The sequence below is a fragment of the Ochotona princeps genome, chromosome 1 (genome assembly GCF_030435755.1).
Source record: "Ochotona princeps isolate mOchPri1 chromosome 1, mOchPri1.hap1, whole genome shotgun sequence".
NCBI lineage: Eukaryota > Metazoa > Chordata > Mammalia > Lagomorpha > Ochotonidae > Ochotona > Ochotona princeps.
In genome coordinates, this window is record NC_080832.1 from 13744767 (window position 1) to 13888945 (window position 144179).

The 144179-nt window shown below is 47.8% G+C and overlaps 1 protein-coding gene and 1 non-coding gene across 2 annotated transcripts; one reads left to right on the forward strand and one right to left on the reverse strand.

Annotated features, from left to right (window-relative positions):
• Window positions 1-3769: 3769 nt before the first annotated feature.
• Window positions 3770-98555, reverse strand: AKAP12 (A-kinase anchoring protein 12). The gene is made up of 3 exons (XM_058668900.1): window positions 98233-98555; window positions 41698-41815; window positions 3770-8631 (listed from the first exon to the last, which is right to left on the reverse strand). The coding sequence occupies exons 1-3, from the start codon at window positions 98392-98394 to the stop codon at window positions 3770-3772; spliced, it is 5142 nt and encodes a 1713-aa protein (XP_058524883.1). The 5' UTR covers window positions 98395-98555.
• LOC118758411 (U6 spliceosomal RNA) lies at window positions 69954-70059 on the forward strand. The gene has a single exon (XR_004995702.1). It is a non-coding gene; the product is annotated as a U6 spliceosomal RNA (small nuclear RNA).
• Window positions 98556-144179: the final 45624 nt, after the last annotated feature.

The window sequence follows — 144179 nt, forward strand, 5'->3', positions numbered from 1 at the left end:
CTGAGTACAATTCAAGCACGTTGGCTAGGCCAGTTGTATTTGTGAGAAAATGAAACCTGCCAGTAGAGGCGACAGACTTCCCCTTGCACTGCGTGACAGTTGTCTAACAAAGTGTTTTCTGTATTCTTACCACTCATCATCTTGACACTTATTTCCCAAGATGATCATTTAGATCTAGATTTGTACTATGGAACTTTCTAAACATTGATTCTAAAGACATTGGTCATTGTTGGAAACCGAAAACATTGTATTAACACAGAAACTGAATCTTCTAAGAATTACCAGATGGTAGAATTGTACCGGCTATGTTGGTCTGAAAAGTTACTACTGGTTAATTCAGTACATCCGTCCATGTTTTAACAGCCTCAGAACAGTGAAACGTTGAGTGCTGTGGTTGACTACAAGAAAGTTAGGGGGTTATCTGGTCATTATCTGATCACTGCCATGGCCATCTCATGGCTGTGGGCATCTTCCCGTTCTAAAACATACTCCTCCCAGGCTTCCTGAGAGCTAATAAAACCAGAACATCTAAGTGAAGCAAATATTTTATTGAAACCAGTTGTCAAATGACAATTTATCCAAATGAACATAATAATGTAACAGTGTTCTTAAAGAAGGGTACAATCATGGCACAGACACAACCCAGTATCTATCAAAATATCATTTATAAAGACTTGTTCCCCTCTGTGTATGTGGCCCACACCATGTTTTAAAACCAATTCTTATAACCCATCAGTTTTTTTCTTCACAACACAAAAAAACATTTTCCAACTCTGCCTCAGAATCGAGCCCACTCATCTATACAAACCACCATTACAATTCAGAGAAAAGACATAAAGTTTCATCCACCACTGAACAACACTGCTTCCCAAACTGCTGGGTTAGGAAGAAAAATTTCACAGTAACAATGGGACATTCCGTATGTTTCAAAATGCTTTTTTATTTTTAGCTCACTATGCCTAATAGGAAAGCATAGATCTATAGTAGATTTAAAAATAAGAATTGTGTTGCCTGCCGACCAGGATTGTTACGTGTAGGAAGCTCAGTTTTTCACGGATTAGGATTGAGGCTTGCAACTTCCCAAGGCTCACTAAGGCTGCGTGCCCTGTCATCTGCTGGATGGTAGAAAAGGCTTGTACTGTCCTGCACGCTTGCTTAAACATTAGGAAATATACACCAGATACAGAAGGAGGGTTACATGGGACACACACGCACACAAAGGAAGAAGATACTCCAGTTTGAGAAGCAGAACTAGGTATTGCCAACTCCAGTTCCAGGTTAAGAATTGAGGACCTTAAATCAGAAACATTATATGGTATCAAGGGAAAATAATAGGAGGGGCTTGAAAAGGGGAAGTGTTAAATGGCTGGAGCTCCTGATGAAGCCTCAGGATTGTCGGGGGGCTCTCCCAACACGAGCCCGGGGCTGGGCTGCGCTCCCGGCTCACCGTCCTCCAACCCCGGGCTTGGGGCTCGGCAGCAGCCACAGCAGCCCTCCTCCTCCCAGCACTCTTCACGGTCTGCTCTTGCGAGGCCACGATGAGTTTAGCTGTGGAAGAAAGAGCCACAGTAAATCAAGCTCCTTTCCTCCCTCATTTATTAACAACAACAAAAGGTAGCTGGGAAAGTGAACCGTATCAACTGAGGACTGCACTGAAAACAGCAAGCAAGCTGGGTCAGGTATTGGCGCGGCAGTTAAGATACCAGTGCTAGCATACCGGCACCCCAATTCAAAGAGCTTGGGGTTCATGTTCCAACTCTACTTCCAATTCCAGTTTCCCACTGAAAGGCACCAGAAGGCAACAGAAGATGGCTCAAGTGCTTGCTTCCCTGCCGCCCAAGTGGGCGACTTTGAAGGAGGCCCAGCATGATGATTTAGCTTGGCTTAGATCTGGCTAAAGCTGGCATTTGAGGAAAGAAAACAGCAGATGGGAGATCTCTCTCTCTCTCTTTCTTGCTGCTTTTTTTCTTTTACTTGCAAGTCAGACATGCAGAGAGAGGAGGAGACACAGAAAGAATGATCTTCCATCTGATGATTCACTTCCCAAGTAACCACAATGGCTGGAGCTGAGCCAATCCGAAACCAGGAGCCAGGAGCTCTTCTGGGAGCTCTTCCGGGTCTCCCACACGGGTGCAGGGTCCCAAGGCTTTGGACCATCCTTGACTGCTTTCCCAGGCCACAGCAGGGAGCTGGATGGGAAGTGGGGCTGCCGGGATTAGAACCAGCACCCATATGGGATCCTGGCGTGTTCAAAGCAAGGACTTTAGCCGCTAGGCTACTGCACTGGGACCTCTCACTGCCTTTCAAATAAAACATAAATGGGAGCAGCATGGTGGCATAACAGGCTAAACCTCAACCTGTACCAGATAGGCACCAGTTTGAGTCCTGGCTGCTCCAGTTCTGATCCAGCTCCCTGCTGAAGGCCTGGTAAAGTGGCAGAGGGTGGTCCTAGCATTTGTGCCCTTGAACTCATGTGGGAAACCTGGAAAGAAGCTCCTAGCTTCAGATATGTTCAGCTCCAGCTGTTGTGACCATTTGGGGAGTGAAGCACTAGATGAATGATTTTTCTCTGTCTTTATTTTTCTCTCTGTAAGAATCTGCCTTTCAAATAAAAAAAAAAAAAACACCTTTTTTTAAAAATTTCAGCAATCACAAAAACATATTCAAAACCAAACTGTGTGACTTAATTTTTTTTATTTATTCATTTGTACAGAGGGGGAGAATCTGTCATCTGCTGGTTCATTCTACAAATGCTCAAACGGCCAGGGAAGGGCCAGGAGCTTCATTTAGGTCTTCTGCTCAGGGCAGGAGTCCAAGCACTTGGGCCATCTTCCACTGTCTTCCCAGAAGCCTGGACTCCAGCGGGTGCCCATGTGGGATACTGGTGCTGTGGGGGGTGGCTCTCTTCATTACGCCACAACACCAGCCCCATGACTTAACCTTTAAAAGAAGGGACATGACAAGGGTTCATATTATTTTATGCAATGCTGTCACAGAACTAGTACCTGTAGCAATGCATAGGCTCACCAATACACACTGGAAAATTAAAAAAAAAATACTTGTTTATGATTCTGGTGATAAAATTAAATTTTTTTTCCCTCTAGAAAGCTGAACAAAACTTCAAACAGTCTGATAAAAACCTACTTTTGGCTGCTAATCACTTTTTTTAAAGATTTATTTATTTTTATTGGAAAGTCAGATCTAAAGAGAGGAGCAGACAGAGAGGAAGATCTTCCGTCCGATGGTTCACTCCCCAAGTGGCTGCAACAGCCCGAGCTGTGCCAAACTGAAGCAAGGAGGCAGGAGCTCTTCTAGGTCTCCTACGTGGGTGCAGGGTCCCAAGGCTCTGGGTCATCCTCGACTGCTTTCCCAGGCCATAAACGGAGCTGGATGGGAAGCAGGGCCGCTGGGATTAGAACTACTGTGCCAGGCCCCCTAATTAGTTTTGAAAACAACAGTGTAACTCAACAAAATACGTTGATAAGGTGCTAAGTGAGTTTCCCTCCCCTGCTCCCAATTTGTCCCTTTATTTTTGTGGAAAGCAGTCATGTGAAGGTAAAGTGACGTCCTCATTTTCATAGCATCAATAATTCTAATGAAATTCCAATGAGTAAAAAAGAAAAAAAAACAACTAGATCTCTGACTCTAGTTATTCCCCAACTGAAGGCTCTATGTAAAATCACCTTTTGAACTCCCAATTCCTCAATAACAAATATATGATCTAACGACTTAAGAGGAACAGAGGGTTTCAGGAGCGAAGGAAGCTTACTTACACGGCGTCCTGGGATTCTGCAAGTTCAGGCTTTGCTGGCTTGCTCTGTGGTTTCTGCGTCTCCTGCCTCTGGGTCTCGATCTCCTGGTCTGAGTCGCTGTGCGCTCCTCCTTCCTGATCTCCTACCTGCGGGGCATCTTGGGTCTCTTTTAGCTTTGGTCCATTTGTATCTAGGGACTCTTTGGTTAAGTCTCCTGTGGCATCTTCCAGTGCCAGGGCTGAGATCTGGTTCTCTGGATCTTCAACGGCATCACTTTTCTCAACTTCTTTGGGTTCGAGTTGTGACTCCTCCGTTCTTTCTGTTAATACAGCACAGCCGTCACCTCCTGGCACAGATGGTGCAACGATGCTACCCTCCTCCTCCTTGGATGCGAGAATCACCTCTTCAAGCTGCTGGCCACTGACACTGGAATTTTCTACCTCACCAGCCAGGATGGTCTCTGAGACTTCATTGCTTTCTCTGGAGGGTTCCTCAGGCACCTGTCCTCCCAAGGTGAGCTCTGTCTCCTCTGTGGCTTCAAGAACAAGGGCTTCTTCCTGTGTGCACACCTGACTGTCGTGGTCTTCCTTCTCTGGTTTCTGTCCAGTTGCCTGGCTAATAGCTGTCGTCAGGTGCACCTGTGCCTGTAGGTGAGCTGCCGGTGTTTCAGCGGCCGTGTCTTCCGTGTGTATGAACTGGTCCACAGCTGTCTGAATGACGTTCTGGACAAGTTTACTGCTCTCAGTCTCAAGTTCCAAAATCTCATTTTCAGCCTTCATCTCTTCCTCTCGTGGTACACTCAGTTTGACATCTTCACGGGCCACCTGCTGCCCATCTTCCTCCGATGTCCACTTCTGTGATGCGGTCTTGTCTCCTTCTGGCTCAGAACTTACATCGTCTTCAGCAGCAGCACCTCCTGTCACTGTCATGGACCCTGTCTGAGGCTCGGGCGCAGTGGACACAGCACCTTCCCCTGGCTCAGTCATCAAGTCATCTTGACCAGAGGACTTCTCCTCTAGTACTAAACGTGCACCTGCAGACACCAAAGTCTCCCCTGTTTCTAAAACCTTGATGGTTTCTTCTACAACCTTCTCCTCCACCGCTGCAGCTACAAGAGGTAAAGAGGCCTCAGAGCTTTGAACTTGAACTTCAACACACTCCGCCTCTTCTTGCTCTAAGCAAGAAGTGCTTTCTCCCAAACTCACTTCCTTCTCCCTGTCAGTGACAGTGACGTCACCTGCTTGAACCAGCTGCTTGCTGCATTCTGCAGGTCTCGCCTCGCTGACCTGGGTCGCCTTTACTCCACTTTTCTCACTTCCTACTTCAACTTCCATCTCCCTCTCCTCTGTACTTGGAAGAGACTGAGCATGAGCCCACAGGTGACTATCATCATCTTTTGGACATCCTGCTCCTTTGATTATTTCCTCTTGGACTGCAACTTCTGGGGTCTTTTCCTGCCCAGCTGCTATGTCTGTCTCTGCAGGAACCTCGCCTCCTTTGTCTTTGATTTCATCAGCAAACTGGCTGACGTCTTGCGTTACCTCAGTCCAGGACTGAACGGGCACAGTTTCCACTGAGATTTTTTCCTCTGAATGCTCAGCAACTTCTTCCGCTTCCGTATTTTCTTCCTGGGACTCAAGCGTAGGAGGTGTTGAAGGTCTCTCTTCCTGTACAGGCCCTGCCTCTGCCTCTGCCACCTCCAACTGGGTGCCAGGTGTGACCTTGGGGAGTTCCATGACGTGGACCTGCCCTGTTGCATCTGGAGCTTCCGGCTCTGCCACGGGGGTGCTTCCGTCGGTCTCACTGTCTGTAAAGGTTTCGGGGCAGTCACGGGGAACAGCCTGCTCCATGGCAATTTCCTGGAGCTTTTCCTCAGCTATCGCTTCAGCTTGACAAGTGCTGAGTGGCTCAGTAGACCCTCCACTCTCTGTGACTTGAGGACCTTCCTCAAAGCTCTTGGGGGTGGTCTGCACCGTGAGCTCTTCAGTTTCTTGTGTGTGTCCTTCTGGCTCTACACACACCTCTGTCTTCAACTCCACCTCTGCAGAATCCTCCTCTGCTTCCTCGACCTTCTCTAGAATTGTGGATGCTACTTTGGGCAAGGCCAGCACCGTGTCCTGCGGCACACTGGTGTCCCGCAGCCCCGATTCCTCTCTCACTTTTTCGGCAGCTGCCTGCAGGACTGCGTGAGTCCGCCTCTGTTGGTCTTCAACATCCAGCGCCACCCCTTCGACCTCCTGAACAGGGGTGGCTTCCTCTGTGGTGTCAGGAGAGTCGGTCAGTTGGGACACTGCCGACACCATCTCGGTGGTCTCTTCAGCACCGGATGCTTCGGTGGCTTCCTCGGCAGCTGGCATCTCAGTGGCTTCCATGGCTCCAGGAGTTAATTCTTTGGTGCTAACGACTGTGTCGTCATGGGCAGCTGGGCTCTCTGGCACAGCTTTGGGAGCCTCGGGGCCTTCTTCTTTGGTGACTTTGGTCTCTAACCCCTCCGCTGTGGGTGCTGCGGCTTCCTCTTCGGCCAGTTCGAGGGGCCCTGTCACCGAAGTGGAGATCCAAGAAGGAGACCGCTCTTCCACGCTGGTGGCGGCCACTGTGTGCACCAGGCTCTTACCGGGCTCGGCCTCGGCCTCGGCCTCTGCCGGGCTTGTCTGTGCTTCCATCTTCTCTCTCTCCACAGCATCATACTCGGACAAGGGCACCACGGCTGGCACGTCAGGGTCATCTTCGGCAGAAGCAGCCGCCGGCCCTGCGTCTTCAGCAGTGGCTTGTTCATGTTTTCCGTCTGGCCTTTTCTTTCTGCGTCCAGGAATAAATTTCTTAATGGAAACCCAAGATTCTTCTTTCCCGGGTTCAACATCAGAAGCCGACTGCTCAAGAGCAGAGTCCTCGTTTTTCTCTTCTAGCTTTGACTTCGATTTCTTCCTGGCAGTGACTAACCTCTTGAAGGACTCCCAGGTGGAGACGCCCTCGCCCTCGGTCGGGCTCCCAGCTGCCTCCGGGGAGGAGCTTCCGGCCGCTTGGTCACGTTCTTGCGAACCGGCCAGGATGGCCTCTGACCCTGCTTCTTTGCCAGCCTCGTCTGCCTTTTGGCCGTCTCCGCCCGTCGTTCGGGGCGCCCCTTCCTCGTCAGAAGATGACGCCTTTCTAGCTCTTTTCTTGGACGATCCCACGCAAATCAACGCTTCCCAAGACACCGAGGTGTCCACCTTGCGCTTTGGTTCTTCCACTTTCGGCTCGTCCCCGCTTCCTCTGACTTCTTCTTGCAGCTCGGAGGCCGCGCTCTCCGTGGAAGACAGGGTGGCGCTTTTGACCTTGTCTAGCTCGTCTTCTTTGTCACTCTCAGAGGGCCTCCGGACGCGTTTCTTGGGCGTCACCATCTTTTTGAACGAGGCCCACGGGGTGACCCCTTCTCGCCGCTTCTCGCCATCGGAAGCGGCTCCTTCTTCGGCGTCCCCCTCCTGGGGCCCTTCTGCCGTGCCTTTGTCCACACGGATGACCTCCTCGGGCTCCTCGGGCGAGGAAGCAGAGCTCTCCCCGCGCTGCTCGTCGGTGCTGTCGGGGGACTCGGCCGCAGCCTGACTCTGATCGCCGGCCTCCTCGTCACCTCCCCGCTTGCCTTTCTGCTTCTTTCCAGAGAGCTTCTTTAAGCCAGTGCTGCTGAAGAGCTTCTTCAAGGGGCTTCCTTGAGCCTTGGCCTTCTCCTGCGAGGCCAGCACGTCCGCCTCGCTGAGGACGCCTTCGGGCGGCTTTGAGGGCGCTTTGTCCTCGGGACTAGGTTCTGGTGCTGGCGGCGGCTGGTCCCCGTCAGGAGCGCACACTTGGGTGCCCATGGCCGGCTCTTGGGCGGGCGCGGCCGGCTGAGGCCCCGCGTCCGGAGCCGGCGGGGGCTCTGCGGCCTCGGGGGGCTCCGGCTGCCCGCTCTGCTGGGCCGCCGCGGGCCCGACCTGCACCTCGGCCACCACTTCCTGCGGGCCTTCCTCCTTGTCGTCGAACACTTCTGTGGCCAGCGGGGCGGCTCGCTCTCCTACGGCCCCATCCACCTGCTCGTCCACGGGCAGCTCGACCTTCTCGTACTCGGCCGAAAGCCGGGCCTCCTCCGTGCTGCTGGCCGGGGCCGGCTCCGAGGCCACGGGCCTCTCCTCAGGGCCGCCAGGCGACAGGCCGCTCCCCTCGGCCTCGCTTCTCTCCGGCTCTTGTTCCTTTCTCTTCTCGGCAGCGTCCGCCTCCTCCTCCTTGGGCTTCCGGAAGCTGGTCTTCTTGCGCCAGCCGGCCCAGCCTTGGGTGAAGAACTTCCTGAAGGGCGACGCGGTTTCACTGGCCACAGGGCTGGTAGGGGACTCCGGGGACTTGCTGGCGTCCTTCTCTTGCTTTTCCTCTCCTTGCTCTTTGGCCTCCTCGGCTGCCTGGCCGCACTCGGCCTCGGGAGGCGGCGGGGCCGCGTCGCTCTGCTCCGGCACCTGGATGTCTTCCGGCTTCTCCGTGGGCTGCTGGAGTTCACTCTCTTTGCATGTCGCCTCCCCAGACTCGCAGCTGGGATCCTGGTGGTCACCTGCCCCGATGGACCCTCCGGTTCCGTCGCCTTCATCTTTCTTGACAGTGAGCAGCTGGACGGTGTCAGACTTCTCGGTCTTATCCTTCTTGACGGTGAATTTGAAGCCGACAAACTTGAACACCTTCTTAAATCCGACGTCGTTACTTTGGGCCTCGGTAGGTGGTGCCAGCTCTTCTAAGTTGCTCTCGGAAGAAGCGACTTGTTGGATGACCTCCGGCGCGTCCTCCTGCCCCTGCCTGGTGACTTCCTCCACGGCCTCAGAGTCGGCAGCCATGTCCTTAGCTGAGTCTTTCTCGCTCACATTTTCAGACTCTCGCTGTCCAACTGTTAATGAGAGGGTGGAGAGAAGCGGGGGAAAAGATTACAACTCAAAAAAACGGAATGCTTTAAAACATGGCCAATTAAGACTGCAGTTAATATCAGGGAAGGGTCCTAAGGATGTTTGTGAATCAATAGATTAGTGATGTCTGCACCTTTCAGGTTCAGAGGTACTGCTCTGATGGCTGTGATCCCTGTCAAAGAGAACGTACACAAACTGAACCAGCAAAACATGAGGTGCCCGTGTCTGGCGCGCGTGCACACACACACACACACACACACCTGTATTCCATATCAGAGTGCCTGAGTTTGCATCCTAGCTCAAATTCCGATTCCAGTGTCAGCTTGTGTGTACCCGGGAAGCAACAGGCTACAGCCCATGTGCAGCCAAGCTCCCTGTTATTCATGCGAGAGATCTGTAGAGAGTTTTAGGATGCCCGCTTCTAACTGGCCTGGCCCGGGTGTCACCTGCACAGGGAAGATCTCTGTTTCTCTCTGCCTTTCAAATACAAGTTCACAATTAGTTACACCTAAGTAGGCAAGCTTCACTAAGCATGGTCAGGCAGACAGCCTACCTTCTGTTGTAAGGTAAAATAAAAATAGATCCTTTTAAAAAAAAGGTAAAATGGAATCACATGTCACATCTCAAATTTCCACGCAGACTCTATGAAATTTGGGATATGGGAAGTATTGCTAGAGGCTTAAGCTAAATACTAACGCAAATCTAATGTCAGAGCACCTTGGACAAAGTGTGAGGAACATTTTATGGTGCCACAGAGGAGGTGCTTACCATTTCCTTGAGGGAAATGAAAAGCAAAACCGCTTCAGGGCTGGTGTGATGGCTCAACTCTCTAACCCTCCACCGCCAAGCACCAGAATCTCATATAGGCACTGGTTCCCGTCTCAGCTGCTCCACTTCCCATCCAGCACCCTGTTTATGGTCTGGGAAGGCTGTGCAGGATGGCCCAAAGCCTCGGGAACCTGCACCCACCTGGGAGACCTGGAAGAAGTTCCAGGCTCCTGGCTTCAGATTGGCTCAGCTCCGGCATTGTGGCCACTTGGGGAGTGAATCAGTGGGGTGGAGGATCTTTCTGTTTCTGTCTCTCCTTCTCTCTGTAAACCTGCCTTTCCAACAAAAATTAAAATAATGATAATAATACAAAAAAAAAAAAGCAAACCCACCTCACCTGTCAGAATAGTTATTATCCAAAAGACAGAGCAACAAATGCTGGTGAGGACTGCAGAAGGGCAAGTCTTCCACACTGCTGGTGAGAAGGTAAATTTTGTGCAGCCATTTTTTTTTTAAGATTTATTTACTTTCATTGGAAAGTCGGATATACAGAGAGGAGGAGAGACAGAGAGAGAGGAAGATCTTCCGTCCGAAGAGTTACTCCTCAAGTAGCCACAACAGCTGGAGCTGAGCCAATCTGAAACCAGGAGCCAGGAGCTTCTTCTGGGTCTCCCATGCAGGTGCAGGGTCCCAAAGCTTTGGGCCATCCTCGACTGCTTTCCCAGGCTACAAGCAGGAAGCTGGATGGGAAGCAGGGCTGCCGGGATTAGAACCAGCACCCATATGGGATCCTAAACGTGCAAGGTGAGGACTTTAACCACTATACTATTGTGCCGGGTCCACAGCCATTTATTTTCAAAGATTTATTTATTTGAAAGGTAGAGTTTATAGGGGAAGAGGGGAGAAAGAGAGATCTTCCCTTCTCAGGTTCATTCCTCAAATGGCCACAATGGCTGAAGCTGGGCTGATCCTAAGGCAGGAGAGAAGAGCTTCCTCCAGGTCTCCCATGTGGATGGCAGGAGCCCAAGGCTTCGGACCATCCTACACAGCTTTCCCAGACCACAAGCAGGGAACTGCATACGAAGTGGAGCAGCCAGGGCTGGTCCAGCATGACGCCAGGAGGCATGTCCCATATGAGTCTCAAGGACTCAGACTCAAGTACTCAAGCCATCCTTAGCCGCCTCACCGGCATACACATTAGCAGGAAGCTGGATGAGAAGTGGAAGAGCCAGGATTTGAACCAGCTTTCCAATAGGGACTGTGGCCATCCCATGCAGTGGCTTTTCCTGCCATGCCATAACACCTGCTCCAGCATCATTTTGAAAGCATGCATCATCTCCTGAAGTGAGAATGCTTTAGTTTTCCATTTGTTCATATTTAGACCAACACTGTGACAAACATATATGTATGGATTTCTGGGACAGAGGTAAATATGAGGATTTCTTTAAAATTTCTATGTACTATTAAAATTCCCAATTGTAAGAAAATATAAAAATCTTTCTGCAGACTTTTTTTTTTATTGGAAAGTCAGATGTACAAAAAGGAGGAGAGACAGAGAGAAAGATTTTTCATCTGCTGGTTCACTCCCCAAGTGGCCACAACGGCCAGAGCTGAGCCAATCTGAAGCCAGGAGCCAGGAGCTTCTTCCAGGTCTCCCAGGCGGGTGCAGGGTCCCAAGGGTTTGGGCCGTCCTCGACTGCTTTCCCAGGCCACAAGCAGGGAGCCAGATGGGAAGTGGGTCCACCAGGACATGAACCGGTGTCCATATGGGATCCCTGGTGTGCAAAGAGAGGACTTTAGCCATTAGGCTACTGCGCGGGCACAGCATGATGTTTTATTTTATTTTATATATTATTATTATTATCATTTTATGATACAAGTCCATACGGCTGCTGGTGCAGTTCAGATCGCCAGTCGCTGGGTGCTGCTGGGGTGTCGATCATTCAACACCACACCCTGGTGTTGCTGCTTTCCTGTGTCTGTCAGTCTCCAGGTGCCCTCTGCTGTCATTCTAATCCTCTATTTCCTGGAATGTGCCCTCTCTGCTTCACACTGGCTAATGTTTTTCCATCTGTTTAAAACGTGTGCTTATCCCTGTTCTGCCATCTGGATTCTTCCCAGGATGATGCTTTTAAACATGGGTGCTGTGGTTGGCACGGTTTCTTAGCAGGCTAATTCTCAGCCTATAGTACCAGCAGACCAAGCTGCACCAATTTTAGTCCCAGCTGCTTCACTTCCAATCCAACTCCCTGCTAGTGGCCTGGGAAGATGGCCCAAGTTCTTGGACCCCTTGCACCAATGTCAGAGCAGCAGAAGAAGCTCCTGGCTTCGGATCAGCCCAGGTTTGGCCATTTAGGGCATTTGGGGAGTGAAACAGCAGATGGAAGACCTTCTCTCTTGAAAAAAAAAATCTGTCTTTCAAATAAAAATAATCTTTAAAACAGAAAGATGGGATGTCCTTGCTGGAAATACACTGTGTAAAAATGTTCAACTCTTAAAATAGGCTGTCTTCCAGCGTGGTATCTACAAGGGATGAATGCAATCCAAGTCTCCTGCCATCAAACTGTGATTAGAAATAAACACTCTGCCAACAGTGTGGGAGAAAGCAGGCCTTTTACACAGCAGCCCCCCACCCACTACCTCCACCTCCCACATCTATGCTTCCACATCAAACACTCTTTCATTTTCATTCTAGGAGAACTGAAGCATTTGGAGTCAAACCTGCGGGGGCAAGATGATTTTTTTTTCTTTGAATTTAATCAGTATAGCTTAGCAATATTCAGATGTTCTCTCTACAGAGTTAGGTGACACAAACCAAGCACATTTAAAAAGGCACACAATAATTTTTAAAATCCTAACTGGTCAAATGGTCTGTTATTTCTTCGGATCAAAGTATTACTGTGAGACCCATCTTCATTCAGCGTGGAGCCCTCCCCGCGCAGGGTGGACACAGGCTCTGAGCCAGCCCTGCAGACTTCACAGGGAGACCACAACCCCTGACCCCACCTCTGTTGCATCACCACGCACCTGTCATGCACCTCCCAGCTCAGGCTTTCAGAAAAGCCTCCTCCTTACTACCCTGGCAGCCAAGGCTGTTTGCGCTGGGTTCAAATGGCAAAGCCAACCATTCTTGCAACCTCACAGTAGTCTGCTCTCATCACACGCATTTACATGGTTGCCCAGTCGGCCCAATTCAGATGGAAGCCTGGGTGCCACCACCCGTTCCCCCCCCCCCAACTTTTTAAAAGATTTACTTCATTTATTTGAAAGGCAGGCTTGACAGCTCAATGGCTGAATTCTTGCCTTATACAGGCTGGGATCCCATCTGGGCACTGGTTTGTGCTCTAGCTGATCCATTTCCCATCCAGCTCCCTACTTGTGGCCTGGGAAAGCAGTTGAGGATGGTCCAAAGCCTTGGGACCTTGTATCCACCTGGGAGACAGGGAAGAAGCTTCTGGCTCCTGGTATGGACTCGGCTCCAGCCTGGCCGCTGCACCACAACACGTTCCAGTTGAGTCCCATTTTGTGCTGCAGCCCAAGAACCCTAGAATCACTGCGTGGGCAGTACCAATCTGCTACCGTAACCACCCCCATTCCTAACCCTCCCACCCCTGCCGGGCTGGCCTCCAGGCTTTCCTCACCCTACCGCTGTGACTTCTCCCAAACAGAAAAGGGATGGCAAGGAAGAAGGATGGAAAACCCATACATAGATGTCTGCCCGGACCTAAAGTCCATGCGCACCCCCTGCCCCAGGTTCCGTGGATGCAGTGGCCGGGGCAAAGCGAACAGCCGCTGCGGGGCGCATGCTACTCACGGCAAAGGTTACTCCACCAGGGCATGGCGCTCACCGGCCGGCCAGGGCAGGTGCAGCCGGATGGGGGCCCGCGAGGCCCGGCTTGCCTCTCGCGGCTGCCCCATCGCTGGGCGCAGACTGCGCCTTGGGGGTGCTGGCCCACCGTTGACGTTGGTGACCAGCGTGCGTCACAGAGGCCCGGCTAGCTTGTGCTTCTCAAACCGCCACTGATGGCTCCCAGGGAGACCAGGGCGTCGTCACCTCCAGGGGGCTCTCCCTGGGAGCGAGTCCCAGCTGAACGCCGGTCCAGCGGCTGTTGTCACTGCATCTGGTGTGTGAAGTGCTTCTCTGCCTGCCACACTCCATCACATGGCCAGCTCTGAAGCCAGCACTGCAAAGCCACAGCTCACTGCACAGCAGAAACCCGAGTGTGCACCTGCCTTGACAGTTAGCGCATGAGTACCAGCACCATAATGGGGGTGAGGCTGGACATGGTCACAGAGTCTTACAACAAAGTTACAATTCACAACGCCTCAAGGCTGAAAGTTACTCTGGAGGCGAGTGTGCGGTTTCTTTCAGTGCTGGACTGCTGCCCTAAGACCTGGTAATCACAACCCCTTGGCATGCGCCCAAACGAACAGAAAATTGTTCTTCCTACAGAAAAACTGCAGAGAGGCAACCGCTACTTCAGATACACTGGGGAACATCCAGAAAAAGGATTCATAAATCAGTACTAAAATCCAGGGGCACCTTGAATGCACAATGCTGGAGAGGGCACAGTGTCCTGACACCCGTACCGGAATGGCTTCATTTGGGTCCTGGCTGCAGACTTGGGTACCTACAACCCATGTGTGAGAACCAGACCGAGTTTAGGGTTCTAAACTTCCACTTAACCCAGCTTTACCTGCGAGGGCATTTAAGGAATGAACCCAGGAACTGGGATCCAGTAGTAACTCAATGCAGGCCTCTCAGGCAGGAAGCAGGAAGTCATCATCCCTCACTGTTTAACAGGAAGTTGGATCAGGAACAAACTCAGAACTCAAGTCTGGGCACCTCAGTGTGGGATGCAGGTGTCTTAACCCCTGAGCCAAACACCTGCCCCTCAATTTTATCTATGTATTAAAACAAGGGGAACATCACCGACCTACGACTCCCAAATTGCATCTAACATTCCTGGCCACACTATCAGACGACTTATGCCACATGAAGTCACGGCTGCTCCCTGTGAGGGTACAAGATCCACTGGCTGTCTACAATAACAAAACGCAAAAACCTTTCTAAATTTTTTGCCTTATTGTTTTCTTCGAAATAAAGCGACTTGTTTTTTAATTAATGTCCTTTTGCTAATTCCAAGAGTAATCTATATAAATTGCGGGAAATTTAAAGTATGGAAAAACAGCGAACGTTTTCCATAAGGACCATGTCCAGAGATAATCACTATCACACTTGTGTTTTTCTGGAGGAGTTACTCAAGATTTGCCAAACTGGGACATAAGGTTTGCACAATTTATTTTACCCCATCCTCCTGTGGGTCAGTGTGCCCTGATCCAATTCTTCCCCTATCATAGTCACAAACATGCGCGGCCTGGAAACGCCATCCGAACTGCTGAGCCGGTTCCCCAACAGAAGAGGGCAGTATTGAGCAGCTTTCAGTTGCTGAGCCGCACCGTTCAGGACATTCAGACACAAACAGGCTGCAGAAACCTATGGTGTTGCCAAGTGTGGGTACTCTTGGAAACTGTGAAGTAGAATGTCACACGGCACCTATTTTGCCTCTGACTCCAAAGAGGTACGTATGAACGGAGTGATAGGGCACCTGCAACCCCATCTGCTTCCTGCCTGCTCTGTTGGATCATGTGTGGATACAGGTCCTTCGGCCTGTGTTGGACCCAGCGCAGTGATTGTGGTTCCTGCCTCTTAGTGCGCTGCTCTCCACTCCCCAGTCCTGCCGCATCCAGTCCACCCAAAGCACGCCGCATCGCCCAGGTCTGGCTGCAGGTGGAGCTTGCCGGGCGAGACCGTCATCATTTTCCCATCCATCATTCCCATCTAGTTGTGGTGGGCAAAAGCCTTTGAAAAAATATGTTTAATGTGGCCCTTGCTTGCTAATCTTGGTGACTTACAGATCATGACTGAGCGGGTAAGGAGGGAGGCAGTTACATGCATTAAACATACACACACAGAGTGTCCCATGAATATGTGCAACTTATCACTGAAAAACTAGAGAGCTGGGGCCGTATTTGGCTAAGACAGTACTTGGGATACCTCCACCCCATAGTGGAGTCCCTGGGTTCTCCAAGTCCCCACTCCACTCCTAATTCCATGCACTCCAAGAGTCAGCAAGTGTTACGGAAGTTCAAGGACTTGAATCCCTGTCACCCCATGAGGCCTGGATGGAGTTCTGGACTAGTTTACCCCTATGCTGTTGCAGGCATTTGGTGGATTGAGCTAACAAGTGGGAGGTATCTGGATCTTTCTCTCTCTCTTAATTCTATCCCACAGATCTGAAGTCCTTCCGTGGGGCCCCACAGCCTCTGCACACCACAGACACTGTCTTACCAGCACATGCTTCGTGCCAATAGGTCTTCGCCCATGAACTGCTAGCGGAGGCAACATCACACGCCTGGTGTGTCTGCACAAAACATCACCACAGAAACCAAATATTTGTATCCCCCTCTCTGGGTGGAAACACAGATCATATGTTTGTGTGGGAGAGTGTCTGCATGTTGACAGCATCCATCGGAAAAGAAAAGTTGATCTTTAAGATGATGTTGGAAAAAAGCTCCCATTCACAAAATTTCCTTTTCTTAAAAAAAAGTGTTCATTTAATTGAGACAGAGGAACAAGAAGACACAGAGAGCTCCTATGGATCCTATGGACTCCCCAGATGTCCACAATGACGCTTGGCCAGGGGTGAAGCCAGGAGCTGGGAGACTGATCTAGGTAACATGAGGGTAGCAAGAGCTACTACCCCCAGTCCGCCGCCACAAGGTCTGCGTTGGCAGGAATCAGATGCAGGTACCGGCGGCAGGCATTAAACTCTGTCTACTTCTCTGATACATGACACGAGCATCTTATCTACTGGGCGAAACACCTGCCCCTTAATTTTCTGAATATACCCCAGAAGAGCTGACGCCATACACATCTGCATGTATGAGATGCAGCGAAGAGAAAGAATGGCAGAAAAAAATAGTTGGGACCCTGTCAGCCTGAGCTTGGCCTGACCAGGGTCTCAGCTTTGGCCCAGCCCAGTCCAGCGCAGCAGGCCTAGTCCCAGCTGCTGTGAGCCCTTGCAAAGAGAAATCAGTGGGTCGGGGTACCCTCTGCCTCTCTCCAGAGTCTCTCAGATGAAAGTACAGGAGGGGAAAACCCCTTCTGAATCTTACACCAGGATGTCATTTCCTATGATGCTCAGCTGCACAGAAATATCCCCTTATAGAAAAAAAGCACCTGGGATCCACTGTGGGCGTGTGCAAATTGACATTTTCCTTGTGAAAATGCTCGCAATCCCCCACCCTCAACGGTTTCAAAGGTTCCAGGATTCTAAAGCCAGTTAAGCCCCAGAGCCCTGCATAAAGCAATCGCTGCCTGGGTCCAGGAGCCTCCAAACACATGGGGACGAAGAAATGAGAAATAGTTCAACTTGCTTCCTTTTCCTTTAGAGGCCTGAAAAGAGAAAGATTTTCAAGGAGTGCAGTGAATTACGTGTTACAAAAATACTGGCGTTTTTATCCAGACTTCCGCATTATAATCTTTTGGTGACCCAACATTATCGTTTCTGGCACAGGAAAGTTAAGTATAATATTGCAAAAAAAAAAAAAAAAAAAAGAAAGAAATAAAGAAATACACACATTTTCTAGGTTCAACGTAGCCGGAGCTGCCATCCTGTCCTGGCCAGCCTGGAGGACCGCTCATGGTGACATCTGCAACTAATCAAGTCCACCCCTCCAAAGATTTGTAAGCATTGTTCTGGAATTCTTCCAGGAATTCCCTGCATTCTCCACCCACCCCTCTTACCCTACACACCCAACTCGCCTTGTTGTAAAGCTCATTAACCACAAGTCCTCCATGTGGAGGTGATTACCCAGGATTTAGACCAAGCCCTGGACAGCAGTGTAAGGTGACATCATGATGGCCCTGGTCTTGGGAGTGGCCTTTCACACTCCCTTGAACATCAGGGCAGGGATGCAGAAAGCTCAGCATGGCTAAGTCAGTGTCAGTATCTTTTGTACACTGAGAAAGAGGTCGAAGGGCAATCCAGGCAGGCTTCCCACTGCCTGCACTGCCACTAGAGAGCTGCCTGAGGATCAAGGGGGCTCAGCCAGCACCCTCTGCAGGATTACTGGGAGCGTTACACGAAAACCTCCACAGAGCACTCCCACTCAGCAACTGGTACTTATTATTAAGCAAGCAGGTGCAAAGGTAGCAGTGCCATAGCCCATAAGTCTGCAGACAGCTACCTGCCTTCATCGCAGACTGGGAACAGGCACGTGCCACTCGGGAAGTGCGCGGGCACTGGAGGATTCTTTCTCCCCCAGTTTACAAAAGGGATAAGGACTCTAACTGCTCACACCATTTGGTAAAATTTGTAATGCATTAATATCATCAGCATCTCAGCCATCTGATCCAGTCAGAAAAAAAACAGGGAAAAATATTTGGCTAACTCGAGAGGCTTTCTTTGCACTGGGGTGTCACTGGGATGTCTGTGGGCATGGGGGCATCTCTTTCAACTCGGTATGAAATCACTTCTTTCCTTCTAAGCTGCGTTATGGCTTGTGGGATGAGTCAGTATGTGACATCAGCAATCATTTCCTACTTCTAGTTCCACTGCATAGATTCCAGAGTGAACCGCGTGGAGGGGAAAGGAGGTGACGGTTCTCCTTTCAGAAATGAGAACCTGCAGCCCTAAGTCAGAAGACACATCTGTCTTCCGTGGGATTCCAAACACCTCTCAAACCACCCGACTACTGAAGAGGAATGACCACGGTACCCTTCTCCCACATTATGTAAATAAGTAACCCCCAAAATGAAAGAGGCCTTTGATTGTTTTTAACCCTTAAAAGGCCCTGAGAGCTTTCCAGGATTCTGACCAAGCACTTCCAGATGGCCGGGTATAACCCACACCGGGGCAACCTGCAGAGCTTGGAGGAAGACAGAAGAGAGTTGAAAGGCTCTTTCAGTTCACTTGTTCCAGTATGAAAATGGTTATTTGCTGTTAATGCTTGGAGTTCCAATTTTATGACCAGGAACAACAACAAACAAACAAACAAACAAACAGGAAAGTTTGCCACTTCCTCCACATCCTTGTTAATAAAGGTAAAACTCAGAAAGTGATATTAAATGACTTGAAACCACGTTAAAAATTGGCCCTTCCTTCCAACTACTTCTGTTCATTTATCATTCCCACTGTTAAAGGCTAAGAGTACCCCGAAGTTATGAGCCCTTACTGACTGCTAAAAAGGACCACCTTTCTTTCCTGTAAGAAACTCAGCATGGAACAGGCTAACCGAATAACAAACAGGCTAAGAATCCCGCTGGGAACACACTGAGAATTCACGACCACGCCCCACATGCCCAGGTCCGGCCAGCCCCACCAGGACACTCATTTGCATATTTAATTCATTAAAAAAAAAAGGTTATGATCTGGAGAGAACAGAGAACTTTGTGTCTTCAGGTACAACATTTAATCATAGTTTCTAGTATTAGGTAAACCTCCCTGCCAGAGAAACAGCTGAGGGACCAGTCAACTGGGGGAAGGAATTTGAGGGAAATCTCAGAGTAAACCAGCCAGTCTATAGGAAGTGGGAGATATTTTTAGTTCTGCTACACTTTCACATTCATTTAAAATTCCATAGGCAGACAAAGCTTTGCCAAAGCGGTTATGCTGAGAAAATTATGAAGCCCTAGAAACTCTATCCTGCCCTTTGAAGAAAATACTTAAGACTTGGCAGTAGTTATATTTTAAAGAACTGTTCTTATAAAGCTAGATTAGCGATGGGAGTTGAATTTTCTTGGGGGAGGTGGGGGTGGGGAGAGCAAACACGTAGGCTCCCAGGAGCTGGGCCACACCATGCAACTTGTATTACATACAATTAGGCGGAAATGGTCCTGAAAGTTGGGTGTAATTTATTTGCTAGTGGGCACTACAGAATCTAATTCACTGGCAGATTCCTAGAAAGCTGAAAAGACCATGTTTTGTATTGGTAACTGCCTAAGTAGCGTGGCCGTGGGAAGAGCACCACAGGCTTTATCCCTCCAACACGACCAAGTGTACCTCCTTCTGACTGGAAGTGCACTCGGGATATGCAAGTTTAAAATGCCAACACACCTTCTCAAAACGAGCCACTTCACTTTGGGAAAGACCCTAGCGAGGGACTCCAGCTTTTTACAACCCATTCCGCACTTCACCCAACCCGACATATTTCCGTGCAGGTGGCCGCTAACAAAACCCCAACTCAGTGTCTCAGAGACTCACGACCAGGGAGACTCCTGATTAAGAAATAATCAAAATACAATAGTTCCCTTTGGATCACGCAGGACCCAAGACGGGTCACAAAGTTAGAACCCGAGCAGACCCAATGGCCAGGAAATGCCTAACCGCCGACCCCTGGGCGCCCACCCAGGATCCCACCTGCGCCTTACCTGTGATGGTGATGGTCCCCAGCATGCTGGACCCTCACAGCCGTTCCTCGAGCTGCTCTGCTGCCGGCCCAAGCCCCCGCCCGGGGAGCAGTCTGGGTGGGATTCGAAGGAAGAAGAAGCAGGCGCCCGCCTAACCTCGGAGAGAGCGAGCAGTGTCTGGGCTAGCTGCTGCGGGCCGTGGACGCCCCTGGGTCGCTAATTATAGGAGGGGATCAGTCCCGCCCCGGCTCCTGCCGCCCCTGGCTCCGCCCTCGCGACGCCCAGGCCCCGCGCCCCGCGCGCGCCTCTCCCTGCCCCGGCTCCACTAGTGGCGCAGTCTCCAAGCCCAGACCCTGCCGGGGCGAGTTTCCCGTTCTGCCCAGAGCCGGACCTGCACAGGGAGAGGAACTCCATGGTTCATGCCTGGCGCCGCTCAGGAACTTGAAAGAGGACAACCACCCAGATGCGAAATTCCCTTTCCACTGTTAACCTGGGTTCTGTGTGGTGCGGTGCAAAACGCCGCTCCCCCTTTTAGCACCTGTAGTGTTTTGCACGGGCACCATCTGCAAATCGAGTGACCGCTGACGCGTTTGCTAAACTCCTGGAAGAAATGAGCCTCGTGCCTCGTAACACAGGTTTAAAGCACCTTGAACGCACAAACGCGTCTGCATCGGTTCTTCTAGCTATTTTTCATGGAAGAAATTAGCTAAAGGTTTACATCGCACCCCACGCTTGTTCCAACACTCAGAAACTCGCCTCTCAAGTACAAGCTCATCCCGTGGAAGTCAACCAGAAGCTGCAGGAAACGTCCTAAGAATCTCCAGCAGCCTCAGCATGCGCCCCTTCTGCATTGCCTTAAATCGCCAGGAGTCCAGGCGTCGGCGTGGGTGCGGGCTCGGCTTGAGCGCACTCGTTTGCACGCCAGGCTACCGTGACGCAAGGTCCACTCGTCCCCGGGTCTGCTTTCCATCCTTTATAGTCTCTTCCCCGCCCTGCCTGACAGGCACCATCAGAACCGGCTCTTTGCCATGCAAGGAAACTGAAATCTTTCCCTGTTGCTTTTCTCTCCAGACTGTGGAGCTGTCGGGGGAACTCGGTGCGGACGGTGGTGGGCACAGTGGAAGCCCCGGGCAGGGACGGTGGGAGGGGACACGCATGGGGCGCGGTGGGCAGGGCACATAGTGACCCCTTCTGGACACCAGGGGGCGACGCGCACCATTATCCTAGTCCAGGATGAACAAAGCTCTGGGCCACTGTGCAGCAACCAGATCCGGTTGCAAAAATCAGCAAGGATCTGACTTCTGCCTTTTCCTATGCTAGCGTGCCCAGCCTGGCTGTCAGTCCATGTGGGAGCAGAGAGTCCCGGCTCAGCGAGAAAATCGTCTGAGAGCTGACTCCCAAACACCACCTCTCAAAAGCTTCCTAACCTTTGCTCTTTCCTTAGTTTCCATTACGAGTGTGGGGCGTGGTGTGCGCGACGCTGCGGCAACGAATACCCTCTGCTGTAGGGACGAGGCAGCCAAGCCAGTCTTTTCCTCTCAACATGCCTGACCCCATTTCCCCAACACCGACTGTGCAGCCCACGTGTCAGTGGCCTGTGTGAGCTGAGCCCGTCCCCAGAGCAGTTCCCTGTGCTGCAACATCTCTCAGCACCATTTGCTGAGCCCAGCACACGGCTGCCATGGGATGCCAGCCCCGAAATAGCCACACTCGACTTGAGGGCCCACCTGTGCACTTGGACCTCACAAAGCGACAGCACGCGCTGCTGTCCTTTCTGCATACTCAAATTCTGGTTAGCAGAACAATGACTATTGTCCTGAGCTGCAGGGGCGCGCAAGGAGAATGTCACAAACTGAAGACCCGAGACAGCCTGGACACAGGCTGCTGCTCAATCTGCATTAGGAGCACTTTTTTTAATGACATTGGTGACACACCAGCGTAATGACCGGCTGTTCTGACAGTGGAAGTTGCAAGCTTACGGCAGAGCAATCCATCTTGTCCCAAGTTGTCACCTTCTTAGCAGCTGGCTCTCCTTTGATCTCCAGGCCTGGACAGCTTGTGCATCTGGACTTACAGAAAGAGTCAGAAATCAGGAGAAGCAGTAAGGGCCAGGCCCGCGGTCAGTGGGTGACGTGGGCAGCTTTCTTTTGCTACCACTGTTAGTGTCTATTAGATTAGACTTTTAAATTAATTAGAAAGGCAGAGAGAGAAAAAGATCTCTCATTCACTGGCTCACTTCTCAAATACCTGGGCCAGGGCTGAAGCAAAGAGCCGGAGCTCAGCCCAGGAGGGTGAGCCAGACCCACCTGCTTTAGCCGTCACCTGCTCTCCTATGGGTGCAATGGCAAGAGGCTTTGCAACCCCATGTGCTCCCACACGTGAAGCCAGCTACACAGGCACAGTCTCAAACTTGATGCCAAATGCCTGCTCCAAATAATTTTTTTTTGGTAAAGATTTATTTTTTAATTTTTATTGGAAAGGCAGATATACATAGAGGAGGAAAGACAGGGAGGAAGATCTTCCAAACAATGATTCACTCCCCAAGTAAGTGCAACGGCCGATGCTATGCCAATCCAAAGTCAGGATCCAGGAACTTCTTCCAGGTCTCCCACACGGGTGCAGAGTCCCAAGGCCTTGGGCCGTCCTCGACTGCCCTCCCAGGCCACAAGCAGGGAGCTGGATGGGAAGCAGGGCTGCTGGGATTAGAATCAGCACCCACATGGGATCCCGGTATGTTCAAGGCGAGGACCTTCACCACTAGGCCACGCCGCCGGGCCCATAAATCATATTTTTTAAATACAATTTTTTGAAAGAGTTTATTTGAAAGGAAGAGTTACACAGAGAAAAAGGAGAGGCAGAGAGGTCCTCCATTTGCTTGCTCACCCCACAAATGGCTGCAAAAGACAGAACTGAGCTGATCTGAAGCCAAGAGCTCCCTCTGGTCTTCCAGATGGGTGCAGAGGCCTAAGGACTTGGGCGATCCTCTACTGCTTTCCCAGGTCATAAGCAGAGAGCTGGATGGGAAGTGAAGCATCTGGGACTCAAACCGGCACCTATATGGGATGCCGGTGCCGCAGACAGAAGCCTACCCTACTATGCCAGCTTATCTGATTCAGATTTTTTTAATGACATTATCATTCAAAGCAGATGGCAGAGAAGTGTTTTCTGAAGTTTTGCTCCTTCTCTGTGTACCAGCCCTGGTCGCGGGAACTCAGACACTCAGCCTAGTGGGATGAAGCCACACACATGTAAAGGTGGAGGCGGGCATGGTGCACTATAGCTCACCCTGAGATCGCCTGGAAAACAAGCAGGACACCCCGACCTTGGGCTTGGAGACACAAGGTGTGGGACAGCAGGGCAAAGGACAGCTAGGAGAGAAGGGGAGGGACCGCATGCCAGGGACCGCATCTGGAAGCAAGGCTAGAAAGATCACCTTAGGAAGGTTGCAAGTGACAGCTTAAGAAATTTTTAACAAAGGACCAGCACTGTGGCACAGCAAGTTAAGCCTCTACTTAGGATGTCAACATCCTCCATGGAAGTGTCTGTTGGCCTTCTGGCTCCTTCCATTCCAGCTTCCTGTTCAGAAAGCAGTGGGTGGGCCCGGCATGGTGGCCTAGCGGCTAAAGTCCTCGCCTTGAACGCACCAGGATCCCATATGGGCACCGGTTCGAATCCTGGCTGCTCCACTTCCCATCCAGCTCCCTGCGTGTGGCCTGGAAAAGCAGCCAAGGACGGCCCAAAGCCTTGGGACCCTGCACCCGCGTGGGAGACCTGGAGGAGGTTCCTGGATCCTGGCTTCGGATCGGCACTGCAACAGCTATTGCATTCACTTGGGGAGTGAATCATTGGATGGAAGATCTTTCTCTCTGTCTCTCCTTCTCTCTGTATATCTGACTTTCCAATAAAAATAAAATAAATCTTAAAAACATGTGTATTTTAAAAAGCAGTGCGTAATGGCATACGTGCTTGGGCTGCTGCACCAAACAGGGAGACCCAGATGAAGTTCCTGGCTCCTGGCTCTGACCTGACCCAGCTTTAGCGGTTGCAGCCATTTGGAGAATGAACTACCAGATGGAAGATCTCTTCTCTCTCCTTCTCTGTATAACTGTGCCCTTCAAGTAAATGAATAAATAAGACAGAGCATAGAAAAGGAAGAAATGGTGCAACTGCTTTGCAAACTAGCTAGGCAGTTCCTCCTGCGGCTAGACACAGACTTAGCCTATGACGCAGCTGTCAGCTCTTTACCTGGCAGAAATGCCAATGGACAGCCATGCAAACTGCCCACAGCTCACAGCTGTGCTATCTACAGCAGCCGGAAGGGAGGCAGGTCAGTTGTCCATCAAATGGTGCAGGAATAAATGAAATGGGGCACATCTGCACAAGAGAACACTAGCCAACAATAAGAGGAACAGAGAAAGTGCTGGAACATGCCACAACAGAGAGGAATGTGAGTAATGGACTGTACAGTGGGTACAATTGTCACCAGCAGTGCCCACATGAGTGACTGAGTCCTGGCTGCTCCAATCACAATCCAGCTCCCTGCTAATTTGCCTGGGAAGGTTGCAGAAGGTGGCTCAAGTCCTTGGGCTGCTGCAGTCATGTGGGAGAAGGTCTTTGCTCCTGGCCTGGGCCTGGCCCAGCCCTGGCCATTGCAACCATCTGGGAAGTGAACCAGAAGTAGAAAATCTCTCCCTCTGTGTGTCACTCCAACTCTGTCAGTCTGATTTCCAAATAAATAAATACATTCTTAAAAAGAAAAAAGCTGTCAATGAAAGAAGCTAGTGCTTAAATTTCACCTATACAAAATGCCCCCAGGAGGCAAATCTGAATACATGAAACATGTCCAGTCAGCAAGGATTGGGGAGCTATGTGAGAAGGAGTGACTGCTACTCTGCGCAAGGTTCCTTGGGCTGACAATACTCCAAAGTTATTGTGGCAACGGTTGTCCAACTCTGCATTCATGGAAAACCACTGGGTTGTGTATCTGAAACGAGTCAGCTACATGGCAGGTGAATTACATCTTATTAAAAAGTAGTTTGTGGTTTGGGTAGTCAGCCTGGTGGTTAGCTGCTGGGTCAGACACCTGTGAGCTACACTGGAGTACCTGGGTTGTTTCCCAGTTTTAGCTCCTGATTCCAGCTTGCTGTGGAAGCAGACACTAAGCAGAACTTCCCATGTGGCTGGCCTGTGTGGCTTCTCTGGCTCCAGCCCATTGTGGGCATTGGGAGTGAACCAGGGGATGGGAGCTCTCAAATAAACAGATCCTAGATTACCTATTTTTAAAGGTAGCTAGTCGGCTTATATTCTGTAAAAAGACAAGGCGTTCTGCAGACTGATGAGCTCACCCCACGGCAGAATCTGTACCAGTAGGGCCTGGCTTCGTAGCCTAATGGCTAAAGTCCTTTCCTAGCAAGCACCAGGATTCTACATGGGTGCCAGTTCATAGGCCAGCTGCTCCACTTCCCATCCAGCTCCCTGCCTGTGGCCTGGGAAAGCAGCAAGGATGGCCCAAAGCCTTGGGACCCTGCACTAGCACGGTAGAGACCAGTTAAGCTTTGCTACTTACAATGCATATGTAACTGTGTGCACGTGAGCTATGGGGGTGGGGGAGGGAGAGCCCAGAAAGGAAAATGAAAGACAAACCCTGGGAAATTTTCTGTTGAAGATTTTTCACATTTTACATAGCCATGTGACAAGCCTCGGTGACTTTGATGACCGGAAACAACCCACATGAACCACAGTCAGGGCTGTGAGCAGTGGGCCAGCACCGCCTGGAAGCCCCACTCCGAGTGCATGGAGGAGGAGGTCTCTGGAATCCAGTTCTTTCCTCAGTATCACGCGATTCAAATCCTCTACCTGAGATTGCGTACATCCCTGATAAAACCGAAGCAGGATCGCAGAGGATTGAAAGGCCGGTCCCTGGACCCGACTCTTCTGCTGGCTCCGTGACCAGGGACGAAGGAATGTTGGAAGCCTCGTGAGCATGCGCTGAGGGGAGACCAACAGCGTCACAGGGGCAGCGTTGGCTGTAGCAGCAAAGATGCTCTTTAGGACCCTCCTGTTGTACATCCCTGTGCCTGGGGCCAGTCCTGACCCCACCTGTAACTCTCACTTCCTGCTCCTGTGTACCTGAGCGGGTCCCTGCCACCTGCATGGGAGCCCCAGGACGGAGCTCCAGACCCTGGCTGCAGACTGCCCGGATGTAGCTGTTATGGATATTCGGGGACTAAGTCAGTGGGTACACAATTTCCATTCGTGTCTTTACCTTTCAAATAAATAATAAGATGAATTTTTAAAAAGAGCAGTTCCATCATATCAGTGCCATTCTGAGGTGCAAATGAAGGTGATCACTAATACTGCTGAGTATGTTCCAGAAGGAGAATGTAATTATGCATTCCCCATGAGGGTGCCACCGCCTGCGGTGAGGTGACAGCTGGCTCACAGGGCAGGGTCAGGGGAGGAGGGGATAGCACAAAAGGGTGGCTAAAGATTCCTTGCTCCTTTTCTTAGAAAAACAGCAATGCTTTTCAAAGAATGCACCCTAATCCGATGCTGGTATCTCTGCAGCCGTAAATGATCACCTGAAATAGCCTGTGAGGAGAAAGGTAGTGCCTTCCGAGAAGAAAAATCTCAGCCAGGAAAGGGAGGTCAGAGCCCAGAAGCTGACAGTCACAGGCTTCAAGAAACAATGGTGACAGGGCCCAGCACAGTAGCCTAGCAGCTAATGTCCTCACCTAGAACACACCGGGATCCCATAAGGGTGCCAGTTTTAATTCCAGCAGCCCCGTTCCCATCCAGCTCCCTGCTTGTGGCCTGGGAAAGCAGTCAAGGACAGACCAAAGCCTTGGGACACTGTATCACGTGGGAGACCCAGAAGAAGCTCCAGGCTCCTGGCTTTGGATTGGCGCAACTCTGGCCCTTGCAGCCACTTGGGGAGTGAAGCATCGGACAGAAGATCTTCCTCTCTGTCTCTCCTCTTCTATATATATATATCTGACTTTGAAAGAAAAATAAATAAATCTTAGGGGAAAAAAAAAAAGAAATAATGGTGATGGATGGTATGTCCAGAACTCACAGATTCTCAACAACTGCAGGCACCTCCCCAAGGCATCACGTGACCCCTCACCAAGTGCAGGCATGATTTACAGTCTTCTAGTAGTCACATCAAAAAGAAATAGTTGAGGGCCATTTAAAGCTAATTAACCCCATATATCTATAATGCTGTGTGCACACATAGTCCTGCGAAATAATTACTCATGAGCTATGGCACATCGCCTTTGTTCGTTCTGGAGCTTGAAGATCCAGCCTGTATCTTACACAAACAGCACAAACCCAATGAGATAAGGCACTCGCACAGGTGGCCAGGGCATCCCTCCTCGGGCTGACATGAATGAAGACTGTTGCATCCCCACCTGTGCAGTCACCCCTCCTTCAGCTCCTGGACTCCTGGGTAGACGTTTGTAAGACACCTAATATCACAGCACTTCTGCAGTGGGCTAGGGATTTGTATCACCTGGAGGAGTCCCCCAGGGCTCGTGCATAGAAGCGCAGCCCGTGCTGAGGCGGAAGAGGGCAGGAGCCTAACCCACTATGTTGTTGACAGTGAGAGCTCTACAAGGTGAGTAGGATAAGACAGCGTCATGAATCCTGATGACTTTATAAGGAGGACATGGAGCCAGCATAGGCCACAGGGTTCAGCCACCCCTTGTGATGCCAGAATCCCACAGTGGACCACTGGGTTGGGTCCCAGCTATTCCACTTCCAATCCAGTCCCTTCTGATGTGCCTGGGAGGCAGTGAATGATGTCCCCACTCCTTGGGCTCCTGCTGGTTCTGGACTGGCCCAGCTCTGGCTACTGCAGCCACGTGTGGAGGGAACTGATACACAGATGGTCTCTCTGTGGATCTGCTTTTCAAATAAATCAATTAATCTTAAAAACAAAACAAAGGGAGAGACAGAGGAGATCCTGAATACCAAATCCTTATTTTCCATATCATGCCCAGTGCTGCCTCAGGGCTCTGACAGCAAGGCCATCACCAGGTAACAGCCTTGAACCTCCAGAATGTGAGCCAAAAAGCAAATGGGCTTTTCTTAACTGAGGTTACCAGCCCAGGGCTCTCACCATCGCAATGCAAGGTGGACTAAACAGACAGTATCCAGTCCAGAACCAGCCTTCATGGCCTCATTGTTCTGAGCTACCCAGCACCAGCTCAAGCCTTCTAGAAAGGCCCTTCCCACTGCCAAGATGCTCAAGTAAAGGGCCTCTCTTGCTGCATCCAGCTAAGTATATCTAACTTCCCTAGACAGCACATGAGCTCTTTTTTTCTTCTTAAAGATAGATTTATTTGTTTGAAAATCAGAGTTAAAGAGGGAGCGACAAATCTTCCATCTGCTAGTTCTTTCTCCTAAAGGCCACAATAGGAATCGGCCAGGCTGAAGCCAGGAGCCAAGAGCCAGGGGCCTCAACTAGGTCTCTCGCGTGGGTACAGGGCAGACAGGCCAGCTTCCACTAGCTTCCCAGGCAGCTTTAGCAGGAAGCTGGATTGGAAATGGAGTGACTAATTCAAATTAGTGCTGGGTACGACACTACAGGGGGCAGCCTAACCCACTGTGCCACCGCACGGGGCTCCAGATGAATTCTTGATGGCCTCTACGTGGCAAGGAGCTAAACTGGTATCAACAGATTTACTTGGTAAATGAGATGAAGAGACAATCTATTATTTTCCTACACTTTCATCATAACTATGTACACTGACGCAGTACTTTCAAGTGACATTTTTTAAAGATTTTTTTTTATTGGAAAGTCAAATATACAGAGAGCAGAGACAGTGAGAAAGATCTTCCATCCTATGATTCACTTCCCAAATAGTGACAATAGCCAAAGCTGAGCCGAACCGAAGCCAGGAGCCCAAAGCCTCTTCCAAGTCTCCCAGGTGGGTGCAGGGTCCCAAGGCTTTGGGCCATTCTAGCTGCCTTCCCAGGCCACAAGCAGGGAGCTGGCTGGGAAGTGGGGCCGCCGGGATTAGAACCGGCGCCCATACAGAATCACGAAGCGTGCAAGGCGAGGACTTTAGCCACGCCGGGTCCAAGTGCTTTCAAATGATTTTTACCCCCTACAAGTTGAACCTAGTAGACTGGTTTTAAATGTAAAGAAAAGAAAAGAGCCTCTGTAGAGGTAATATGTTTGAGAATCAGTTTCCCCAGGAAGCGAGTGGGTGCTCACGGTGCTGGGGGCTAACTGCCGGGGTGGGTCGGGAAGTAAGGACACGTTAAGGCCGCCATCAGGAAAAGCATGGTGTGCCTCCATGTGGCGTGAGGTCTCCCCTCCTCAGGCCTCCTGCCGTCACCCCGCTCGGTCACCCTGCTCGCAGAGGTGAGGATGGGCGGCCTGGTGGGGGAGTCGGAGCCACCTGGGAGAAGATGCTGAGATCCACCCAGATTCCTTTCCAGTGACACATCAGTCAATCTTTAACTGAGAAACTGACTTGAAATCAGACATGGAACAAAAACATCGAACGTGAAAGAGCGAGAAAAACACACAAATATGTAATGTGGAGGAGACAGAAGCTGTGCCCAGCAGAGGAAGCAGCCCCAGAGCGGGGGGCCATCGCAGGGGCCGGCGCCGTGGGACAGCGAGCCTAGGCTGCCCCTGCAGTGCTGGCAGCCACAGAAATCCTCTCCAGCTCGGCTTTAAAAAAAAAGAAAAAAAAAAAAAACATTAAGAAATACTACAGCTGGGCCCGGCGGCGTGGTCTAGCGGCTAAAGTCCTCGCCTTGAAAGCCCCGGGATCCCATGTGGGTGCCGGTTCTAATCCCGGCAGCTCCACTTCCCATCCAGCTCCCTGCTTGTGGCCTGGGAAAGCAGGAGAGGACGGCCCAAGGCTTTGGGACCCTGCACCCGCGTGGGAGACCCGGAAGAGGTTCCTGGTTCCTGGCATCGGTTTGGCGCGTACCGGCCCGTTGCGGCTCACTTGGGGAGTGAAACATCGGATGGAAGATCTTCCTCTCTGTCTCTCCTCCTGTCTGTATATCCGGCTTTTCAGTAATAATAAAATCTTTAAAAAAAAAAAAAAAAAAAAAGAAATACTACAGCTAAGATAAAAAAATAAAGTACTTTCCAAAAAAGAATATTTAGAACATCAAAAAGGAATTCTTAGAAATTAAAAATACAGGGCCTGGTGCAACAGCTCAGTGACTAAATCCTTACCTTATAAGTGCCAGGATCCCATATGGGCGCTGGTTCTAATCCTGGCAGCTCCACTTCCCATCCAGCTCCCTGCTTGTGGCCTAGGAAAGCAGTTGAGGACGGCCCAGGGCCTTGGGACCCTGTATCGTGTGGGAGACCCAGAAGCTCTTGGCTCCTGGCTATGGATCAGCTCAGCTCTGGCTGCTGCAGCCATCAGGAGGTGAATCAGCAGATGAAAAATCTTTCTCTCTCTTTTTCTGCCTTTATCTCTGTAAATCTTCTGATCTGCCTTTCCAATAAAAATAAATAAATCTTTAAAAAAATAAGAAATTAAAAATACAACAGGAAAATGAAGTCCAGACTTGAGGATGTTTTCTGGAAAACAGAGCCAAGTACAAAGAGACAGAAGGTGGTGGTTAGTTATGTACTTACTGAAAGACAGAGTTACGAAAAGAGGGAGACAGAGAGACACTTCCATCCCAATGGCTGCAGTGACTGGGCCAGGCCAGGGCAAAGTCAAGAGCCCCGAGTTCTGTCCGGCTCTCCCATGTGGGGGGCGGGGACCTGAGCCATCCTCCCTGCTTTCCCACGTTCATCTGCAAGAACCGGCACGCATGGGGGATGCCCGCATCACAGGCTGCAGCTGAACAGACTCACTGCGCCACAGCACCAGGTCAGAGAGGGAACATTTTCATAAGGAGCATTCTAGAAGGTCTAGAATCTGAGCAATAGCAAATCCAAAAGGAGAACAAAGGAAAAGAGGGCACTGCAAAACGTAATATGGCAGGTGTTAAGGCCGGGATTTTGTAGACTGAATGGGAAGCTTCCTGCGTGAAGATTGCATGGAGATGAACAAGAGGGCTGTTTGGGGTCAAGACTTTATCAAGCGTGAGGGAAACACGGTGCTTTCATAACATGTTCATGCTCCAAGTGCCTTTGTCCCCTCAGGCTGCTATTACACAGAACCACGGACTGGGCAGTTCATGAACCAACAGCTCTATTTCTTTCACTTGAGAGGCAGAGAGAGCCCTCCCACCCATTGTCATATGCTTGCAAGGTCCTGGATTGGCCAGGTGAAAGGCAAGAGTCAAGAACTGAATTAAAGGGGTGCCAGGGACCCACCTGCAGGAGCCCCAGCTGCTGCCTGCTAGGGTGTGTGTTAGCTGACCCAACTCTCACAGGTCTGTAGGCCAGAAGGCCTCCACTCTGAGTCCGAATGGCCACTACCTTAGAAGGGCCACCACCTTAGTGACTGGGATCAACAGGAATCTGCAGGAGAAACACACACGCCTGGTCTGTGGCAATGAGCACACACGGGGAGGCCACAAACATGATGTGAATACATACAACAGCTTCTCCCCACAGGAGCTGCAAAGCCAGCTCTCCTTCCAGAACCTTCTGCCGGAGACCACCAAGTCCTCCCCTGGGCTTACAACTATTTGAAATTCTCTTCCTGTGATTGCTGGCTAACATGCCTCGCCTAGGACTGTCGCTACGCACCCTGTTGAGGAACGTAGCAATAGAGCGACTGATGACTTCAGGGTCAGAAATACGTGTCAACACGGATTGATATTTTCTGCATGCTTCTCGGCACCAGCACATTCAGCAACATCCTTGGAACCCCTTTCGGTGCGACATGCGCTTCTGGATCCACCACTCACCTTCTCTCATCAATCCTTCGGGGTAGAGCAACTGATGGTATTCTCACGTTTTAAAGAGTTTGAGAAATAAACTCTTCCACTGAAACCGAAACCCAGTTGTGCTTGGCAAGCTTCCATCAAACACATTCCTATTTAAAATATATATAAGCCCTGGCATTTTTCTTTTTATGTGCGACAGCTTATTTTCTCTGGGGATGTTTTGCCTAGGGAAGAAAAGATGAAAGGGAAGATGCGAGAAATGTTTTCAAATGCTTAGAGGGCTGCCATGTGGAAACAGGAGGTGAGTTTGTGGGGGTCGTTCCAGAAGGCAGCGCAGGGATGGAGGAGGAGGACAGAGGGAGACAGGCGAATTTTTGTTCCAGTGAAATAAATGGTTTCCTTTTACGGAACACCTGCCCCCAGATCTTCAAGGGTTGGAGCAGAGGAGCCTCACACCTGCTCCTGACAGCATCAAGGTCCTCTGCTACAAGACTCCTAGGCCCCAGTCCTGACGGACAATCATGGAAGCGGTGTTTTCTGGGCTCAGTCGTGGGCTCCCAGGATCGTGTGTGGAAACCCTCCCACCAGTACTTCAGAGTGTGTGAGCGCATTTGGGGACACAAACTTTAAAGGCAGGCACAGGTCCCCTCAATGGTGTCCTTCTACAAAGAGGGTCTTTAGAAAGTTTATGTATTTACTTGAAGGGGCAGAGAGAGAGAAAGAGAGAGAGCAGGCTCGCTCCCCCAAGTGGCTGCAACGGCCAGGGCTGACCGAGGTGAATACAGTGGCCCAGGGCTCCATCCGTGTCTCCTGTCAGGAAGGCAGGGTCCAAGTGCTTCAACATCTTCCGTTGCTTTCCCAGGTGCCTTGGCAGAGAGCTGGATCAGCTGAGCCTCAAACCAGTGTTCTAACAAGGGATACTTCCATTTCAAGAAGCAGCTTAGCTTGCTGGGCCACAACGCCACCAATAGAAGAAAATATACACTTTTATTCTCTACATTTTCTTTTTCAATTTTTCTTATTAGAGAAGGAGAGCTTCAAGCATTGATTCACTCCTGAAATGGTCCAGGCTGAAGCCAAGAGCCAGGAGCCAAACTTGAGCCATCCTCCTCCGTCTGGTCAGCACATTAGCAGGGAGCTGCATTGGAAGTGGAGCAGCCAGGGCTTGAACCAGATGTTTGTGTCACAAGCGGCAGCCCCACCCACTGTGCCACAACATGGGCCCAAGAGGAGAATATTCTGATCTAGAGAGACCCAGAGATGCACACACAGAGGAAAAACCACTTGAGGACCCAGAAGACGCAAGACAAGGAGAGGGACCATGCTTGCCAACAGTGTGATCTGGGACTTGCAGCCCACCAGGACTGTAAGAAAATACTCATGTGTTGTTTAACCTGCCCAGTCTAGTAGTCCTCGCTTGTGTTTGGTATTGTTCTAAATACTGCACTGTCCGTGTAAAATACGTTAAAGCAACCAGGGCATCCAACCCAATCCAGCAAACATCACTTTTTGCCTCAATTACTAACACAGGGAGTCAGGGAGGACTACCTGGCGTCAGGCTGTCAAACACTTGAACTGTAAAATCAATTAGAAAAAGTTCAAAGTATGGTCTTTGAGAGTGAGTCTTCGCGGACAGGTTAAAAACGTATTGAATTTTAAGCTCAAAGATGGCTCTTCGGATGTTATCAAACCAAGCTATTTATCATCTAGGAACATTGTGTTCAAGAATACATCATTGCCAGAACCTCTCAGGGCTTACTACATTAGGTGAGATTGGAGTCAGTGCCTGAGAAAACAGCTAAAAGATTTTCATTAAATAAATACAATGGCTGCTGTGGTGTAAATGTTTATGCTCCCTTGAGATTCCTATGTGAAAACCTAATCTCCAAGGTGATGGTGGGAGCAGGAGGGGCCCTGGGAGCCCCTTCCAGCACAGGCTGGGTCCTGGTGAGCCCCTTCGGCCCTCTCCTCACATGAGGGACACCTGTGGGTGTGCCAAGCGTGAACACCCAGGCCACCTCTGGACACCTAGTCTGCTGACCCCCTGGTGTGGGCCTTCTCAGGCTCCCAGACTGTGATTAACCCATTTCACTTTTTATCCATGACCTCGCCTAAGGCACTTTTTGTAAGTCTAAAGGCACTGAGAGAATGGTTAATGGGATAGAATGTTCCTAGTAGCACCTTAGTAACATGGCAGCTTTCACTGTGAACCACCTGGTGTGTTGCTGGGCCAGGCTGACCACCCAGGCAGAACACTGACCCTCCTCAAGGGTGGACCTGAAGAGCCTTAGCATTAGGGAGATCCCAGATACGATCTCTGCTTGGCTGACAGCCTTTAGGGCAAACAGCTGCCGCATTCTTTTCGCCATCCTGACCTGTAACCAATCCCTAACGCTCGGCCCCAAGCTTCCAGGAGCTGCAGAGGTAACACCCAGGGAGAGACCGGCTCCTGGGCAACAAACTTAGGAAACGAATTCATCTGACTCTGTCACACCTGCACAATTGCCAGAAGAGATGATCCTGAATAAACTTGCCCCTCCTGAAATTTCTTATTCAAGAAAAATTCCAAATCTAAAGTGGCATCGGAGTTCAGATTTTAAAAAAGAAGACAAGAAAGACACTTTTAGAACACAATTAGCCCATGATTCTCACCTATGGTTGCTTCATTGTCTCCAATAGCTAATCCACCATTTGTGTGTGTTTTTAATGTATTTATTCTTGCGAGGAAGACACACATACACTGCCTTCCATCCACTCCAGTACCCCCAACACCCAGTACTGGGCCAGGCCAAAGCTGGACTCTTCCATGTGGGGACAAGGACTCATCACCACTGCCTTCCAGGGTTTGCATTAGCAGCAAGTTCAAGTCAGGAACTGGTATTGAGCCCACGTACCCTGATGTGGGATGCAGTTGTTTTAACCATTAAGCTAAATGTTTACCATACACTGTTTTTAATGCTATTACTGATGTTAGTCATAGAATTTCACAGAGAGATGGAGATACTTGTTTTACGATGAAAACCGACTCTGAATGAGATAATGGATATTTCTGAATCAAGGTCACACAGAAAAAAATGATGAAAGCAGCATCACCATGTTGCTGTGCCCTGGACTGGGCGACTTAGCCAAAGCAGCATTGCACCACAGTAGGATATGTTGCACCTGCAGTGGCAGCATTCCTGGTCTAGTCCCTGCCAAACGTGTCTAGGAAGACAGCAGGAAAAGCACAAGTGCTTGGGCCCCTGCCACCACGCGGCAGACCTAGGTGAAGTTCCAGGCTCCTGGTCTGACCCAGCCCTGCCACTGCAGCCATTTAGGAAGTGAATCAGTGCGTGGAAACATCTACCTGTCTCTCTCTGTAATTCTGCCTCTCAAATGAAACAAAATATATATCGTAAGGGAAAAAAAAAGACAAAGGAAGATGAATCAAAGTCTTCCTCTCCTTCTTTTCTCACCCCTTGCCCCGTTGTTTCGTTAGGTCAGAAGGAAAAACAACAGTTCCCTGGCCTGGCTTGAATGTAGTTCCAAGGACAATAGATTTATCTGTACATCTTGGCTGCTGAGAACTAAATAACAAATCTGTTCCCTTGAGAATGAAAGCAAAGGAATATCTGCCCCCGAAGTCAGTCAATGACTACTTGATTTCAGAGCAGCTACATCAAGACACTGCCGCAGAGCGAGATGAACTCCAAGCAGGTCCTAGCCGCTGCACGCCATCGCTGTGGCCCACGTGCTGTCCCTAGTTTCCAACACAGACCGAAGCAGGATACAGCTCAAGAGCATACCATGTAGTCACACTGTCTCTGAAATGCCCGAGTGGGTCGGGGGTCTCTCTGTGTGCTGAGCCCTCGGTTGATAGCATTGCTGGGAATCCTTGCTGACTGCTGGGCAGGTCAGGGTTGGATTTCAGGTATCCATGCAACACCTGGCCTGCCCGAAGCACCTGTGAGAGCCCAGTGTGGAGAGGTGAGCAGGATTTAGTCAGTGCTGCTACGACAAAGGAATCAGGCCTGGGATAAACCTGATGAAACTGCAGCATTTAACGACATGGAAAATGACTTGATATAAAACACCTTCTTCCTCCTTCTCATGTGATTAAAAGTATATGATATTATGATGTCTGAAATTGAAAACTGCTTTTGCTTATTCAAACATTCACTGAGCACTTACTACATTCCAAATACCGTAACAATGAAGAGAAGCTCAACCCTGTCCCCATCCAACGCCATCTGTGCTGAGAAATCTCTGCTCTCAAGGTCCTTTGTCTTTCAGTAGCCGTGGAGGTAAGAGACAGATACCGGATGTGGGTCACAGGCACCTCTGTCTTCAGGAAAATGTTAACAAGAGGCCACTTATGTCACAAACTGAAACATGGAATGAAATCACACACAGGCTTCTGAGCCGAGAAAGCAGGCTCTTGCAGGAAAACAAGGATGGGGGTAGGGGAGTTTCTCCTATTAAAGAGAGCCAGAGCAGGTGCTGGGGGACTGTTTTCCAGATAAAATTATTACGTGTTCAATGCCGCAACAAGTGCCTTTTCCCAGCAGAATGGATTTTCTGTAAGGTAACCAGATCCGCAGGCGGGGCACAGCCTTCCGGCCTTGCCCTGTCCCCACGGAACCATCCACCAGGCGCTGGCGGGTTCCAGCGGCAAACTTAATTAAGGCAAAGACAGTGATGGTAAGCACCAGGAGAAAAATGAAATGCCCCGCACTGTTGCAAATGAAGCCATGAAACAACGGAGTAATGAATCTGCCATGCGCGATGGTGTCTGGGGGGAAGGACCCAGATGGAAGAAAGCAGAGTTCTGCAAGTGTAAGAAATAATACACTCCCTCTAAGAGACTCTTGCCCTAAGCAACAACATTTAGGACTTTTTTTTTTCCCCAGGATTTCTCTCCCACCCCCTCTGGCAGAGGGAGGAGAGGGTGGTGGCGGCAAGCGGATACGTCCAGGATCGCAGCAGGTGTAACAGCAGAGGTCCATTTACAGCTCCAGAAGCAGCCTCCTCTCTGTTTTCTGAACAGCATCCAACACAGCCTGGTCCTTTCAGTCCACCGGCCGATGCTTTGAAGCAGTTGGCCCCAGAAGGCAAGGGGCCAGGCTGCTTACTGCTCCATTACAGCAAGGGGAAAATGTCCTCAACTTTGGGTGTGCGAACAGTAGAAAGATGTGAACAAAAAAATAACTTAAAAACCCGGGAGAGGATCACCACTGTTTGCGCACATCCACAAGCTTGACGCGTCAAGAATAGAAAGAACAGGCTTGTCAGACACTGTGTATCTTCCGCATCAAGACACAAATCACTGCTTTGTAAATGATAAATCTATCCTGATCTGAGACTATCACTTAATAACTTGAAAGCACCAACGAATCCCGCACACACTCTTTGATGACTGATTACATCGCTATCAAAACAAGCAAGGTGCTAAGTTTTTCAATTTAGGTGTATTGATTTTCCAAAGTCTGGCAAAAATACACACACACACACACACATATACACAGACACACACGCACACACAAGTATCTGCCTAATGGATAACTGAATTTCTTTCTGAAATCTACAAGTTCTTCTAATTGACATGATTTCATTAGAAAAATCTACCCCAAACTTGGATACGATGCCTTTAAAAAATGTACTTATTTATTTGGAAAATCAGAGTTACAGAGAGAAAGAGCGGGAGAAGAAACAGAGAACTTACAATCGTTGGTTCTCTCCCCAGATGGCACAACGGCCAGTGCTGGGCTAATCCAAAGCCAAGAGCCTGGAGTTTCATCTGGGTCTCCCATGCAGTTGTAAGGGTCCCAACACTGAGGCCATCTTCCGCTATTTGCCCAAGTACATTATCAGAGAGCTGGATTGGAAACAGAGCAGCAAGGATACAAGCCTGCACCCATATGGGATGCTGGTGTCACAGGCGACGGGGTTACTGGTCCCTATGTATCGTTATAAAATCATTCTTGTTCGGGTGTTTAATGTACAGAAAACCACAGAACCCAGAGACTACAAAAGGTGTAATAAGGACTGGCATGTGGCACACAAGTTTAAACTGCTGCTTGTGATGTTGGCTCCCATGGCAGAACCCGGGGTGCAAATCCTTGCTGCTCTGTTTCTGATCCAGTGCCCTGATGATATGCCTGGAAAAGCATATTATCAAGTGAAAGACAGTCCAGGTACTTGTCCCCTTGCCGCTTACTGGGAGGCCCGGATGGAATTCCAGGCTCCTGCCTTTAGCTTGGACCACCCTGGAGGCTGCAGCCATTTGAGGAAATCAAGAAGCAAATGGAAGAGATCTCTCTCTTCTTCCTCTCTCTTTCAAATAAATATTAAAAAAAAAAAAACCTGATAATTTGGTTGGAGGGAACTTTGTTTATTTGTTTGCTTGTTTTCATCAGATGGTAGATTTGCCACAAACCAGTGTCACCTGTGTAGCCCCTATGAATGCTGGGAGTGACGTGACATGACAAAACTCTCCAGTTGGGGAGAGGGAACCGGGCTGCCTTTCTATATTAACATTTTCCAAAAATTGCTAAGTCACTTAAAGAGAACTCAGAAGAGACTGTATTTCCAAAGCTAAAGTCATTTGTGACAATGTCCTTTTTTTCCCCATTGTAAATAAAGATTTGTGCTTCTGCCAGATCATGTACTTAAAATATGTGCTTTTATTATTTGAAAGGCAGATTTACAGAAAGATAACAATCTCCTGTCTACTACTTCACTTCCCAAATGGCTGTAATGGCCAGAGCGGGGCCGGGCTGAAGCCGGGAGCCAGGAGTTTTGCCTGGGTCTTCCAGGGGGTGCAGCGGCCCAAGCATTGGCCATCTTTCACTGCTTTCCCAGGCGAATTAGCAGAGAACTGGATCAGAAGTGGAGTAGCCAGGACTCAAAACTGATGCCTTTGTGGGAGACTGGTACTGCAGAAGGCAACTTCCCAAGCGCTGCCTCTGATGCACACGTCAAAATGGCCCCCAAACAACTTCCTCTCCAAGGCCCTCCTAAGCCCTCCTCTCTGGCTCTGCTTTTCAGTTGCGAAAATATATAGCAGCCAGTCCGCTCTTTCTGTTGCTTACCAAAGTCTACAAGGATTTGAGATCCTTGCACAGAGGAGAGGACTGACTGAATTCCCTGCAGTTCTGGTTTCAGAGTGAGTGAAACAGTCGGGGAAAATAAGTTCCCTCCTGGCTTTGTGTAAATAGCTCTGCCACTCAAAATTAGAACTCTCCAACAGAATGCCCACTGATGTTGTTACTTACCAGGACTAAGTGCCACTGACCTCCTAGGGACCAGAGGGACAGGCCTGCTCTTGACTGAAGGCGAAAGCAACATGGCCCAATTCCTACACTGAAGTATTCACACGACAAACGTTATCTTGTTTCTAATAAACTTCTGTGTACAATTCTGGTTCATAAAAATACCCATGAACTCCGGTCATAGGCAGCCTGTCACTAATGTCAGAAAAAGCACAAAAAAAAAATGCTGTTTAATAATTCAACAAGGAGACTCTCGTCTCTGTTTACATTGCCTGGCAGACAACACAAAGAGTGGAGTGTGTTGCCTCAGATGCTCCAACAAGCCAACACAACAGCCGTCCAAAAACAAGCTCTCTAGAAGCGCCACTGGTGTGGGGTTGGCATCGTGCCCAGCAGGGTTAACCTCCACCTGCAACCTGGGCATTTCATATCAGAGCGTCTGTGTGAATGCTGGCTACACTTATTCCAACCCAGCTCCCTGCTAATGTGCCTGAGAAAGCAACAGAAAATGGTCCCCCCCTCCCCAACCAAGTGTTTGGTCCCCTGCCACCTACGTGGGAGACCCACATAGAGTTCCAGGCTCCTGGCTTTGGTCTGACCCAACCCTGGCCCTTGTGGCTATTTGGAGAGTAAAGCAACAGATCTTTCTCTTTTCCTCTCTCCCTGTCGCTCTGCCTTTCAAACAGATTTTTAAAAAGTAAATTTTACAACAAACAACATAAAAAGCCTCTGGGTACAGAGGGACATCTAGCTGTGCCCTCCCTTGGGGACAAAGTTTTTTTATCGTCCTCCTAAAGAACAAAGTGGATTAGTTACCACTCTTCCTGCGTGGGACTGTAGGTTATTTTCTCAGACACCCAAGGTCAACCATGGTTAGAAGCCCGGGTCAGCTCGGAGGAAGACAAAGACAGAGAGTCATAGGGTGGAGCCAGAATCACTTTCTCTAAAAATCGGTGTTTACTTCTGTGGCTAAAATGTAAAAGAATCGCGTCTGGCCCAGGGGAAGACAGCCAGCAGACCCCGGTAAACAGGCTATCTGGGATCAGATGGAAACATGTCCCTGTCCATCCTTCGCTCTTATCCACCCAGCACATCAGCCAACTTAGATAAGGAGCCTGTGACTCCAGTCCTCCCTGGGTGGCCCATTCCAGGGGTCTCCCAGCGTCCTCTAAAAGCTTTCTAAATCATACCCTGTTTTCAGAATCCTCCTGTCCCGCCTGCCCAGTGTTCCTTTCGGCCTTTCACTCTGCACCCTGCAATTAAAAACTCTTTGCTGGGACTCTGCTGTTCCCGCACAGCAGCCAGGAGACTCGCCCTCGCGGGCTTACCGTAGTGGACTCTGCTGACCCACGTGTGGGTTCTCCAAGGTGCCAATGCACAGCGACACAGTTCCCAGGCCCCGCACAAAAGCCTGCGAAACCCTGGCTGCTCTTGTCCCCCACACTTTGGAGAGCGTCCCTTGTCCTGACACATCTCCGTCCAACATGCCATCCTCCAGGCCTGGATTTGACCCCACCCTCTAATCTCAGGGGATTGTCCCACTTAATCTCAGAACAGTTCTCATCTTTTGCAAAATCTGTTAGGTTATCACCCAGTGGGCTTGTCTCAGCCCTATTTTTTCTTTTTTTTTTTAATCTCATGGACCCTTCCAGAGACCTGGTAAGCACCACAAATGGAAGACCCATCTGTCATCTTTCTCCATCTTTTCTGAAGCACCTCACATGGCGACTTGGCCACAGTGAACACAAAGATTGCTGTGGCTTGATTTGATTCAAAAGTTCATCTGGGAAAAGGCACAGCATTGGGAGTTTGAGTTGGGTTCATTCCAATTGTTTGGGAAGAAATGATGTGAAATTCTCCCACAAGGTCATGCAAACACCCCGTCTGTGAGGCTTGTGTTCCTGGCTTTATATTGTGCCTGTGGTGCTGTGTAAGGAGCAGTATTCCCATCAACTTCAAAAGCAGCTCCCTGCTTGACGCGGCTCTGTGGGGGCATCGAACAAGAACAGAAACAGGTTCCACATGTTGGAAGAACCTCATGTAACCCAGGCAACATCCAATCTCCTTCCGCAGGACTCTTCCTTCCATTTATCTGTCTTATGCATGTCACACATGCCAAGTCATCATTTTATGTATCTTCAAAAGAGGTGATTCATTATCTCACGATTAAACAGAATGAAGAAATGAGAATGCACTGTATAGGGCAGTTCTTCTTCAGCATGCAGCCTCTCACTTTTCACAAGAGACCTGCTGGCCATGGCTCCATTTGGACCTCAACCAACACAGACTAAAATCAAAGTGCAAGAACGAGGCAAATGACTCATTCTCCAATAACCTCCCTTCCGGGGTGTCTGAACTCAAGACACACAACACTTCAGAGTTCACGGTGGTGGGGGTGTGCACCTTGCAGAGTGTCCCTGAAAAATCCAGGCAAGCATAGCAGGCTTCCTCTGGGTGAGAGATACTGACTCTGACAGTGATCACCACTTCTGCGTTCCCAGGAAGCAGTCCCATCCAGCACTGGGCCCCAGCTGGGACACAGCAACAACAACAGCAAAAGACATTACGTTCCAGGGAAGCATGTCTCAGGTCAGAAACCACAAGGTTAAGAGCTAAGGACCTTGGCCACCTAGCTTCTCAGATAAATACAGCCCGTAGGAACCAACTGCTCATTCAGGTTGTGAAGCTCACCTGCCCGTGGTGAGTGGGGCAGTGCATTGTCTGTGACACCCCGTGAGAGTTCATTATAAGTGCCGTTTGCCCTCCAGCCCAGAGGCAGGAAGGGGGCTTACCCTCAGGGAGGATGACTTCTGCTTCCTCCTGGCCACTCAGGTCTCCCTCCTGGAGGTTGAGGTTGCCCTGCTCCGCTAAGCCATTGAGGGTGGACAGCTGGCCATTCTTCTGCAGGAGCTGTGGGAAGATAAAGGTATGTCAATGTGATCATACTCTTCCAGACCAAGTGAGAAGCAATGCATTCACTTTGGAATACAAGCTCCTTCAAAGAGAAATAGAGTAATGCGGGCCCGACAGCAATGCAGATACTAAGTATTGCATTTGTCTGAAAGATTCAAAGGAATGTTATCATCCAGCAAATAGGGGCTACAATCTGCACAAATGTGTGTGCTGGTCGTTCCTTCATCCCACCATTCACTCATCATTCATTCACTCAGAGCATGCAGGAAACATGCTCGACACTCCAGGTTAAGGGCGATCCAGCGTAAGTCAGTCAGAGGTGAGCCCTATGGCTTTGAGATCACACACTGCTACGGAATGCAGATTTCTAAAACATGGTTTTGACTTCCTTGTTTGCTTGTGATTAGACTGAAATACGTAAATGACAGTGTGTCCCTCTCAGGCTAGAAGGCAGACACCTGACACAAAGTAACCACAGCACTGCAGCTATGGTAAGTTTCACCAAGGAGACAGCTGAAGAGCAAATGACGGTAACTTGAGAGAGCTGGGTTTCCTGGGCAGTGGCTATGCCAGGAAAGGTAAGGGAAAGCCCAGGAGAGAGGTGAGGTAGGAGGCCCAGTGCTATGGCTTAATTGGCTAATCCTCCCACTGCAAACCCAGGATTCCATGTGGGTGCCGGTTCATGTCCCAGCTGCCCCACTTCCCATCCAGCTCCCAGCTTGTGGCTTTGGGAAGCAGTAGAGAATGGCCCAAAGTCTTGGGATCTTGCACCACTGTGGGAGACCTGGAGGAAGCTCCTAGCTTTTGATCAGCTCAGCTTTGGCCTTTGCGGCCATTTGGGAAGCTGTATCCAGCATACTGACTGCATCAGGATGCGGGGATGGGGACAGCCACCCGATGTCACCCCAGGTCCCCGGTGTGGAGCATTCCCCAAGGGTTCTGCTTAGGTGATTTTGCTAATTCTGAAATGCTGTCAATCTCGCCACTCCAATGAAGAGGAAATCCTCCCAAGGTCCATTGGCTGACAGAGTCCACTTCAGAATCTCCATTTGCCCAGATATTCGCTACCCTCCTTCCCCTGCCACAGTACCAGGTGTCCTCTGCAGGCTCCAGTGCACTGTCCGATCTTGCACGTGCATCTGGGCATGCCGTCCACCCCTCCATCCAAGCCACTGAGCAGGACCAGCTCTGCTACATGCACTCCATGCTCAGACCACAAATCCTGCAATTCCCCCCACAGTTGGAGCTCTGAGCATGGTGGTTTAGTTGGGGGAATCGCTGGCTGAGTCCCAGCAGAATCCTGGCTGCCCCACTTCTCATCCAGCTCCCTGCTTATGGCATGGGAAAGCAATAATGATGACCCAAAGCCTTGGGACGCTGCAGCGCGTGTGAGACCCAGAAGAAGCTCCGGTCTCCTGGCTTTGAATCAAGTCAGGTCTGGCTGTTACAGCCGCTTGGGAAGTAAACCATTGGACAGATGATCTTCTTCTCTGTCTCTCCTTCTCTATGTGAATCTGTCTTTCCAGTGAAAAAAATAAATCTTTAAAAAAAAGGGGGAAGGTAGAGGTAGAAGGTCCTGGAGTGTTGAATCCAGTGTGTCCATAGCCCAGGGAACAAAGAACTACCTGACACATGCATAGGCATTATGGCTCTTTTCTTAAAACTATTCCGGAAATGGTCACTTAACAATCCTCCTCCCAGGATGGCCTCCATGCTGATGTCATTAATTTCATGTTCAGTTATCTTTCTAATCCTCTTACCAGATGCAAAATGTTTTAAGCCAACTAAGAAGAACAAAATAACCGGTAGAAACCTAAAGATTTTGATCATATAGTTTAGTTTGTACACCTTTCTCACTAATCTTAAAACCATCACAGGCAGGCACCATCATTTCGAGTCCCTGCTCACAGGGAGAGAGGGCTGTCCCCCATGAGCTGCACAGCCCCACACGGTGGCTGATGCCTTGAGGGCCCTTACATGAAGGCATGTGCTATGCTTTGAAGAACCTATTAGTGCACACAATGATGAAACAGCTTCAAGAAGGTTCTATGGTACCCAGCCTGACTGATACAAGGAAATCACAAAGCAGTCCACTCTCTGACAACATTCCACTCCGCTTAGAGGCCCGGGGCTGACTCTGGCCACACCACGGCTTTAGATGAGAGACTCAAAGGAACAGGAGGTTCAAGACAGCAAGCCCAGCAGCTCGAGCTGTGCTAAATTGATTTCACCTGGCTCGCTTCTGCTCCCTGCAAAGCTGTCCTTCAGCTGCCCGAGTCTCCTCCTGAAATAACACCACTGCACTTTCCCACTTACATTACAGAGGGAGGACTTGGCTTCAAAATGTTCATGCTGGGTCCGTATATTAAACAGAACACTCAGATTACATTTCCACTTAAAGGCTTCTCCTACCAAAATATGAAAGATGGCAATTTTAAACGGAACCTGAAGACAAAGGCAAGAAGCAGAGGGGCGGTGTCTCCACAAGGCCCGTCCACAAAAGCATCGGGGAGTTTTAAATATCATTAGTCACAGGCTCAGGTTAGACGCAACGTGATGAGCAATGTGCAGAGGAGCCAGGGCAGGCCAGCAAGAACCTTCTGTTACAGGGACAACATGGAAACCTACTGGACCGTAACCCTCGGAAATGCTGAGGTGTGCATCACAATATGGCAAACCAAATGGGGAACATCTCAACTTCAATACAATCTAGTCTGGTCGACTGTGGCCCTGGCGGGGGAACCAGAACTCTGCCTTTCCACATTCTTTGCAGATTGTTCAATTTCAGTTATCATCACTTGGGAGCCAATTTTTTAAAAAATGTATTTATTTATTTTTATTGCAAAGTCAGATATACAGAGAGGAGGAGAGACAGACAGCAAGATCTTCCGTCCGATGATTCACTCCCCAAGTGACCGCAATGGCCGATTCTGTGCCGATCCGAAGCCGGGAGCCAGGAACCTCCTCCAGGTCTCCCGTGCAAATGCAGAGTCCCAAAGCCTTGGGCCGTCCTCGACTGCTTTCCCTGACCACAAGCAGGGAGCTGGATGGGAAGTGGGGCTGCCGGGATTAGAACCGGCGCCCATATGGGATCCCTGCACATTCAAGGGGAGGACTTTAGCCACTAGGCCACCACGCTGGGCCCAGGAGCCAATTTTTTTTAAAAAGATTTATTATTTTTATTGCAAAGTCAGATATACAGAGAGAAGAGTCAAAGAGGAAGTTCTTCCATCCGATGACTGGCTCCCCAAGTGGCTGCAATGGTTGGAGCTGAGCCAATCTGAAGCCGGGAGCCAGGAGTTCTTCTGGGTCTCCCACAAGGGTGGGATCCCGGCACTTGCAAATTGAGGACTTTAGCCGCTAGGCCACCATGCCGGGCCCAGGAGCCAAATTATAATTTCTTCATATAAAAAGGATGTCTGGGATATCGGCATGATCTTCCCGCTACTCTTTCAGAAATACTGTATCTACACAGCAAGGTACAACCGTGATAGAGCCTTCAAAATCAACTAGGGATTGGTATTGTGGCACAGTGGGCTGAGCCTCTGCCTGCGATGCTAGCATTCCATACGAGTGAGCGCTGCTCGAATCCTGGTTCCTCCATTTCTGATCCAGCTCTCTGCCAACGTAGCTGAGAAGCAACAGAAGATGGCCTAAGTTTTTGGGCCCCTAGAACCTAGAGGGAAGGCCTGGACGGAGTCGCAGGCTGCTGGCTTCAGCCTGCCCCAGCCCTGGTTGTTGTGGGGAGTGAGCCAATGGATGAAAGATCTCTCACTCTCTCTTTGTCTCTCTGTGTGTTTAACTTTCCCTTTCAAATAAATCTTAAAACCTGACTCCAATAGCTAGACTTCCTTCGGTATGATAATAAATTATGGAGTCATCATTTGCGTAGTTTACATGTTACCAGAAATTCAGGCACGCAGAGTTATTAAAAGGTTAGACAACTCTGCGTTCAAGAAGTCTAAGCCGTGTTTGCTTAAGTCCATTCAGTCTTTTCCATGTGCAATCAAAACGCTGCTGAAGACACCTGTTTCCCATCCGTGCCTGATGCAATGCCTGACTCTGCCCCCGGACTCCAGCTGCCCGCGAGTGCAGCCCCTGGGAGGCGGTGGTGACGACTCACGTGGTTGAGTTCCCTGCCATCCACCTCAGACACCCAGATGCACAGTTTCCAACTTCAGGCCCTGCAGTTGCTGCAGACATGTGAGAACTAAACCAACAGTGGGAACTCTTTTGTCTGTCTCTCACATAATTAAATAGAAATTTTATATGTAAGATAGAAATGGGGAATACATGCTGCTTTATGATCTCGATAGTTCCATACATTGTGGATATTTTTCTTTCTTTTCTTTTTTTAAAAACATACTTAATTGTATGAAAAGCAGAGGGCTGGGCCAAAGTGGGAACCTGGAACTGCAGCCAGATCTCCCACGTGCGTACCTAAGCCTGCTGCTGCTGCTTTCCCAGGCACATGAGCAGGAACATAGAGCTTACGTGGAGGAGCTGGGATTCGAACTGGTGCTCACAGGGGAGATTTGCATTTCAGGTGGTGGCTTAACCCACTCTGTGCAACAAAGCGGCCTTGCAGGCATGCTTCTTTCTCAATAAATGTGTTATGCTTGTCCTGCAGCTCGAATGCTACAATGACAGGATTTATGCACAGTTCTACCCCACTAGACCCTGAAGGATGAAGGACGCAGCCCAATGACACGCGGGATGCTCAGTGGGAGAGCCAGAGAGGCTTTGGGAGAAGAGTAGAGCTCAGGTGTCAGATCTCCAAAGGAGGAAGGAGGAACTCGGGGATCCACTTTTCCTACCCCGAAGCATCTTCGCGGAGCTTTTGCTGTCCATCTCCAACTGGGTTTTATGAATACATTTATGTCTTAGGGGAGCTGGACTTGAGCATCTCCTTACACTTAAATATGGTACGCACCAGCAAACCCGCTTTCCCACAGGATTTGTTCTTCAAAAAGCATGTCTCCTTTGAACAATCAAGCCCTCAATGTTCTCAGGCTTATATCCTTTGCGTGGGTCAGCCAGAGTTTATTCCCATCAAGTGTTACCACATTACAACTACAAAAGCATTAAAAAAAAAAACCCTCAAATGCTTCCAGCCAATGTTTTCTTCTCATATCTGCAAGAACAACAGCCGAGAACACCCAAAAAGGTAGCCAAGGAATTGCAAAAAACAACAAAACACAACAAAAACTACCACGTTCTGTCTTTCCCCCTTTTCTCCACAGGACAGCCCCCAACGGGCTCTTGGCAGCACTCCCTAAGCAGAGCAAGTGGGGGGACAGCAAGCTCTGTAATGGTTGTGTGAAAGCGTGAACCATAGATGAGTTCTGCGCAGGTGTCAGGATGCTGGGGGTGGAGGAGGTGCGCCCTCTCAGAGAGCGACCATTTGTGCCGCCCAGAGATGCTGCCAGGTCTTCAGTCTCATTGGATGCCCAGCTCAGGTGGGCTTGGGCTGCCACTCCAGTGGACTCCATCCCACCTGTGCTGTAAAACTCAGAAACAAAACTGCTAGGCCCGGCACGATGGCCCAGTAGTTAAAGTCCTCGCCTTGAATGCGCCGGGATCCCATATGGACACAGGTTCTGATTCTGGCAGCCCCGCCTCCCATCCAGCTCCCTGCTTGTGCCTGGGAAAACAGTCGTGGAGAGCTCAAAGCCCTGGGACCCTGCATCCACGTGGGAGACCCGAAGGAGGCTCCTGGCTCCTGGCTTTGGTTCAGATCAGCTCCAGCTGTTGCAGTCACTTGGAAAGTGAATCACCGGATGAAGAGCTTTCTCTGTCTCTCCTCCTTTCTGTATATCTATCTGTCTTTCTAATAAAAATAAAATAAATCTTAAAAAAAAAAAACCAAAACAGAAAAAAGCAGAACTGCTAAGAGGTCAGAACTGGGAAGAAACTGGAAGTCAACAAGGACGCACACACACACTCACAAAGGACCAGGACAAAAAGGATACCTGCAGAGCCTTCCAAGGCCTGGAGAAATCCTGTCAGGAAAACGCTTCCAGGCACCGCTTCTCTTCGTTCTAATAATGTTTATTTTTAATTTTTTTTTAAATAAAAGATCTTTTAAAGATTTATTTATTTATTTTTATGTGCATGTAAGATGAGGACTTTAGCCGCTAGGCCCCTAATAATCATATTTTAAAAGTGAACATTGAAAAACGTCCAACAGTAGCAGATAACAGCCTCAGTACAGATCAGCAAACGGGGACAACGCTGTGGAATATCAGGTTAGGCAACGGCCTGGAGTGTCAGCACACTGTGTGCACACTGGTGGGAGTCCCAGCTGCCCCACTGTGTCCAGCTCTCTGCTGACCTACCTGGGAAGATATGTAGCAGAAGGTAGCCCATGTGCTTGGGCTCCTGCGCCCACGTGGGAGACCTGGAAGAAGCTCCTGGCTCCTGGCTTCAGCCTGGTCCCGTCCTGGCCACTGAGGCCATCTGGAGAGTGACTAGTGGATGGAGCTGGGTGGAAAAAGCCACAGCCAGGACTCAAACTGCCACTCAGACGGGAAGTATGTGAGCTTACCCCACTGTGCCAGAGCGACATTGAAAGCAAGTCCCACGGCTTGCGTCCGCGCTGACAGTGTCAGCACTCAGGATGTGTGGGCTTTGGAGAGTTTAGATTAGGGATACCCAACTTACAGTTGGGTTTCATTGTTTTGATTATTTACTTGTTCACAGCGAGTGAATTATTTTTCCGTGTCCACTTTCCACACTGAAATGAGAGCTCCAGGAGTTCTTGTCTGTATTGTTCCTGACCACAACTCAGCAGAACGAAAACTTCTCAAAGGATTTATTTAGTTTTACTGGAAAAGCAGATTTATAGAGGAGAGACAGAGGAAACGATGTTCCTCTGTCTGCTGGTTCACTCCCCAGGTGGCCACAAAAGCTGAGGCTGAGCCGATCCAAAGCCAGGAGCCAGGAGCCTCTTCTGGGTCTCCAAGGCTTTGGGCTAGCCTCTACTGCTTTCTCAGGCCAGAAGCAGGCAACAGCAAGGGATGCAAGCAACCGTGACACAAACCAGTGCCCATATGGAATCCAACGCTAGCAAGGCAAGGATTGAGCCACTGAGCCACACACCAGGCCCAGAACAAAAACTTCTAATCCCTCCAATTTCCTAGGCCTGGTTAGCAGAATGGGCAATGTATACAAAAATCTTCTTTCTTTCTATTATTTAAAGTATGGAGAAACAGCAGACAGCACAGAGCATGCAAGCCCTGGGCTGAAGACCAAGCGCCCCTTAGTTGTAGATCCTAATCTACAAACTGAGACCAGCGCTGCTCTGGTCTTCAGATTGTTTCAATGAGCAGTGCTGGGGGAAGCTGGCTCTCTCCGCACTGAGAGGTGCTCCATGGCCACTACACAGTCTTGATCCATTTGATCAAATCAAGGCATAGCTTTCTCTAAGGTCACCTTGCATAAACTGTCCTCATTGTCATGTTTTAAAAGGGTTTCCATGAGGCAACCTCGGAGCTGGATCTTAGCAATGAGATGACACTGAAATCCGACCAGACACAGCCCTGACCAGAACACATGTCATGAAGTGTGATCATGCAGTCTTGCAGGTGACACAGGCCACCAGCTACAGCCTTGAACTAGACCTGGTCACAGGAGAACAGTGCCTGAAAGCATGGAGGCTGTTTTCCTGGGGTTCGGCGTGGTTTTAGATCCTGAAGCTGCAATGGGAAGTTCCCCGGCCGTAAGAGTGTCACCATCAGTGATGCCCCAGCATGCACGATCCCACCTCCAGGGCAGTGTAGTGCACTGAAGCCATCCAGCAGCATGACCCAAACGGTCAACCATCATCACAGCCCACGACTCCTTCCTTCCCTCCTCTTCCCTCCTTCTTTCATGTCCATGAATGTGAAAGGCAAAGTTAAAGAGAAAGACACACGTATCTTCCATCCGCTGGTCCACCTACTAAGTGGCCACAATAGCAGGGGTGGGGGCAGAGAGAAGCCAGGAGCCTGGAACTTCCTCTGGATCTCCCATGCGTGGCAGGGACCAAGAGCTTAGGGCCGTCTTTCACCACTTTCTTGGGTGTGTCAGCAAGGAGGTGGATCGACCGTGGAGCAGCTGGCACCGCAAGTGGGAACTTAACCCACATAACTCAGTCCCTGAGACATTTTTTTATATGCTTTAAAAAAGCAAATGAATTTTAAAATTAAAGCCAGACTAAATAAGATTGAAAATGTTGATTACAGCCAAAGATGGTGACGGGGGCATATTTACATTATTCTCTATTTTTGTGCATACTTAAGACTTTTCCAGAGTTAGAAGGACAAAATGTTTTCTCACATGAAGCTTCCTAGAGTTTAACTTTGGGGTACAGACAACAAACTGTACAGCTGATAAAACATCACGATCAATCAAATGTCAACCACTTTCTATTTTAAATAGTCAAACGCCTCATCCTTTAGCGTTGATATGATTTCTAATTAGCTCTAGACACACAAGTGAGCAGGATGAGGGCACCCAGGAACATATATTTATATTCCTCAAATTTTACAAAGATTTCAGCCAATCGGTACAAGACAAATGGGAGGAAACCTTTAACTGGCAAACAGAAAAAAGAAACTGCTTCTCGAGTTGCAGAACTGTTACCAAAATCGGGAGCAAAAGCTCTCTCCGACCACATGAGCCTGAGCCTAGCCCACAGCCTGGGCAGGCGTGACTCCTGTGACCTTGGGGAGAGCGCCTCTCTCCTTGCAGGGGACTTTGGCCACCTCCTTCCCATCTCAGCCTTCCCCGGGGCAGAGGAAACAGGGCCTCCTCCAAACACAAAATGCCTATTCTTTCCTTACTGTTGTTTGTTGTTATTTATTTGAAAGGTCACAAAGAGAGAGATTTTATCTGCAGATTCCCTAACAAAATGGCCACAAAGGCCAGGGATGAGCCAAGCAGAAGGCAGAAGCCTTGAGCTCTCCCACATGCAGAGGTGTAAGAAACTGCTTTCCCAGGTATATCAGCACGGAGCTATATTCAAAGCTGAACATCCGGGCCTGGCGTGATGGTAGTGTAGTGGTTAAATTCCTCGCCTTGCATGCGCTGGCATCCCATATGGGCGCTGGTTCTAATCCCGGCGGCCCTGCTTCCCTTCCAGCTCCCTGCTTGTGGCCTGGGAAAGCAGTCAGGATGACCCAAAGCCTTGGGTTCCTGCATCCACGTGGGAGACCCGAAGAGCTCCTGGCTCCTGGCTTTGGATTTGCTCAGCTCCAGCCGTTGCGGTCACTTGGGGAGTGAACCATCGGACGCAAGATCTTCCTCTCTGTCTTTCCTTCTCTCTGCATATCCGCCTTTCCAAGAAAATAAATAAATAAATAAATCCTAAAAAAAAAAAAAAAAGAAAAAAGAAAGGTCGCCCTGACTAGGCTGCAGCTCCCACTGGTTGATGTAAGGGCCGAGTATGTGCTGGGCAGAACCAGACTGGACTGCAACACCCATTGGTTCCAGTGCAACTCAGGACTGAAAACAGAACCAACCCAGCAATTGAAACCACCAGCTGATCGGGGTGATGGACTGTGCCGGGCCCTGTGCTTGCTAGAACATACAAGAATCTAGTCTGGGAATACCTCAAAGTTTCTTTGGAGATCTCCCCAATCGAACTGCTGGACTCAGAACTCTAACCAAGAAAAGACAGAAGACAGAACAGGTCAATCATTCATCTCAGCTATATGTTGGCAGCGAAATATGGGGCAAACGGAGACTTTATGATGGACCATATCAATCAGTGGACGACCTCATCGAGCGAACCTGGCAGCGATTCATAACTGGAGAACTATTAAAACCACTTGAGCAAATATCTCAGAGCATGCCCCACATTCGGGACTTGGGGTGGGTGGGAAACCGGGTGGGGCTTCTCCCTCAATATCCCCCTTTACCTCGGATACATGATGGAAACAATATGGACATAATAGTATTACCCACTTCCCTATACCCCCTGAACCTTTTTTTTTTAACCGTAATTAACTATGTAAACATTGTCAACAACAATACAATAAAATAAATTAAAAAAAAAAAAAAAAAAGAAAGAAAGAAAATGGAACAGCCAGGATTCAAGTTGGCACCCACAGGCAGTAGCTTAACAAGCTGCTCCACAATACCAACCCTGCCTGGGAAATTCTGATCTTTTTTTTTTTTTTTTTTTTTGGAGAGAGGGATTATTATTATCATTATTCTAGTTTAAAGGAAGATTTACAGAAAGGAGAAACAAAGATCTTCCTTCCATGTGCTGGTTCACTTCTCAAATGGCTGCAGCAGCCAGAGCCGAGATGATCCAAAGCCAGGAGCTCCTTCTAGGTCTCCCACGTGGGTACAGGGTCCAAAGGCTTTGAGCCATCCTCTGCTGCTTTCCCAGGCTGTACTCGGAGACCCAGATGGGAAACAAAGCAGCAGGAGCACAAACTGGTCTCTATATGGGATGCTGGTACTTGCAAGAGGAGGATTAACCAACTGAGTCATTGTGTCAGTGCTGATCTTTAAATAAAACCACTGCTTTTCCACTGGTTTACTTAAGAGCTGAGGGTGGTGACAGGCTGGGCTAGGCATGGAATCCTCCAACACTCATGGGTAGTGGAGATGGGTACAAGCTGGGATTGTCCAGTTTGCAGTAACTGCAGGTGCACCCAAGAATTGGGTGTGGGGCAGGCTAACCTGGGTAAGAGTGCCTAGCGCCTGCCGGAACATGTGAGATCTGTGTCTTGGGGTGGACTTAGTGGGGAAACTTAGGAAATGCCTCTGGTGGGCCGTAGCCCCCACTGGTGAACATGTGAGTCAGGCCTTGGGTGTTGGTCAGGCTCAGCATGGTATCTCTACCCATTGGCAAGTGTGTGGGTTGGTTCTGGAGTGGGAACAGACCAGGAAGGGCCAGGACAAATTTTGCTCACTGGCAAGTGCAGGAGCCAGGCTGGAGTGCAGGTCATGCTGGGCTAGGTTATCACACCTACTGGTTTACAAGAGTCAGGATGGGAGCAGACTGGGCAGAGCTATGCTGCAGTACCCACCAGCAAGAGTTGGGCCTGGGGGTTGGTTGGATCAGGCCAGGCTGCTGCATCTGATGGCAAAGGCTAAAACAGGGCAAGGGCTGTGCTAAGGTGAGTCAGAACAACCACTGGCACGCGCAGCATCAGTGACCGGGAATAGGCCTGGCTGGGGAGCTAAGGAGATGCCCTGCTGGGCTGTGGTTCCCACTGATGGGCTCAAGGGCTGGAGTGGGGGCATCAGTCTGGGCTGGACATGGCTGCCGTCTCTCTCAGCATGGGTGTGGACTGGGTCTGGGGTGTACCAGACTTGGCTAGACTCCAGCACCCACTGGTGCTCGTGAGAGCCAGGGTGAGTGTAGAACAGGTTGGAATAGGTTTTTGCTCCTGCTGAATCATGCAAGAGCTGTGTCAGGGTGTGGACCAGATATAGCTGGGCTGTTAACATCCAACAGTAAGGACTGTAAAGGATGTGAGCCAGTTGGTCAAGGCTACTGTTTCTGCCAGGACAGGAGGTGGACTAAATCAGCCCGGACCAAGAACTCACTGGTGTGCACAAGATCTGCTGCCAGGAGGAGACCTGGTAGAGAGGGCTTGGGAAACTACTCTATCAGGACACAGTCCCTACAGGTAAGCATAAGAAGCAAGGCAGGGAGCATATCAGGCCAGGCCAGTTTACAGTACCCACCAGCATATGTATGGGTCAGGTCTAGGGGAAAGCCAGGCTGAGTCAGTTCATAACACCCACTGGCAGATCTATGAACCAGGACGGAGTGTGGGACAGGCTGGCTTGGGTTGCAGCACCAGCCAGTTCACATTAGGGATAGGCCTGGGGGTTGGTTGAGCTGCATTAGATGGTAGCACCAGCCAGTGTGAGATGGAACTGGGGGTGGGCTGGGCCAGGTCAGACTACAGCACCCACTGGCATATGCCAAGGTAAGATGGGCCATGCCAGACTGGGCCTGGTAGGGGAGATGTGGGGACTCCCCTGCTAAGCCACTGCTCCTTCTGGTGAGCATGAAAACTGGCACTGGGGGCAGACAAGGCTGGGCAGGGTTACAACACCTGTTGGCTTTCACGTGAACTGGGTTAGGGAGAGGACCAGACTGGGCTAATTGTATCCACTGGTGTATGCATGAACCAGAGTAAGGGAATGCTGACTGGGCTTTGCTGCAGCATCAGCTGGCAGGTGCTGGGACTGGGGGCAAGACGTGTCAAGCTAGACTGCAGAGGCACCTAGAGAGTGCAAGATCAGGGTAGGGGGTGGGTCCAGTAGGGAAACTGTGGGCACTTCTCTGATGGCCTATAGCTCCCATTGGTAAGCAAAATAACCAGGGCTGGTGGTGGGTCTAGCTAGATAGGCAGTGGCTCCCACTGACATGAGTGAAGCTGGAGGGTGGAGTCGGTTGGGTTTAGTTAGGCTTCAGTGCTCAATGATGTGTATGAGAGCTGAATGGGATATGGGACCAATCTACTGCACACACAGGCTGGTAGGCATAGAAACCAGGGCTGGTGGCGGACCCAGTGGGTGGGTTATTGGGGGTCACTGACTGGGCTTAAAGCTCCTGATGGTGTGTGGTAGGCTGGCTTGGGTAGGGCTGTAGCACCCATTGGTTTGCATAAGAGAAGGGGCTGGAGATAGATTTGATCTAGCAATTGCAACTATCAGTGTGTGTATAGGCTGATGTGGGTGACAGGATAATCTGGACCTCATACTGGCAGGAGCACAATGGAGTCAAGTCTGGAAACATCTCAGACGAGATTTTTTTGAGGGTGCCCCCACAACTGGACTGCTGGACTCAGAACTCTGACCATGGGGAGAGTGGCAGGACCTGTGATCCGACAACGGAGTACATGTGTCTGAATGGGACCGCCTCAGTTACTGAAAATGGTGCCGTGGACAGCATACCCGGATGCACATGGGGGATATGGCAGTTCATTGGCACCTGTGAAGTACATCTGGTATCACAGCAGAAGAAGGAGGGCAGAACAAATTGGACAACCATCCTAAAGAAGCTTGACAGTAAATTTCTGGGTGAATGGAGACGCTGGGATGAACTGTGTCAGCCGGTGGACCTTGGAAAGATTTGCTCATCCTTGGATCTGAGAGATCGACTGCATTTCAGAACAATCGAAACCACTTGAGCAGAACCCTCAGAACATGCTCCACATCGGGGACCCTGGGATGACATCGGCCTTCCCCCATTCCTGGGTACGGGGGCGGTTGGGAGGCTGGGTGTGGCTTCCACCCAGATATAGGAAGAAGATAAGGAAAGTGTGGAAATGGTGGTCTCACTCACTTTCCCCTAGTCCTCGACCCTTCCCACCCTGAATCAACTGTGCAAACTTCATCAAAAATAAAATTAAAAAAAACCACTGTTGCTTGTTATTTCATTATCTTTCTTTCTACTCATGTCTAGAAAAACAAAAAAAAGACATAGCACCCCCAAAAATCCCTTGCTGACTCATGACACAAGCATGCCTGAGCTCATCTGAGAGTGTCAGAAATGGAGACAGCATCACAGTAAAATCATTGAGAATCACTGTGGCTCCCTGGTCCCTGGCCGCACGCAGTGGGAAGAGCACTGCTGTCCACTGGCTGGACCTGCACGTTCTGGTTTCTATGGAATGTCGTGGCTCGAGAGATCTGACTTCTAGCCCATGGCCTTGCCAAGCAAAAGTGAAAACATTCACTCATCACCAACACTGGTCCAATCGCAATGCTTGATTGGCTTGGAGAACTTGGATTGCGTGGTGATTAATACGATCCATTTCATCCTGGTGCACAACCTCTCAGGAGGCAAGGATGACTGCTATTTTGCTTTTGCAACGGCAGTGCTTACTGCTTAAGGAAGCTCTGGGATGGTGCATGCAGAGCCTGTAGGAGCAGGAGTCTGTTAAGTAGCACGTGGTAAAGAATTTTCACACCAGACAGTCCTTAGCTGCTGCCTACAAATCCCTGGTTTTCCTTTTTCTTGCTATTTCAATCAAAATTCATGAAAATTAATGTAATTTCAAAACAAATAACCCAAATTTACCACTGGACATAAGAAAGAGGTCTGCTATACTCATCAGCATATAAAATTAATTTTTTAATTCAACTGGATACTAGCTTCAAAAGTGTGTGGGGAAAGTGCAATTAAAGGGTAAGTTCAGGAGCTGGTACCATGGCACAGCCAGATAATCCTCCACCCTATGGTACTGGCATCCCATACAGGAGCCGCCTCTTGACCCGGCTGTTCCACTTCCCATCTAGCTCTCGGCACGTGGCCTGGGAAAACAGCAGGAGATGGCCTGGGTCCATGAGCTCCTGCACCCTCATGGGAGACCCAGAGGAGACTCCTGGCTACCAGCTTCAGATCAGCTCAACTCTGGCCATTGTGGCCAGTTAGGGAGTGACCAGCAGATGGAAGACCTTCTCTCTCCTTCTCTCCTTTGCTGTCTGTAAAATATGTCTTTCAAATAAAAACAAATAAATCTTTTTTTGCTTTTTAAAAGGTAAGTCTACAGGCTGGCATTGCGGCACACAAATTAAGCCACCATTTGAAGGACCAGCATTCCATGAGCACTGGTTTAAGCCTTGTGTGCTTCACTTCGGATCCAACTCCTTGCTAAAGCACCCGGGAGAGCTACTGCGGATGGCCCTGCCACCACCGGAGGGACACCTGGGTGGAATTCCAGGCTCCTGGCTCCCGCCTGGCCCAGCACTGACTCTTGGTGGCCATGTGGGGAGAACAAAGAGTTGAAAGGTCTCTCATATGTGTATTGTTTGAAAGATCCTTTGTATGCGAAGAACCCTTACATTCAAATATTCGTACTGAATGCATTAGAAAATAGTGAATATCTCACTTTGCTTATGCAAAACCCAAGGGACCTAGCCACTGCCAGTGAAGTCATTTTATTAGGAATGCTATCTATAAATTGCACTTCTAAATCTCAAAGAAAAGCACGTTTCAATCTGTATTCCAAAAATACCAGTGTAGGAGGTGTCTCCACAGCAGCACACCAGACAATACCTCAGTAGTGTCCTGCGCACAGCTTAGCTTGGGAAGCTGCATGGACACAGTGACGCAGATCGACTGAGAACTTAAAAGGTCTCGACTGGGCTTTCCAGACTGCTAGGGAGGAAATCACAGTCGCACTTTCTCCAATGATCAGCCCGCAGGACACTGTCTTGAGTCACATCTGTTAACACTGTTCCTGGAGAAACCACGATCCACACAGTGTGTTTCAACACACAACATCGCAGTTAAGTATTCCCCTGCTTTGAAAAGTTATAGCTGCTTGAAACAGTATTAAAACTCCTGGGTTCTGTGGGAAAGTATGCAAAAGAAAACACAGAACTCTAAATCCGGTTAGGTGGGAGATCACCCATGCTGATTTCAGGCAAAGGGAATTTATAAGATCTCTGCTTGAGATGAGGGAGATAAAAAGCACCACCTACCACCAGCAGCCGGCCGCCCAGGACACGGGGCTATCAGAATTCCACTCTCCGAAAGGCTCTCCTTGTAACGCCCTTCACATCTAGGGCTGCAATCTACATTGCTGGGATTTGAATGCTCATTTGGGTTTCCTTCAAAAGCCCATGTGTTTAAAATTTTGACCCCCCAAAGTCATATACTAATGACACCCAAAGGGCGGATACTTAATCCAATCATGATATCCAGGGAGCGGGTAGGATCTTGGGGAATGGTTAGATTGGATTATACTGCCAGAAGTGGGGCATCTGTAATCAAACTGGGTCACTTGGTAAGGAGAGGCGCAAACACATGCATTTCCTCCTGCCACTCAACTCTGTGCCACCTTGGCACTCTGCTAGTGAGAAAGTCATCATCACACAACTTCTGGCCTTGACTGTGAGTAGCCTGGGTCAGCCGCTCTGTTAGGGTAAGGAAAAGCTGACATACACACTCAATACACACCTGGAGGAAATGCGGAACTCCCAGGCCAGGACTCTGACACCACCACTTCCCCCTCTGCAGGGACACTGTACAAGAGGAGCTGCAGGACTCTAGCACCTGTGGTCTCCATGGAAACGCATTACCTTGCCTCCAGCAGCCATGGTAACACTCCTGGTTGCCAGCCACTCCTGTCAACCTCACAGAGCCAAGAACTTTTAGATTTTGAATAGGTGTTGCTTATCTTTTTCTCAAAGATTTATTTATTTATTTGAAAAGCATCATTGCAGAGAGAGAAAGCGGCAAAGAGATCTTTCATCTGTTAGTTTGCTTCCCAAATGGCCCCAAGAGTCAAGGCTGGGCCAGGCAGAAGCCAGGAGCCAGGAGCTCCGTCTGGGTCTCCCACAAGCCTCCCAGATTTTAGCATCTTCTGTTGCTTTCCCAGGCACTCGAGCAGGGAGCTGGACCATCGCACCACAGCACTTGCCCTAAGAACTGTTTCTGTTGTTCCCCCACTCTGCATTAAACCAAGAAAATGCACCCTTCCTTCTAGATGCTGAATCTATGAATCAGTCCAACTAACAGGGAGCAAACGATGATCGAACTTGGGAGAAATGATGAAACAATCCAACAAGTCAAGTTCTCATGTTAGGAACAGGAATAAGCCCCCCTCTCATGTTATTAATAATACCCTCCTTCAAATTCTAAGCAATGCTGAAGTCCCCTGTGCCAGGGCAAGGCAAGCACAGAACATTTCTTGGTTTGTTATTTGACTTTGAACTCCAGATTTGGTCAAGGCAGACAGAACAGAACGCAGACATCTACAACTTAACATCCGGCATCATGACTCTTATCAGAAAATTCTGGGTACAATCTCCCCTCTCCTGTACACCCCAAGCCGTCCACAACACATCAACAGCCCCCATTAACTCCAAACGTCAAAGAAGTAACTGCTGCTGAGGAGAGCTACAGCGGTGCAAACAAGGGCTCGGAGGCATGAAGTGGTGTTCCAAGACATTCCTAATATTTCCAGAAGTTTCCAAGTCTGGTGCAGGAGACCCTGTGTCCCAGTCAAGCAGCTACTTCTGCATCAATGGCTGCTTCTCTCAAAGGCATCTGCCGCTTTGCAGTAAAATAACGACATCACATGCCTGCTTAGGAATTTGATAATAAAATGTTTTGAAATCTACGGTATGTCACAGAAAGCTAAATAGTTTCTCAGCCTGATGGATAAACAATTTCAACTGATCAAAAAACGCTAGTATCCCAAGCTTAGCTTTAAAAACAAAACAAAACAAAAAAAGATGTATTTATCTTTACTGGAAAGTCAGACATACACAGAGGAGGAGAGACAGAGAGGAAGATCCTTCATCCAATGATTCACTCCCCAAGTGACCTCCTTAGCCAGTGCTGCGCCAATCTGAAGCCAGGAGTCAGGAATCTCCTCCAGGACTCCCACGTGGGTGCAGGGTCCCAATGCATTGGGCCATCCTCGACTGCTTTCCCAGGCCACAAGCAGGGAGCTGGATGGGAAGTGGAGCCGTCGGGATTAGAACTGGTGCCCATACGGGATCCCAGCGTTCAAGGCAAGGACTTTAGCCGCTAGGCCACGGTGCCGGGCCCCGAAGCTTAGCTTTTAAAGTTCAAAACCATCATTTCTTCTAATCAAAGGTATGTTCCTAAAATGTGAGTATCAAAAATTTTATTATGCAGGGAATCAGATATGAAAGACACACACGGTGCCTACATTTGCGACAATCATCACATGTTTACGGGAGTAGAGGCACAGACAGGCAAGGGAAGGCAAACCCTGTGAGGCTGTGGTGACAGCTCTAGTGGACTCCTGCCACCTACATCAGAGACCTGGATGGAGGTCTCGGCTCCTGGTTCAGCTGCAGCCAGGTTGGGACCACCACAGGTGATCTGGAGAGCAAACCAGCTCTTCCTCTGGTGTCCTAGCTCCGTCTCTTATATTGAGAAAAAAATTATATAATTTTCTAAAAGTTCCTCTCCTACTCGGAGAAGTGATGGTTGTTACAAGCAGTTTCTGTAGCTTGCAGCAGCACCACCTCTCTTAGGTTCTTGGTCACGTTGACGGCTGCAATAGGGAGCCGGGGAATACATATTTCTACTCTGCCCAGCACAATGTATTGTTTAATGAGGATGAGGGAGACCATTGCCAAAGTTCAACACCACACACAGTCAGGGCACAAACTGAATAGTTGCTTTTGAACTACACCGCTTAAAATGGTCTCCATTTTTCCAAAACTCAGAATTTATTAGCCATCATTTTTGCTATATCAAATCTGTTATTTTTAAAGATGTATTTATTCATTTGAAAGAGTGACAGAGAGGACGGGAGGGTGAGAGTGAGGGAGGGGGTTGAGGGAGAGAGAGCTAGCTCTTCCATGCTCTGATTCACTCCCCAAATGGCACAATCCGGACAGAGCAGGCCACAGCCAACAGCCTGGGCTCCGCCCACATCTCCGCATGGGTGGCAGGAGCCCGAGGATTGGAGACCTTGTCCACTACTTCCCAGACATATTAGCTGGGAGCTGGATTAGAGGCAGAGTATCTGGGATTTGAACCAGCCTTCGTATGGGATGCTGGCATCACAGGCAGAAGCTTAACATGCTACATGACGATCACAACCCTTGCTGTCTCATTCTTAAGTCTATGCGCCATTTGATTGAAAAGGAAAATGTACATGGAGCCAGCATTGTGACACAGCACACGAAGCAGCCACTGTGCGGCAGGTTAGGGTACCGGTTCCAGTCCTGGCTGCTTCACTTTCCGCTGATGCCCCTGGGAAAGCAGCAGAAGCTAACTCCAAGAACATGGGCATGTGCCACCTACATAGGAAATACAGACTGAATTCCAGCTTTAGCCTTACCCAGGTTGGGCATTGCAGCCACCTGGAGAGAGAAGCAGCAGATGGAAGATCTCCCTTTCGGTCTCTCTCCCTGTCACCCAGCCTTCCAAACAAAAACCAAACCTTTAAAAATAACAAAATGGGGCCCGGCGGCGTGGCCTAGCAGCTAAAGTCCTCGCCTTGAACGCCGGGATCCCATATGGGTGCCGGTTCTAATCCCGGCAGCTCCACTTTCCATCCAGCTCCCTGCTTGTGGCCTGGGAAAGCAGTCGAGGATGGCCCAATGCATTGGGACCCTGCACCCACGTGGGAGACCTGGAAGAGGTTCCAGGTTCCCGGCATCGGATCAGCGTGCACCGGACCGTTGCAGCTCACTTGGGGAGTGAAACATCGGATGGAAGATCTTCCTCTCTGTCTCTCCTCCTCTCTATATCCAGCTTTCCAATAATAATAAATCTTTTTTAAAAAATGAATAAATAACAAAATGAACAGGGCCCAAAGTGGTGACTCAGGAGCTAAGTGCTCACTGGCAACTCATGGCCACCAGTTTGTGTCCTGGCTGCTCCATTTCCCATGCAGTTCCCTCCCTGCTTGTGGCCTGGGAAAGCAGCAGAGAATGGCCCAAAGCATTGGGACCCTGCACCCATGTGGGAGACCTAGAGGAAGTTCCTGGCTCCTGGCTTCGGATCAGCTCAGCTCCAGTGTTTGCAGCCATTTGGGGAGTGAACCAGCAGACAGAAGAGCTCTCTGTCTCTGCTCTTCCTTCTCTCTGTAAATCTGCCTTTCCAATAAAGATCAATAAATCTTAAAAGCAAAACAAAACAAATAAACAAAAAACAGTCTGCTCCAATGTGGAACCCACTGAGCAGGAGTCTCACCACCAGCCTCTCCTGGCTGCAGCGTGTGCGTGGAGGGCACTCAGGAAGCAAGAGGAAGAGGTGAGTTGGCTGGTCAGCCTGAAAGCTTTCTTAAGCCATCCCAAAGGACTGGAAGCAATGCCTCCTTATAAGCAGAAAAAAAAAAAAAAAAACACTAAAGAAAGCTGCCTATTGCCTATACCCCCATGACATGGATTATTTAATAGTCATAAAACCCTGAGCCTTGATAATGGACTTGCAAATGCTATTCTGGAAAATCCATTTAGGCTCTGTGGATGGTCCACAGCAAAATCCAAATGATAAACTGAAATGGGCTTCTCTGACGTGCCTGCTGAGCTTTGCATTACATGTCATCTAAGCACACGCTGCACACCAATCCAGCTTCCAAGCCAGCAGTGGTGTGCTCCAGGCCCAAGGATGCGTCACCAGCATCCATCAGCACGCCAGCCACAAGTAAACAAGGACAGCCCAGGTACGCTGGCTCATCAGAAGCCGCTCATGGACTGGAAATAATGAGACGATGTAGGCTTCCCTGCACCAGCACAGCACGAGTAAAAACAGCCCGAGCTGCTACAAGGTCACCAGGAGGAAACCCCTGCTCAGCCACAGCCTGGCTCAGGGACATCTCAGCCAAGCTCTCATCCTCAGAGCCTCAGTTTGTTCATCAATGAAATAGGGACATAAGACTGGGACAGGGCTCTTGTTGCAACCACACTCCAAGCCAACGGAGGCAGAGCCTGTCTCCTAGGGAAAAGGATACTGAGGTGGACAGTTTTAAGGCCTAAGAGGCATGTTGCTCCCTGATAATTGGAAGATACGCCATTGAACAAGATCATTTGCAAGAACTGGAAAACTAGCTCTCAAAAGGAAAGTGGCTCCAAATGCACGGTCAGATCAGATGCTTGGAGAGGGAATTTTACAGGATAGCCCTGGAGTGAGCCACCCCAAGGGGGAGGAGAGGTGGTTATTTGTTCTGTGTTGAGCTGAAATAACAAGAATTTGTGATAGTAGCCATCACTGCAGCACAGTAGGTTAAACTGCGGTTTGCAGCAGTGGCATCTCTCCCTGGAGCACCTGTTTGGGGCTCTAACAATGCTGCTTCCCATCCAGCTGCCTGCTAATGCATCTGAGAGGGCAGTGGAAGACGGCCCACGCATTTGGGCACCTGCCACCCATGTGGGAAGCCCAGGTGGAGCTCCTGGCTCTTGGCTTCATCCTGGCATTTGAGAAGTGCAACAACAGATGCACAAACTCTCTTTTTCTCCCTCTTCTCCCCCTCTTCCAACTCTGCTTTTCAAATAATGAATCAATCCATCAAGGAAAATAAAGCTTTAAAAAGATCCCATTAATGGCTGAGAATCAACCACCATGCAGGGGAGTGGGTGAGGAGGTAGCATTTAGGAAATAAGTGGAGCCGGAGGAACCCTAACCCTGATGCTGATGCCCACGGCTGTGGCCAATCTGCTGTTTTCCTTGGCAAGCACCCAGCAGAAGGCAAGTTCAAGTGGAGAAGAGGTTGCAGAGCTGGCTAAGGGATGTGACAGAGAAACTTTTAGCTGACGGTGAGCTCCTCTCCATTATGTCTGGCCAGGTGAAGCCAGGTTTGGCTCTTCAGAGCATCTATGCAGAAGGAACTTGGTAACGGTCCCGATAAGCATTAGCAGATGCTAAGATAATGCTTCCTAGAAGGAAAACACATTTCTTTGGTCACTATGGGAAGCTTCCAAGCCACGTTGTTCAGATGCCCAAATCTTCTGAACAAACATAAGCAGACACCAGCTTCAACCATGCTCGTCTTCCTGTTGCATATGGAGTCAAAAACCACAGATGGGTGACACACCACAGAATCCCCAGGTTAGGCATCGCTCAGCCTTTTTTTGAATGAGCTGAGTCAAGCCTAGCATGAAAACTTCATGAGTGACAGGGACATCTGGGAAGCCTCACCCACACCTAGAATATGAAACTGCCTGCCACAGCGGCCACAGTCAGAGGTCCTGGGTCTCCCCGAGCCTGCTGTGCTGTGCTGGCCACAGTCAGAGGTCCTGGCTCTCCCCGAGCCTGCCACGGCGGCCACAGTCAGGGGTCCTTGGTCTCCCCGAGCCTGCTGTGCTGTGCTGGCCACAGTCAGGGATCCTGGCTCTCCCCGAGCCTGCTGTGCTGTGCTGGCCACAGTCAGGGGTCCTGGCTCTCCCCGAGCCTGCTGTGCTGTGCTGGCCACAGTCAGGGGTCCTTGGTCTCCCCGAGCCTGCTGTGCTGTGCTGGCCACAGTCAGGGATCCTGGCTCTCCCCGAGCCTGCTGTGCTGTGCTGGCCACAGTCAGGGGTCCTTGGTCTCCCCGAGCCTGCTGTGCTGTGCTGGCCACAGTCAGGGATCCTGGCTCTCCCCGAGCCTGCCACGGCGGCCACAGTCAGGGATCCTGGCTCTCCCTGAGCCTGCTGTGCTGTGCTGGCCACAGTCAGGGATCCTGGCTCTCCCCGAGCCTGCTGTGCTGTGCTGGCCACAGTCAGGGGTCCTGGCTCTCCCCGAGCCTGCTGTGCTGTGCTGGCCACAGTCAGGGGTCCTTGGTCTCCCCTTCTCTTGCAAGTCAACACAGGCTGCAGATAGCAAGCTGTTCTCCCTGACTTGAGATAGTTTTCGACTTGAGAGGCAGAGACAGGGAAGAGGGGTGGGGGAAGTAGAGGGAGAGAGAGTTTCCAACCTCTGTTTACTCCCCAACCACCCAGAAGGGCCCTGGGCCAAGGCCTTAGCTACCCCAGCGCAGGCCTCCCATGGGGTGCCAGGAACCCGGTCCTCAGACCCTCACCACTGCCTCCCAGGGTCTGTGTCAGCAGGAGGCTGGAGTGAGGAGCTGGAGCCGGGGAATGAGCCCAGGCACTTGGGCATGGAACACTAGACAAAACAGTGTGACTTGGGTGCGTTCCTTCACAGGGGCAGGCATTTGGCACAGTGGTTAAGTACTGCTTGGGACACCTGCTTCTCACAGCACAATGCCTGGTCTGAGCCACAAGCACACCGTGCAAGGGAACAGCTCAGGGTTCTCCTGCCAGCCATGGAGGAGAGCCAGAGTTCTGGGACCAGGCTTCAGCCTGGCCTAACCCGAGCTATTGCTAGAATTTGGGGAATGAACTAGCAGATAGAAAAAAAAAATCTCGCTCCAGCTTTCAGATAAAAATGGAAAATAATTGAAACTTTTTTCAATGAAATTGGCATGCACAACCATGTTTTTTGGTAATATTCGGGCATAACACTATTTGAGAAAAAAGGGAAAGTGCCTTTTTTTTTTTAAAGATTTTATTATTATTGGAAAGCCGGATATATAGAGAGGAGGAGAGACAGAGAGGAAGATCTTTCATCCGATGATTCACTCCCCAAGTGAGCCGCAACGGGCTGGTGCGCGCCGATCCAAAGCCAGGAACCTGGAACCTCTTCCAGGTCTCCCACGCGGGTGCAGGGTCCCAAAGCACTGGGCCGTCCTCGACTGCTTTCCCAGGCCACAAGCAGGGAGCTGGATGGAAAGTGGAGCTGCCGGGATTAGAACCAGCACCCATATGGGATCCCGGCGCGTTCAAGGCGAGGACCTTAGCCGCTAGGCACACCGCCGGGCCCGAAAGTGCCTTTAAAGAAAAAGACAGTAATACAAAAGGAAATACTCCAAAAAGCATTGAATAATTACAAATGTCCCCACAGTCTAGGCAGGCCCGATGCACCTGCAGGTCTTGAAGCTGTATCCCCATCCCTCAGCTTGAATCTCTTAACCAGCACCAAGGCTGGCTGCAGATGCTCCTTCAGAGGAGGTAACGACCATGGCTTTGCTATTAGTCTCTCATGACACATTAAAAAGATTCCGGCTGTTTGTGATTTGTTGCAAATTTCAATAAGAAAATAATAAAACATGTCCCATGATGTCTCCAGAAAGCCTCTCAGGAAGAAGGCACTTGCAGCAGGTACTTCAATTATGACTTAAATATTTCCATTGCAAAAGGAATCATCAGCCTAATTCATAAATCAAAACTTACAGTTCTTAAAATAGCCGTGGGAGCTGCCAGCTAGTATAGGGAACACAGATGCCATTAATACCTTAATTTTTAGCTGTTAATAATACAGACCAAGACTTATTCTCACATAAAAACACTCATGAATCTTGTTCTGATTTGGGAGACATTGAAAACATTAATTTAGGAAAGATTCGCTTTGCACTCCAAAAGCAATAGTTTTTACTTTGGTGGGGGAGGGGTGAAGCTGGGGTGCAGGGTGGATTTGGGCGGAATGATCTACTTCAAACCAAATGAAAACACACATTAACTATCTCAGGTGTTGTCCGTGATCCTAAATGAGTACTCTATCAACTCGGGAACAGCATTCCACTGACCCTGGCACCTGGCGGCTGAAGGGTCGGTGTGTGCAGTGTGCTTGTGATCTAACCGAACACTTTGCCCCGTCTTTGCCACCCTCAGAATCGCAGGACCTGAGTCACATCAAGAGCAGTAGCTTTGCCTCTTGCTTGATTCTCTTTTTCTATAAAAACACAAGACCCGACTTCTCCGGAGGGTTAAACTCTACTCTTTCCCGAACAAGCAGGTGTTCAGGTCCTGAGGAAAGGCTGTTTGCTCACACCTGGCACAAGGCGAATGGCTTATGCAGCCCATCCTTGCTTAAGTAAGAAGGGATGTCACCACGAACATTACTTCTTCAACCAGAAAGAACACTCAATGCCTTTAAGAAGTAACAGACTTTTAATTGCTAGTGAAATCATGTCCAATACTCACATCTGAAAAACTAAACTTTGATTTTTTTCTCAATTATTTGATTTGACAGCCAGATGAGAAAGCTAGAAATTGCCAGCCAGCTCGACAGACGGACTTCCTGCTGATTTGCTTCTCAAACGCCCGCAACAACTCAGGCCACAGATAGGAGCCAGCAACCCCACCCAGGTCCCCCGTGAGGTTGGCACAAACCCAAGGACCTGATCCATCACCAGGGTGTGCGTGAGGCGGAAGCTGCAACTGCAGTGGAGCCACGACTCAAAAGCTAAGCGCTCGATGTGGGATGTGGCTTTCCCAAGCAGCAGCATCAGGCCAAAGGCCCACCCTTGTTTTTCTGTTTACGAATGCGAGCGCACACTTACCCAGGGACAGTCACGTCTCTGGAAGCGATGTGGGCTTTCAGGAGATGCTTTCCCTACGTGGCTGCTGGACCTGGCTCTTGAAAGTAAGCACAGCACACTGAGAGCAGAGAGGAGGCAGGCAGGTGCCAGCATCCCCCGCTCACTTTGATGACAAACACAGCTCCGTGGGCACAGAGCTATCCCTCAAGTGAGTTTCCATCTCCAGGGAAATGAGTGAGCACTAAGCAATCAATGACTCAGTCTCAGAATTGCTGCTGTCAAGGCTGGTACTGTGTGGCACAGCAAGCTAAGTTGCTGCTGTCTGTGACTTCGACAACTCACATGAGCATAGGTTTAAGTGGCATCTGTGGCACTTCTGGGAGAGTAGCAGATGATGTCCCAAGTGCTTTGGCACCTGCCACTCACACGGGAGAGCCAAATGGATTTGTAAGCTTGCACTACACGAGCAGGGAGCTAGAGGAGAAGTGAAGCAGCCAGAGCACGAAGCAGTGCCCTTATGGGATCCCGACACATGTAAAGCAACAATTTAGCCACTCTATTGGGCCCAATAAATATTTTTTTTAAAAAAAGAAGGGAGACACAGAGAATGAAAACGCAGTCTTATGATAATGTACCTCTCAGCAAGGCAAAAATAGCAGATAGTATAAGGAACTGGGTTATGCAAGCCATTGTCAAGACAGGAAAAACAATTATTCAGCACCCATTCACAACGTAGCTCTGAGACTGACAAGCTTTTACATTAGGTCAGAAAACAGCCTATAAAACTACTGCAGTGGGCCCAGCACGATGACCCAGTGGCTGGATCCTCGCCTTGCACACGCTGGGATCCTGGCTGAGCTCCGACTTCTCAGGACCTATGGAGCTTTCTCTTTGCTCTCACTCGACCTCCTGGTCTCCTTCAGTTCCCAGCCCATCATTTCATGCTCATTAAATGCAGTACAGCCTCCTTATTATACCATCATCTCTCATTACCCTCTTATGTAAGGGCTCCATCCTGAGCTGCCAAGTCAAAGAGATACCATCAACATTCTTCCACAAATATTCATTCACAGGACTTCAGGCTACACTGCAGGTGTCGGAAAGAGACAAGCCAATGTACAAACTCCACCCTCCGTGAGGATAAGGACACTGTTACACACTCAGCACTTCAGACACGAGACACTTTGAATAATCACTGAAGCCTGAAGCTTTGGAGTCGCCAGAAGCTGAGAACATAACCTTGGAGCAGACAGCTGTGAAAGGATCATCAAGTGAACATCAAGTCCGGCCCCCACACTTGCTTACAGATTCCTGTTCATGCCGATTCTGCAGGCAGCAGCGGAAGCTCCAATGGTTGGGGACAATTATTTCAAACAATGCATGTGAGTGGCAATGCCACTAGGCCCTTCAATATAGAGAACCCCATCCTGGCCCTCTTCTGTCTCTTCTCTTCTTTCACAGGAACCAGGAACCTACCTGAAATTAACATCTCACCTGCAGCGAGAATCCAGGCCTCTTTCCTGAGAACAGCTAGACTAGAGGGGCAGTCAAAGGGCTATCTGTTTGGCTGGAGATTTTGGAAGATGCAAAACCCCATGCATGAGTTGGGGGCCCCTCAAGATATAGGGGCAGCTGGGAGTCAAAACCAAAAGGGGTAGGAAAAGAGACCGGAAGCTGCCTCTCCAGCATGGAATCCGGGGCGGGGGGTAAGTGGGGATGTGTCTAAGAAGTCCAGCCACAGACCTGGCCTTCCGGGTGGTGGCGCTGGCTTCACCAACCACTGTGCTGGAAAGAACAGTTCACTGAACAGTGTGTAGTATGACTTTCCTTTGGAGTGTTTTGGTAGTGTCTCCATTGGTATCCTTGCCCTGGGCTCCTAATGTTGATTCTGTGTGACAGTGACACCTAAGGCATGAGTATCCAAGGCATTAAAAGGAAAACTCCAGCAGATTTTATTCTAAGTTAGGCTGCAGAGGGGAGGAGTACTGTCCCTGCTTCAGGCTGTCAGGGTTCCCAGTGACTGTCCCGAAGCCATGAAGCCTTAGGCACCTGCTTCCCCAGTGAGGCTGTGCCTCAGCATTCCCGTTTATAAAACTGGAATTACCTTTTTCCCTTTTCCAACACACACACAAGTCTCTTAAGAAGATTCAAGGGCCAGCATTGTAGCAGAGGGACAATACCATCCCATATGGGCAGCGGTTCAAAACCCACCCACTCTACCTCCAATCCAACCCCCTGCAGAAGTTGGCTCAAGTGCTTGAGCCCCTGCACCTTTGTGAAACCTGGAAGAACCTATGGGCTCCTGGCTTCAAACCGGCAGAGCCTCAACCATTGTGACCATTGGGGAGGGAAACCAGTAGATGGCAGGTCTCTCTCTCTCTCTCTCTCTTTCTCTCTCAATCTGTCTTTCAAACATAAAAATAAAATCTTTTTTAGAAAGAGGATTCTGTGAATTAGTGTTTGTGAAGTGTCTGAACCAACCTCTGAAACACATAGCAAGCACTATGGAAGTCGTGCTAAAGAACACCCGTGTGCAGAGGCAAGCAAGGAGCCCCAGGAAATCGGCTCCCAGGCTCACACAGCATACCCCGAACCCAAGCTTTGCAACTCTCGTCTCATCAGGACACAGTGAGTTAAGACTGGGACTCTGTCTAATCCCAGAAGTTGCTTCCAGAGAAAAAAAGCATTACCTGAGAGACTGCTTGTAAATGTGAAAGGGGAAATCACGGGTTTTAAAGCTTATAATAAGACTCCAGTACATAAAGTAGGCAAGAAATACTATTCAAACCATGAAAGCAAAGAGTGAATCAACACATAGGGTTATGTTTATCTGTTCTATTAAACTAAGACAAGCAAAAAGTAAAGCACATTGAAAAATACCTGTCAGAACAGATCAGCCGACTCGGTGTGGCCAAGGCGAACTCTGCCCCCAGTTACCGAACACGCATCAAGAGCAGCCGCACGCCAGGCCAGCACTCGGTGCAGGCTACTAAGGGAGCTCACAAGTCCAGCCTCTGGTGCACGGCCTGGGTGGGGGACGCACCAGCCACGACTGGACTACCAAGCACATGCCTTGTGACCATGCACCCAAGCCAGGATGTTTACAAAAAGCCAATACCAGGAGCAGGACACAGAAACAAAGCCACTTCCTGTGGAGTGGCAAGAAGCTGCCCCTGTGGACACTGGCAAATACCAAGAATGGCTTCACTAACTAACCTCTTTTTTCTAATTACATGGAGCACAAAAGGAATAGTTATTCCCTCTGTGGGAGCAAAATGGGAGTGTTTCAGTGCGTAAGCATGTAAAATATGATTGCTAAAGTAGGAGAGAGGGGAGGTGTTTTGCAAAGCATCTACCATTATAATATTTTTCAGCAGATAAGAGTGCACACTTTGACAGCACGCACTGCGAAATTGGACCACTATAGAGGAGATTAGCATGGCCTCATGCGAGGACGACACCCAAATTCACAAAGCGTTCCAGATCTTTCCATACAGTATGTGCTGAGAGCAACTGGAAGCTGAAAGCATACAGCATGCTTGGAAGCTGAAATCATTTTTTTGAATAACAAGCAAGTTTGTAGAAGTTTATCATAATAGAGAATGACAGAAGGGTGGGGCATTGCTTTTCACTGAAGAATTAGGCCTACAGAAACACTGTGCAATGATTAGTTAATAGGCATAGTAGATATATAATTGACATCATATGCTTTATGTTATAGGAAAGGTTGTTCATTTCAGAATTATATGCAGTAATGAAACAACGCAGTCAAGCTCAATGCTAACCTGTATAGGGACTGGTTCATTAGAGTGTGTCCTTGTCACTGAACAGGCAGCTGTTGAGCTGGGAGCCATGTCTGCATAGACCAAACCAGAAGGGACTCACATCCAGAGAGCAGCCATGCCCCCTGTGAGGGAGGGAGCTCTGCAGAACAGCAGGAGCAGCGGCACTCCCCTCTTCAATGCTGGCATTTGCACCTCAGTTCAGACACAACACTAATAGTTTTCAAAACTTTGTTTCCACTTGCCCCCATTCTGGTTCTGTTATTTAGAATGCCTTTGCCTTCTGTTTCCTCGCTGGTCTGAGGCTTCCTTCAGCAACTGCCTGGGCTGCTGTTTGCTGTGTGCATTTGTTCCCCTAAGGTCAAGGACAGCCACAGGTCCATGAACTCACCAAGTTAGTCACACAAAACCCAGCCCATTGGGACATGGAGGGTTCCTTGTCAAGGTCCCGTAGAACAATCTGTATTGCTTGTGCAAGGTCACAGACCTTGTTAGGAAGAGACACCACACTATAGGAATTCCTTCTCTAGCTCTCCTCTTTTGCAAAATCACGTTTTGATTTTTTAAAAAGCCCAGGGAATGTAACCTCCTAAAATGCTAGAACAGACAGGATAAGGTTGTGGGTGGGGCCTTCCGGCTACTGAAGCAGCATCTACAGTAAGGACACTCTGACTCCACTGTCATCCACTTCATATTCCACTGCCACTGTTTCCTGAAAGATGTGGTTGGGAATCTTAAGAAGCGAGAAGGAGTTATGTTTTGATGAACACTTTCAATGGCAATTGTTCCAGGCTCAGTCACAAACCAGACACCATCTTTCCTTAGGTGTGGCACCACTGCTGTCAGACAGAGGGCACGGGATCTCCAATACGACCGTGCTCACAAAATCCATGTTTCCAGGCAGGCCTCTAACTGGAATTGGGATGCTGTCACTCTTTGACAGTAATAAATTATGCTTGGGTTTCCTTTTGTCATAAATCTATCCCCATCAATGCACAGAGCTTCAAAAGATCGTCTCCACCCTACAGGATACCATGAGATTGGTCCATGAACCTTTCAACTGTGCCTTAACTGATGCATTGTCATTATCCTATGGCTTAAATAAAACATGAAATATGGACACATCCTATCATTTACCTTTCATTGTAATAAAGAAAAGTTTCCTTCTTGCTAAGAAAAAAAATAAACACACACATATATCCCTGTTAGCTATTCCCTAAAGATACGAAAAGGGGAAGCTTAGTACACTTTGCATATTTCATTGACCAGTGCTTTATCATTAGGAATAACATCAGCCAAACCAATAGAGCAGAAAAATAAATCCTCACAAATCCATCCATTACTCCTGAAACTTGTTCTTGCTTTTATTCTTGTTAGTGCTTAGAATGCCTTGTATAATTCTTTAAAAAGAAGAGATAGGGAAAGCTAAACGAAAAATACGCTTTATGACCCTGTTAAATGTAATACCGCACACCAAGGAAAACGCGGAACCAGCAAACCACTCTACTGAAGGTTTAAACCGGCTTACCCAATTAGTTCTCAATCACACCTGCCATTAACTCATTCTGTAAACACTTGCAGAGCATCTATCAGGCACCAAAGTGTCCTCTTCTCTATCAGGAAGGCACATTTCTGAGTAGAGCATCCCGATGCACACAGCCACATCCAGGAACAAACATTTTCAGACATAGGTGCAGTACCTCCAAGTGCTACGGTGGAGGGGGATGGAGCCAGGGCACGGAACCCACCTTTCAACAGCTGCAGAAGTAATCACCCCTGGGAAAAAGCAGGCTCATTGTCTTCTGTCTCTTCAGGGTTGTCGCTTTGTTTTCAGAGTAAATGACTAAGCACAAGCTCAGATGTAAATTTTACACATAGAGTGTGTGCCTGAGGGTATGTACAAGCTAAGAATTCCACCTGCAAACTGTCAAGAAAGCCTCAGCCTGCAGTCCTTAAGGCTAGTCTTACAGAGGACGGATCTCCTGGCCTTCTGCTTGCTCAAGAGATACAAACGGACAGACATCGTGCAGGCTTTTACAGAAAGCCTACACAATCAGTGACTTCCTATGGAGAGAGAGGGAAAAAAAGGCAAATCAAAGAAGGAAGTCCAGCTCTTGGAGCCACTCCCAGCTGCACTGGCTTCTCTGTGTGAAGCCAGGGAGCCTCTGACCGCCACTGTGGTGCAGCCCGACTGCTGACTAGGCAAGGTGGGATTAACTAACCATCCCTTCTCTGTTCCACGGACGCCCTCAGCAAAAACAAAAAACAAAAAACACAGACATGCCCACGGAAGCGCTGGCATCTATGACAACGTCTTAATCACTTTCAAACATCAAGCAAATTCTTGGAAGGGAAAAAAATCGACATTTTCAACTCCATCCCGGCTTTGCTAAAAACCTTTCCCAAAAACCACAACAACCATTCAACAATTACACTCCGAAAATTAAGTTCCATGGTTTCAGCTTCGCTGCACCTACATGTTTGCCTGAGATTTTTGAAGAGGTACTCACGAACATGGAAAGAAACAAGATTTATTGTTCTACATTGAAAACCAAATTTCCAGATCTCGGGGCTTAGCACCGTGGAAAGTGTCTTCGTAGGCAACACTTGTTCTGTCTGACCATTTGCTCACAGATGATCGTTGCACAAGCAGTTCACGGTCTCCTCAATTGGCAACGGTGCTCAATGTCACTCTTCTTTACCAGCCATTTTCTTCCTGCCCAGATAAGCGCTGAGCAATTCAGCCAAACCAGTCTGAATATCTACAGAATGGCTTTCTAGGTTAATGAGGTACTCTCCTGCCTTCATCTGCAAAACACCATTAAAAATTTCCAGAAGAAAATCTGCCCTTCTTCAACGCCGCCCTGCAGTGGCAAATGCAAATGCACAACTTGGCGGGTTCATCATAAATCTTGCGGAAGGCAAATCAATGTGCGCAGATGCCACTGGCCACAGACAGCAGGAGAAGAATCCCTTCCGGGGACAGCGCCTCCGTGGAGGACTTCTCGATTTTAACATTCTAATTGCTGTATAAAGTGCATTGATAAGAAAGGCTGTTCACAGTTCACGCAAGCGTCTTCTAGGACAAAATGCCAATTCTGCAGAGTGAGGGTTCCGTTCACCCTTCCTAACAGATGACCGAGTTCGTGCGATGATTCAGGTGAGAACCACTAATGGACACTAAGACGATGTTTGGCAACACAACAATCTGTTGCAAACAATAACAGTAACCCCACAGGGAAGAGCACCCCTTTATAATAAGGTGATCTGATGGAAGCCCTTCATTAAACGACGTGACAACCAGGCAGTCTCATGACTCCTGTCGTGATCAATACTGAGTACTCAAGGTGACCTACGTGAACGTGTGAGCATGTTCAACCTGAATCACAAAAAAAAGCTGATCTGGCAAATCTAACACGCGAAACAATTGGCCAAACCTCATTACAAAATAAATCTCTCTCTCTCACTCACACACACACACAAGAAAGTCAAAGAAATATTCTAGCTTAGCAGGCATCATTAACTGCCACATGGAACTTTGATTATATCCTGAGGCTGTCATTTTTCTTAAAAAATTTATTTTTATTGCAAAGGCAGATATACAGAGACGAGGAGAGGCAGAGAAGATCTTCCATTTGATGATTCACTCCCCAAGTGGCCGCAACTGCTGGAGCTGAGCCATTCCAAAGCTAGCAGCCAGGAGCTTCTTCCAGGTCTCCCACATGGGTGCAGGGTCCCAAGTCTTTGGGCCATCCTCAACTGCTTTCCCAGGCCACAAGCAGGGAGCTGGATGGGAAGCAGGGCCACCGGGACACGAACCACCGTCCAATGGGATCCCGGCAAGTGTAAGGCGAGGACTTTAGCCACTAGGCTACGGCACAGAGCCCAAGGTTGTAATTTTTTTTAAGGACACAGGTGAAAGACTTATTTACGGACTAACAGAAGATTTAAGCAGCGACGCTGTATCAAACAGAGCTATTAAATCAGGGTGACATCTCTCAGATGTGAGAATGGTGATGTGGTTGGCAGCAGAATGGAGAGATTTAACAGGAGGAGGCACTGCAAAACCACCTGGGAACAGAGTGTCCTGATGTCTGAAGCTTGCTCTAAACTCTACAGCAGCAACAAAAAAAGGAGCAACTGAGAGACAGCAAGCCGAGTGGCTGATGGGTTCATGCCTGGCAGCTTCTACATCTGTGCTGAAAGTACGGGTACCAAGCACAACACCTGCTCCCTGGAGCGGATGTTTGGTCTACAGATTAAGTGCCCCCGTCCTCAGTGAGAATGCCGAGGGCCCAGTTCCTGAAATTGTGCACTGTAAGAGGCAACAGGTGTTAGTACAAGGATTTGGCTCCAGTCACCCATGCAGAAGATCTTCACTGAATTCCCTGCTTGCGGGCATGGCGCAATAGCATAATGGTTAAAGTCCTCTCCTTGAACATGGCGGGATTCCCATATGGGCACCAGTTCTAATCCTGGCAGCTCCACTTCCCATCCAGCTCCCTGCTTGTGGCCTGGGAAAGCAGTTGAGGACGGCCTAAAGACTTGGGACCCTGCACCCATGTGGGAGACTTAGAGGAGGTTCCTGCCTCCTGGCTTCAGATTAGCACAGCACCAGCTGTTGCGGTCACTTGGGGAGTGAATCAACAGATGGAAGATCTTCCTCTCTATTTCTCCTTTCTGTATATCTGACTTTTCAATCAAAATAAATAAATCTTAAAAAAAAGAATTTCCAGCTTGCAGCTTCGGCCTGGTCCAGTCCAGCCCTAGCCACAGAGGGCATCTGGGAGTGAACAAGCAGGCAGAAGCTCTTTCTAACTGTCTGTGAAATAGACTGATTAAATAGCAAAAGAAAAGAATACCTTGGCATCACCATTCCTTCCCACCATGATAAACTCCCCAATCCAGAGACAGTATTTCTTATTTTAAAATTACTAAACCAGGATTATCAATTAATTCTTAATAATTTATTTAGAAGGCAGAGTGATAGGGGTTCGCCTCCCAGACAGCCCCAATGACCTCAGCTGGTTCTCCCGTAGGCGTGCAGAGGCTCAAACATGCAAGCCATCTTATACTGCTTTCCCAGCCATGAGCAGGGAGCTGGATCGGAAATTGAGCAACCAGGATACAAATCCGTGCTCAGAGGGGATCCTGGCATTGCTTCACCCACTATGCCACAACACCAGCCTTAACAATATATTTTAAAACTCAGAACAATTAATACTTTCCCAGCAGCCAAGGAGAGTGACTGTTGTGAAAGTAAACTGACACGGGGTTAACACACCTGCGGTAGCAGATTCATCGTCTACTAATCCCAGCCGACAGGAACGCATCACAACTCCAACCCAAGCCATGCTGACTTTCTAAAGGAAATAAAATGCATGCCTTCATTATGAAATCCTCCCCAGATGTCCTGGCAAACGCTGAAGAAAGAAAGAAGCTCTTTTCCCACTAAAGTTGGAGGGTGAAACTAAAGAGGAAGACAACCAAGGCTAAACCACTGGGAGAAAAACAAACAAAAAACGTCCCTAAATATTAACAAGGATATATACAAACTTGAACATCTCCAAACTCAGTTACCCTTTTGGAAGTAACATCCATCCTTGAATGAATGACTGATGACCTATGGCCATTTGTAGAAAGCTCTACTTTAAACTTGGTAAGACCCATTACCAGGTTTAGAGTCCAACATATGCAGGAAACTTTCAGGCATCACTTCTCCCCACCTCCAGGATGTGACCCAGCAGGGGGACCTGGAAAGACAGCATCCTTCCGCAAGGCCAACACAGCATCCATATTATACTAAACCAGGGTACGTCCCCAATTTCAATTTACTTGTCTAATAGTTACAAGAGGATTTGAAAGTTAATACAACATCCTATAAACCATCAACACAGTCTGTTCCACAAGGGGAAAAGTTACATAAAATTAGAACTCTTCATATAATAAGTTACTCAGTACAATGTTCTATGTAACTAAAAGTTTGAAGATTCACACTCAACCTAGTTGTATATGGCTGCCAAAGTTTGAATTTTGCCCTAAATACAAATATTTAAGAATAGGTAGTCACATTTTTAAAGATTTATTTGTTTATTTGAAAGTCAGAGCATCAGAGAAAGCAAGGGAAGGAGAGAGAGAGAGAAGAGAGTAAACAAGCTGGTTCATTTGTCAAATGCTCACAACAGCCAGGCCTGGCCCAGCCCAAGCTGGGAGCCAGGAACTCCATATAGTGCCACTTGGACCAGCTTTTGTTTCCTTTCCAGGCACATTAGCAAGAAGCTGGATCTGTAATACCACAGCTAGGACTTGAAACAGCACTCCAACATGAGATACCAGAGTTGCTGCACAACAGGGCTGGCCCCACGACGCTTGGTATTTCTATATGCACTTGACCTTCAGCTTCACTTATCTGTAAGCAACACTAACAATACACAGTGAAACAACTGAGAGGGAAGCCCCCAGACGGAAGTACAACACCTCAAACTGCTTAGCCAGTGCCATCTCTTTTGTTCATACCAAGTTAATGCGTTGGGTGAGAACCAACTCGTGAAGTCACACTGAAGGGTCCATGAGTGAGTACGTTAAACACATGTGCAAACACACATGTGCTGACTTTTTAAAAATCAATTAAATTTGGCAGCCGTTCAGCCATTTATTAGGAAGCTGCAGTCTGACTGCTGGTCCTTCTTACAAAGCCAACTCACCAAAAACGATCCTCAGTGCATTTGAGATTCCACCAAACAACTGTCTTAAAAGTTATTCTGGTTATTACTCCTAAATACAGTCATTTGCTTTTCTAGCCATCAAGCTAGCAGACTTTCAGTGATCAGACCCAAGGAAAAGATAAATCAGGGTCTTTCTCAAGTTCTTATCTGAGGCTGAAATAAACCAGCTGGTCTGCTCACAGCAAAGGAATCACAAGCTTCGGGGATTTTTCCTTCTTCATGACCATAAAAAGCAACAAGCGGGTGACATTTCCCTTTTCTCCTATTTGCCAGAGGAAGAATTTGCAACTCCACTCGAGAAGGCGCTGTTTGACCTTCGCCTGATCTTCGTTCAAGTTCACAGGCAGTGACAATCCTGCCGGTGCTCACCACCAGAGCTGGAAAAGTCTGAGAAACACAATGATTGGCAGCTCAGAACTCCACAGCAGTTCAAGTGTTTCATCCACGACAGAGGTAGCGAGAAAAGAACTCTAAACAGTTATTACTGCAGGCTGAAAGTAAAAACCAATTCTGATGCTGGCAAGGAAATTAACCCAAAGGAGGGTACTCAGCCCAAACAATCTGGATCATCCCTTTGCTCATCAATTTTCTACTTCATTTTCTCCTGTTACATCTCCCTCCTTGTCCCAGAAGAGCAAGTTTAACAGGAAGGAAAGAAAACATGTATGGGGTGGATGTTTGGCCTAGTGGTTAAGACAGTGCTCGTGGGGCCAGCACTGGCATGCAGTGGTTTAAGCCACTGCTGGTGGTAACACCAGCACCCCATGAGAGCCAATTCAAGTCCCAGCTACTCTACTCCCAATCTTTCTCTCTCCTTTTTTCTCTTCTTGTAATTCTGGCTTTCAAAAACACAAAAATAAATCTTAGGAAAAAAAAATTTAAAGGACTATCCAGTACTTAAAAAAAAACCAATGCAGCTGCTTGAGACACCCACATCCCATATCAGAATGTGTGGGTTCAAGTTCTGGCTTCCCTCCTGAATCCAGGTAACGTGTGCCCTGGCAAGCAGCAGGTGATGGCTCGAGCAAGTAGGTCCCTGCCACCTCCGTGAGAGGCCCAGATGAACTCCCGGCTCCAGGCTTCTTCCCGGCCAGGCTTGGCTGTGGGGAGCTGGTCAGGAGCGAATCAAGGGTTACAATGATCGGAAGCTAAATTGCCAGTTCTCTCTCTCTCTGTTGCTTTCCACCTAGCCTCCCTCCCTCCCTGCCCCATAACTTAAAATCTACATATTGGTGGAGAGAATCCCAGTACCTATGGAACTGTGTCACATAATACAATGTAATTAATGAATAAAAAAAACAGCAAAAAATAAAAATCTATATAAAAACTTTTCATCCCTGGGTAATCTGAGACATTTCTCAATTAATGCACATTTAAAAGGTGTGACAGGTATAACCCACATTTTTCCTAACCAGAGGGTAATAATATACATTGGGCTAATTTAAAAATTAAAGGAAATGAAAAGCCACTCTTTCCTCAGGAAAAGACAAAACAGACCCCTGAATATCCTAAAATGACTCCCAGCCCCAGATCAGAACTATCAAGTCGGGTCTGGAGTGCCCATGGGCATCCGGCCAGTGAAGACTTGCCTGTGGATCAGGCAGAGGTTGTACTCTAGGATGCGACACCCCACACCCCAAAGCCAAGCCCACCTCTGCAGCGCGCTCAGCTGCCGGTCCTCCTGTGTTCTTGTCTCCAACCCAGGCTGTTATCTTCTCAGTCCTTTTAGAAAATGCACAATTAATATTAACACACTAAGCTTTCTGACAAGCCCCGGAATGGAGTAACAAACCTACTGACCTTAAACCCAACATTTCTTAGATTTTCTACCGACTAGTTTGCCCACGCACTGAGAGCCTTTCTGCCTCACTCTTTGAACGGTTCTCCGACTCTAGCGTCCCCATTCTTCATCGACTCACCCCCAAACGCTGTTACCCCCATGCGTCCCTGCCTTTGATCCCTCTGGCAGCCACATGCCTTGCTCAGTGTCAGCTACACACGGAGGGCACTGCCGTCTCTAAGACAGGCGCTAGGATGCAGCCACGGCAGCACTGCCTGTGCGCGACAAAGAGTCCAACTCATTTTAGGAGCTTATTCAGGTTTTTCTCTTCTGATCTGGACTCACTATCTGTCCACTAACACTCACTATCACACTATTTCATTACTATTACAAAAATTTTCTTTGAACATACTTTTTATTTCTTTGAAAGGCACATAAGAGACCTACAGAGAGATCTTTCAACTATTGGTTCATTCCTCAAGTGCCTAGGACAACCACAGCCGGGCCACACCCAGGCCAGGAAGCAAGGTGTGCTCTCTCCGGAAGCAGGACTTGGAGCAGAGTGGGACCAAGCCCAGGCACACCTGTGGGATGCCAGTGTTGCCACCAGGAGTGTCTTACTCACTGCACCAAAGAAAAAGCGTCCCAGCCCTGCAACATCTGTGATTTCTCTCCAGGCATTGGCTTATAGCCAGGGGGGCTGGAGGTCCGGGTTCACGGAGCAAAGTCTGTGACTCTTGGTCCAGCCTGTGTCCAGGCTGAGAAGTTAATTCCATTGCTTAACTCGCCTGGCCTACAGCACTCAGGGTGGGACACAAGCTGGGTTCAAGGGCCACAGGGACTGCTCAAGACTCTGTCTGTCCAGCGTAATGCTTTCACCATGACCTGGTTCCCCGGATACTTCAGCATTCTCTGAATTCCTCTCTGTCACAGAGGGAGGGTTTACTGGAGACTGCGCTGTCGCAAGCAGAGCTAAAACTGCAGGGCCTTCTCTGTCAGCACAGAATCTCCATAGAGAACCAGAAACTCCCTGCACGCAGCAGGCTTTGGTGTGTCTGCAAGGATCATCCAAAGAACAGCCCATCCCCGTGTTAACCAAAGCAGAGCACGTCTCCTATATTACAAACAAACCAAAAACTGGTATAAGAGGGCCATCAAGCCGAGTTCAAAGCACACTTCTACGCCAAAGTTTTGGAATGAAAATAATAATAATAAATCAACTATAAAAATCACGCAACTAGGTTTCTGTCCTGTTACAATCGGGCATTTTTTGTTTAAACTGTATATAATACAAGCTCCGGCTAGGACAGCAGGAGATATTGCACTAATCAAGGCTGATTTAGTAAACGTTAGTGGTGATGCTTTCCCCTGCTCTTCAATAACTTGTTCTGTGTTAAACAAGGGAGAAGGAGAACAGAAATTTACATTTAAATATTTGGATTAATGATATGAGTCAGGAACTTACGCCTAAATATGGATTAACATGTCATTTCTGAAATAATTAAGAATAATTCATTATAGAAAGACTGGCTAAATGTTAGCAATGTCCTTTAAATTACAATCCCAACTTTCTTTTTCCCAATTCCCCCGACACACACACACACACATACTCCTCTACCATCTATGGTGAATTCCAAGAAGAAAGACCATAAAAAGAAGCAATTAAAAAAAAAAAACCAGCCAGGGGGCTGGCCTCACGGTGCAGTGGGTTAAGGTGTCATCTAATACTGGAGTGCAAGTTCAAGTCCCAGCTACTCGGGTCAGATCCAGCCCCTGTAATGCACCTGGAGAAGAAGCAGATATGGCTTGAGAGCTTGGGCCACTGCCAGCCGAGTGGGACACCTGGATGGAGTAGCTGGTTCCTTTAAAACAAATAATAAATCCATTTTGTCTTAAGCATCAACCACATGCAGCATCAAATTCTCCAAGGCATTCAGTGGTAGCAGTGTTACAGAAGACTATTTTATAGAGAGCCAAGTGAAAAATAATTTTCATTTTTTTTTACCTTCCACTGACTCACTCCCCAAATAGCCTCAATGACCAGTACTAAGCCAACCTGAAGCCAGGAGCCAGGAGCTTCTTCTGGGTCTCCCATATTTGTTCGTTCAGGGTCCCAAGGCCTGGGGCCATCCTCTACTGCTTTCCCAAGTCATTAGCAGGTAGTTGCATGGGAAATGGGCACCGAGGACACAAACCAGTGCCCACATGGTATGCTGGCACTTGGAGGCAGAAGATTAGCAGGGGAACCATTGTGCTGGCCCCCTAAAATCTAAACTTCTTAGGAAATAGTCCTCAGAAAGTTTGTCATAACTCAGAGGAAAATTATTACCAAAAGTTGAACAAGATAAGTAGCACAAAATACCTCAACAATCCAATTTATGTGCCACAACAAATTATACTTTAGAGGACAATGCAAAGGATACAAGGAAACGGGTCTTAAACCAGGGGGCTGGTTATCGGGGAAAGATAGAAGGCCTAGCCCCGCAGCAAGCAGAACCAGGGCCCTAAAGCCAAAGAAATCACTCACTCAGGCACAAAGGCGAACAGCCAAACATCAGTTGTTCTCTGAGTGACAGACCCTGGCGTTGGGAAAAAAATCAAAGAAGAAATGCCTTCCCTGAAAGTCAAGATAAGATCCCCCCTCCCAGCAACCTAGCTCCTTGCCTAACCTGGAAGGAAGGCAGTCACCATGGGGCGCTTTCATTCTCAGCTGGACCTGGATGTGCTACCGTGTGACAAAGGATGGATGGCTGGGCCAGCTGCTCCATTCAGAGGTATCTGCTCTATCCAGTGTGCTGTTCCACTAATGCTCACTGCTGGCTCGCTTGGCTTCCTCCACGGCCACATCTCTCTCTTAGCTGACTTTCTAGTGTGGCTGCTCTGCCCACCATTCCACAAGCCTGGGTTGTCCTCATGCCAAGGGGCTCTACCTTGACACAGGCCGCTGTTGGAGAGCAGTTACTGAGTTCACAAATGCCCCTGGTCATGACCTACAGTAGACAGCCTGCTGCTAGGGTCTTGTGGTGTGGTGCAGTGTATTGAGCTGGCCTACAATGCCAGCTCCCCAAATTTACCACAGTTCTAGTCCCAACTGTACCATTTCTGACCCAGCTCCCTGTGAGTGCACATGGGAAACTACTGGAAGACAGCTCGAGGCCTTGGGCACCTATCCCCAACTGGGAGACCAGAAGAAGCTTCTGGCTCCTGGCTTTAGTCTGGCCATTGAGGCCTTTTGGAGAGTGAACCAGCAGATGGGGAAATCCCTCTTTCTGTCTCTTTCCTTCTCTCCGTATCTCTCTTTTCAAATAAATAAAATTATTTTTTAAAATTTAAAGAAAAAAGGGGGCTCAGTCGCCCCATCTCCAGCACGGCACACCCAGCGGAAAACTGGACAAGGGGAAACTCTAAGATGGACTATGTCAATCAGTGGACTCTGCACCAGTCTCATCGTACCTGGATTGTTGCTGATGATATGTTGGAGCTTCTAATTGATCGAGGTGATGCTCTGCTGGCTCTGCCCTCGGACCTGAGAGGGCCTCCCTAAGAGGTCGTTGAATTTGGTCAATGGGACGCTGGACTCTATGTATGGTGTATGCTTGCAATGAGGGAATCCCAGAACAACTTGAGCTGTAGCTATGCAACAGGATGGAAGAATCCACCGGGGCGGGGGAGGATTTGGGGTGAAGGGGGGAGAATCCCAGTACCTATGAATTGTGTCACGTAATACATTGTAATTAATGGAGAAAAAATAATAAAATTAAAAAAAAAATTTAAAGAACAAAAAAGAAAATGAGAACCTGCTATGAAATTCTTCCCACCAGTCCCAAGTTCTGCCTACCAAGTGGCTACCTACTACCGAAGACACTTCATGTCTGGGGCATTGTGCTACATACCAATGGCTCATCGAAACCCCTCCTCACCCACCGCACCTGCACACATCTAACACGTCACCATACACAACTGCTGGCACACACATGCTTCCACCATCCTCTCCAGCCTTGCGCCTTCCACCATCTCTGCCTTACGCAAGGCAGGCCTGTCCCTAAAGTCCACCATCTCACATGGGACATTTCTGCAATCGTGCTCTGTTCCTTAGTCCCAGAGCTTGGGCAGCTCTCCATGGCCAGTGTTTCCTCACTCTATCATCATGTTCCCGCCACTCCTTTCGTGTGAGAACATTCTCCAGCACTTGCTGTCCTCCCTCCTGACGGCACCTGGTACTGTTCCCAAAATGTCCCTTGCTTCTTCTTCTTTTTTTAAGATTTACTTTATTTTATTGGAAAGGCAGATGGTACAACAGAGAGGAAGATCTTCCGTCCAATGATTCACTCCCCAAGTGACCCACAACGGGCCGGTGCTGTGCCAATCCGAAGCCGGGAGCCAGGAGCTTCTTTCCAGGTCTCCCACATGGGTGCAGGGTCCCAAAGCTTTGAGCCGTCCTTCACTGTTTTCCCAGGCCACAAGCAGAGAGCTGGATGGGAAGTGGAGCTGCCAGGATTAGAACCGGCACCCATATGGGATCCCAGCGTGTTCAAGGCGAGGACCTTAACCACTATGCTATCACGCAGGGCCCATGTCCCTTGTTTCTTACTGCAGTTAGCTGGGCAAGTCAACGAGTACACAACTGCTGCCATTTCTCCTGTCACCTGCTGCCAAGTCTCCTGTCACCTGCCAAACTTACTCAAATCATCATTATTGAGCACCTCATGGACAGCAGCCTTATCAGTCTCCCTAAACGAGGAGGTGTTCAAGGGTAACGCTAACTGGCTCTCACTTTCTAATGTCCCAGAGCACCGGTACCACTGCTGTCACTATGGCAAGTGTTAGAAAATGCTGAGTTTACAGCCTCTAATGCTTCCAGTTGTACTATATCCAAAAACACTGTGTTTCAGAGATAACACCAGCTTCTCACTTCTTCATATTATTTACATATGATTTTACCATAGCCATGAAATGAGAATTATACCCGAGATACAGAATATGAAACTACTTAAAACCACAGGCTTGCTATTATAATTGACCAAATTCTTAGGTACTAAGCCTCCTCAATACTTTCTAACTCATTGTACAATTAAATACGAAAGGGAGAAACTGAAGGCGCTCTATTCATGCACAATGGCACTGAATCAATAGGTATCGTAAACAGAAGGTGAATATAGGGCTTTACCTCTAATACACACACACACACACACACACACGTACTGAGACCGTCACTGACCTCCTTCCCATGCATGTTAGTAAGAGGCTGGATCAGAAGTGGAGCTGCTGGGACTCAAATCAGCACTCAAATATGAGGTGCTAGCATTGCAAGCAGCAGCTTAACCTGGGGCTACAACATGAACCCTAAGACCGAGCTTCCTACTTCCCCTGCTCCTGGCACAGGTCCTGGAAGGCAGATATGAGCAAGGAATCAAGAGTGAATCATGAGGAGAACCAAGATGGCGGAACAGGGGAAGGACACGTTTAAACGGACGAAAAACATTTAACCAGGATGAAGCAGAGAGGACATATTCCAGGAAATAGGAAAGGACAGAACAACAGCAGAGGGGTGCCTGGAGACTGACAGACACAGGAAAGCAGCAGACACAGTGGTGTGGTGTTGCAGTGACTGATACTCCAGCAGCATTCAACTAATGGAGATCTGAACTCCACCAGCAACCAGGTGGGAAGGGACTTTCACTGGGAGCTTGGGAGGGGAACCCAGACAAAGAACTGTCTGTCCTGCTGGTCCTTTTGATTTGACCAGGAGCAGAGACAGAGCAGTAGATCCCAGACGGCAGTGTGAGAACAGGGTGGATTTCACAGCCCAGTCAGCCCCATTAAACTGAATTGGGTGCCATTTTGCGTAAGGAGGCAAAGGCAAGGGAAAGGACTGAGCATACACTGAGCTGGGAGTGAACTCATTTCTGACTCGGTGAACTGCAGCAACGTGGCATTCTACAGGTTCCACCCAAGACAGGTCTGGGTAGCCCTCAGACCTGATGGCCAGCAGATCAAGAACTGAAGTAGTGGTACGTCAGGTGCCATTTTGTACACTGTGGCAATAGCTTTAGGACTGCAGGGGACAACAGTGAATTGAGCATATGCTGAGCTCACGAGAACTCACTGAGTTCCGTGGATTGCACTGGTCCCACAGGAAAATAATACTGACTGTGGCATTGTACAGGTCTAAATAGGTCCGTGTGGCACCCAGGCCTAACAGCCAACAGGTTCCGACAAGATCAACACCACCAACGACCTAACTATATAGGACACCTGGTGTCTCTCTAATCCTGGGACCTGCTCTAACTGGAAGTAGGAGAAAGGTTGCAGAGACAATGGTGCAGCCTAAGCACAGTATCACAGGACGTGGAGAGTGATGAGCCAGGAGCTGGGGCTGTGGAGACTACGGTGGAAATCTAACATAAGCACCCAGACCTGGAACTTGCTGGAGCTTGTGGTACAAGTGGCTGCAAGCAAAATGTTGTGTACCAACTGCAATAAGTAAAATCAAACTGTGGACCTGTGGGTGACACAGCTTAGAAACCTGCCTCAAGGAGAAGACTCTGCTAACCAGAAGTACAATGGTCAAGAGCAAAAGAAGAGACAAAGGCACAATGAATATTCCCGAAAACTCCCCTGCAAAGGAGCAAAACCCTATGCCAACCTCAGAGCTAACTGAGGAAGACATCGAAAAAATGGGGCACACAGAATCCATAAGACTAATTTTAAAGCTTCTGATCAACAATGAGAAGCTCATGCAAGAGTTCAAAGAATTTAAGGAAGCAATAAAGCAAATCAAGGCTGATATACCAGAAATTAAGAACACAGTAGAGCAAATTAAGAGTACAGTGGAGAGTCTCCAAAATAGAATGAAGCAAGCAGAAGAATCTCAGAATTGGAAGATATTTCCTGTCATCAGGGGGAAGCAAACAAAAAGCTGGAAGCAGAGCTGGATCAGGCAAAAAAAAGTATTCAAGATTTGAAAGACATTATTAAGAGGCCAAACATAAGAGTTATGGGAGTCCCAGAAGGTGCAGAAAGAGAAGCTGAGTTTGCAAATGTATTTAATGAAATAATAAAGGAAAATTTCCCTAATCTAGAGAAAGAATTGGGAAACAAGATCCAGGAGGGGCACAGAACTCACAACAGGCTTGATCAAAAGCGATCTTCACCAAGACACATGATAATCAAGCTCTCTTCAATTGAACATAAGGAAAAGATCCTGAAATGTGCACGTGAAAAAAATCAATTGACATATAAAGGAATGCCATTAAACCCACAGGAGATCTCTCACAGGAAACTCTACAAGCCAGAAGAGAGTGGAGTGACATATTCCAGATTCTAAAAGAAAAAAATTGTCAGCTTAGGATAACATCCAGCAAAGCTTTCTTTTGTCTTTGAAAATGAAATAAAATTCTTCCACGGTAAAGAAAAGTTAAAAGAATTTGCCTCTTCCAAACCTGCCCTACAAAGGATACTTCAAGATGTTCTCTTGACAGAGAAGAGGAATAGCACCCACTAAAACCAAAGGCAAGTGGGAAGAACATCCCATTAAAATGACAACAGAAGACTAAACCAATGAACAACCCATTGCTAAAATGACAGGACCAAAGTACCACCCATACATATTGAACTCTTAATGTAAATGGCTTAAACTCATTCAAGCGCCATAGATTAGTAGACTGGATTAAAAAACAAAACCCATCTATTTATTGTCTGGAGGAGATACACTTCACAACAAAGATCAGCGGAAACTATACCACATGGGTTTTGTTGTTTTCTGTTAGTTTCATCTCTTCAAAACACTTTCTTCTGATTAAGTCATTCAATGACTCGTAGATCATATAGTAGCATCATTTTTTTCAAGAAGGTTCTTGATTTTCATTTCTTCAGCTACACGTTAGTCATTTAATAGCATGTTATTTAACTTCATGGCATTTCTTTTTTCTCCCTGATGTTGATTTTGTTTTGTGGCTTTTCCTTTAAGGGAATGTATAGTAGCTGTGTAATGGAGACAATCATATCTAGTAACATGTCATTTAACTTCATGGCATTGTAAATTTCTATTTTTCTTTCTATTGTTGATTTTGTATTATGACTTTACATTTAAGGGGATGTACAGTAGCTGTGAAATGGAGACTAACATCCAGATGTGAGGATACAATGTAGTATGCATTTCTACTTCCAGACAAAGATGGACTTACAATGACACTGTGTGCTATGTCTTGACAATAGGATGTTGGACTCTCTGCCATTGTCCATGCCCGCAATGATGGACATATGACTGTGTATGGAGAACTATACTTTAGTAATGATATAGAGGAAATAGGAGGGGGGAGGGAATTGGGGAGGGGATAAGGGAAATGCCAGGAGCCTATGGAACTCTAAATGATAATAGCCTAGGCAACTAAAATGATAATAATAATAAAATGTAAAAAATATGCATATTATAAAAGCATATGCGTGAATTTAAAAAACAAGAGTGAATCATAAGTGGCATGACAACCATAACTATAATCTGACCTGCAACAGCTTGATCAGACTTGAATGATTCTTTACAGGTTCTGGACCTGACAAATGCAGTACGCCAAGCCCCCGACGACCACTGACTCACCCAGCACAGCACAGGGAGTTTCACATGGAGAAATGAGAAAGTAAACTCCGGGAGCAGCTGCTTCTAAGACTAACAACCCTTGGTTCAATGCCTCTTTGCCCTGAACAACACGGCCTCTTTGGACAAGGCTGGGCTGGCAGCACACTTGTGTTCAATACCGCAATGTAGGAGATGGAAATACGCAGCGAACCACTTCCCTTGACTTTCTCCAACCCATGTGTGAAGGGGAATACTGACTCTTCTGGCACCATCTGAATCGTTCCTTATTTAACACATGAGCTCCAATCTCAGTGAATCTGCACACCTGTCACCTAGAGCAGGAACATCTCTAGCCAGCCTCATCCCCATCCCTAACCCTCCCACAAAGCCCACACTGGGTACCATCAGCACTGCAGAAAGAGCCTGGCATTTCCTGCGATTCTGATATAATAAATCTGCAAGGGTGGCCCAGGGGCATCCTAGAGCTAAGATGCTATGTCCAGGGCCCGCATCCCACACTGCATAGCTGGATTCAATACCTGGCAGTGTGGACCCTCAGAAGCAGTACTGACAGTTCAACAACCGGGCTGCTATCACCCACATGACAGACCTGGCTGGAGGCCCTGGCTCCTGGTTCCAGCACTGGTCTAGTACTGGACATGGCAGGCATCTGAGGAGTAAATTAGTGGATGGAATCCCCCCTGCCTCTCAAATAAGTACATGAGCACATTTATTAAATAAAAATAACCCTCCCCAGGTGACTCCATTGCACAGCCAGGCATAGAAACTAGGAAGTGTACAATCTCTTTCCACCTAGCAGTTTGCGGGAAGACCAACTGGGGGCTGGCGCCCTGGCTCAACAGGCTAATCCTCTGCCTTCAGGAGCCAGCATCCCATATGGGTGCCGGTTCGTGTCCCGGCTACTCCACGTCCCATCCAGCTCTCTGCGTATGGCCTAGGAAAGCAGTTGAGAATGATAAAAGTCCTTGAGACCCTGCACTCATGGGAAACCCAGAACAAGCTGCTGTCTCCTGGCTTTGGATCAGCCCAGCTCCATCCGTTGCAGCCATTTAGGGAGTGAAACAACAGATGGATGAGCTTTCTCTTTGTTTCTCATTCTCTCTGTAAATCTGCCTTTCTAATACAAATAAATAAGTCTTTTTTTTTTAAAGATTTTATTACTATTGGAAAGCTGGATATACAGAGAGGAGAGACAGAGAGGAAGATCTTCCGTCCAATGATTCACTCCCCAAGTGACCCACAACGGGCCGGTGCGCGCCGATCCGAAGCCAGGAACCAGGAACCTCTTCCGGGTCTCCCATGCGGGTGCAGGGTCCCAAAGCTTTGGGCCATCCTCCACTGCTTTCCCAGGCCACAAACAGGGAGCTGGATGGGAAGTGGAGCTGCCGGGATTAGAACCGGCGCCCATATGGGATCCCGGAGCATTCAAGGCGAGGACTTAAGCTGCTAGGTCACACCGCCGGGCCCACAAATAAATAAGTCTTTAAAAAAAGATCAACCAGTGAGCTGTAGTAATCGCTCCTTTACATTTCAGCTTATCTCATTTATAAATTAAACATAGAATTGACATTTGACTAAAACTGGGATTGAGGCTAGGCAAGATGAAATGACTAGGTTTCCCCTCTTTCTAAAAATATCACAGAGAAACCACAAGGAAGACAAAAGCCTTTGAATTTGAATGAATACTTGTATTGAGAGAAGCCAGCAGTGTCTGGGAGGGATTCGAGCTTCCAGGCTTTGAACACCTACGTTTTCCTGGGAAAACACATTTATTCCAGTTAGCAGAGCCAGGCCGTTCAGGACGAGTGCGAAAGGATCCGCAGCGGGCTCTCGCCGGCAGTTTTCCCGAGGGTGGGCTTCGCCTGCCCCCACGGCCTGATCCCGACAGTCCGTGCATCAGAAACACCAGGACATGCCTGGCAACCACGTGATTCCAGACTGATCTCAGGGGAGAAACCATAACGTTGAAAGTTAACGAAGTAGGTCATTGTCTAAGCAAACAGTGAAAAAAAAAAATGTTTTCTAACTTGGGAAGGAAACTCAGGCAGTAAGAGCAGGACTGTCCTGCAGCCACACTGCTGCTTTTGCAAAGTGTCTTTGTCCCCCTCCCCACCCCCCATGAGTGCTTTTAGAGAAAAAGTCTCTACAAAGGATAGTAAAACAAACCGCAGCCTACAGTCATTCAAACACCGTTCTCAGCCGCTCCCAGGCAGCACACAGAAGACAGCAGGTGCGGTAAACATGATGTGGTAACACATGGGAGACCTGAAAGAAGCTCCTGGCTCCTGCTTTCAGACCAGCTCAGCTCTGGCCATGGCAGATACTTGGGGAGTGATCCAACGGATAGAAGATCTTTCTGTATCTCCTTCTCTCTGTAAATCTTTCTTTCCAATAAAAATAAGTAAATCTTAAAACAAAAACCTTGGCAAAAGCGAAGCTGGCCGGGAGACCCCCCAGGTCCCTGCCCTCGGCGAGTGCAGCAGAGGTTCCTGTTCCTAGCGTGCAGGAATACCAGCAGGAGGCACACAAAGAGGGAAGCAGGAAAAGCAGGCTGCATTGCGAAGCAGTGGGGCAGTAGACACACAGATGTGAGTGAGGGGGAGTGGGAGGGGCCCCATATAGGCTGGGGTGATCATTTTTCTAGGAAGAGGGGAAAGGCCTCATTGAAAATTCAAAGCAGGTGGGGTTTAGGGTGGGGCTGAGGCACACGGTCACAAGGCCTGGTGCCTGGGGAACATCAGATCGAGCCACAGCCATGCTGAATCAGCAGGCAAGGCAATGGCACCTGGGCAGTGCCCTGGTTTAGGGTTTGGCAGCCTTCAGCCCTTCATCCGCCATGGACTCCCTGCATAGCCACAGTTCTGCTTCCAGAGACTTCTAAGTTATTAGAGGTACCCTTAGGCCCCTGCACACACAGCAAGCGGAAGTGGGACGCTCCCTGCATCAATTCTTGTGACAAAAGCCTGGGAACATTTCATCACATAGGACTGGTTCAACTATCACCAGGCTACTAACCCACAAAAGAGAGACTGATAGCGCTCTCCTTGGTAGCCCGGCATGACGCTGAGTAGACAGGCGTGGCCCTGCGCAAGGCTGCCTCACGAATTCATAACACACTTCGTGGTTTTCAGCACTGCAGTACGCCTGCATCCCACATCAAAGTACTGATTCAAGTGCCAGCTGCTCTGCTTCCAACCCAGCCCTCTGCTAACAGCCTAGGAAAGCAGGGGCTGATGGCCCAAGTATTTGGGCCCGTGCGATCCGTGTGGGACAGCTGGGAGGCGTGCCTGACTCCTGGCCGCTGCAGGATTTAGCCCTGCTTGTTAAAGCTATTTAGAGAGTGAACCAGCAGACAGAAAATCAATTAATCTCTCTCTCTGTCTTCCAGATAAATAGATTTTTACACAGACAAATGTATACAGCAATTAATATTAGCACTTTATGTACTGATATGCCAGGATATCCAAAACTTAAGGCTGCAGATAGGAAAGCTGTGATCTTATTTGTTAAAAAGACAAGATGGGACTATTGCTGTTAGTTTTTTTTTTTCTTTTGAAAGGTTTATTTAGGGCATAGCTCAGCGGCTAAATCCTCACCTTGAAGACGCTGGGATCCCACATGGGTGTTGGTTTGTGTCCCAGCTGCTCCACTTCCCATCCAGCTCCCTGTTTGTGGCCTGGGAAAGCAGTCAAGGATGGTCCAAGGCCTTGGAACCCTGAACCCACGAGGGAGACCAAGAAGAAGCTTCTGGTTCCTGGCTGTGGATTGGCTCAGCTCTGGCTGTTGCGGCAATTTGGGGAGTGAATCAGTGGATGGAAGATCTTTCTCCTTCTCTCTGTAAATATGCCTTACCAATAGAAACAAATAAATCTTTTTCTTTTAATATTTATTTATTTATTTGAAAGACAGCATTAAGAAGAGGAAGACAGAGGCAGGGGTAGGAGAGACAAACAGCTCTTCCATCCTCTGCTTCACTCCCCAAATGGCTGCAAAGACCCAAGCCCTGGGCCTGGAACCCCATCCAAGTCTCCCATGTATGTGGCGGGGGCCCAGGCACTTCTACTATCTCCCATGCCTCCACGTGCCATCAGCAGGGATCTGGATTAGAACTGGAGCAGACAGGACTTAACGGGCACTGCGACTGTACTGGTCCCTATTGTTATCTCTCTTCAGGTGCACAGCTTCTACAAGAATACTCAAGAAACTATCACCCCTGGTGTCACTTGATTACCAAGCTGCCTGAAGGGCACAAAGGAATAGCAACTTGTACTTCTTATTCTACTTACATACTTAGTAAAGGCTTCATGTATTAACCTTTTAAAAAAAGATTTATTTATTTTGATTGGAAAGTCAGATATACAAAAGGGAAGAGAGACAGAGAGGGAGATCCTGCGTCCTGCCTATTCACTCCCCAAGTGGCCGCAATGGCCTGAGCTGAGCTGATCTGAAGCCAGGAGCCTGGACTTCTTCTGGGTCTCCCTCATGGGTGCAGGGTTCCAAGGCATTAAGCCATCTTCAACTGCTTTTTAGGCCACAAGAAGGGAGCTGAATGGGAAGCAGGGCTACTGGGACATGACCTGGAGGTCATATGGGATCTCAGTATGTTCAAGATGAAAACATTAGCTACTAGGCTACCATGCCAGTCCAATTGTTAACACTTTTTAAATCAATATTAAATACATCTTGCTATGCAATGATTTTAAATAAAACTCATTTTAATGAGAGTAAACAAGAGGCCAAGCTAAGCCTCCATCTGCGACACAGGCATCCCACATGGGCACCAATTCTAATTCCTGCTGCTCCATTTTCCATGTAGGTCCCTGCTTGTGACCTGGGAAAGCAGTGGAGGAAAACCCAAGGCCTTGGGACCCTGCACCTGCGTAGGAGACCCAGAAGAAGCTCCTGGCTCCCAGCTTCAGATTGACTCAGCTCTAGTATTACACTAGTTGTGGAGTGGGCCAGTGAATGGATGAACACTCTGTTTTTCCTCTCTTGTACCACAGCCTTTCTAGTAAAAATAATAAATAAATCTTTTTTTAAAAGAGCAAACAAATGCTTTTATCTTATAAAGCCCTTATGATTCAAGAGTAGTCAATTTCAAATAAATAAACACTATTCGTGATGAGAAACACAAAAGTATGTGTAACTGAAATTTATTACAAATTATTTTTTACTTGTATTCTCTTACTGGTTATACCATTGTGTGAGAAACAAAAGGACGATTACAAGTTCAAAATCTTATACTTACATTGCCTAATGGGGTTCTATTGCAGGAAAATGGCCCCAGATCTAGATAGAGAAGTCAAATCACTATAATCATAGATTCTTCAAGAATTTATTGACAATGAACGTGCACATTTGTCTGTAGCTTCTAACTTTCCTACTGCTTTTTAGATATTTTCCACTGTATCACTTCAAAATTAAAGTTCTGGCTTAGTGGGTAAAGCTAACACCTGCAATGCTAGTATCCCATAGGGTGCCAGTTCATGTCCCCAATCCAGCTTCCTGCTAATGGCCTGGCAAAGACAATGGAAGACGGCCCAGTGCATGGGCCCTGCCACTCTTTGGAGACCTGGAGGAAGCTCCTGGCTCCTGCAGAGACCGTCTAGGGAAGGAGCTGCGAATGGAAGATGGCTTCGTCTCTGCCTTTTTTTCTCTCGGTTGCTCTGATTCCAAAATAAATAAATCCTTTTTATAGAAAGTAAACATTCTAAATTACAATTTTTGTTAGGTTGCAAGGAAGCTAAGCATGAAATTCAAAGATATTGCATCTGGTTTTTTCCAAGAAATCAAGTGGCCAACTATACCTTTTGCAGAATGCTGAGTGCTATAAATCTTTGATTTGCACCTAATGCACGACTAACAGCACTGACCGGCGCCAGGCATGAGCACCAATTAGCTTCTTGCTTCGACTCCTGGTGTTCTCCAACCACAGAGCAGGTACTCCACTACTGGGTGCAGGACAACAGCCAACTTCACAGTACCTTTTGTAACACAGGATTTCACTTTCATTTCCTTAACTATCCTATAAAATGCCAAGTAAGAATACTCTTAGAGCATTTTAAAGTTATTTTTTTTAAAAAGCACAGCTATTAGTTACCCCCAAGTGGACGTACATTGAAAACAGTTCATCTCAGGAAATATTGCAAGTGGAAGTTTCCACTGCTTCCGCCCAGAGCTGTAACGGGCTCCAGGGTAGGCCCTGCAATGCCCTCCAGGCTGTCCGTGTCCATTGAACACACTTTATAGGAGCTGATTGGTTTGCACAGCCGTCCTGCACTAGATTCAACAGGCTTAACAAAGTGGAGTTACTCAGACCACCAAGCCTGCACCGTCCCTGGTCTAACCTTCCCATAAACCAGCAGAGATAACACAAATGCCCTAACAGGCCCCTTATAAGCAGTGAAGGAAACGCCTCCTGTCTGACTATCATAAGCTCTGAAATAATCAGTCTTCTTGCTGTGTTCCATTTTTGCTTTCATTATTCTTTTCTGTGCAGGAAATCAGCCTCTCCTACTTGACTTTTTCAGCACTTGTATTATCTCTAGGAGGCATCGCCCAACTCAAGAATCACAAAGCCACTGGAGGCCCGCAGTACAGCACAGCAGGTAAAGTTTCCTGAAACACCCGTGTCCCGTAGGAGTTCCAGTTCACGTCCTGGCCGCTCTATTTCCGATCCAGCTTTCCTGCTAATGGCCTGGGAAAGGCAGCACCACAGATGCCCCAAGCACTTGGGCCCCTGCCACTCGTGGGAAACCAAGAAGAAGCTCCTGGCTTTGGATTGATCCAGCCCTGGCTGTTGCAGCCATGTAGGCAACAGAAGCTCTCTCTGTCTCTCCCTGTGCCTCTGTGAATCTGAGTTTCAAATCAACAAATAAATCTTTCCAGAAAAACTCTGAGACCCTCACACTAAATATCTCATAATTTTGTCTTCTGACAACGCAAAGCGACCATCCTTAACCCCACCTCCAATTTTGGGTGCTTATTCTCATCAGAAAGCAGCAAGACAGATAACCACACACACAAAACATCACTCTCAGCAAACATCTAATTCTCCGCTAATCACTTTAGATTATAGTCCTCTTATTATAAAACTGTAAACAGAGGCAACACACTGCCTCAGGCTGGCGGTAGGGATCAGGGAAGCAGCCGGCCACCTTCACTGTCTAAACACATGATCAAACACATCCTGCAATCCGCCCGTCAGACAGCAGACACTTCCATCAGAGTGCATCTCCGTGCGCGGGAGAAGCACGGCTTTGTGACCACACGAGGTCACAGCTAAAGGACTGAGGAAGCCTCCGTCCGCCACCTGTCAGGAACATTGGCCCCGCCCTGTGGCCACAGCTACAGCTCCACATCCAGCCCCGAAATCCCTACCAGGGAGATAAAGAGAAGCTTATTCAAGGGGCATGAAGCAGGACGCACCAGAGGCAGGAGGGCAGTTTGTCATTAACCATCCCACCCTCTGCAGGATAAAAACACTCCTTCAAAGATAAATTTAAAAAAGAAAAAAAAAAAAAAGACAATTGAAGGGAAATGTGAGGCATTGTTTGTCACCTGCGTTTGGGTCATCTGGTCTTCCTGCCTTCCTCAGTGGCCAAAATGGCCGGGTCCTTCCTAAATGAAACCTGACAAGTCAGTGAACAAGCCATTTCCTCCAGCTTACACACAAATGTCATCAAGGCCAACTGGTCCAATTTAATCAACAGGTACGCTGCATAAAACCAAGATTTGTTTCTCCTGCATCTAAATTCTGAGTTAGTTTCGATTATCAAGTGAGTCATCAAAAGTTCAACTTTCCATTTCAGCTCATAGGCCTGAGAAGTCAGCTAGTGTGATGTCTTTCGAGGTGCAGGAACTTAGTGAGCAAAATGAGCAGGAAGAAAGGAAGTAAACTACACTGCTAAACAGGCAGTACCAGACAGAAGATTTGTTTAGAGTGCTAACAACCTTTAATTCATGCCAAGCACTCTATTCTAGGGGAAAATGTTGTACTAGCCTAAACCTTCCCAGATGTCCCCAGGCCCACCAGGGAAGGGCAAGATGACTAACACAATCGCCCAACACGCTCATTGGAGCCACTTTGCATGTGACAAATTTATCTATTTCAGATTCAAGTCAGTTTGTAATTGAAATGTTAAAAAGCTACTCTGGTTCTAGAAAAGAATAGAAACCAAACTGTCCAACTCCATTCCCCACCAAAACATTCGGTTGACCTGTTAATAGCCAGACAGTTACTATCTGACACATGAAACTGATCATGATATTAAGGTTAAAGTCCAGCCCAGCGCCGTGGCCTAGTGGCTAAAGTCCTTGCCTTAAACGTGCTGGGATCCCATATGGGCGCCGGTTCTAATCCCAGCGGCCCCACTTCCCATTCAGCAGTGGAGGACAGCCCAAAGCCTTGGGACCCTGCACCCGCGTGGGAGACCTGGCTTTGCTCCTGGCTTTGGATCAGCTCAGCTCTGGCCATTTGCGGCCCTTTGGAGAGTGAATCAACAGATGGAAGATATTCCTCTCTGTCTCTCCTCCTCTCTGTATATCTGACTTTCCAATAAAAATAAATAAATCTTTTTTTAAAGTTAAAGGTCAAACAGTATCCCCTCAATTTGATCATCTGTAATCAAACCCATGGAGCAACCGTCATCCCTTCCTTCTTGGCTGTAACTGTTGGCCGAGAGCCTACTATGTGCCAGGCAGCATGCCACACGGCCGGACACTGCCCGAGCTTAGCCCAGGGAACAGCCAGGAAAGCACTTTCCCATCAAGTCCTGAGGCCACCAGTGAGCCCTTGGAGCTATGGGAGCCCAAGGAATCAGAAACGGGCCCCAACTGGGCAGAGTGCTGGGTGCTGAGTCACTGTCCTCGCGTGTTGTCCCTTTTAAGGACACGTGGGTCTTCAAAGCCCGAGTGATAAATTTTGCTGGTGGAATTGAAAACCAGCGTCGTATTCCAAGGAGACATGTAAGTGTATTGATTCACCTCCAAATTGATAACTGGGCAGTGGGCCAACAAGTTCAATAATATTATGGATGTCACTTAAGTCATTTTTCCCCCCTGAAAGGATGCTGGCTGGCTGCTTCAAGATGCTGGTGGCTAGGATGGAGAAGAATGTGACTATGGAAGAAGGACAAAGAGAACAGAAGAAACATCTTCAAGAAAGTCAAGTCTCTTGAGAAGCGGGTAAATCCTAGGTGCTTCAGGATCAACAGTTAGTAAGATCCAAAGGAATATAAAAGCCAGTGGGGGTGGGCAGGGAATATGTTCCATGATTACCAGGTTTTAACAATAAGACCAAAAAATTACTATCAGTCACAGAATGCAAGCACTGCTAGGGAGGCATCTGGCAGTGGCGGCGTGGGTGCCTGCGACATGTGACTTGGCCCTCAAAGGACCCAAGATTCCAGAGGCTAGTTTAGGAACATCTAGATAGCAGAGGCACAGCTAGCGCTTGTTCTTGCCTAGGGACCATGGATTTCACAAGTAGCTGTGAATTAAGACCAGAAGTAAAACTAGCTGATGGACAGCAAGTCTCCCAGCTGGCCCCGGAATGCTAAAGCAGCTGAAGACACCTGGGTCACTGTTGCTTGAAACTGCAATTCATCCAGATTTCAATTTAATTTCTTTTTTTTTTTTTTTTTTTTTTTTTTTTTGCACATTATACACATCCACATCTCCAAAATGACTCTTTGAGGTTCTCCTCTACTCACTGTCCTCACATCAGACTTCCTTGTTTCTCAAGTATGGTTCTCTAAGTCTTTCTATCAGGAGAACATAAAACGTGCTGGGTGTGGCCTTGCTGGTGAACACACAGGTTTGGAAAACGATCTGCTGGCTGTGGTGGCCCTGAAAAACTAGTACAAAGAACCCTATGAAACGCAGCATTTCCAGAGGTTTCTGCAACTGTCCCCCTCACACACATACACACATACACAACCTCCCCTACCCCCCATCCTCCATAGAAGAAAGCACAGGGAAGGCTTGCCGGCGACTGACCAAGTCCTTTGGAGAACTTGTAACCACCCCACCAGTATTTGTTTATCCCGTGGAGCGCACAGGCCATGAACCAAAAGAAAATCAGGGGCAGGACGCTGGCTGGTTTGCAAAACCTGTCATTCCTCGTGGAGACGGAGACGCAGCGTCTGTCCAGGTTCTCCCTGGCTCACAGGGAGCTACACCCCCGGCGCTCTGCACCAGGAGGTTTTGTCGCTTCCAGCCGCTACCGCAGAGGACTTGGGTACCAAACCGCTCGCTCGGGGCGCAGCTGGAGCCCGGAGCAGTGCCCAACAACTCTGCAGGCCCCTAGCTCCTGGGCCCTGACCCTATAGCATCTCCGATTCGGGCCCGGGGAGAATGCGGGGCGAGGAGCTCCAGACGCTCCGCAAGGGGTTCCATACTCCACAGACGCCCACGCAGCTTCAACCGCCTCAGGCTGACCCGCCCCACTGAGAGGGAGGGGAGAGGCTGAGGAGTAGCAGTGGCAGGAGGCAGATTTTATTACTGCGGCTGGTGCAGTCGCCTCCCCTAGACCCGCGACAAAGATGCAAACCCCCGCACCCCACCCCTTGCCGCGCACTTGCTGCGGTGGTGGCCCCTCTCCCGGCGCAAAAAGACCCAGAAAAGCCTCCAAAGAGCTGGTTCCGGCTTCGAGTTTGCAGAGCGGTTGGTTGGACCGGTCAGGAAGTTCTCAGCCGGCAGCCATCAGAGGGACCCTCACTCCCCTCCCCCCAGCCCCCCGGCTCCCGGAGGCAGGTGGCCCGGGGAGCCCGCCCGTACCTTGGCCGCCGGGTCCTCAGCGGCGATGGCGGGATCCTCGGTCGCGCAGGGCGCCGCCTCGGCCGAGGGGCTACCGCCCCTGGACTCGGGCTCGGCCGGTGTGGTGTCCTCGGCCGGAGGCGGCTCCGGGCTCTGCTGCTCAGTGGAGCTCCCGGCGCCCATGGTTCCTCGGTGGTTCTCGCGCGCCCAGCCGCAGGGTTACGCCTTCCTCAAGTCCTGGGGCTGCAGACGGAGCGAGAAGCGGTGCGGTGCGCTTGCCAGGTCCGGGGAGCACTTTGCCCTCTGTTGTGCTGCGGACGCGCCCAGACTGCGAATGAAGGAGACGCGTTCCCGGCAAACTCCTTAAAAGAAAAAAAAAAAAAGCCACCTCTGAGCCTCCTCCCCCGCCCGCCCGGTCTTTCCCTCTCTCCATCACATGAGCACAGCCCCGGACACGCCTTGCAGCAGCATCGAGGACCAGAGGCGGGCGAGCCGCCAGCCCCCGGGCGCCGGGAGCAGCCCGGCCCGCCCCCAGGGTGCCTATCGGTCCTACCAGGGGCCGAGGGCAGTGGGCACTATCAGGCAGAGGGGAAGCCCAGCGCCGCCCGTGCTCGCGGGGTTAGCTGGTCTGGGTGATGGATCACCCGTGGCGGCAGTGAGCCCACACTCCATTTGCCTTCCTGCAGCCTGTGTTTGAACATTTTGCGCCTTCCTCCTCCCCGTGAGGAGAAGGGTGAGCGCGCCCCAGACTCCTCGGCAGAGCATGACCATATTAGGGCGGCTCACGTGGCAGGAGCTGGGGGGACCCAGACGCTAGGGCAGTGAAGGGAGGTGGGTCAGGGGAGTCCCCAGGGCTCAGCATCTTAGGATTGCGGAAACCAGAGATGTCAGCTCATGCCATCTGCAGCCTCCCGGGAAACGTGGGGTCGAGGGGCTGTTCTGACGCGCCTCCATTCCCAGTCCACGACCTCATGACTGTGCGCTCCTACAGTAGTGTGCAGATCTGATCATTTGCCAACTGTATTTTTTCAAAGATGAGAACTTGAAATAATACCAGCCTAGGTGGCTTGTGTTGAACCCCCATCATTCCCATTGCACGTGCAAAGCAGGCCATCTTTACATATCATATTAAAATTTTAATTGAATTAAATGGCTCAGAAATGCAAAGGTGATGAGGCTACAAGACTAAAATGAGCCCAGCTTTAACTGGTTACTAAGTGCTTCGGTTTTCACAAAGAGCTGAAGTCTCCATTATAAAACTGAAACTTTGTGGAGCCGCTTTTCCGTGCAAACTGTGACATCAGCATCCCATAATGGAGCTGACTTGAGTCTCAGCTACTCCCCTGTCTGCCCAGCTCCCTGCTAATGCGCCTGGGGAAGCAGCATTAGGTGGCCCTGCCACCCAAGTGGGAGACCAGGATAAAACTCTTGGCTCCTGGCTTCAGCCTGGCCCAGCTCTGCTCAACTGGGGCAATTTGAGGAGGGAACCAGACGATGAAATCTCTCACTCTTTTTGTCTCTGTTTCCGTCTCTGTCTTTGTCTCTCCCTCTTAAACTCTGCCTTTGCAATAAAAATAAACTAAAAAATACTAGAGTAAAAAGTTTAACGGCTTCACATTCAGAGTTGGTGTAACTCAGCGAGGGGTTGGTGACTCGGTGTGTCAGCAGTGGCTCACCAGCAGGATATATTGCATCTGTACTCCATGTGGAGCGATGGCACCCCAGAAACCAAAGGTTTGCTTTTTTTAGCCTAGAATTTGCTTTCTGAATTAGATTTTAATCAAAGAATTGTACAGAAGCTAATTTCTTTTTTTTTAAGCTTTATTTATTTTTATTACAAAGTCAGATATACAGAGAGGAGGAGAGACAGAGAGCAAGATATTCCGTCCGATGATTCACTCCCCAAGTGACCGCAACAGCCGGTGCTGTGCTAATCTGAAGCTCTTCCAGGTCTCCCACGCGGGTGCATCCCAAAGCTTTGGGCCGTCCTCCACTGCTTTCCCAGGCCACAAGCAGGGAGCTGGATGGGAAGTGGAGCTGCTGGGATTAGAACCAGCACCCATATGGGATCCTGGTACATTCAAGGCGAGGACTTTAGCTGCTAGGCCACGGCGCCAGGCCGGGCCCCAGAAGCTAATTTCTCTGGAATTGATCCCTAAGATACAGCATCCAGGACAGAGGATTGTAGCTCAGCAGGTGAGATTCAGGAATCAGGCATCCTACATTAGAATGTCTCTTGGAGTCCCAGCTACTCAGCTTTCCATCCAACACCCTTCTAAATGCAGACCCTCAGTGGCTGCACTTGATGGGTCAGGTGCTTGGGTCCTGATGCACCTGACTGCCCTGGGGGACTGGGTTGAGCTCCAGGCTCTTGACTTGTGCCTGCGCCTCCCTTGGCTGCTGCTGACAGCTGGGGAGCAGACCAGAGAATGGAAGATCTCTGTTGCTCTGCCTTTCAAGTAAGTAAAAATAATAAATAACATCAGAAGGAAAAAGAAGCAGCGTATTTGTCAAATGCTTGCTTTTTGGAATTTTATTCTAATTTCTATATATTTTCATTGAACTCTTCAGGAGTTCTTCTTTGGAGTCAGGCACTCTTCAGGGCAATTTGCCTCTGCTCTCGTATCATCCATCCTGATACTAACCCTATACTCTATATTCTGTTTCCCTGCCCCATTTTACCGAGGGCTGGGGGACCAGGCTCAGAGAAACTAAATCATGAAGTCAAGGTTCTGTAGCTGATGATGGACAAGTAAGGCATACAACCTGCGTCTGACCTCAAAGTCCACACCCTCTCCCGGCATGGCCCTTCCCTCCCCTTCTGTGAGGAATTTCCAACTGCTGCTCTCTTATCACGGGGATGTTAGTGAAAAGTAGGACAGTGAGAACCAAAGACTGTTGTCAAGCCCCGCTTCAGAATGATTACCATCAGCACATTTGAAAAATGTATCAGTAAGTAGTACAAAAGCCATCAACATTCTCCCATTCTGTGAGATTACATTGATTTGGTTCTTGGGAAAATCTTAACAAAGCTTTTCTCATCTGCTGGCCTTCCAATGTTCAAAATGGAATACAAGGTCAAAGATTGCATGCAACACTACACAACCCACATGGCAGGGAAGCCATTGACCGTGGCAACCGAATTTGCAGCTGCTTGTTTCATGCCTTTGAAATACTCATATTTTTAAATTATAGTTATCTCAAAGACAGAGATTCCAACCACTTATCTCTCCCCAGGAACAAGTTAGCTCTGGGCTAACCTTAGTTAGCAAAAGCTAAAAATCTGGAACTCAATCCAGGTTTCCCACTCCCATGCATGGCAGGCACCCAGGTACTTCAGCCCTCCCCTACTGTCTCCCAAGGTTTGCATTAACAGGAAGCTGGGGTTGAGGGCAGAGCTGGGACAAGAACCCAGCTACTCAGAAGAGGGTATGGATGCCCCAATGAGCAGCTTAACTTCTAGGCCAAATGCCTACCCCATCATCATACTTTTTTAAAAAGTGAAATTGTGGGGGGAAAAAAGCAAAATTTTATTTTAAATGATGTACATGGTCTAGTATTTACTGTTCTGGTTAAGACAACTCTGAATAATAGGTTTGTTTATAGATTCATACAAGCCTATGTATAACCACTTTGGCTTTCTGGACTGATTAAAGAATCCTTTTCATCTTAATTACAGACCAAGAAGTTAACTTCATATTGAGCTATTTTTGTTAAGAAAAGTGATAACGTTAGTGCTGGCATGGTAGCATGGTAGACTAAGCTAGCTGGTGATGCTGGCATTCCGTTTCAGAGTACCAGTTCAAGTCCTCAGTGTACTCTGCATCCGAGCCTGCTTCCTGTTTAATGTACTTCAGACGACAGCACTAGTGCTTGGGACGCTGCCACGCCCGTGGGAGCCCAGCATGGCACTCCTGGCCCCTGGCTCCACCTTGGCTTAGACGTGGCTGCAGCCATTCGAGAAACACTGGATGGCTTGTCTCCGTCTGTCTCTTTCAAATGTGTGTGTGTGTGTGTGCGCGCGCGCGTGCCCGCGTGTGCAGAGTGGTAATGTTTTTTTTTTATTATCCCTAGGAGTGAGATATCCCTATTTTTTATATATATGCTGCTTAATGGCCACAAATATTACAAAGCTTATTTGCTCTCTCATTTATTCTCATGACACATATTTCTTGAGTGTTTCCCACTGCGCCGTCTGATCCTGGTTTTGAATCAAGTTACCAAGGTTTCCTGTGGGTCAGAGGTGCTTGCAGAACCGCTGGGACTGCTGACCCCTCTGGAAGGAAAGGCAGCTGGCCTCTGTTTGCCACCCCTCGGGCCAGCTGTCAGTTACCAGCCCTGTCACCCGGCAGCCCTGTCTCCATCCTCCCAACAGCAGGATGCAGATGTCCCCACACAGCCTGTCCCAGGGGGCAGCGGGTGAGAGAGGCCGTTCTCTGAGGCTGTTTCTTCTCTCTTAAAAATAGTTTGAGATCTCTTAAAAACAAAACAAAAACCCACTGCCTGTGCAACAGGCTAAACTTGTACTTGGTAGCCTTACTTCTCCAGAAAGACTGGTCACACAAGGTTTTCCAATAAAATTTAGAGGTCTCGCTGGGCAGCTTTTGTACACATCAAAACATCTTCACATACAACATTAAAGAATTTGCAAATGTCAAACATTTTATAACTGAGTTAGTAACTTTCCTTACAAAGAGCAATAACAATTAAAATGATTAAAACAATCTAAAGCCCAACCTCCATTCTATCCCGAAGATTCTTGCATTAGCTTCAAAGCCCTGGAGCAATCTCACTCAGTCTTGGCAAATCTTTACCTTGAAACTTGCCTCTCTTATCACTTCTTTGTGTTCCCTGAACAAAACGCCTACTTCTTTCTAAACTAATTGCAGCTATCTCTGGGGGTGGATGTTTGGCCCAGCAAGATGGAGCATTATCACAGGGCCTGTTTCTAGTCCTGGCTTTCTGCTAAAGCCAGTTCCGGGAAGCTCTGGGCTCTGACAGGTCAAGGGCTTGGTTTTTGCCACTCCCATGGGGTCTATAGGCTGAGTCCTAGGCTCCTGACTTGGGCTTGGCTCAGCCATGGTTAATGTTGGTCTTTGGGGAGTGAACTGATAGATGGAAAATATAGTTATTTAAAACAGTTCGAGTTCTAGTTCATAGAATATTACGATATTTTTGCGCGCAGCTAATTCCCACAACCTGGTTCTTTACCGTGAGCCGAAACACCAGATGCAAGGAGGTATCTTATGAGGTTTATTCCAGCAGGGCAGGAACGGGGTGGAGGGGAAAGGGAAGGGGAGGAGGAGAAGGGAGGCCAGAAGGAGAAGAGAGAGAGCAAGCCGCACCTGGGGGCCTTTTTGTCTGCAAGGTGTGGGGGGCGGGGATTGGAAGGGATTGAGGGCAGGCTCCAGGGGATTGGTGCCTGCAGGTGAATGCCTAGGGATGATTGGTGGAGGGTTGGGGAAGGGGCTGGAAAATTGGGGGTGGGATTCTCAGGTGGAATGCTGGGTTACATCTGATTGGCGGATGGCTGGACTGGCGCGAATTTTGTGAGCTGTGAGGAAGAGGAAATGGCGTTGGGTCCAGGGTGGGATATTCAAATAACTCCTTACAGAAAATCTCTGACTTTTGAGTAAATAATTTTTTTTTTCAAACCCAGTCATCTAAGACTCCAACCCCCACTCTCTTCCTTGGCATTTTCTAATTGTCAACTAGAGGAATTCATAATTTAGGCAATTTAGAAGTAACTATTAATCCAATATTTATATGGAAACTACAGAAAAAGTTCAACGTATAGGTAAAGTTTAAAAGTCAGCTATGATGGGCTCGGCGGTGTGGCCTAGTGGCTAGGGTCTTCGCCTTGATCCCATATGGCTGCTGGTTCTAATCCCGGCAGCTCTACTTCCTCTCTATCTCTCCTCCTCTCAGTATATCTGACTTTGTAATAAAAATAAAATGAATCTTTAAAAAAAAAAGTCAGCTATGATATATAGCATATATACGTAAATACTAACCTTATAGTTAAAGGAGTTTATGCTTTGAAGGTTGGAATAAGGCTAATTATTAGAAAAATGGCTTCATTTGCCAACATATAAGATCAGCACAAGACTCAAATTCCTGATTACTTCACTACAGCAAAAAGGAAGACTTTGTCTTTACGTGTGTATCTATTTATTTATTTTTATTTTTAAAGGCTTGTTTATTTTTATTGCAAAGTCAGATGTATATAGAGAGGAGGAACGACAGAGAAATGTCTTCCATCCGATGATTCACTCCCCAAATGACTGCAACAGCTTGTGCTGCACCGATCCGAAGCCAGGAGCCAGGAGCTCTTCCAGGTCTCCCACACGGGTGCAGGGTCCCAAGGCTTTGGGCTGTCCTTGACTGCTTTCCAAGGCCATATATAGGGAGCTGGTTCGAAGCGGCGTCCAAATGGGATCCTGGTGCTTGCAAGGCGAGGATCTCAGCAGCTAGGCTACCGTGCTGGGCCCACATGTATATTTATTTTTTAAATCATATTTTCCCATCACTATGGAAGCCTTTATAGAAGGAATTATTTACCAAGAACTAATCTGACACAATTACCATAGTTTTGTTCAAAATGCTTGGGACTTTTCAAAGTTGAAAACTTTGGCTTCATAATTCAACATTGCTTACTCAAAAAGCGACATGTATTATAAATTATTAAGAGCTTCTATGTTCCGCTACAAACTGAAATTTCTTGGTGTGTCTCTAAACTTGCATTTGTGGCACGTTGTTTTTGACATTAAAAAAATACCTTAACTCTTTTGCAAGTGATTAAGACCCCCAATGAAAAGATCAAGACAAGGCCCTTCAAACTATGTAAGGGACAGGGTGATTATTTCGCCCACTCCCACCCAAATCTCAACTGCTGTCCAGGTGAGGGTCTGCCTTGGAGGACCGATCTCTTACCAGCTGCTTCCCCTGTCCTGCCCCCACTTAATGACTTCCTGTCACTGCAGGAATTCAGTATCTGTGGGAGGCGGTACTGTGATCAATCAGAATGGAAGATAGAAAATCCATTGCAGAGCTCCACTCAAGTCTTCTCTGCCTCTTCCCAACTTCATTACAACATCATTGGGCGCATAAATAATTACACGACAAAGACGCCAAATTCTGCAGCTGTGTAGGCTGCTAAATCAGTGAAAACTTTGGCAGAAGAAGTCAAGTCATTATTTGGGCCGGTTGTTATTTTATTTTATACTTGAGAATTCTATGAAATAAATTACAAATAAATTAGTTGAATTTTACTCTTTATGAGGGAACTTGAAAGGTTGATTATTTTAGAGTGTGAAATTATGAGTTGTTTCTCAAGTGAAAAAAATTTGCTGGTGAAAATAGCATCAGAAATCTCCAGTATTTCTTGCTTTTTTTTATCTTAAGATTTTCTTTTACTTTTGTTTGAAAGGCACAAACAGAAAAGAAAGACAGAAAGAGCTTCAATCCACTGGTTTATTCCCCAAATTGTTGCAACAGCCGGAGTTCTGTTGGTCCAAAGCCAGGAGCCTGGAGCTTCTTCCATGTCTCTCACATGGATACAATGGCCCAAACACTTGCACCATCTTGCACTGCTTTCCCAGACACTTTAGCAGAGAAATGGACAGGAAGTGGATCAGCTGGGCCTGGAAATGGTGCCCACATGGCATGCCAGCGCTTGGAGTGGCAACTTAATTCGCCATGCTGTGGCAGGAGCCTCCATCTCCAGTAATCTTTTTAAAGATTTATTTATTTATTTTTGTTGAATTTGGCAGATTTACAAAGAAAAGGAGAGTCAGAGAAAAAGATCTTCTATCTGCTGTTTCACTCCCTAAATGACCACAACAGCCAGAGCTGAGCCAATCCACAGTCAGGAGCCAGGAGTTTCTTCCTGGTCTTCCATGTGGATGCAGGATCCCAAGGGCTTAGGTCCTCCTCTGCTACTTTCCCTGGGCCACAAGAAGGGAACTGGTTGAGAAGTAGAACAGGCAAGGACACAAACCAACACCTGGCTCTTTGCAAGGGGAGGATTAGCCAATTGAGCCATTGTGCCAGGCCCAACCTCCTGTATTTCTAACACTACAAAACAAATTCTGGGATTGTTGGTTGTAAATAACTCCTTGGAACAGCGTTGGTAACTTTATTGAGGTATAATTGGCATGAGAGGTCTTGCATACATTTAAAGTATAAAATTTGATGAGTTTTGACCAATGCATATGTTCTTGAATTCATCACAATCAAGACAATTAATTTCACATAACTATCAATTCCTGAAAATTTCCCCTGTGTGCTCTGCAATCCTTTTAACCTTTTGGTCCTATGCAGACTTTTCAAGCAAACTGTTTTATTTTGTAGAATTTTATAGGATCAACGGTATGCAGCCAACAGTCCATGTCTGTGGACTGCACATCCAAGGCTTCAGCCAACTGTAGAGCAAAAACATTTGGGGAAAAATTTACCTCATTATTGACTATCTCCATACTTCTCCCCTTTGTTAGTTCCCAAACAACAGAGAAAATCAACTACCTTCTTAGACTTCATCTTGTGTGGGAGATTGCCCCTGGATCCCTGCCTGCTTTGTTGATGTAGGAGGTCATAGGCACGTGGCACACCATGTCCACAAGGAACCCCCTGACAACGGTTTCAGCTGAGACCTCAACCTGACCTGTTCACTTGTCCTACAGGCAAGGGCGGTGGGCTGCACCGCCAATCTCTCTTCTCCGTCCTTGGACGAGCTATGCTAGGACTTCCTTGATAAGCAACTCTGAGAAGTCAGGTGCGGTCCATGTTACCTGCCAGCCTACCTGATGTACGTGACCCACAGCCTACCTGCCCCTCTTGAGTGTTGTATGTGACCTGTGACATGATTGGAGGGTCTAGAGTGACAGATGTGCCTTTTAGCCAATTACAGTGTTGTTGTTGGGTGGGAGGACTGTCGGAAGATGCCCTTCTGCTGTCCTCTTTCTTTGTCCATTACAACAAACGGATATGCTCAATCAGAGTGTCTCTGGTGGTTCGTGCTAAAGAACACCGTCGCCTCATCCCATCGGTGGTTGTCGGTGCCTCTGGTCAGGAGGCCCCCTCCTGAGAATCTTGTGTTAAGTAATGCAAGTAGCCTAGAGGAGATGCTGGGTGTTCAGGGGGACGTGCACAGTCATACATACATAAATATTATGGCATTCTGTTCAAGGCACATGAACACCCGCAATGTTGGCATCAGTGAGAGGGTTCTGGATCAAATCCCCAGGTACACTGACAGACAGCCGTGGCTGCTACCTCTTTTGGCTCTTTCTACTCAGCATAATTATTTAGAACTGCATCCATGTTGCCACATTTCTTAGCAACTGTTGGAGACTTTCATCTTGTTAAAAAAATATCTACTTGCTTCTTCATATTTCTAAATATGCTATAACTGGGAATGGGCATTTTGGCCTCACAGCTAAGATGCTCATGTCCTGTTCTGGAATACCCGAGTCCATTTCCCAGAGGCAGTTCCTGACTCAGGCGCCCTGCCAGTGCAGACCGCAGGAGGCAGGGGTGATGGCTGAGAGAGGCAGTGACTGCCACCCACAGGGTAGACCTGGACTGAGTTCCTGGTTTCCACACAACCTCCACCCAGCTCCAGCTGCTGCAGGCACTTGGGGAATGAACCAACAAATGGAAGTTTTGTCTGCTTCTCAAAGTTTTTTTTTTAATCTTTTGAATAATAATTATCACTTCATGAATATGGATTAGGTTGTTCTCCTGCAATGCAAAGATTCAGCACACAGGCTCGCTAATACATGTATATACATCTTCACGCTAAGTTCAGAGAAGAACAAACAGTTGGCTGGCACCAGAGTCTCATTAGAGAGGAGAGCAATTCTATTTTGTAGCTAATGAGGCTGTAATCATCCCATGTCCTAACCAGAGGAGGGGGAGGATTTAGCGGAAATGATAAACTTAATATCTTTACATTATATCTTTTAGTTTGGCTTGGAATGCTGTACTTTTTTTTTTAACCTCTACTCTCAAATGTATATAGAAGAGCAAAAATATCTGCAGTGATCTGTCATCTTTTATTATTATTATTATTGGAAAGTCAGATATACAGAGAGGAAGAGGAGAGACAGAGAGGAAGATCTTCCGTCCGATGACTCACTCCCCAAGTGGCTGCAATGGCTGGAGCTGAGCCAATCCAAAGCCAGGAGCCCAGAGACTCCTCCAAGTCTCCCACATGGGCGCAGGGGCCCAAGGCTTTGGACCGTCCTCAATTGCTTTCCCAAGCCACAAGCAAGGAGTTGCATGGGAAGCAGGGCTGCTGGGATCAGAACCAGCGCCCATGTGGGATCCCAGCACATGCTAGGCAAGAACTTTAGCTGCTAGGCTACCATGCCGGGCCTATGATTTGTCATCTTCCAGTGAAAAGATTCTGGAAAATATAGTCTTCTATCTGAATTTTTTGGTAGCAGCTTAAAATGGACTTAGCAAAAAGTCTATCTTAATCGCTTTTACCTGTGTATTGATGAGATCAGAGTTTATCGAATTATGGTTAGGACCATTATAAAATAGCACAGATTCTGATTAGTAATAATTATACCTTGAATAAATCTCATTGGCTACAATATTGCCACTTCACAAAATTAGAGTAATACTAATTCCAAATTTTCTGCAATTGATATTAATTATTGCATCTGACTATCATATATCTAAAAGTAACATTAATAAATCTGCATTTAGAATAATATCCTAACTCCAAAAGGATAACACTTGAATTATATATGAAATACTCAGGTGTATGCTTTTTTTAAGACTTATTTATTTATTTATTTATTTATTTATTTTTAAAGATTTATTCATTTAATTACAGCCAGATATACACAGAGGAGGAGAGACAGAGAGAAAGATCTTCCGTCCGATGACTCACTCCCCAAGTGAGCCGCAACGGGCGATGCGCGCTGATCCGAAGCCGGGAACCTGGAACCCCCTCCAGGTCTCCCACACGGGTGCAGTGTCCCAATGCATTGGGCCATCCTCGACTGCTTTCCCAGGCGACAAGCAGGGAGCTGGATGGGAAGTGGAGCTGCCGGGATTAGAACCGGCGCCCATATGGGATCCCGGGGCTTTCAAGGCGAGGACTTTAGCCACTAGGCCACGCCGCCGGGCCTTGACTTATTTATTTTTATTACAAAGTCAGATATACAGAGAGGAGGAGAGACAGAGAGCAAGATCTTTCGTCCGATGATTCACTTTCCGAAGCCGGGAACCAGGAACCTCTTCCGGGTCTCCCACACAGGTGCAGTGTCCCAGTGCATTGGGCCATCCTCCACTGCTTTCCCAGGCCACAAGCACGGAGCTGGATGGGAAGTGGAGCTGCCGGGATTAGAACCGGCGCCCATATGGGATCCCGGGGCTTTCAAGGCGAGGACTTTAGCCGCTAGACCACGCCGCCGGGCCCAGGTGTATGCTTTTTAACAAGACTAAGTGAAATCTCAATGTGTACATGTTCATCTGCCTTGAAAGAGACGAATATTATTTTAATTCTCTCTGGGTAACAGAATTTCAAATTGTATTTACAACCTTTATTATTCCTTCCTGGTTTTGTTTGTTTCCAGATTTTCTTTCTTTTTTTTTTTTAGATTTATTTTTTTTTTATTACAAAGTTAGATGTACAGAGAGGAGGAGAGACAGAGAGCAAGATCTTCCGTCCTATGATTCACTCCCCAAGTGAGCCGCAATGGTTGATGCTGCGCCAATCCGAAGCTGGGAACCAGGAACCTCTTCCGCAACTCCCACATAGGTGCAGGGTCCCAAGCAGTTCTCGACTGCTTTCCCAGGCCACAAGCAGGGAGCTGGATGCGAAGTGGAGCCGCCAGGATTAGAACCGGCGCCCATATGGGATCCCGGGGCGTTCAAGGCGAGGACTTTAGCCGCTAGACCACGTCGCCAGGCCCTGTTTCCAGATTTTCTACATTAAATATGTATTATTGTTGCCAACAGAGTAGAAAGAATGTAAGAAAATTTTTGATTAACCAAAGAGGTGTTTCCACCTGAAGGGAATTAACAAATCCATGAACTAAGCAAGGATAGGGCATAGGGGTTTTTAAAACGGTATTAGGGGAAGCTGACTGTGCCCTGAAGCATCACAATCAGTCATGTTCCACCTGGTCCTTCCAAGGAGATGAGCCCACCTGCAAGGGCTGCAGAGAGAATCGTGCTGGGCACTGGGGACACCTAATGAGATGGCAAAGAGGATTGCTGTTTCTATATGTAGTTACAGAGAAACAAAAAAGGATATGCAATTATCTGCTACTTCTCATTTCTAGGCAGGAAAATGGCTAGGAAACCCTGAATATTTGTTCAGAAAAAACTACAGAATTTAATAACTATAATAAATGTTTGGTTAATCAAAACACATATCCATAATGAAACAGAGATGTTATAACTGGGAAGAGAGTGAGGATGGATAGATAATTTGATCTTTCATTTCCTACCTGCTTTTTTTAAAGCTGATATGCTAAACGCTTTTCAAAAAATACGAAATCAGGGCTAGCGCAGTGGTATAGTAGGCTAAGCCTCTACCTGCAGTGCCAACATACAGGTGTTGGTACAAGTCCTAGATGCTTCACTCCTGATCCAGCTCTCTGTTTAGGATCTGAGAAATCAGCAGAGTATGGTTCAAGTTCCTGGGACCCAGCACCCAAATGGGGGACCCAGAGAGGGCTGGCTTCAGATTAGCTCACCTCTAGCCATTGCGGTTATTTGGGGAGAGAAGAGGTAGATAAAGATCTCTCTTTGTCTCTATAAATCTGCTTTCAAATGAAATTAATGAATCTTTTAAAATGTAAAATAACTTTTAATAACAATAAACCTATACATATATGACCAATCCGTTTTTGATATAGGCAGAAAAGCAACTCAATGAAGAAAAACAGCTCTTTGAACAAATGTTGTTGGAGCTTCTTCATAGGCAAAGAACAACTTTGACCTAAGTCTCACAGCTCACAGAAAAACTCATTTCAGGTGGATCACAGGCTTAAATATAAAACTTCTAGAACATAATGGAGGGAAAGCCTAGGGGTTTAGAACTGGCCAAAAATTAGACTTGTTACAAAAAAACCGCCACAATTTATGACAGAAAATAAATTAATAAGTCAGATTTAACCAAAATTAGATGCTTTTGCTCTGTATGAGGTGCGATGAACATGATGAAGAAAAAAACAAAGCAGTCACAAACTAGGAGAAAATATTTGGAGCCCACATTTACTACAAAGGGTGGAGTCTAGACAAGGAAAGAATTCCCCAAACTTGACAATAAAATAATCACAGGCAGAGATAGGTGTCTGGCCCAGTCCTCAGCCCTGGGATCCCGTCGTCACGGCAGCGCACTCGGCGCTCTCCCCTCTGCTTAGCGGATGATGCTTAAGTGCTTGGGTCTCCATCACCCACATGGGAAACTCCACTGAGTGCTTAGCTCGCTCATGGCTCTGAGCTGGCCCAGACCTGGCTGTTGCAGGCACTGGGGAATGGACCAAATGTATCTCCCTCTTTCTGTCTTTCATGCACAACGAAAATAAATATTTAAAATACAAAATAAACACTTCAGTTAGGACATGGGCAAAAAATTGGAAGAGGCATCTCCCTAGAAATGGCAAATAAACTCATAAAATGTGTGTCTTCTAGGAAGAACAAATTAAAACATTGAGATCCCCACCACACAGTGATCATGATGGCCAAAATTAAAAAAAAAATAGTAACGTCAGGCTAGACAGGAGGTAAATAGTAACTTCAGGCTAGACAGCAGGTAAATAGAATCATTCCTATTGCTGGTGAGAATGCAATATGGTGTGATCACTCTGCAAAATTGCGGCAGCCTTTTAAAAAAATGTATATAAGCATAAAGGGCCATTGACCTCACAACACACTCCCAGAGTTGCCTGGACTTCTGCTCACACAAAAACCCATACTAGAGTGTTTAATCACAGCTTTCTCTGTAACAATCCCAAAGCAGAAACAACCCAGACATCCTTCAAAGCCGCGCTTCGTCCATACCATGAAATGCTACTCAACACCAAAAAGAAACCAAACTTCATTCTTGAAACAACACGGATATAGAGAATTTTCACTAGGGGCCGAATGAAAGAAAACCCGGAGTCAGCACCTGATATCAACCCAGAGTCTCAGTGTGTTCATACTTCGAGGGCTCTGTCTGAGTGGCCCGGATGGTTCTGAAATGCTGCCCATTTCACCGATCCGAGGATGTCACCCTGCCAATGGCCACTGGCTCCATTTACCAAGATTTCTTGCTGTCATCGTTTATTTGGGGTTGTTGTCCAGTTAGCTCTGTTCTGCTGCTGCTGCCACAGCACCAAATGAGCTGCCATATTCTCTTTTTACAACAGGGTATGTGTCCACTGCTCCACCTTTTTCATAAAGTAGGACATGTTCTCAGAACTATCCCACCACTTGGACAGAACCCTCAGAACATGTCCACATTGAGACTCCGGGTGGATATGAGGTGGCGGTTCCTCGTCTCTGGGTACTAGGAGGTGTGCAAGGTCATGAGTGGTTTCCCTCTTTGTCCTTCCTCTTCCCCCAGAAACAACAAAAATAAATAGCAAACTTAGAAGCAATGCATTCACCCAATCGTCCTTAAACCTCGATACTTTCCACAATGACCAACCATGTAATCATTATAAAAAAAAAATAAAATTTATTATTAAAAAAACAAATGAAACATTCAAAATAAAAAAAAAAAAGAAGACCAGTAGCCCCTAAAGGTTACATGGTTACATATTCTATGATTCCATTTACATAAGACTCTCACAATAATAGAGTGACAGTCCTAGAGGTTGGTGGTAGGCAAGGGTCAAGAAGGGGTGGCAGCAAGTGAGTGGGGCTGTGGCAGGGTGGCAAGAGCGACCCCGGTAGGGTGAACATGTCTGTCCTTGGATCCATGTGGGTATCCTGGTTGCAATTTTGTACTAGTTTTTGCAAGATATTTCAGCAGGGGAAAAAAACGGGTAGAGGTATCTGGAGCGCTCTCTCTGCTACTCCTCATAAGCACATGGCAAGGTGCAGTTAGCATGAAAAAGTTTGCAGGGCCGCCCTAGCTGGAGGGACTGCATTTCAGCACCCCCTGCAGTGGGTGGCTGCAACTGTGCGCAGGAACACACCGTGTGTGTGTGTGTGTGTGTGTGTGTGTGTGTGTGTGTGGCTGCTGTCTGTTCCTTATGAATAAGGCACAGTAGACATGACCAGCAAGTGACAACAAAATAGAACAATTATAGAACACTGCAAGAAAATTGATGTAAGATTTACAAATTATTTATTTCTGGTATCTCCCATTTAATCTTTTCTGACTTCAGTTAACCATGGAAAATTAAATCTGGGTAACTATTCTTTAAACGAATGAAATACACATATAAAATAATATATATGGTGTGTATATATATATATATATATATATATGCTAAAATAAAGCTCCAAGTTAACTGTTTTTACTCAGCCTATAGATTCCTCCAACTTTCTAGCACCTTTGCACTACTCTTTAAAACAAAAGCCAAATTGGATGTCAACACAGCATTAATAGGTTTCCATTTTGTTTTACTCATGAGCTTGTGAACTCTGAAACCATCAGACTAGATCAGAATTGCAGGGCAGCATTTCCTGACCCTGTGGGGCGAATGGTCGCCTTTATCTCCTTCGCTTCCAACAAAGCAGCAGCCAGTCCACCTGTAATCTTGGTCAGCATCGTTTCCACATTCACCTGCTCTGGCAGGACCTCAAGGGAAGCCAGGCAAAAGAAGCCTTCAGCTGTTGGTGACATTGCTCCCTGGAGCAGCTCACACCTTGACCTGCTCCTGCCAAAGAGCAGTCTCATTTGTCCTCCCCTTAGGGGCTCTGTGGTTATTTTATTTATTTATTTTTCTGGTTCTCACATTCCTGGTAGGAGCTGCTGGTTTTTATGTAAAGTGCTTATCTGCTCCACCCTCTCCCGGCTCCCATTCTGTTCTCTGTCCCCTTTCTCCCTGCCCTAAGAATCCTGGGCCAGTGCAAGGTGCAGCAGGGCTACCTGACCTTGGGGTTGGGACATCCTAGGCCTTGGGGAGGTGGGCCCAGTGATGCTTCTCTTTGTGGGTGGAGGGAATGTGGGGCCTGACACAGGCCCCCAAGACAATGAAGTCACTCACTCCCTTGATAAGCTGACATGTTTTAAATCTTCTGGTTGTTATTGTTCCTTTTGACTAGGACGTAGGAAAATGAAGCAACATAGCTGATTTCATTGGCAATTGTGGAATCCAAAATGCTATCTTGGAGGAGAGAGGCTAACAGGCTCAGGGGCCCAGGGGGACAGCAGGAATCGCCATAATGCTCCCCAGCAAAGACCACTTTGAAAAACCACGATGCCCCAATGCTGTGAGATCTTGGGAGCCACAGCTGTCTGGCCAGCATCAGCTTCCTCAGTGAGGAAGCTCTGGTGAAAACAGCAGGAATTATAATCCACTATTCTGTCTTAAACGGGGATGTACCTTGCAAATAACCCCTGGGTAGTATTTTGAATGTGTGCTAATTTTAGTTTTTCTCGCCTAACTGTCCTGAGACTTGGCTCAGGGGCTCAGATGCCCTTCACCTTGCATAGAGAGTGAGGGTCAGCTCTCTTTCCTCCAATTCCGGCTTCCTGCGAATAACGCACACACTGAGAGGCAACAAATGATGGCCCATGTACTGGAGTCCGTGCGCATAGCCACCTGCTAGAGTCCTGGCTCCATGCTGCTGCCTGGTCCAGCCCTGTGCTAAGCATTTCAGGAATTAACTAACAGATAAGAAATCTCTGTCTCTCTGCCTTTCTAATAAGATTAAAAAGAAAGAAAGAAAAGAATTTGGAGACTGAGAGTCTCCTGTTTACCCTGAGCAGCAGGTCCCAGCGGCCACATGGGGCTGCGCCTGAACGACAGCTTCTCAGAAGACTTTCTTAGGTACAGGACAACAACGGGCGCTTCTATATATATGTGTGTAATTTCATTCTATTCCACTTTCTAGTGTATTAGTGCCACAGTTTTATAAATAAATATGTATCCTGGATCTAAAAGCTGTTTCACAAAAATATTTTAACAAAAATATTTTCTTAATTAAAAATTTTAAAAAAAATGTACTGTTTTTTGAAAGGCAGAGTGGCTGAGAGTAGAAGAGACACAGAGAGAGATCTTCCATCTACTGGTTCGCACCCCAGATGGCTGCAGTAGCTGGAGCTGGGCCTGTTCAAAGCCAGGAGCTTCTTCCACGTTTCCCATCTGGGTGCAGTGTCCCCAAAACTTGAGCCATCCTGCACTGCTTTCTTAGGCCATTAACAGGGAGCTGGATAGCGAGTAGAGCAGCAGGACTCAAAGTGGTGCCCACATGGGATGCTGGGCCACAAATGCAGACTTAGATTCTTATGCCATAGCACTGGCCTGTGAAAACTCAAGTTCTGTTTATTTGAGAGGCAGACAAGAGCGAGTTTGAGTTTGCTTGGACTTGAACCTTGGTCAGTTGCATGAATAGCTGGGTGATTTGGGGAAGGTTATTTTAGTTCTTTGTGCTTTGGTTTGCTGAACTGTGCAGTGGAAATATTGCTCCTCTCTGGTGAGCTCCTGAGCAGTAGTGGTAAGGATATATAGGAAAGACTGAGAACAGTGCCTGGCCCCTTCAGGACGTTTCCAGGGCCAGGCTTCCTCTGCCCCAGGGTTACAGTCTCCAACCTGTCTGATCGGAGACCCTATCAATTGAAGTGGATCATTCCACTGCCACACATACATCTGTACTTAGTTATAGCGTATTCTTCATATTAATCTGCAGTGTTGAGCATTAGTGCTATAAAGGAAAATTCACGTGTTATTTTGCCAAAGTTGGACTATGTGCCCAACAAAACATTAGGTAACACTTCTGATATTGAAGGTGGGGGTTCCTTCTTGGATATTCTCTCTCCACCTCTTTCTCGCGCTCTAATTTTGTTGTTGTTGTTGTTGTTGTTTGTTTGTTCCTGGGTGAGGGGTTGAAGTCTGCTTCCATAGCCAGCTAAGAACTGACGCCCACCAACAACCATGAGAGTAAGCTCGGAAATGGATTCTTCATGTGCAAGCAAGTCTTGTTTTTGAAAGGCAGAGTGACAGAGCCAGTGAGAAACAGACCTTTTGATCTGCTGGTTCAACCCCTAACTGACTATGATGCTCAGGGCTGGCCAGGGATTCCTGCCGGGAATCACAGGAGTGAGATGGCTCAGGGGACTTCGGCTGCTCTCCAAGATGGCATTAGCAAAGTGCTGGATCAGTAGTGGAGCTGCTGGGACTTGCACTGGGACTCTGATGTAGGACCTTAAGGTCACAGGCAGGTGACTTGACCAACCGCACCACAAACAAGCCCTAATATGCTAGCAACCCTGGCCAACAGCTTGAATGGAGTCTCGTGGGAGACCCTGACCCAGGACCTTCCTACTGTTTCCACTGTGAAACAGTAAATGTCTGACATTTAAGGCATTAAAGTAGGTATTCAAAATAGGTATTAAACTTTTAAAAAAAATAAAAGGTATTAGAAGAAGAGAGCAATATATTCTTGGATTTTTTTTTTTAGAAAGCACATATACCCAGGGGTACCAACCCTGAATAAATTAAGGCTCCAGTATTTCCTGTGCCATGGTTTGGCAAATGCTCCACTCTGTGAGCTGGGGTGATATTTCATTCCCAGACAAGAGTGGAATCAATTCTCAGGCAGGTGCATGACTAGGAAACGAATTCATGAAGTGATTAACAGTTACAGGACAATTTCACGACCAAGATGTTACTCTAGACCTGTGCAGGGGCCACAGGAGCTCAGCTGTGAAAATCCCACGAGCAAATGAAAACGCCAGGAGATGCTCGATGGAGACCTGCCTCAGGAGGCCCAGAGGTGTGCTGGCTTCGTCCCTGTCCATGGGGGCTGCTGGCGAGGCTGCAGAACCTCGGATGACATCACTAAAATGCTACATTCTCAGACTTCAGTTATGAATGGAAATACAGTATCATTTATTTATTTGTTTATTTGCAGTGGCAAATCACAGGTAAACTTAAATATCACCGTTTACTATAGAATAGTCTAAGAATCTGGAAGATGCTTCCCAGCAGGGCTGAGCAAGCATTTGTACCAGCAACCGACACAGCTACCTGGCCCATTGTTAGGTTGTCCATTGTGGAAGGAGAGACTGCGAGGGAGGCCAAGTTCAGCTTATTCCCCGTCGAAAGCACTGTAAAGGCAACAGTTCCCGCTACTATTCATTCTTAAAGGACACCGTGGCCTGACTTGAAGGTGAACACAGCAGGCCGTTCCGCCTATGTGGACATTTCAACATGCTGATATTTGAGGTGAACTCTCAGAGCCTCGGAGGTGCTGCCTTTTGCTTGAAATAAATGCTTTAAGACACGTTCCAGCTTATTCTTCTTGCTTCTTGAGAAGCAGAGATGCCTCTCAGCCAATGGTTCACTCGCCCAGTGCCTGCAATGACTGGGCTGGCCCAGGCCAGAGGCAGGAGCTGGAAGGACGATCCAGGTCTCCCGTTGGGTGCCAGGGGCTTCATTACTTGAGCCATTACTGCAGCCTCTGCAGCTGCAATGGGGCGTCCAGCCAGAGATGGAGCCCAGGCACTCCCATGTGGGGTGGGCGTATCTTAATCACTGGTTAAATATCTGCCCTCAAACTCTAGCTTTTAGATGTGACATTTCAATTACATTCCCCTCTAATTTAGTGAAAACAGTGGCTCCATGAGCTCTCCGGCACTGTGATCTTTAATAATAGCTTGCTCCCTATTTTTCTCATGGCAAAATTGAGGAGCAGATCTCTTGCATTTGACTATTATTTAATTTGTGAATATAGGCTCTTTGATTTATCTAGTATTTTGCCACGGTGTGTTCTATAGGAAGAGAGGGAAAGGAGGCTGTTGAATGGTGGTTCTTGGCACACAGCGTGTCAGCCACACTGATTTCTTATCTACTGTGGGAAGTTTGTGTGGCAGGTTGTGTCCAGGAAACATCTCCCAGGTAGGATTTGTTAATACAGGTTTTCCATTTTTTCTTTTTTCTTTTCTTTTTTTTTTTTTTTCTGCCTCAAATAGACTATCTCCTAGTTTTCCTTGTATTTGGGGTCCCATTAACACTCCAACTTAGCCATATGGGTGATTTCTCATCTTTACTCATATATCCTGGGTGACGGAGGGGACCTGAGTTACTGTTTTCAAGTTAATACTTTTAAAATTTGTATTGGAAAGCCTGATGGCATTGCCTAGTGGCTAAAGTCCTCACCTTGAACGCGCCAGGATCCCATATGGGCGCCAGTTCTAATCCCGGCAGCTCCACTTCCCATCCAGCTCCCTGCTTGTGGCCTGGGAAGGCAGTCGAGGATGGCCCAGTGCTTTGTGACCCAGCACCCATGTGGGAGACCTGGAGGAGGTTCCTGGCTCCTGGCTCCGGATTGGCGCAGCACCGGCCGTTGTGTTCACTTGGGGAGTAAATTATTGGATGGAAGATCTTCCTCTCTGTCTCTCTTCCTCTCTGTATATATGACTTTGTAATAGAAATAAATAAATCTTTAAAAAATTTTTTGTATTGGAAAGGCAGATATACAGAGAGAAAGATCTTCCATCCATTGGTTCACTCCCCAAGTGGCCACAACCCCTGGAGCTGAGCTGATCCAAAGCCAGGAGCCAGGAGCTTCTTCTGGGGTTCTCATGTGGATGTAGCGTCTCAAGGCTTTGCGCCATCCTCTACTGCTTTCCCAGGCCATAAACAGGGATCCTGGTAGGAAGTGGAGCCTCCGGGACACAAACTGGTGCCCATGTGGGATCCTGGAGTGTGCAAGCCAGGGCTTCAGCCGCGCCGCCCCTGCAAATCAAAATCATGATGAGATAATTCCTCACATCCATGAGGACAGCTAACATTAAAAATACGGAAAATAAAATATGTTGGCAAAGGTGCACTGTTAAAGACATTGTAAAATGGTGTATCCACTGTGGAAGAGCATGTGACAAAAATTAAAAGTACAGTTACTATGTGAATAGCAGCCCACCTTGGCATACTCTGATTTTCATAACTGACTCCAGCTTCCTGCTAATGTAGACCCGGCAAGCAGCAGTAACAGCTTGAGTGGCTGGGACCCTGCCATCCATGGGGACATCAGGAGTTGACCAGCCATAGCTGTTGCAAGCGTTTGGAGGCATGAACCAGCAGTTGGGAGCCTTCTTTCTCCTTTGTCTCTCTACCACTGAAATTAAAAAAAAAAAAAATAGAATTACGGGTCCTGGAAGATTCTTCTCTCTGTGTGTCCTTCTTTTTGTAAAAATTGCCATTCCAATAAAATAAATAAATCTTGGGGAGAAAAAAGAAAAGGAAGGGAATTCTGAGATCTCCTACTGTGTGGGTGAGCCTTAAGAACATCATGCTAAGTGATGATAAGCCATCGCAAGACCAGTGTTGTGTGATTCTATCTCAATGGCATGTCAAGAGGAGTTAAATCACAAACAGACAATCAGCTGTGGCTTCTAGGGGCTCAGGGGAAGGGAAGCAGGGAGTGATGTGGCAGGCATTGAGTTCTGATTTTAGACACTAACAAGGTTCTAAATATTAGATGCACAACCTGTGAAGGTACTTGACATGACTGAGCTCTACACTTAACAAAAGATTTAAGATGGTCAATTGTATGTCATTCATTTCTTGCCAAAATCCAGTTTAGTTTTTTTTCAGTAAGCCACAGGGATGGTCATCTGGAGCAATGCTTAAGACATTGCTTAGCAGGCTCACATTGCATGCCAGAATGCCCGGGTTCAAGGCCTGGCTCTCTTTTCAATCCAGTTTCCTGCTAAGTGTCTAGAAGGGCTTCTGGCTTTGGCCTGGCCCAGCTGGACTGTGGACATTCAGGGAGTAAATCAGAACTCAGAAGATCTCTGTCTGCATTTCTAATCGAAGTGAAAACGATCAAGATTAGTTTAAGAAATAATGCTTTGTCCAATGCCTTAAAGCTTGCATGTCTTTTAGAGTCAAGTTTCTGAAACAGTATGGGCCCGTACCTCTATCCTCTACAGGTTAAGTCATTGAGTGCTTGAGAATAAAACTGACCACGATAAAAAGACAGGTTTCTACTTATGCGTATAAGCATTCGGAGAAACATGTGATGTGAGGGAGTTATTCGAATCGGGGTCTTCTATGTCATGTTGGAAGAGGAAGGGTAGCAGGAGAAGGTTGTTCATGGGAAAACTGGGAGAAGAGACAGGGGGTGTGAGAATTTTGTTGGCGCTGCTAGTTTGGTATGGTCCTCATTCCTCCTTGGGGAGCTCCTGGTTTTAGGTTAAAACAAACAAACAAAACCTCCAGAGAAAGCCTTTTCTCCAAAGCCTTTAGTGACAGAAGTGTTTGTTCCCAGTGGCCACTTCCGGGTCCTCTCTCAAGCCAGTTCCTTGCTGAGAATGTCCACATGTGTCCCGTAGCCCCCACGCTATGGGTCCCCTTTCAGTTTCTATAACAAAATACCGGGTTTGGGTTCTCCAAGAACAAGATGTTTCATCAGCTCACAGCTTTAGAAGTTGAAAGTCAGGCCCAGTGCGGTGGCCTAGCAGCTAAAGTCCTTGCCTTGAATGCGTCCGGATCCCATATTGGCGCCAGTTCTAATCCCAGCAGCTCTGCTTCCCATCCAGCTCCCTGCCTGTGGCCTGGGAAAGCAGTCGAGCATGACCCAAAGCCTTGGCACCCTGCACCCACGTGGAAGATCTGGAGGAAGTTCCTGGCTTTGGATCAGCGCAGCACCAGCCTTTGTGGGCACTTGGGGAGTGAATCAACAGATGGAAGATCTTTCTCACTGTTTCTCCTCCTCTCTGTATATCTGACTTTGCAATAAAAATAAAATAATTTTTAAAAATATATATATATATATATATATATATAAAAGGAAGAAGCTGAAAGTCTGAGATGGATAGCCCAATCTATTCTCCTGGGGAGGGTTTTCCTGGTTGTGGCACCACATGGCAGAGAATGAAAAGGGAGTCAGCCAGGGCAGAAGGGGCTTGCCCAGGGGTGGTCTTGTTTTACAGTTCACTCAGTCTGCAAGACCACCATGTACGATTATCTTCCCAATGAGCTCATCACCTCCCATCAGGGCTACACCCTCCAAGGTGCCCTCACTTCGACGCTGCTACACTGGGGCCAAGTTTTCTTCTTCTTTTTATTTTTTTTAAAGACATATTTATTCATTTATTTATTTTTAAAGATTTATTTATTTTTATTACAAAGTCAGATATACAGAGAAGAGGAGAGACAGAGAGGAAGATCTTCCGTCGGATGATTCACTCCCCAAGTGACTGCAATGACTGGTGCTGTGCTGATCCGAAGCCAGGAGCCAGGAACCTCCTCCAGGTCTCACACACAGGTGCAGAAACCCAAGGCTTTGGGCTGTCCTTGACTTCCTTCCCAGGCCACAAGCAGGGAGCTGGATGGAAAGTGGAGCGGCCAGGATTAGAACCGGCGCCCATATGGGATCCCGGCACATTCAATGCAAGGACTTTAGCTGCTAGGCCACTGTGCTGGGCCCAGATTTATTTATTTTTATTGGAAAGGCAGATTTACAGAGAGGAAGAGAGGTGTAGAGAAGGATCTTCCGTCTGCTGGTTCACTCCCCAAGTGGCTGCAATGGCTGGAGTTAAGCTGATCTGAAGCCAGTAGCTCATTCCAGGTCTCCCACATGGGTGTAGGGTTCCAAGGTTCTGGGCCATTCTCCACTGCTTTCCTAGGCCACACATAGGGAGCTGGATGGGAAATGGTGTGGCCGGGACATGAACCAGTGCCCACATGGAAATCTGGCACTTGCAAAGTGAGGATTTTGCTATTGAGCCATTGCACCGGGGCCCAGGACCATGTTTTCTATACATGAATTTGTAGGTGACACACCACGTCCAAACCATAGCACCCCCTTTTTTCTCTGATGCGGAACAAATCATCCTTCCTTCTACCTTGACAATACGTCAAAATGAATTTGTCTTTTCCCTAAGAACTTACTCTTTCTGTATATTATATTTCATATCCATGCCAGAAAACTCCAAGTTGTGTAAAATGCCCCACATCCCTCATCCCCGCATCCGGTAAACAGATTCCAGCTCTTGTTGCAGTCTGTCCATGGTCAGTGCCATAGGCCTTCAGCATTAGACCCTTATTCTTCTGCATTTGTTGTCTTCTTTGACATTTGCAGCACAGCCATACAGTCTGTCATGTGCAGGTTTGTGTAGATTAACTTCAATCTGCATTCTAAGGGAGGCTGGTTGACATTTAGAAGATCCTGCTCATGACATTAGCCTTTATAAAGACTGACATTTGGATACATGTTTTAAACCGCCTAGCCTTGAAAATGTACTAAATGAAGTCAGCCAGACACAAAGGGACCAATCTTGCCTGATTCTGCTTGCATGAGATGCTAGAATAGTGAAATTTATGGGGACAGAAAGTCAAGTGGTGGCTTCCAGAAGTCAGCAGCAAGGGGTTGTTGAGGCATCAGTGTTTGGGGCGGGCAGCTGGGGAGGAAGGGAAGGTTCTGGGGAGAGATGCAACGGTGCGCACGACACTGTGAGTGCGCCGCAGACTTCTGAACGGCACACTTGGAAATGCACAAAATGCTAAGCCATCTCAACATGTCTTACCTTAATGATAAAAAAAATAATAAAACAGACTTCATATAAAAGTCCACCCTCTGCAGGTGAAGGTGGAACATAGGCAGGAAGGATTAGGTAGAAATAGGTAACCTGGATTTCCCGTAGTTTCCCTTCTCTGTCAATCCAGTGCACTCGCTTTCCCGATGCACCACGCCTCATTCGGGACCAGGAAAGAGACACCATTATGGTCATGTGGGGAGTTAAGCTCCCAGTGAAACTTCCGGAACAGCTCACTCCCATTAGGACCCAACCTCTACCCTGTAAAGAGGAGCAGCTCTCGTGGAAGCAGTCATTTGCTTCTGGTTCCTGACCCTTATTTTAGGGTCCCTTTCTGGCTTCTTTCCTGTAGCCAATTCTCTCACCCCCTCACAGCAGGCATCTCCTCACATGGTGTTGCCCACACCACACATGAAATACCTATCCACTCTCTTACTTTGTCTAAATCTCACACTCACCTGCACATTATTTTTATGCCTCTACTTTGAATTCTTACCTCTGTAGGGGCAAAACTTGAAATAAAATGAAGATGCACAGTTCCATAACAAAGCTACGTCAAATACCTTGTTCGCTTTGTGCTGTTGGACTTATTGACAGAAGGGATGTTAATGATAATGTTCAGTTGGTAAATGAGGTGATGAAGAGAGACTACTGAAGAGAACAAACATGACCCCTTGCCCTGTAGCGTTAATGTGTGCAAGAACCATGAGCACTTGGAATCCTAGAACCTGTTGAGTAGTTCCTTAGCCTAGAGAAGCATGGTGTCTTCCATCGGGAAGACTTGTGGATACCCCACACCGCATTGGCCCCAAAAGATTAAGAAGACAAAGAGCTAGGATTTCACTTCCCAATACAGGCTGTATGACCAGGTCCACGCCCATCGCTCTTGGACAGGTACCTTTGGAGAACCTGTTGACCAAGGCTTGCTTTTGTTGGGACCTCAGTTGGAAGGGAGCTGCCCAGGAGGGGATTTGTTGCTCTTGACTGTCCGGGTGACTGCTGAATCTCTTTAGCCACCTTCCCATCGAGAAGATCAGGTCACGTCAACCTCTCAGGCAGTTCCTCGGTGACCTTCTCCACCCCAGCTCAACAGCTTCAGAGTAAAATTTCAACTTGTGACCTGGCTCACAGCCTTGCAGGACATGTACCTGCCTTCTTTTCCCTTCCCTTCTCCACGCTCACACTTGACCTTGTCGGGCTACGCTTTGATACCATCATAGCTGAATCTTTTTTTTTAAGAAAATAAAATAAGACGAATCTTTTTTCAAAGAAAAATAAAATAAAATAAATATATTTTAAAAGATTTATTTATTTTCATTGCAAAGTCAGGTATACAGAGAGGAGGAGAGACAGAGAGGAAGATCTGCCATCCAATGATTCACTCCCCAAGTGGCCGCAACGTCTGGAGCTGAGCCAATCCGAAGCCAAGAGCCAGGAGCTTCTTCCGGGTCTCCCACGCAGATACAGGGTCCCAAGGCTTTGGGCCATCCTCTACTGCTTTCCCAGGCCACAAGCAGGGAGCTGGATGGGAAGCGGGCCACTGGGATTAGAATCTGTGCCCATATGGGATCCTGGCGCGTTCAAGGCGAGGACTTTAGCCATTAGACTATTGCACTAGGCCCATCATCTGAGATTGCTAATATCTGTTTTATCACTGTTGTTGCTATTGCCTGTAAGTGCTGATGATCTAGTTCTTACTGTACTCTCATCGGCGCTCCATGAGGCATGTGCTGGCATATATTCCCATGTGCAGATGCTGGACACTGTTTTTCACTACCCTAGCATCACATTGATACCTTTGTTACATGTTCATTACCTGCACGTGGATGAAGTTTCACTATTTTTTCTTCCCATGGTGCACCGTAATTAAGGGATGCATAATGGAAGGGTAGTGGAACTTAATCCATTCATGAGTGGAAACAGAGAGAAGTATGTCTTCATGCACGTAGTAAAGCAAGGACTCAGTGAAATGGCTGATAATCTCCTACGTTGTTGGGAGACACCTCAGCGGCAGCATGATGGACTTGAGAAAACTCACGAAAGACACCCATTGTAGGACTGGAGGGGGAGATCAATGCGGAGGAAGAGGAGGGGCGGGTGCTAGGAGGGGGAGAGGAGACCCCCAGCTCCTATTAAACTGTGTTATAAGACAAGCTGGGATACAGTGCCATAGGCTCAGGGATTTCCCCTCCCACCCCTATATTTACATTTGTAGAAAGCGGTGTTTGCAGCTGACTGCTGCTGTGAGACCCAGAGAGGTTTGCTTTATGCCCGGCCTCAGGAACAGGGGCACCCTTATCTCAGGAACACGTCCCTGTTGTGTCCGGCTGAGGCATCCTCATCTGATCCTCCTGGAACGCGAGCTGGGCCTGCAAGCTGATTGCCGCATGCGCGCCCGCGCAAACACACACACACACACACACACACACACACACACACACCCCAAGGCAGCCTTGAGCGGAAGTGAGCAGGCAGGTCTCCAGGGAGCACTGATTCAGGTTGTCAGGCCCCAGAGCTCCTTGGGAAAAGGAGCGAGCCAGCAAGGGAAGCGCTCACTGCGAGCAAGGCTAGGAGGCAAGGGGATGAGCAAAAACAAACCTGAACTCTGTCTGCGTCGCAGTTTAGTGCTGGCCACCACACAGTGGCACAAAGCAGAAGGCGACCGCCTCCGCTGGGTTCGCGGAGCCATCCTGCTGGTAGCCATGCTCAGTTACCATTTAGCCCAACCCGGTCTGCAATAAAGATGAAAAAGACTGTGGGGAGCAGGCCTTCACCCTGCTGGGCACATGCACCCCCTGGCAGGCACCTGGGTCTTGCCAGGTACCTGGGAGACCTGGCCTCTGTCCTGGCAGCTGTGGGCATCTGAGAGCGACCAGTGGACAGGAGATCTCTGTCTCTCTCCTTCTCAAACAAAGCAGAATAACAACAACAAACAGAGAAGAAAGAAAAAGGATCTTCTATGTAGAATAAAGGGCTGCCTTCCTTTTCCCCTGCACTTCTTCCTTTTTACCTCTTGTTCTGTAGTCTCTGTTAGTTCTGGACAAAGTAAAAGATGGCTAATTAATTCAAGCCGAAGTTTGTGGTGAGTTGGCCAAGCATTATCATAATGAGTAAGAGGACAGGCAGAGGGTAAAAGGAAATGGCAAGGGTTCTAGAAAATCATAACTCTCTTCTAACTGATTATATTAGCTATGCATTTTTTTAAAAAAAGTCTCTTAAACTGGAACTGTGTGAAAATGTTATTTCGTTCAAATGTGTATAATCACAGAGACACCTAATACTCCCTGTGTGGTTTCAGTAACTAGAAGCACTGCCTTTGAATAATGTGATTCTTAAATCAAAATATTCTGAAGGCTGCAGGAGCGTTCGTTCCTGGATAACTACAGCTCCCACCACCTGGTTTGTGCTCTCCTTTGTGGAAGGCTTCTCTCTTCATCAGGAACTCTGGCTGGGCTATGTTATGAATGGCACCATTTGGATGAGGAAGGTCTCCCAACATCCTCCCCGTTAGGCTGAGGTCATGGAAGGGACAGGCAGTCCGCTCCGGAGCAGACACACTGCTTGGCAGGCTCCCTGCCTCGGTCCAACACCTGGATTCAAGCCCTGGCTCAGCTCTGAGTTCCAGCTTCCTGCTAATGGACACCCTGGAGGCAGCAGGTGGCGGCGCGGGGCTCTGGGTCTCGGCCGCCAATGTGGGAGACTGGATGCATGTCTCTCAACTTCTGCCTTTGCCAGCTTCAGCTGTTTTGGGCTTTTGGGGGAAGGAATCAGTGGAGCAGTGTTGTACTCTCTGCCTCTCAGATAAACTAAAAAAAAAAAAAACCCTTAAAAAAGGAAGTTCATGAAAAATGGAATTTAGACATAAGTTTATTTTTGGCGTGAGAAGTTTGATATCCTTGCACAGTGATTTTCCATGCAACATGGAATCTCTAACAGAGAGATTCGCAGTAGGCACAGATGTCAGTTTTGCTTGGCACCAAGTTAAACTCATCTTTTAATTGCATCTTCCATGAACTCACAAGGAGAGGGACTGCCTGTGTCAGGGGTCCTGAGTCTCAGGGTTTGGCACACATGTACCAGGAGAGCAGAATCCATGGGCGGCTGAAACCAAGGGAGATCCTGTTCTAAGAACACAGATTTTACCATCAGAAAGACCTGCCCTGCCACCATGGGACTTTGAATAATTTTTTTTTTTAATTTATTTTATTTTTATTGGAAAGGCAGATCAGATCTATGGAGAGAAGGAAAGACAAAGAAAGAACTTCCATCTGCTGTTTCACTCCCCAAGCGGCCACAACAGCTGGAGCTGAGCCAATCCCAAGCCAGGAGCCACGAGCTTCTTCTGGGTCTTCTACATGGTCACAGGGTAGCAAGGCTTTGGGCAGTTCTCTATTCTTTTCCCAGTCCACAAGCAGGAATCTGAAGTGGCATCCATAGGGGATGCTGGCGCATCAAAGGCGAGGATCCAGCCACTGAGCCATCACGCTGGGCCCACTTGGAATGATATTGATTCATTTGAACAACAGTTACAGAGAGAGAGGGAGAGGCAGAAATAGATCTTCTATCACTAATTTACTCCCCAAATGGCTTCAATGGCCAGGGCTGGACCAGACTGAAGTCAGGTTGCAGGGACCCAAAGACTTGGGCCATCCTCTGATATTTTCCTGGGTTAATTAGCAGGGAGCTAAATCAGAATTGGAGTGGCTGGGATTAGAACTGGTGCCCATAGGAGATGCTGGCATTATGGGTAATGATTTAACCTGTTGTGTGATAATGCCTTGAACACATTTTAAAAATTTTTTTTTTATTTTTGAAATTTATCAGACAGTTCTATATAGTCTGGGATCCCCTCACCCAAATTTCTACCCTCGACTGATTTTTCCCATAATGTCACAACTCTTCATAAGGAGTTACAATTGCATCAGTCTGCTATTTAAGTGCTTTAAACAAATTTTTAAACAATATTTATTGATTTTACAAAAACAGAGAGAGAGAGCATTCCCACTGACCGGCTATGGGCTCACTAAATGCCCATAACTGCCAGGTCAGGGTTGAATTTGGGAGTCGGGGACTCAATCCAGCTCTCCCATGTGGGTGACAGGAATCTTAGCCCATGAGGCATTGCCTGCTACCTCCCAGGGCCCACGTTAACAGGAAGCTGTTGTCAGCAGCTGGAAGCTGAGCCTAGGACTCCAACATGGGTTGTAAGCATCTTAGATGCCCACCCTAGAGTAATTTCTGAATGACTTCGCATTTTCATTTTCTGTTTTCTCAGATGGGGCACGGGAATGTATAATCCGATACACACAGCATTGTTAAAAAAGATTGCAGGAGACCAGGGCCGCAGGACGTCGAGCTCAGAACATGAGCACAGGCGTTGCTGCTGTTCCAGTCCCTGCTGTACCCCTTGTGACTGGGACAGGCTGGACAGAGCTGCTGAAGCGTGGCAGTGATTGTATGGTGGTGCTGTTCACGCCTGCCGGGCAGGATCACCGTGAGCTGGCGTGCTGCAGGGGGCCAGCCCCCAAGCATGAGGCCAGCAGTCTCTGACCCTCCCTCCCAGGCCTGCTCCCTTCATGGCATCAGATGTAAGGGGAAACGGGCCCATGCTTCTCTTACAGAGGAAGCCGTTGTCTCTGGAGCCTCAGGGTAGGACTGGTTTTGGAGTCCCACAAAGACTGTTGCATGGTCCCTTCCACTGGGTTTGGATCATGTTTATGATGTTCAACAATCATCAGCCAAGCCATGAACCACACACAGGACACACACACGCACCAGCGTCTGCCCCCCAGCAGTCCTGCCTTGGAGGGAGCCCACCTGTGAGCAGAGGCTCGCAAGATGAGCACTGGGGCTGAGGAGTCCTGGAAGGTGACCAGTTGAATCCAGAAGGATGGCAGGGAACGGAGCAGACACTGAGAAGCCACAAGTGCTTTACAAAGGATGTGAAAGTCATCCAAAGAGGCAGGGCCACAGGTGTGAGGCAATGGCGGAGCAGGATCTGGGGAACTTGGTGCTAGAAATAGGGTTGGAGCACACAGTGTTTGTGGGGACATTTGGGGGTGATTGCTGCAAATAGCATCTTTAGGGTAGGTCCCAGAGGCAAATTAGAGTTAAGAAGTAACAGATCTTTTTGTTAAGGATTTGGTGATTTGAAGAGAGAGAGAGGGAGAGACAGAGAGAAAATGAGATCTTCCATCCGTCGGGTTACTCCTCAGATGGCCACAATGGCCGGGCTGGGCCAGGCTGAAGCCAGGAGCCAGGAGCTTGTTCTGGGTCTTTCCTGTGGGTGTCAGGGGCCCAACTGTTGGAGATATTCTCGACTGCTTTTGAAGGGTGGTTCACTCTTCAAACGGCCACAGCAGGGAGGTCCCGACCAGGCAGAGGGCAAGAGCCGAGATCTCCAGCTAGATCTCCCACATGCATAGCAGGAAGCCACGTCTAGGTCATAGCCTGCTGCATCGCATGTGTATGAGCAGGGGCAGCCAGGGCTTGAATTGAATGTGGTAGCTTAACCCACTCTGCTACAGTGACCCTCACCCCCACCCCAAGTGGGGAGCTTCTTTTATTCAGCTCACTGCCCTCGCTGCCCATCAGAGTCGCTGTCAGCATCGGTATGTTACTTCTGGGCATTGCCAGGGTATGTGCCACTGGACTGACATGCCACAATTGACCAAATGATTCCTCAGGACACTCTATGCTGTTCTAAGCAGAGGGAGGAGACAAAGACAGTGGCCTAGATGCCAGAACGAGAGGGGACTGAGTGAGAGAAAGGTTTCAAGGAGACAGAACAGACAGGCCAATCCATGTTCCGTTGCATGTGGGGCTGGAGGGAGAAAACGAACCCAGGAGGATGTTGTTTTCTTGTTTGGAGAACACTGTGGATTACAGGTTAGAAACCTCGGGCCAAAGAGTGAGATGCCACTACGTAGGCTTTGCATGGGAATATGAGAATATCGACAGCCCCTGGCTCGCAGCAGAGGTCTTTAACAGACGGAGAGGGAGGACTCTGCCGGGCTCCAAGCAATGCACGGAGGCTACAGGTACAAAGATGAAAAAGACACGATCACTGTGAACACACAATCTTAATATAATTAGGAGAAGCCCAAAAGTAGAAATGTGACCTGGGCTTTTTCGGAGTATGTAGGAGTTATCACGGCTCAGCCTGTGTTATCAGGGACAGCTTCCTGGGAGAGGCAAGCTTAGCTCAAAGCTTGTTGCAAATTCCTCCCCTTGAGAACATGCTGTACTGCAGATGGAAGAACTTACAGATATGAGGCAAGAGGGACAGCAGTTGAACTTGCCATCTGCAGCAGATAATCCCTTCACTAAAGCTGACCACCAGGCTGGGACACGTGCATGAACGTGGAGGTGAAAACCCACGCCCTGGGAGTGAGGCCTGCTAAGGTCTCTAACCCGGGAAAGCTGACTAGCTTGAACTGCTGAGAATCCAAGCCACAGAGCCTCGTCTTGGGCCAGGGTCATGGACTCTGTATGTGGGTGGCATTGTGGCATAGCAGGTAGAGCCACTGCCTACCACATTGGCATTCCATAAGGGCGGCAGTTCCAGCTGTTCCACTTCCAATCCAGCTCCTTGCTAATGTGGCTGGGAAAGCAGCAGAAGATGGCCCAGGTTCTTGGGCCCCTGCAGCCACATGGGAGGCGTGGAGGATATTTCAGGTGCCTAGCTTCAGCCTTGCATAACCCTAGCCATGGTGCTCGTTTGGGGAATGGGTGGAAGATCTCTCTCTGTCTCTCCCTCCCTCTCTCAGTAACTCTTACTTTCGCATAAATAAATACAACTTGAAAGACAGAGAAGGAAAGAGAAGGGCAGGGGAAAAGGAAGAAGAGAAATGGAAAAATGGCTTTCCAAATGGCTTTGGTGTGAAGTCAGGATAGGACCGTGCAGTGCCATGGGCTAACACCAGGGCATGGGCCAAGTCTTCGGGTGTCTGCATGAAGTGGGAGACCCATGTGAATCTCAAGCTCCTGGGTTTGAACTCACCCAGCTCTGACTGTTGTGATCACTTGAAGAATGAACTAGTGGATCAAAGATCTCTCTCTGTGTCTTCTTCTCTGTGTAAATATTTTTTTTTAAGGTAGGAGTTTGATCAAATGGCAATAACCACTAAACTTTTTAGAGTTTTTACTGTGTCCCAATTTTGCATATGCTTAACTTTTTCAGGAACCTAACAGCTATGAAAGGTGACTGTCAAATAGTTCCGCTGTAACTTGTTCAAGGCTGTGCATCTCCAGCGACTGTGCCGTCCGATTCCAAAGTTCATTTTTTTTCCTGCAGTATCAAATGGCTTTGAAAGATCCATAATGAGTATGAGGGTGACAAGTCAGAAAGATGGCAAGGAAATTAATAAGGAAAAGGAATTTGATCCTTTGGAGAATAATAAATTAGGAAGGGGAAATAAAGAGAAATAAACAAATGAAGGAAGAATGAATAGAATTTAGGGCAAAAAAAATACCAGCAAGAGACTGAAAAATAATGAAATAGGCTCGAGGTTTTCTGCCCTGTGTTTCACATGTGTATCTGGCCTGCATCTATGGTTGTGCCTGAACATTCCCTTCTTCACTCCACTCTCCCCTTCTGGCCTCGGAAAAATCGGTCTACCCAGACTAGTTCTGCTGTCTGTCCAGCTCGGGCCTGGGCTCCTTGCAGTGTCACAGGCCCTGAATGCCATTCAGTCCTGTCATGAGTTACATTGGAGGCTGAGGGCTGGCTGCTGAGTTCAAGTCTCAGACACAATGATCTTGACCTTCATAACACATTGACCTATGTGATGGATCAGTTGACACATACAGGAATCCACGGAAGAAAAAGCAATACAGAATGGGTAGAGGCATATCAAAGGGGAAATAACCGGGTGGAGAGCAGAGCAACCTCAACAAAGGAGCGCCAGGGGATGCTTTTCAAATGGGCAGCATGTGGTCACAGCCATGGTGTCAGCAGCCACTTTTTTGCCCAACCAGGATCAACAGGATGGAATGAAATGTCAGTCTGAATTTAGGTCAGGTATATGAGAGAACTTTTGGGAAGGAAGGTTTATCTCATTAAGAAAGAATTATCAACAGGGATAAGTTACTACGGATCAGGTTGAGGTGTAAGGATTCGCTGGAAGCTTGGCAGTGCCCTAGACCGGCCAAATGCGTTCTTCGCTTCAGTTAGTCTTTTTTGGAATCCTACAGTGCGAATACTTCTACTCAAATTCTACAGAAAAATAAACAGGTGGTGAAGGGCTGACGGTGGCATTGCCAGGAGTGGCCCAGCTGGATGTAGACTGAATTCGCTTGATGCTTTTGTCACTGTCTCCACAAACGCCATGGCTTCCATCAGTTCAGGTGTAGTCTAGGGGTATAATCAGTCATCTCAGATAGGCCCTACCGTGCTATTCTTAGGGATTGGGTGAGGAAAAAAGTAGAAACAAAGAGAAAGGACCTGACAGTGAACTTATAGGGGCAAGTTTCCTGGTACTGTCCACAAAGCCAGGGGTCTATCCAGGTAAACCCTTTCAGATTTTAATTAAGGATGTTAGGAAAACCAAGGTTGAAGCTGCAGTTTATCCATCGCCTTGGGGAGGCTTGGTAGCATGGAGGCAGCGACTTTCCTGCCTCCAGAACTGTGAGAATTCAGTGCCTCTTGTTTGAGCCGCTCAGCGCATAGGCCATCGATTACAGCAGCCTGAGCACATTCCACAGTGAGCTTCTGACAAAACATCAGAGGACAGCACCGAGCAGACATGGCAGAGCTCCCATTCAGGTCCGAAATGCAAGAAAAAAAGAGAAAGATACCAGAAAAATGTCCAAGAGGGAAGCTCTGAGCATTCTCTCTTCCATAAAAGTTATGAGGAAACAGAAAATCGCTAGTTTGAACTGTTAGGATTCTAGAAATTAATCAAAGTCATGAAGTAGTTCATGAAACATGTATTCAAGAAAAGTACCTAAATCACAATACAAGCAGGATGCTGTTAACCTGCACTAGTCCCACCTCTACAGTTCCTCAGTAGCCTTCAAAATAAAGTATCCTCTGGATATGAGAGTCTCCATTACAGAGTTACTGTACATCCCTTAAATGAAGAGCCACAAAACAAAATCAACAGCAGGAAGAAAAGAAGAAATTAAAAACAATATCAGGTTAAATAATATGCTACTGAATGACTAATGTGTTGCCGAAGAAATGAAAAAGAAAATCAAGAATTTTCCTGAAGAAAATGATATTACTGTATGATCTATGAGTCAGTGAAAAATTTAATGAGAAAAAAACTGTTTTGAAGAAATGAAACTAAAAAACATTAAAATCCATAAGCTATAGCTTCCGCTGATTTTTGTTGGTGAGATATGTCTTCTGTAGGCAACAAATAGATGGGTTTTGTTTTTTTAATCTGGTTTATTTATCTATGCCATTTGATTGATAAGTTTAATCCATTTACATTCAGAGTTAATATGTATGGGTGGTAATTTGGTCTTGTCATTTTAGCAATGGGTTGTTCATTGATTTAGTCTTCTGTTGTTATTTTACTGGGATGTTCTTCACATTTGCCTTTGGTTTTATTGGGTGCTATTCCTCTTAACAAAACCCACCTATTTGCTGCCTACAGGACACATACTTCGCCAACAAAGATCAGTGGAAACTGTATCTCATGGATTTTGGTTTTTAACTTAGTTTCATCTGTTCAAAAGTTTGTTTTTCTCATTTTTTCTCATCATACTGTAGCATGATTTTCTCCAAGAACGTTCTTGATTCTTTTTTACATTTCTTCAGCAGCACATTGACCACTCTGTAGCATATTATTTAACTTCATGGTGTTGCTAATTTGTTTTTTTCTTCCTGTTGTTGATCCTGTTCTGTGGCTTTTCATTTAAGGGGATGTACAGTAACTGTGTAACAGAGACTATCATAGCCAGATGTGAGGATACAGTGCAGTATGCATCTCTACTTCCAGATCAAAGATGGACTCCCAATGAAACTGTTTGTTATATTTTAACAATAGGATGCTGGACTCTCTGCCATTGTCCATGCCCGCAATAATGGACATTTGACTGTGTATGAAGAACTATACTTTAGTAATGATACAGGGGAGGGAATTAAGGAGGGGGTAAGGGAAATCCCATGATCTAAGGAACTATCATAAAATGATAAAAAGAAGTAAAATTTTTTTAAAAAAGAAGGAACTATTAACTGTATCTTGACAATAGGATGCTACTCTCTGCCATTGTCCATGCCACAATGATGGACATATGACTGTGTATGAAGAACTATACTATAGTAATGATAAAGGGGAACTCAGTGGGGGGAAGGGGACTTGAGGAGGAGATAAGGGAAACCCCAGGCCCTATGGAATTGTATCATAAACCGATGATAATAATAATAATAAAAGAAGTAAAAAAAACTAAAGCCCCCTCAATGAGGTGACAGGCAGACAGCAGCAGTCACTGGAGGATGGAGCCAGTCTGGGTCCCTGAGCCGCCATTTGACCTTATTTGCATTGCTCTTTGATCTGTCTGACTTGGAATTTGTCCCAAGTCAAAAAGCTCTTTCTTCATCAGTGTTTGTTGAAAATAAGTCAGACTAACTGTTTACCTTTGTGGTTCTTGGTTGTTGCACAATAGTTGAGTGAACAACGGGCAAACAAAACATTTAAAAGGAAAGCTGGGGCCCGGCACGATAGCCTAGTGGTTTAAGTCCTTGCCTTGAATGCGCCAGGATCCCATATGGGCGCCGGTTCTAATCCCAGGAGCCCCACTTCCCATCCTGCTCCCTGCTTGTGGCCTGGGAAAGCAGTCGAGACGGCCCAAGGCTTTGGGACCCTGCGCCGCGTGGGAGACCGGGAAGAGCTCCTGGCTCCTGGCTCCAGATTGGCTTAGCTCCATCCGTTGCAGCTACCTGGGGAGTGAATCATTGGATGGAAGATCTTCCTCTCTGTCTCTCCTCCTCTCTGTATATCTGCCTTTGCAATAAAAATGAGATTATAAGAAGCTCCATTACCACTTTCCTGGGAAGAGTAGAAGTCAAGTTCCTGGGTAAGTCTGCATATACACCAAATGATCAGGAAGACCTGACCAGGCCCAGCACAGAGGCCTAGTGCCTGGGGTCTTGGACTTGCACGCCCTGGGTTCCCATGTGGGTGCTGGTTCTAACACCAGCAGCTCCGCTTCCCATCCAGCTCCCTGCTTGTGGCCTGGGAAAGTCGAGGACGGCCCAAAGCCTTGGGACCCTGTGCCCGCGTGGGAGACCCAGAAGAAGCTCCTGGCTTCAAATCGGCCCGGCTCCGGCAGTTGCAGTCACTTGGGGAGTGAGTTAGTGGATGGAGGATCTTCCTCTCTGCCTCTTATCCTCTATATATATCTGACTTTCCAATATAAATAAATAAATAAATAAATAAATAAAGGAAACCTGACCTTGTTCAGTATCTCACTTCAATTACGGCGCTCTAAGGAGGACTTTAAGACTAGGGCAGAGTTAGCGACTACCCCAGCAAGTGTTCAAAGAATGCTCCAACAACACAGAGAAACTCTCAGTTGGGACTGGAAGATCGATTTGTTCTAACTGCTTAAGGAAACCTGTGTTCAGTCATTAACTGACATCCAAGCTCTCCAAACCAAGGCTACAGTGACCACAAACAGTAAAGGACGCAGACTTTACAGAATAGGATCAGAAAACACACCACAGAAACAGCAGATCCTGGGGAGGGGTGCAATTTGATTTCCAGAGTTTGCATACTATACGTTTCTAGATGACACATGTAAAGAAATGAGACTCTACAGCCAGGCATAGCGAAACAAAAATAGTCAATAGAAACATCTCTGAGGGAGCTCAGGTATTTTAGCTAGTAGACAAGTACTTTACAAGAGCTAGTTTAGATATGTACAAAAACTAAAACAAATCATGTGCTAACAACTAAATGCAACTATAAAAAGCATGCTATGCAAGAAAGTAAAAATACTGAAATTACAAAAAGAGTTAAATAGAAATTCTCAAGTTTAAATGCACACGTCTGAAGGGCTGGTGCAATAGCCTAGTGGCTAAATCCTCGCCTTGTATTTGCCAAGATTCCATATGGGCACCAGTTCATGTCCTGTCTGCCCCACTTCCCATCCAGCTCCCTGGCTGTGGCCTGGGACAGCAGTTGAGGATGGTCCAAGCCTTGGGACCCTGCACCCGCATTTGGGAGACCCAAAGGAAGCTTCTGGCTCCTGGCTTCAGATCGGTGCAGTTCAGGCCACTTGGGGAGTGATCCAGCAGACATAAGATCTTCCTCCCATCTTTTCTCTCTGTAGATCTGCCTTTTTCCAATAAAAAAAATAATCTTAGAAAAATGTACAAGTCTAAAATAAGCAACTCATTAGAAGCTAATTTGAGCGAGCAGAAGAATCATTGAACTTGAGCATAGGTTAAATGACATTCCATGTGAGCTCAGATAATTTAAAAAATAAATAAAAATCAACATGGCATGGGTTCAGTGCTGTGGCATAGTGGGTAAAGCTGCCACTTGCAGTGGTGGCATTCCTCATGGTCCCAGTTCATGTCCCGGCTGTTCCATTTCCTATCCATCTCCCTGTTAATGTGCTTAGGAAGCACATGGGAAAGGAAAGCCATAGAAAGCCCAGGTCACTGGGTTCTTGTGCCCATGCAGGAGACCCTGAAAAAGTTCCTGACTTCTGACTTTGAACTGGCTCAGCTATGACTGTTGTGGCTATTTGGGAAGTGAGCAAGAAATGGAAGATCTCAATCCCTCTTTCTGTCTCTCCTCCTTTCTCTGTAACTCTGTCTTTTTTGTTTGTTTGTTTGTTTGTTAAAGATTTATTTATTTTTATTACAAACTCAGATATACAGAGAGGAGGAAGGACAGAGAGGAAGATCTTCCATCCGATGATTCACTCCCCAAGTGACTGCAATGGCCGGTGGTACGCTGATCTGGAGCCAGGAGCCAGGAACTTCCTCCGGATCTCCCACGTGGGTGCAGGGTCCCAAGGCTTTGAGACGTCCTCCACTGCTTTCCCAGGCCACAAGCAGGGAGCTGGATGGGAAGTGGAGCTGCCTAGATTAGAACCGGCGCCCATATGGGATCCTGGCGCATTCAAGGCAAGGACTTTAGCTGCTTGGCCACCACTCCGGGTCCTGTAACTGTCTTCCAAATAAATAAGAGATAAATTATAAAAAACAAGCTGATTTACTATCCATCTTAGACGTATGGGATTCCTGTCCCAGCCACCCGTTATATTTGGAAATCCATTTCAAACATCTGACCAATCCCCACCCCCATTGCAGCTTGGCTTAGTCTTCCTTAAAAATTATCAGAATTTTACCTATAACTAGGAAATACAAAGGCCATGTTATAAAGAAAATGTTGGGGCTCGTGTTGTGGCATAGAGGGTATAGCTACCACTGTGACATTAATATCCCATGTGGGAGCTGGTCCTAGTGTCGCTTGTCCTACTTCTAATCCAGCTCCTTGACAGTCTGCCTGGGAAGAGCAATGGAAGATAGCCTAACTACGTGGGCACTTGCCACCCACGTGGGAGACCCAGAGCAGATCCTGCCTGTTGGCTTTGGCTTGGTCTGACACTGGCCATTGAAGTCATCTGGGGAATGGGTCAGCAGATGGAAGTTTCTCTCTCTTTGTAACTCTTTCAAAATTAAAACAAAAATAATCAATCTTTAAATAGAGAAAATATTGAGTATGCCATGAATTTAATGAATACTGGAAAGCAAAAAACAAAAATGATCCATTTTTGCTCCACCCTAAAATTGAAAAATTATAAGTTGCACCATCATGATTCAGAAACATGAAGTAGACATCAGACACAAACACGAATTGTGGGCAATGAAGAGGCCGGAAAAGACAAGACCGGCAGATAGTAACTGAGAGACCGGAGACGAAGCCATCCATCGGGACACGCTGGTCACACAGGTTCACTGGCTGACTTGTGTCCTCACTAAAGTCCTATTGTGAAATTATGGAAACAAAGCCCTACAATGCATAAGAGAAACTGACAGAAATGAAAGAAATAGTAGATAATTCAACAATAATAGATGGAGATGTCATATCCCACTTTCACTAATAGAGTTACTAGAGGGCATCAGCGAGGAAACAGGGATCAAGCAACACTGTAAACTACTTCTTAAAAAAGATTTATTTTGTGGCTGATGCCATGCTCCAGCACCAGCATCCATGTGGATGCCTGTCCTAGTCCTGGCTGCTCTACTTGCCATCCAGCTCTCTGGTTATGGCCTGGGAAAGCAGTAGAGGATAGCCCAAGTCCTTGGGACCCTGCATCCATGTGGAAAACCAGAAGAAGCTCCTGGCTCCTGTCTTTCGATCGGCTCAGCTCTGGCCACTGTGGTCATTTAGAGAGTGAACCAGCAGGTAAAGATCTTTCTCTCTCTTTCTCACTATGAATCTGTCTTTCTAATAAAAACGGATAGATCTTTTTAAAGGAAAGATTTATTTTATTTATTTGAAAGGCAGAGAGAGAGAGGCAGATCCTCTATCAGCTAATTAACTTCCAGGACTTGGGCTGGGCCAGGCTGACACCAAGAGTCTGGAACTCCATCTTGGTCACCCACATGGGAGGCAGGAACACAGGCACTTGGCCATCTTTTCCTGCTTTCTCAAGCACATTAGCAGAGAGCCAGATCAGAAACAGAGCCCCAATTTAGGACACTGCTGTTGCCAACAGGAGCTTAAACTAGTGCGCCATGATGCTGGACCCTTAGCATTTGTTTTCAATAGAAGTTGTCTTAATGAACTTGAGGTAATATCTCATTGTTTCAACTTTTGTTTCTCTGAGGATTAGTGTTGCTGTTTGCATGTATCATATACTTGTTGGTCCTTGGTATAATGTCTTTGGGAAAAGGTGCTTTTAAAATATTTTTTGAGGGGCCAAGTGTGGTAGCCTAGTGGCTAAAGTCCTCAGCTCTGGGATCCCACATGGGTGCTGGTTTGTGTCCTGGGTCCTCCACTTTTCATCCAGCTCCCTGCCTATGACCTGGAAAAGCAGTCAACAAGGGCCCCAAGCCTTGGGCCCCTGCACCTGCGTGGGAGACCTGGAAGAAGCTCCTGGTTCCTGGCTTTGAGTCAGCTCAGCTCTGGCTGTTTCAGCCACTTGGAGAGTGAACCAGCACACAGAAGATCTTACTTTCTGTCTCTCATTCTTTCTGTAAATCTGACTTTCCAATGAAAATAAATCTTAAAAATTGTATTTTTTCTGGACACCAGCCACCTTTCACTTATATATTATTTGCAAACATTTCCAGTCATTTAGTAGGTTAACTGTTTGCTTTGTCGAAAAGATCCTTTGATGCACAAAGATTTTCAATTTTGATGTAGCTACTTGCTGATTTTTCCAAAACTCCCGTTTCCTGTATCTCAATTCAAGGAGTTTTAGACGTACAGATCCCAACCTTCTGGGAGGCTTGTTGACCAGAATCTGGGTCCCACACTAGAGCGTTTGGGTGAGGACTGGGGAGTCACATAGTGCTGATTCCCCAGGGGTGTTAGCGTTCATGGTCAGGGTCACCCTTGGGGCACTGCTGCAGTCCAAGGTGGCACCTCCCTGTTTCTTAGGGAGGACCAATGTGCTGCCATCCTGTGCCCAGGCTGAATGTCCTGGATCCTTCCACCTCCTCTATGAACTTCCCCTGACCCTGCAAGCTGGAAGGAATCCCTGTCCCGAGTCTGTCACTTCTGCCACTTGGGCCACTACAGGCCGCACTCTCCACGAGCAGAGTGAGCTTCGTGATGCCGGAACTCACGTTTCATTTAGCTTCACGTGTGGCCCCGCAGTGCCTAGCAAAGTCTTTCCCTTGTACTAGGCATGCAATGGATATTTGTTAAATGAATGAAAAAAACAAGGAAATTCCCTGCGAGAAAACACACACACACACACACAAACCCAAGAGTGTTTAAGAAAGAAAGAAAAAGGCAGGAAGGGGAGGGGATGGATATGGCGCAGTGAAGTAGGGGTAAGAATGCTTTCCAAAGGGAGTTTTGTTTTGCCAACTAAATGGAAAACAAAAATAGACCAGAGCCTTCCAGCTGCTAGATTTGTCGGTTTTCTCACAGCTGTGCTACAATTCTTGCATTTTTTTCAAGGCTAGAATTGTTCATCATTGTGCCTGTGGAGCCTTTTTTTTTTTTTTTTTTTTTTGAAATTCTGGTTTATTTTGAAAGCAGAAAAACACAGAGAGAGGAAGAGACAGACAGAGGTCCTGCATTCACTCCCCAGTGGCCACAACACCTGAGGCTGTGCCAGGCTGAACCAGGGACCCAGAGCTTCCTCCAGGTCTCTCGCGTGGGTGCAGGGGCCCAAGCACGCAGGCCAGGGCCGTCTTCTGCATCCAGCACGTTATCAGGGAGCTGGATAGATAGCAGAGCAGCAGCACCTAAATGAGATGCCGGTGCTGCAGACATCGGCTTAATTTGCTATGCCACAGTGCCAGCCTGGCGTGTTTGGCTCTTGCGACCAGAAAGAAAGATAAAGAGGAAGGCAGGAAGAGATCAGTGACTTCAGCTCCAGACGACGCATCCTCACTGAAATCTGCGTGCTTCATCTGAAGAGAATTCAAGACACCGTTCCCTGTAGGAAGTGAGACTGGAACCACTGTAGTACAAAAAGTAAGTTTTGAAGAAACAGGAGCTCCAGAGTTAGTCATGTAGGCATGACATTTTAAGCCAATGGCTGTCTTCCTTATTGCATATGTGGTCCCACTTCCCTGGTAGGTTCTGCTTTTTGATTGGATCACTGGTTGGGATGGTCTTCCTTTAAAGCAACAAAACACAAAGTATCTTGTGTGGCAGGCTCTGCCACGTGGACCAGTTGAGAACTTCCCCAGCAGCTTTTAGAAAAGATGCCTGAACCCGAGAAGGCAGGCCCACAGCCAACACACTGAACCAAGGAAAGATGGAAGCTAAAAAGGTCCAGGGATTTCTGCTGCAAGATAAACCTTCTAGAAGTTTCTGTGAGTTTTGTCTCTGTGGCAGTGGTCTACTTTCTCGTGTGCACTCCTCTGACGTTGCTTTCCCCGGCCGTTTGCCTTCGCTCGGCAGTTTCCATTATGTCGTCCAGCCCAAGGTGTCCTACCGGGACACTGAACGTTGGACATCTGTCGCTTTTTCACAGGAAATGGAGAGCGTTTTGGGTGTTGGTCTGAATAGGTCAGATGCTCACGAAGTCTTCATTCTTAAAGTCGTTTCTCCATGGTGTGCTTGCACCTGGAAAAACTGGAAGCGGACCATGTAGTTTCGAGCCTAACATTCTATGATGATTAAACTTTTTCAGAAATTAATGGGCTTGTCTTTTCTGTGAATGATCTCTCAGCAGCCAAATATCTCCTGCTGCTCTGGGACATTCCAAAGGAAGAATTTGGATGATCCTACTAGAGAACGTTACACCAGACCTTGACTTAGGGTCTTTGTATTTGCGTGCAGATTGATTTGTTCAAAATGTCTGTGTGCCCAGGGAAGAGGCCGTGTAGGTGGGTGGGTGTGTGGGAGAAGCAGAAGCCTGCAGGTTTTGTTGTTGTTGGGTTTTTGGTTTTGGCTGATGGCTTACAGAGTGCCTGTAGCTATGGTTAAAATGTGACCCTAATGGAGGAAATAAACATAGCGACCATGAACCTGTTCTAACACCAATGAGAGAGCTACTATGTTGCTGAACCCCAGGGAGGCTAGGGGAGACTCAGCTGGACAACAATTGCCCCTTTCTTTCTTTCTTGCAAGATTTATTTATTTTAATTGGAAAGTCAGATATACAGAAAGGAGGAGAGACAGAGAGGAAGATCTTCTGTTTGATGATTCACTCCCAAGTGGCTACAATGGCCAAAGGTGCACCGATCCGAAGCCAGGAGCCAGGAGCTTCTTCTGGGTCTCCCATGCAGGTGCAGGGTCCCAAGGCTTTGGGCTGTCCTCGATTGCCTTACCAGGCCACAGGCAGGGAGCTGGATGGGAAGCGGCGCCGACAGCACATGAACCAGCACCCATATGGGATCCCGGGTGTGCAAAGCGAGGACTTTAGCCCACCCCGGGTCCTGGCTCCTTGAGGTGCTTCAGAGAGACGCCATGTTTAACTACAAATTGGGTAGGGACGCTCGCAGATATTACAACTGAGGATAGAAGTGAAACTGGGATAAAACGATTTTTTTTTTAAAGATTTTATTATTATTGGAAAGCCGGATATATAGAGAGGAGGAGAGACAGGGAGGAAGATCTTCCATCCGATGATTCACTCCCCAAGTGAGCCACAACGGGCCGGTGCTGCGCCGATCCGATGCCGGGAACCAGGAAACTCTTCCAGGTCTCCCACGCGGGTGCAGAGTCCCAAAGCACTGGGCCATCCTCCACTGCTTTCCCAGGCCACCAGCAGGGAGCAGGATGGGAAGTGGAGCTGCCGGGATTAGAACTGGCGCCCATATGGGATCCCGGGGTGTTCAAGTCGAGGACTTTAGCCACTAGGCCACGCCGCCGGGCCCAAAACGATTTTTAAAACCTTCTCGTTTGAAAATTTATAATATTCGAAACTTTTGGAAAATACAACATTTAGAACAGGCAAGTGTTCTTTTTTTTTATTTTCCGGTTACCAGCTCTTCTTCCAGGAGCTGCTGCTTCTGATACTTCAGCCCTGCAATTCCCAACGGCCTGCCTCTGCTCTGGCTTGACATGGCCTCTTGCCTGCACTTGACTGAAGGGAAAGCAACACCAAAGATTCTCAGCTCTGAGATCCTGGGGCCAGGGATAATTGGCAATATCCTCCACAACATGGGAGGCCGTGGGATCCACCAATCAGAGGACACATCAGCAGAAGACAGTGGAAGCAGGTGCAGCAGAGCTTGCCTGCTGGAGTACACCGTGCTGCAGGGGCCCTTTGCAGGGAAGTTGGAGGGTGTGATTTGAGAAAGCCGTGCTTTTCTGTGTAGACGAAGTCAGTTGTTCTGAGTGGAAATGAGGCCAAAGTCAGGACCCTGAGACAGAAGAGACCCTTGAAGTTGTGGAAACTCTGGGTCCAGATGTTCAGCGGACCAGCTAGGTTCCCGGGCCTTACTGCTCAGCCCCTCCTTGGAATCTAAAGCAAAACAAACTGCTTTTCTGGCTTACTGTTGCAAACTCAATCCACTGCCGCACTTCCCTTTCTTAGCAACGTAGTGTCTTAGAAGATGCAACAATAAATAATAATATCTATATGTCTTTATTATTGTATAATTCATGAATACATTTTATATTATTAAAATGTGCAACTTGATGTTTTGATATACCATACATTGTGAAATAAATTTTAGAATCAAACTATTGAACCCATCCATCATCTCACACAGTTATCTTGTGTGTAGGTGCACATATGTGTGTAAACAAAAGATTTAAGATCCACTTTCTCGGAGCCTGTGCTGTGGCGTAGCACGCTAAGCTTCTGCCTGTGGCACCGGCATCTCCTATATGCGTGTTGGTTTGGATCAGTTCAACTCCAACCATTGCAGCCACGTGGGGAGTGAACCAACAGAGACGATCTCTGTCTCTGTCTCTTTCTCTTTGCCTCTCTTTCTCTCCGCAACTGCCTTTCAAATAAAATTCTAAAAACAAAACAAACTCCAAAATAAAAAAGAGCCACTCTCTTGGGGTGGCACAGCGGGTAAGGTCGCCATCTCATATGGACACCAGTTCGAGTCCTGGCTGCTGCTTTTCCAATCCAGCTCGCTACTAATGCATCTGAGAAAACACCAGAAAATCACTTAAGTGCTCGGGCCACTTCCCGTCTATTGGCTTCAACCTGGAGTATCTCAGGCCACTGAGACCATCTGAGGAGAGAGCCAATGGACGGAAGATCTCTCTCTCTCTTTATATCTATCATCTATCTGTCCTTTTCTCTCTGTCATTGTGCCTTTCAAATAAATAAAATAAATCGTTTTTCAAAGATCCACCCTGTTAGAAAACTTCAAGTATATGCTAAGTGCTGTTAAGGTCACGAGGCTGTACACCAGAAGCCCAAGGCTTGTCCATCCTGTGACCAACCTCTCTCATATTTCCCACCCCAATTCCTGCAAGCACCATTCTGCTCGGTTTTCATATGTTGGAATGTTTTAGAGTCCACACAAAATGAAGTCATGCTGTATAAGGGGCCTTCCAAAATTCATAGGAACCACATATAGAAAAACTATGCATGGATTTTGCACTGAAATAAACATCTTTTAATTCCATTTCCCATAAACTTTCTGGTGTTTTCTCATGTTTATCTTTTTGTGTCTGGCTTGTTACATTCAATATATTATTCCACATCTTCTTTGGTGTTGTTGCAAATGGTATTT

What these genes read in the sequence shown, in the direction of transcription:
- AKAP12 (XM_058668900.1), bottom strand. Translation starts at nt 98,394, where the DNA reads ATGGGCGCCGGGAGCTCCACTGAGCAGCAGAGCCCGGAGCCGCCTCCG. An exon ending in CTGAGGACCCGGCGGCCAAG is followed by an intron (nt 41,816 to 98,232) that starts GTACGGGCGGGC and finishes ATCTTCCCACAG; the next exon opens with CTCCTGCAGAAGAATGGCCA. An exon ending in AGAAGTCATCCTCCCTGAGG is followed by an intron (nt 8,632 to 41,697) that starts GTAAGCCCCCTT and finishes TCTCATTAACAG; the next exon opens with TTGGACAGCGAGAGTCTGAA.